Below are 144,179 nucleotides of genomic sequence, written 5' to 3'. Positions count from 1 at the left end.
CTCTGTCTCTCTATGTCTCTGTCTCTGTCTGTCTGTCTGTCTGTCTGTCTGTCTCTCTCTCTCTCTCTCTCTCTCTCTCTCTCTCTCTCTCTCTCTCTCTCACACACACACACACACACACACACAGCTATAACCTATTGATTAAAATGGAAGGAGTGCTCTTCACCACTTTCTCTCTTATCAGCTATTAATTAATGTTTTGTGATAGATTCTAAGAATCTCTTCCTTTCTTCCATTTAAACTATATGAGTCATTTTGATATACAGGGGTCAGATAAATGATAAAGGGAGCATAAAAGGGGAGGAGGAAAGTCAAAATTAGGAGTCCTAATTTATGGAGGTCAGAGGTCCCATAGCTGTGCCTATATTACTGTGACCCAGAGGGCTTGTTATAGCATAGTTTGATGGTATTACTTGGAGTTGCTGCCACTTCAGTGGGTCTGTGAGGGGACACAGAACTTGCCTTGCCTCCGTAACAAGTACACAGGTGATGCTGATATTGTTGGTCAAGGCCACTGCTCTGAGAAACACTGGCTCAAGAAGTTGACTGTCACTTTCAAACCTATTGAAAGAATGCTCTGGACATGTGGCTGGAGAGAGCCGCCTTGCAGCCACTGCTTTTCTTCCTGCCACTGAAGCTCTGTGCTTGACGAGGGTTTTTCTGCTTATTATTAATTAATAAGTGAGAGGTTTCTGAGAAAGAAGAGTCTGTTGGGGGTTCTGAAACGTGTCCAGGACCACTTCAACAGTCTGTTCTGAACCATGTCTCTTTTGTATTTGATGTTCCTCAGGAGGACACGCCGAGTCTGACTGCTCTTTACAAGAGCTCTGCACTTTCTTTCTTTCCCTTTTCTCCAGTTTCAAATTCCTCCTCGGTAAATGGTGAACTGAGCCTTGGACCTACTTGCATAGTTCCCAGCTGTTGCAAATGAGTCTTGCAACTTAGTTCCTCATCTCATTAATCTTGGTGTTAAGTGGGAATTATCCTTCCAAGAAAAAAAAATAAAACAAGAAAATCTTCTTAGCTTTATGTCTTTTCCATAGCCTCCATCTAAAGCATCACGGAAGGAAGAATTAGATGAGAAAGCTACTCAACACGTGGTTTAAAGATTTAATCCCCATCATGACTGGTCTCTGAAAAGGACCCTTTCTAGTCAGTCAGACTTGGGGCTATTAGCCAGTTAGTTTCTTATTTAAATTGCAATGAATTCTATTCATTGAACTGTACATGGAAGTGTTCCTTCTGAAAAGGTCTCACTGCTGTTTAACTGAACCAGTGTTTCTATGTGATGGTAACCCTGTCCTGCCTGTGGCTTACATGTGGAAACCTCTTGCAAAGAAAAATTGAGAATAAATTGCCCCTTAGGATGATGTTGATGATGAAGAATGGAAGACAAAAATGAACACACCTCTTCTTGCAGCAGGTAAAAGTTAACACAGAGGCTTACAACTGGACGAGAGAGAGAGAGAGAGAGAGAGAGAGAGAGAGAGAGAGAGAGAGAGAGAGAGAGAGAGAGACAGACAGACAGAGACAGAGACAGAGAGAGAGAGAGAGAGAGAGAGAGAGAGAGAGAGATAGACAGAGACACAGAGACACAGAAACAGGGAGACAGAGACACAGACAGAGAGAGACACAGAGAGACAGAGTGACAGAGACAGAGAGAGACACAGAGAGACAGAGTGACAGAGACAGAGAGAGACACAGAGAGACAGAGTGACAGAGAGACAGAGAGACGTTGGGACACTCAGTCCTAAATGGAGTATTTTCATCAAATGCCTTCCCTCAAGGCTAAGAGATCTATGCGAAAGAGGAAGCAGAAAAACTGTAAGAGCCAGAGGTGATGATGATGTGTCTTCAAGGCACAACAGGACTGATACACATATTAACCTACAGAGACTGTGGCACATGAGACCTACACAGATTCAAGACAAATGGGGTTCCAATTCCCAGAGTGGGAAGTTGATGTGGGGTACTATCTCTAAACAAGGACCTATCTGTAATTGATACCCACTGCCAAAAGGAAAAAACAGTTTTCTTCAGTGGGGTGTCACTGGGTGTATCAACCACAATCTGGGGCAAGCCCAATGACCTGGAGTAGTTCGCTAACAGCAACAACAACAAAAACTAAATGAACTTCATGGCTTCTTTGTAGACATGTTTGTCCTGTTTGGCCATTTCTCTTGTCGTACTGGTTTTTTCCTTGTTTATTTCTATTTTTATTTTTGTGTTTTTGTGGGTTCCTTTTGAGAGAGAATGAAGAAACATAAAGATGGGTGGGTAGAGAAGTTGGCAGGACGTGGGAGGGGCTGGTGGAGGGGAGAACATGATCAAAATATATTGTCTGAAATTTTTAAAAATAAAAATCTTGTAATTTAAAAAAATGTAACATAATTAAATGCAATAGCACAAGAATAGACATCAGGGCTAGAATAGTTCCCAAGCTACAACAGAAAAGACTGAAGGGGAGAGGTTTTATTTCAATTTCTATGTTGGCTTAGTTTCTGTTTTGGCAGGAAGAAGGGAAATAGAATTGAAACTGGAAAAAAATATATGCACGTTAGTCAAAATGTGCATGGCTTGTGTTGTGACAAGAGTCCCTAGCCTGGCACCGCCAAAACGTATTGGAGATGAATGAAGAAGAAAGCCAAGTAGATAAGATGGTGTTAATTAATGGGGCCTGAATAATTGAGGCTGAATACCAGACTCAGCATTTGAATTTCTACAGGCAAAAAGAGCTACTGTAGAATTCTCAGCCAGGAGATGACAAGATGAAAACTGCTTTAGGAAATAAACTAAGGGATGGTATTTGTTATGGGGTAGAGATTGAGAGGACAGTCATAGGGGAGTCAGAGTTGTGCTGGCCCCTGTTACGGAGAGCTTGGCTGCAGGAAGGGCTCTGGAGAGGCAGAGACTACTCCTCCTCTGCGTTTCATAATGGGGGGCCCTTTGTTATCCAGGGTTTCTATGGCTATAATAAGCACCATGACCAGAAGCAACTTGGAAAAGAAAGGGTCTATCTTATTCGCAATTCCATATCATAGTCAATCATACTTGGAAATTAGGGCAGGAACTCATTCAGGGCTGGAAGTTGGAGGCAGGAGCTGATGCAGAGGCCATGTTGCTTACTGGTTTGTTTTCCATGACTTGCTCATCCTGCTTTCTCATACAGCCAGGGCCATCAGCCGAGGATGGCACTGTGTACAGTGAGGTGCGCCCTCCCACAGCAATCATTAATCAAGAAGATGCACCACAGGCTTCTCCATAAGCCAACCAGGGACATTCTATCCAGTGAGGATCCTTCTTCCCAAATGACCATAGCTTGATTCAAGTAGACATAAAACTAGCATGCCCAGACCCTCTCCTCCTCCAGTTTTCCAGGTGGCTGACATTTTAGTCTCTGTGTGCTCCTTCCCTAGCTTCCACTCATGACTTCCCATGCATGTAGGTGTCTCAGTGAGTCTTTCCATTTCCTCTTCATTCTCCAGTCTCATGACCATAATCATAACAATTGTCAAATGTATCCTATGTTTCTTCTATATTCTTGATATCTGCTCAACTGCTCTTCCCTGCATTTAGAGTTGCTTCTTCATCATGCCTGCCTGAGACTTTCATGTGCTTTAAAATTAGTGTCTAAGTCAATGGTGGCAGTCCAAGCCAGCTTCTGCCTTTGGTATCCTTCTTTCTGCTGAAAGCAGGAAGATCTACTCAGTGTTAGATGCTCAAAAACCAAGGTAAATTTCCCCTTTCTCAGTTCCAGAATTGTAAATTTAAATGTAAATAACTTTCCATATTTTCATGCTCAAGCATTGTCAAGAGCTGTGGATCCCAGCTCTCCTGCCCAAATGTGATGTCTATACATTTGATTCCAATGTTCAGTCTTTCTCACGTGACTGCCTGACATGACTACCAAAGCACCCCTCTGGACACTTCACTACTTGGCTTCAAAACACTTCTCTCAGGAAATGACTTCAGGGCAAGCATCTTGACAGTTTTAGGTGATAGTCCCAAAACCTTAGTATTATATAGCCCCTATGCATGACTTTAGTTATGAACCAAAATCTCTATGCAATTACCTATTCCTTTGCTTGGTTTCTTAAGCATAAATCTCACATTTCTCTTTCATAATAGTTGTTTATACAGCTTATTTCAAGATTTTCCAGAAGCTTCCAGTAGGAAACCATTGTCTTTTAGGAACACTGGGACAGGCACGCGTGCGCACACACACACACACACACACACACACACACACACACACACACACCAATGCGTGTATGTGTGTATGTGGTGTGTGTAATTCATTTGTGTAAGATTCATTTGATCACTTGATAAGCTTCTCGTAGGCAGGAAGGTATCTTGGTTGTGCTGCTCTTTGGACTTTGTACACCACTGACAGTATCATGGCAGAAAAGAGAAGAATGCAAAGATAAGTTCAAAGGTCATCTGATGGAATGTCTTACTTGGGAATTCACAGAATCAAAGGAAATGCAGGCTGAAAATGGAGAAATTGGTGCGACTGAGTCAGCATGGCCATTGTTCTGAGGAAACCTGAAGAGAGTATAAAACCTTTAACTCTTATTTGGTGCATAGGTAATTTGTGAGGCTCTAATATGACTGCTGTTAGGTAAGAGAATATCTTTACTTAAAACCTCCACAACAGTCAGTGTTACTATTTCAGTGACAGTATTTATCCCTTTGCCATTTGTGGCTTAGCCAAACTCAGTTTTCTGAAGTAAACAAAACAGAAAAGACTCTGCTTCATTCTCTTCTCAAGAACTTTTGTTTTATTTTGTGTAGGAGGAAATAATGTTAGCCCTAAGTGGCTTATTTCAAAACATATGCTTGCAACTGATTTGCTCTACTCTTTCTCACTGCTCTGGCTTACTGGAACTGAGGAGACCTCAGCATGACACAGCCTAAGGTCTGGCTTGTGTGATAATAATGCTCTCTGACTGTACAAGGCAAATGCAGGAAGCACTCTTGCTCCCTGGTTGTCCAGAAGCCCATGTAATTTTCAAATCTTTTGTGTTACTGGTAATGATTCGGCAATCCAAACAACTTGGTTTAAAAACTATCCCAGGTCATCTTATCCTTGTTTACCTTATACACTGAATACCAAAAACCAAACAAACAACAATCCCAAGACAAACTACCACCACCACCACCACCACCACCACCAACAACAACAACAACAGCAACAACCAAAACCAAACTAAACCAAGCAACAACCAGATAGGACACTACATGAGGAATGGCTTGCAGGCCATTTAGATATGAATGCAAACAGAAGATGTGTGTTTCATAGAAGGAGGACTTCATGAGTTTACAATTATAACTTTCTGTGTTCTGGACCAAGTTGTTACCTCCCACATTCTCAATATTGCTTCTTTAAACAAGGAGTAAGACAGCATCCCCACAGTGACAAAAATTAGCTAAAAAATCAAAATGCTTTACAAAGATAAAATGAATATGTATCTTTAAATTGGTCTGGTACCTCTCTTAGCATTATCTGCATCTTAAGAGCACTAGGGTATGGAAATAGAATATTCTGATGACTCAGCTTCAGAGGATAAACACATGGTTTGCTATTAAAAATTGTGGAATTTTAAGTACCACTGCTAGCTCCTGAGAAAACAATGCAGAGTGACAACACATTTTAGAGACTTTGTCACTTAAGAATGAAATAATAATTAGAAATAGTCAAAATGGGACAACCAGAAATAAACGAGATAGTTTTCATTGAATAAGAATCAGCTGAAACTCAGGCTTAAGTGCTTCAGAGCCCCACGGTTTAATTAAAGCTGCTGTCCTGTGTTCTACTGTGAGCAAAGGCTAACCATCTCTGCTCATGTTCTGCTGTGAGCGAAGGCTAGCCATTTCTGTTCATGTTTTAGCTGTAAGCGAAGGCTAGCCATCTCTGCTCATGTTTTAGCTGTGAGCGAAGGCTAACCATCTCTGCTCATGTTTTAGCTGTGAGCGAAGGCTAACCATCTCTGCTAATGTTCTCTGAAATGGCATAAGCTGTAAACTACCAAAGGAGGTTTCACCAACAAATGGCCATAGAAGTGATCCTGAAAAGGGCTTGAGGAGAGGAAGTACAACAGGTGTAGCCAAACAAAACAGCTATGAGAAGACGCACATGACACAGAAGCTATTTCACAAGCACATTCCTGAAGAAAAAAAATATTCAAAGTGACGTTCACCCTAACATTGTTTGGAAATTATGATAAAAATAGTTCCTCTAGCTTCCTGTGTCAAATCTCATATTTAAGGTAAAAATAAACCTTTTCTAAGCAAGGGAAGCAACTGGATGGAGCTTGATTAGAAAGGAAGGGTTGAGTGTACCTCAGAGTGTAAACATGAGAGGTATGTCGCATGCAGAATTATATTGCTTTATGGGCTTAGAAAAATCCTCAAAATTTAAAAACAAACAAACAAACAAGAAACAAAATTCTACACAAACCCACAAAAGATGGTACATAAGAGAATGAGAAGGTTATGACAGCTACAAGAACACAGAAAGAGTTCCAGAGAGTTCGACCACATTCCAATGTTGGGCTGTTTGGGAGTTAATGAGGTCATTTATTCCTTATGAAGTAAGAAAGACCCATCTTGTCTTTAGACGAAGTAGAGCATAGCAATCTTTTAAATTTCCTATGGCAGATGGCAGCATTTTCAACCTTTATTCAAGTTGGAAACTTTGTTATCATTCTTGGTTTCTCCTTTCACTAGACCTCAACATTCAAAGAATAACACTCAATCTGCTAATTCCGTTTTGCCGTGGCTTGAGTGGGAAGGGTCCACTGTAGGCTCACGTTTTTGATCACTGGGTTCCCAGCTGGTGGCACCATTAGGGAAGGCTGTAGAGGCCTTCCTTAGAAGGTGGAGGCTTGCTGGAGGAAGTGGGTCACTGTGGGCAGGTCTTGGGGCTGTATCACAGCACAGCTCTGCTTCCTAGACACTGTGCATCCTGAGTACAGCTACAATGTGACCTGTGACCACCATCCGCACCTACTTCCATATCTTCCCTGCCATGATAGACCATAATACTCCATGGAAAAATACACAGACATAGCATAGACTTTCACAGGTTATCAAAGCTAGAAAGCTTGATAGATCACGAAGGCTATCTGACGATACGCTGACTCTGAGTGGACACTGTGGATGGGACTCAGGGTATTCTCCCAATTTCATCCCAAGCCATATAGCTTTTAACTATTTTCTGTCACTAGATTTTCAAAAAATTTCAAGAAAAGGGTTCAATTCCTAAGAACAGGATGAGACACACCGACGCATACTGAGAAAAAATCACATGTCCAATCTATAATGTTAAAGATGCTACATGGTTTTTTTGTTTTGTTTTGTTTTTAAGCAGGGGCATGATAAGGATACAGCCCCTGACTCCCTGTCTTTTTTCCTTCTTGTGCCTTCAGGAAATGGGTACTCACACTCGCAGAGGGAGGTCTTAAACAATGATGCTGTAGTTCATCTCCCCCAAACCAAGCAAAGAGGGAGAACAAGCCGTGCTGAGGAAGGGCATCAGAGATGCTGCTACAGTCAGAAGGCTCCGTGTCAGGGTGGAGTTACACCTTCCCAAGAACACAGTGAATTCCATGAGGCAGACCCTCCACACCTCTTCTTCATGGCTTCCAGCCAAGCAGGTTCACATGCAGGGGTAGACTGCTTTGTTGATAAAGCAGACTTCCAAAAAGAGTACTCAGGATGTCACGTAACTCACCCTCGATAACAGCTAGTTTCTCCAACACAGCATCAGAATGCAAATCAGAGCCTTCTCCAAGCTCACGTGCCCCATAGCACGGTTTGCAGCTCCCTTCATAGTTACATGTTGCGATGATTCATAGAGGCCAGCAATGGCCTGTGGCAGCTGAACGAAACCAGGGCTTCTCTTCCACAGGGGAAGGGACTAGTTCAGGAAGGCCACATGAAAGGTGTTCACATAGCATTTTCCAGAGATGCCCTATTATCTCTGAGAAACCATAGGCCTTGAACATGATCACCAGGTGCTCCTTTGGATGGTTTTTGAAAGGCCAGCAGGGGACTCTTTGGTCAGAAGCCTCAGGTCTAGAGTGGTACAGAAACGATGTGGACTCTGGTAGCGGAGGATTCCATTTAGAGCACCAAAACATTAAGCCACTTACAACACAAAAGCTGGTTCGAGTTTCAAGAGCATTCTGCAGTATTTCTGTTAATGAAAGTTGAAACACCCTGGCCTTAAACACAGTTTAAAAACAAAACAAAAAAAAACCAAAACAACAGCAACAACAACAACAACAACAACAACAACCCACTGTTTTTTCCAATGAAGAGTTAGGATAGGGCAAATGCAGACTTTACAGCAGACCTTTTTGGAAACAAGACACTTTCTGATGTTGTGACTGCTTCCTATTAAATCTCTTGTTCATTAGCCTATTTTATATCAGACTAGATTTTTCACTGTTTTATTGAACTCCTTGCATCTTTACATCTCCCTCTGGTAACAGCCACCTCAGGAAGTAATTCATTGCTGGGATTCAGGAATGACTACACTGAATCACTAATTAGACACCCTGGGAAACAAATGAGGAACAGACTGTGAAAGCCTGCCCTGGCAGGCAGGCAGGCGCGGTGGAAGGTTTCCGCCTCCATTCTCCGGCTTTCCATGCAGCATTCTTTCCCTGTCGCTGCTTCAGGAAGGACTTAAACAAGATCTAACGTTTACTTGAAACCAATAGTTTACAGTAAAGGGTTCCTAGGATAAATGCAGGCTTACTGGTAAATATTGGTTTAATCTTTAGGGAAAATTAAAAGCTTGTGGTTTTGGACTGACGGCAGAGAAGCGAGTGCGAAAGGACTGTGCCGAGGTTGCTAAAAATCCCTGCTCTCTTCCAGCTCCGGGCAAGGGAACCAGAACTCACTCACTCATTTTCTCCCAAGGACAGAATTATCCCAAACCTAGGAGGCCCAAGCAAAGCTGCAGCAGCCGGCCTCAGTGCTTTCCTTAGAGTTGCTACATACGAAGCTTTGCTCATAACGTACCCACCCAAGGGCCTATTAGAATAGAAATCATGGTAATTCGCGTTACTGTGTGTGGAGGCTGTGTCTTATAAACAGAGCATAATAGTATGCTGTGTGGCTCAGGTTATTGCTGAATTATAGGTCACACAGGCACGTTTAGCCCAGGAGTGTTAAGTTGCCTTCTTTCACATATACTTTTGCTAGAACTTTTACAAACATTTTTTACTGATCACGACTTGCTAATTGTGCTTGTCACGTTCAGTTCTTCCATCAGAAGTAAGAGCCATGTTTCCCAGCGGCATCTTACTTCGTCTGCCGTTGCTCTTTCCCACTGTCTTTTTTTTGGAGTCCATTCATTTCTTTAGAACAAGTGACAACTAGAACATCGGTTCTGGTAAAGGCCCATGTTTTAAGTGGGATGCTTCTCTGAGGACCCAGAAGCCAGTGACATCCGCCCTAAGGCTCATTCTTTGCCCCTTGCGTTCTCCGACCTCAGGCAAGTGTGGCTGAAGAACAGCCCTCAGCGATGGGCACAGAGACAGACCGTGGCAAGGTTCGGAGTCTGCGCTTAGATCTTTATTCTCTGGAGCTGTGGTTTTACCCCGTGAGAAGGGTTGAAAAACCAGTATGGTGCAGCACTGCATTATAGGTCATGGTTTTGTTTTCTGAATGTTCTATCCAGATTGGAGCCTGGCGTGTGAGGGGTCAAGCTAAGCACTCTGCCTGGCTTTGCACTGCTTCTGCGGGGGCGAGATGGGAAGATGACAGGATCTAAGGAGATATCCAAGCCTGGGCTAAAGGACAGTGTCAGAAACCATGAAAAAGTGAGATGTAGTAGAAAACAAACTTAGAAAAATCTTTTTTCTGCCACTGAAAAGTAGGAGGAGTGTTGTCTGGTGGAACAAGAATAATATTTGTGTCATGTTTCCTGTATACAAATTGTTCTGAATTTGTAAAGTGTCCTGGTTCTTCTGTACATCCCTTTGTTCTCTCAACTTTGTTATTTCTGTATGTAAAAAACATACACAACATAAATAGCATGTATTTGTGAATGCAAATAAAGTCATGTTTACATTACTGTCTCATAGGCCTAAGAGTAGGAATATAAATGATTTTCTTAAATTATTCCTCCTTTAAAAAAAATAGGGAGAGAGAGAGAAAACATCATTGTGAAAACTTTACAACAGAGAAAACAGGGTGGCCCACTTCTTCCTGTTGTTTTGACAATGACTAAAACAAAGCCATGAAAGGTACTGCTCAAACTATGGCACCAGCCAAAGACAATACATGCAGTAAACTTCGAACCCCTACCCTGACCTACCCAATGGACAAGACATTCTCCATAGTTGAGTGGAGAATGGGGTCTGACTTTCACACAAACTCTGGTGCCCCATATTTGACCATGTCCCCTGGAAGGGGAGGCCTGGTGGCACTCAGAGGAAGGATAGCAGGCTACCAAGAAGAGACTTGATATTCTATGAGCATATACAGGGGGAGGAAGTCCCCCTCAGTCACAGTCATAGGGGAGGGGAGTAAGGGGGAAAATGGGAGGGAGAAATGGGAGGATACAAGGGATGGGATAACAACTGAGATGTAATATGAAGAAATCAAAATATATATTTTTTTTTAAAAAAGAAAGAAGATCTATTTCCCCAAAACTCTTCATAGCAAACAGCTTGGATTTGTTAACGAGGACACCTTTGTGGCCAGGAGACACACATGGACAGGAAGGCAGATAATCAGGAGTTGTATTTCTGGGATGTAAGCCATGGTGTAGGATAGTGGAGTTATGTTAAGATTTCATTTTCAGGGCATGAACTGTTCAAACCAAGCTTGAGAACACTGTTGAGACATTTTCAGGGACTCAACAGTTAATATGAAGAGCGCTCTGAAAGACACTGCAACGTCATCCCTGCTGTAGAGAGGCAAGGAGAATTATGAAGAGTAGCATCCAGTTGAGCGATGACATCCAGACATGGGGGTGGGGGTGGGGGTGGGAAGGTCACTGGTGGGTCTGTGACTAAGAGGGCAGGTGACAACTAGCAGAATGCCCATGTATCTGCCTTCATGCAGTGCTTAAGGTCAGCCCTAAGAGACACTGCCACTAGCATACCTGTGCAATCATTTAAGTAAAGATGGGGTTGATTGGGAGACAGTCCCACAGACAGTGAACTCACTGCATGGCAAAGGTGAAAAGCAGACTGAATATTTACCACAAGCCTGCTGCTGCCCTGTAGAGGAGGCATTTAGTCACAAGGAGGGTGGGCAGCATGCCCTCAAAAGGGCATCATACCTACTTACTGATTGTGACTAATATTAGCCTAGATAATTCCACGACTGCTCCCACCTGCTGACATGTTCTAGCTACTTTGATTTTGTGCCTTTGCCCCACCCCCCCACTAGCACTTGAGAGGATGGAATATTTATAAAGAAGCCAGTTAAGGCATTAAGAGAGTACAAACATGCTAAAGAAAGACATCAGAGGAGGGTGATGGTTGTACTAAAACCATCATTTTCTGTGAAGGAAAACTTAATAAGAGTTACAGGTCTTCTTGGGGGAAAGAATCTGGTTTTAAACTTGCTGAGTTCAGGTTGCTTGAAAGAAACCTTTCTTTCTAATACCAAGCTGTAACTAAAACCCTGGGGCGGTTTTTGAGTAACTTTCATTTGAAACAAACTCAGGCCCTGGGGAGAATTTTGTCTTTATGGGGATTTTGAGGGAATTTACTATAGAATTTAGTACATTTTGTTGCTACTCTTGCTTTATTGCGCTGGAAGTCCTTCTTGAAATGATTCACTTTTTAGAAAGGACACCACTCCTTCGTCCTCCCCCCTCTCCTTGCCTTTCCAAATGCCTTCCCTCCGTCCCTCCCTCCCTCCCTCCCTCCCTCCCTCCCAGCCTGCTTTCTTCTGCCCTTCTGGCTCTCCTCCTTTTCTCTTTTGAATTCTTCTTCTCTTCTCTTTCCTCTTCCCCTTTAGCCCCTTGCTCCTTCCCCTTCCTTGCCTAGACTCTTGCCTTCAGTCCTCAGTCTCCTGCAGGTCACTAAGCAGGCACAGTGGCCCTGTCCTCCACAGTGCTTATGGCCTGGAGGTCTTTGAAGACCTCGGGAGTGTGGCCCAGCTGAGACTTTTCATTCGCTGGACTGCTTCTTTATGAAGTTAGGGGTCCTCTTTGGGAAGAGCTCTAGAAGGGAGTATGCTTCAGATATCTGACAACATTTTACTGTTAAGCTTGGAAGGAACACGCACCACTCTCTGTAACTCTCAAGGGAAGGCTGGAAGGCTTTTAAAGCCAGCTATTTAAGAGATTGTAAAGAGGTTACTGGGAGAAGGCTCCAGACCTCTGTTACAAAAATTACCAACGTTCAACACTCACATTTGTCAGAAAGTGAAGTCAGCCCAGTGCTGCCATGGAGTACAGAAACTCCTCTAGGTTTGAGGTATTGTAACATCTATCAAACTATCCTCTCCTCAGAGACTCTCAGAAGATAACATCAGATAATCAGGCCTTTAAAAAAGAATAATAACATTAGGCAAAACTATTTGTTAGGTACCTATACAGCCACTTAATAAGCCAAATAACCTGTTTTTGTTTTAATTTACCCAAACTCAGCTCCAAAAGATTCATATGTGGATTTCCTCACGTTCTGTATATCAGAAGAAGTTTCTGGCACAAAGGACGAAAGATTTGCTCAGGATAGCACAATGGGAAGGGATGGGGGCTGAGATTTGAACATGTGTTTTCTCTGCTCTGTCTCTTATTGTCTGAGGCAGAAAGAGCAAAGATCTGTCACCTCGAAGCCACGGCTTTACAAAATTGTGTGTTTGCCTGGTCTAATTCACTTCTATTTAGGAAGGCTGCTCCCTACTTGAAAGAGGTGTGGGATGAAGATGTTTAAAATAAAGAGTAGGATTTTGTGGGTTTTTAAAAATATATTTTATTAATTTATTCATATTACATCTCAATTGTTATCCCATCCCATGTATCCTCCCATTCCTCCCTCCCTCCCATTTTCCCCTTACTCCTCTCCCCTATGACTGTGACTGAGGGGGACCTCCTCCCCCGTATATGTTCATAGCATATCAAGTCTCTTCTTGGTAGCCTGCTATCCTTCCTCTGAGTGCCACCAGGTCTCCCCATCCAGGGGACCCAGAGTTCGTGGAAAAGGCAGTCCCCACTTTCCACTAAACTGTGGAGAATGTCCTATCCATTGTTGTGTTTTTTTAACCTCTTCCTTTCCATGTGTAACCTCTCTAGTAACCCTCTGCTCCTTCCTGGCCTGTGTGTGCGCACGTACCTGCAATCACACAGCAAACTCTGCACAAGGCTTTCCCACTTCCTCTGCAAAGCCCACTGTCACTGGCTACAGATTAGCTAGCCCCAGACAATGGGGCTGATTCTTTTGTAGGGACTGCTCAGCCTTCAGGGAGCCACATGTTTCAAGTCAGCTCTGGTTTTGAAGCTCTGACATACCCCGTGCAGAATTTGACAATTGATAAGGAGTCCCTCAACAACCCTGTCATCTAACTAGATCATTGTTTTTTTTCCTGACAGCACCAAGAGTGACAAAGTCAGCCAAATAGAGTTCAGACCTCCGGAGCCTGTGACACAGGGACTATGCTATGAGCAGGGGCTTAAGCAGTCTGCAGGGGATGGAAACCAGATCCTGATGGCATGTCATATGCAGCGTCTTTAAAGGTGAAAGGTTTTCATAGGGTGACTAGCAGGCATGGAAGGGTACTCATGAGCTTGAGAGTGTCCTTACAGGCTGAGAGGCTGACCCTCCACTGCCACTGTGTCCTTGCTTCTGCTTCTGGTACTACTGTTATATGTTTCTAATGCTACAAAACATAAAGCCAAAGTTGAATAATAGAAAACTATGAACCTCACATTTACGTGATGCCTTAGTTAGGAGTTTGTAAAGTTAACTTTTATTTACCTGATATATTGTAGTCTCCCAGGCTTACAGGCCCCTTATGCTAACCAAGGCCTAGTCCTGGAAGTTTCTATGCTCCATACAATATTATCTAGGCCTAGGATGTTTTTAACATCTGAAACTTACTGCTGAACAAGCTCACCTTTTCTAGTTCTTTCTGAACTCTGGATGGCTGGTTCAACTCAGCTGTTCTGGCTTGAACTCCTCTCTAAGCTGACTGAGTCAAACCGGCTTCTCTCAGCTTCTGACTGACTTGTTCTGATTGGCCTTATACTAACTTTGGCAATGTGTTATAAGCTCCTAGCTTCTCTTCTCTTCACCTGTATCTAGCCCGTTCTCTCTGCCATCTGTCTGTAGAAACTAGCCTGGTTAAAACCACCTCTTCTCCATGAACTGAACTGCCACAAACTCAACTCCTCTGCACTGCCTCTCAACTGACTGACTCAACAAACTCAGAGACCTGCATGCCTCTGCCTCCTGAGTGCTGGGATTAGAGGCATATACCATCATTCCTGGACCTAAGGTTTTCTTTACCTGAAACTTGATCTATACCAGCTTGGCCTTGAACTCACAGATTTACTTACCTTTGTCTCCTGGTCTTTGCATGTGATCCCATGCCAGAGCAGCCATGTTGCTGGAATAAAATTCCTTTATAGGGTTTATATTGCTGTGATTAAAAAAAAAAAAAAAGACCATGACCAAAGGCAACCTAGGAAGAAACAGTTTGTTTCATTTTATACTTCCAGGTTACAGTTAAGCATTCAAGGAAAGAATTTGGAGAGAGGAACTGAAGCTGAGATCATGTAGAAAGACTGCTTACTAGATTGTTCCTCATGGCTTGGTCAGCCTGCCTTCTTATATAACTCTGGCCCATCTACCCGGAGTGCCACCACCAGTGAGCTGGGCCTTCCCATATCAGTGATTAATCAAGAGCATAACTAACGGGCTTACCTACATGTCAACTCATGGAGTCATTTTCTTAATTGATAATCATTCTTCCCAAATGACTGTAGCTTATGTCAAGTCAACAAAACACTAGCCAGGACATATGATAAATAACTTAGAAATGCCTTGGGATTGGGATTATTCACCAAATTCACCAGCTTGCACAATTCCTCAGTAGCTTTGAATATCCAAATACCAATCTTTCAAAAGCAGAAAAAAAGCACATAGTTTTAAATATACAAAAAAGTAAAATATCAGTATGTTCACCTGAATTACAGTAAAACATTTTCATTAAGTTATCTGTAAATATAAGTAAAAATTAATTATAAACTGAGAAAAATATTGACAGAAAATATGATAAAATATGATTTTAATACCTGAAAACTCATTATGAGTTAGTGGTTATTTCTGTATATTCTGTTAAAACTCTATTGAGTACTTGAAAAAAAGAATCCTAAACAAAAGTTTTACAAATGGGTGCTAACTCATTAGCAACCATAAAAATAAGATAAAAATTCAATAAGATTGTTTCATGTAGCTATTTAACATGTTATTTGTTTGTTAATTGATTCATTCACCATTCATTCATTCCTTCCTTCCTTCATTCATTCATGCTACCAGCTAGACAAGCATTCTACCATTGAGAAACATTCACATCCCCGTGTCGAACTGTCAAAACGACACTGCTCAGTGTTAGGAAGAAAACTTTACAACATCCACTCCTGGTTGGTGGGAATTTAGATTCATGCAAGTTTTAGAGAAAATATTTGTGCAATATAGAGAATAAGCATTAAAAATATTGTTCTTAGACCCAGTAATTCCCTGTATAGAGATGCCTTCTAAGAAATAATATAGTCAAGATCTATGTGCAATTATAGTCCAGTATATGGTAAGAGAAAGAACACAGTGTCCCTGAGATGATGGAGAGAGATCACATTAGAGAGGGGATTATCAGGGGACATTGATTAGTATAGATAAGAAGCTCATACCGTGTTAATAGGAAACACAACAGGTAATGTAACATTAGATTACATGTGTTTAGTTTTCACTTAAAACTCTATAGTCCTAATGGTATTTGAAGAAACTCTTGTGTCATAAGACTTGGCTGAAATTAAAAAACGTATTAGCTCTGTTAATTTTGATTCAGCAATCCAGGCAGAATGCCAATCATAAACTAAGAGATCGCAATGATACTAAATAATGCTGCAATGGACTTTGGTCTCCCAAAGTTTTATGGGGGTGAAATCTGGTATCACTTGGACTCCTGGTAAAGCACAATATTTTCTCTAGCATTCCTGGTGATTCTGTCAAGTGTTCCAGTGAACTGAGGTGCTGAGGCACAGGGAGCCACGGTTGGTGTTTAGACAAGAGCAATGAAACAAAGGAATATCTTCCCTTTGGGTTTTCCTTACCATGTTTCTTGAAGGAACAAACAGTTGTTCCACAATGGAGAGACATCATTTCACGAAGACACCAACACAGCTGAAGACATGCCTCTGGGTTAAGAACACCAGCCTACAATGCTTCCAGAAGACATGAGTTCAATCCCCAGCATCCACAGGGCAGCTAATCTCTCACATTCTTCTGGCCTCCTCCAGCAATCATCTGTTCTCCCTGGGTACCAGTATGGTCTACAGAGACACATGCAGACAAAATATTCATGCATAGAATTTGTTTTCAATTTTATTTATTGTTGAAAATATTTTTTCATATAACATATTATATTTGGACCTCCCCAACCCTGCCCCAACTCTCCACCCACTCAAATCACATCCCTCTTGCTCTCACTCATTAGAAAACAAACAGGCATCTAAAAAAATAATAAATTAAAGTCAAACAAACAAAACACTTAACTAGGACAAAACAAACAAATAAACAAGCAGACAAAGAGAAGAAAAGCACAAAAAATGTAGATAGACTCAGAGATACATGCACGGACACTCACAGAAATCCCCTAAACACAAAATTGGAAAACGTAATGTATAAGCAATAGTCTTGTAGAGTTAGATAAAAAAGAAACAAATGGCCAGAAAAAAAGCATTATGGGATAAAAACAACAAACAAACAACCTCCAAAAATACCATTAAATTTGTTTTGTGTTGGCCATCTACTACTATAATGGGCCCTGGCCTTAGTGGTTTACATTCCCAGTGATATTCCTTTGGAGAACTTTAAGTGAGTATCCATTGGAGATAGTGTTAGGGGTAGGGGCTTGTGTCTGCTTCTGGGACCCCATTTGGCACAGACCTGTGCAGGCCAATTCATGCTGCCATGGTCTCTGTGAGTTCATATGTGACCTGTCCTGCTGGTTTCCTTGTTGTTGATGTAACATTTCATAGTGGGACTGGTATAGAACAGTGTGTGTGTGTGTGTGTGTGTGTGTGTGTGTGTGTGTGTGTGTGTATGTGTGTATGTTATTGTTGTTGTTGCTATTGTCATTGCTGGTGGTGGTGGTTCTCTGGTTCTCTGGCGAGTGTGGTACAGCAGGTTTCAAAAGAGAGACTTCTGAGGGCATTAGAAAGTGAGACAAAGGGATGAGGTATAAATTATCTTTAAAAAGTTAGGACCCAATAAATAAATACATGCACTTCACACACACACACACACACCCACAAACACACATTTGCCTAGTCAAAGCTGGTGCAAGGTGCGAACATCACTGGGGGGTGTTCTAATCAGAACACATGAATACAGCCCTTGAGATAATGAGGTTATTGAAAACAGAAGTCTGTCTACAAATCCATCTTGCTTTGTGATTGTCTGATCGCTCTACCTGTCTCCTCTCCTCATGAGATCCTCGCTAGAGAACAAACCCATGGAGGCACCTGAGACTGAATATGTGGCCTCCAAATGAAAACAACAGCTGCTGCTGCTATTACTACTACTACTACTTTCTCCTTTTATAAAAGGCACCAGGCTTGTGACAAGCCATAGTGCCTCATAACTATGCTTTTTCTTGAGCAATCAGCCTGCTAACTACATATAGCATTGTTTTTTCTTCATTCAAAAATATTTAACTGCAAAATATGTGTAACACACAATTTTAATATCAGCTGTCATATTGGTATCTTTTATGCCCAGAATGTAGATGGTATGTAGGTTAAAATACGTAACCTGAAAGTATATAATATCAAGAAAAGTAAACATGTGGTCTTAATTGATTTTTGAGGTAGAAAAGACTTTATAAGATCATGAGCATTGACGTTTGAGTCTCAGCCTCACTGCTTATTGACCTTGAGAAAGTTGCTGATTTTCTTAAAGTCTCAAATTCCTTGTAACTGAAGATGGTAATCTATTCATCAGGTTGTGGGAAGGCTTTAGTGAGATGATGTATGTGAGTTGTTTAGCACATGACGAATGCTCATTGAATACTTATTATTATTATTAGGAAGCTGTATGACTAGGTGGTATAAAATATGTATTTGGATACTTAATACTTTTTGGAAATTATTCCAGGTTCCAAAAGTACAAAAATATGCTCATTTATTTATGAGAGATGTTTATCGGGTACCACTTCTCTAATAGTAGTCTGGGCACCTGGGATGTATCAGAGAATAAAATAAACAGTCATCTGTTCTTTAGTTAAGGTACTAAACATGCAATATATGTAATATAATATATGTAAAATAATATAATTAATATGATATGTAATGATAAAAAACACAATATAATAAGAATACATAAGATACTAAAAGGTGCTAAATATTATGAAAGAAGGTAAAACATGGACCACAGGCTTTAAGCTGCAGTGTTAAATAGGGTGGCCAGGTGCCAGGTTCTAAAACACAACCTTTGCTTTTGAGATTTTCTTGTATAGAAATATACATATGATTGAATAGGGGAAGACTGGAATGGGAGAACTAAAAGTTGATGGTGGTGAGGAAGGGAATGCAGGGAGCGATAGCTAAAGTCAAGGGCCCTTGCAGAAATTGTATAGAAACCTAATGTAGTAGAGACTTCCTCATAGATACAGATGTATATGAAAGAAATCTAAATGAACTCACTGAATAACAGGGCATAAAAGCTCTAATTAGACATCTCCTGACACCAAATAAAACATCCAGTGATAGGAATGGGTTTCACCTCATTGACTGGTTGACCCAAAAGGGCTAATGGAAACTCCCAAACAACACAAGCTATTATTAACAAAGCTAATGGTTTCAGTCAAGAAACTAATATTAAAGTAATATTGCTGAAGACAACACCTATGTAACTTTCCCAATCACTATCTGATTTGATTTTAAGGCCTACTTCATGAGATGGAAGCCATGCTTGAAATTGCTCAGGTGGCCAAGAAGCTGAGACTAGGTAGGCCAGGGACCGAGGAGAAAACAAAATACTACTGTTGTAAAATGATTCATAGCAACATTCTGCTGTGCCTATAGACCAGTGCCTTGCTAGGCCACTATCAGAGAAACATCTTCCTGAAATAAATGGGAATAAATACAGAAACTACAACTGGGCAGTATGCAGATAGTTAAAGACCTTGGAATAATCACTTGTAATTGGGATGTCTCTGTCAAATACCTCCCCTCAAATTAAGGCACCAGCCAAGGAGAATATAGGCAGTAAACTTCGAACCCCTACCAAGACCTAGCCTCTTTGATTTTTAATGAGAAGGAGAAGGAAAGTGAATGGATTTGGGTGAGTGGAGGGGTAAAGGGGATCTGGGAACAGTTTTGGGGAGTAGAAATGATGATTTGAGTGTATTGCATGAAAAATACTTTTTCAATTAAAAAAAAGACTGAAATGAAGGAAGCAAGCATAGGCTAGATTTTTCTGGGAAGGGCAAAGGATAAACAAGACAACAGACAAGACAGGAGCAGAACTGCAGGTGGAAGAGGCAGCATGTAAGAGGCATGCTAATGAAATATAAGGCATAACTATAGCTTGGTGTACGGCCAGGCAGATGAAGAGCTGCAGGAGGGGTGAGATGAGAGAGGATTATGAGCTTAGACCATGAATTGGGCGTAATTCAATTAGATCAGAAAATAAGAGTAGAAAAATCTATGAACTTGGGAGCAAGACCTCTTGAGAAGAGATGTAGCAGAGAGGACCTGAAATCCTAGTTTGTAAATAGGCAAGGAGGTCAAGATAGAGTTTGGAAAGTAGCTTTGTTCATCAGTTGATTACAAAGATGAGCAAGACAGGGTGAATTATAAGTACTTACTGTTAGTGACCACATGTGCTGTCCAAAGCATCAACACTCTGAGAGTAGATAAGGAAGAAAACAGTGAGCCTTGAAAGTGTCAAGCTGTAGTCAAAGTCACTTCACACTGTTTAAAATATTTATGAATGATTTGTGAGTATAACATAAATGAGGGAGTGAAGTATGACATTAGACAAAATGCATTAAAAGAATTGCATTCATTAGTTCCAAATATGTGCCTTTTATGCTATGCTGGTCATTGCTGTGGGCCATAGGTCTCACAGCTGAGTAAGACCATTATGTGCTTCTCCCCCTTAGTGGCTTGCACACTGCCTCAAATACTGTGACATCTAGTCCTCAGGGAGTAGGCTTTCTGTCACCCTCCTCTTTACCAGGTGATTGTACCTGTGCGGAACCTGTTCAGTTGTGTGAGAAATTATCAGTTGTTGGCCTTACTTCTTTGGTGAATGAAATCTTGCTTAGAAAATGGGGAAGGACTTCAGCTTTCAAGTTTCACATTGAGTTCTTTGATCTATTTGGAGTTAAAGTTTGTGAAGCACAAGAGGTAGGAATCTAGTTTCAACAGCTGTCCAATTGAATGTGAGGGCTGGTCAGCAGGAGGGAAATCCTGCCTGGTCCTGTAAACCTAGACAGTAACTACCCAGGTCTAATGAAGTGATGGATCTCAGAGGAGAACCTATCTCTGACACATCCCTAAATGACTGTAATTCTAAATTGTGTTCTAAATACTTATCCTTTAACTTTTTTTAAAAATTTATTTTAATTTATTCAGATTACATCTAGTTGTTATCCCCTCACTTGTATCTTCCCATTCCCACCCTCCTTCCCTCTTCTGCTCTATTCCCTCCTCTAGATCTTTGACATAAGGAGACATCCTCCTCCACCATATGACCACAGCCTATTAGGTCACATCTGGACAACCTGCTTCTCCTTCCTCTCTGTGCCTGGCCTTCCCACCAAGGAGAAGTGATCGAATTGGGGTAGCAGAGTTCATATCAGAGGCAGTCCCCACAACTGTGGAGAATGAGCTGTCCATTGGCTGTATCTGAACAGGGCATCTAGGTTTACTGCATTCATTGTCCTTGGTTAGTGCAACAGTTTGTGCAGGGCACCCTTGGTCCAGGTCTGTCAGCCTTGATGGCCTCCTTCTGGGGCTCCTGAGTACTTTGGGTCCTTCCATTCCCATATTCTCACCCAGAGTACAACAGCGAGTTCCAGCATCTGTCCTCATCCCCAGTCCTCTGGGTAGAGTCTCTCAGAGGACATCCATGTTGGGCTAATATCCATTTATGAGTAATTATATACCATATGTGTCTTTCTGGGTCTGGGTTACCTCACTCAGATTGATCATTTCTAGTTCGATCTATTTGCCTGCAAAGTTCAAGATTTTCTTTTTGTTTAATAGCTGAGTAGTATTCCCTTGTTTAAGTGTACCACAGTTTCTTTATCTATTCTTTGGTTGAAGGACATCTAGGTTGTTTCCAGATTCTGGCTATTACGAATAAGGCTTCTATGAACATAGTTGAGCAAATATCCTTCACTTGTATTAACAGATAAGTGACAAACTACATCAAAGAAGCTTCGTGTAGCAAATAGAGTCCATCACAGAAATATTCAACTGGTCAAAATGCAGAGAACAACTGACTGTGGGATATCTGACACCAGCTGACCCATCTATAACACAACCCCTAAACATAAGGCTCAGAGAACATTGTATAAGATAGGGTGGGAAGATTGTAAGAGCAGATGACCAGGAAGGCGTACAGTATGCACATCTGATAGATCGGCTGCACCCATGCAATCACAGTAATATAGCTGTGTAAACAAGATCTGAAAAACGATACCACAAATTAACATCCCTACACGGGTAGAAGGGGGGGGGGTGGATGAATGGGCCTCCATATTAACTGCTACGGGCAGTTCATGACTGTTGAGAGGATGAGAACTACTCTTGCCCTGAGATGAAATTCCTAAGTGGCTGTTCAATACCAAGCAGTCATTCTTTAAAACACACACATGTGCGAAACATTAAATGGATGCAGTAGATTATGTGAATGGGGATGGATGTATATAGCAATAACAATTAAAGAATAAAAGACTATAATTTTGGAGGCAGCAGGGAAGACATGGGAGGGGTTGAAGGGAAGAGAGAGAGAAAAATTTATGTCATCATATTTTAATTAAGCACAAAATTTTTAAAAAGCATTATACTGAAAAGTCTCTACCTCAAAAAACCAAAAAGGACTATAGGCCACCAGCATTTAATTCAGTACTCCCGATAGCAAGACATATTTAGATCCAGTTTGTGGGGCCAGTTCTTTCCAACTACCTCTGTTTCTGAGGATCAGATTCAATTTGCTGAATTAGTATAACAAGCACCTTTACCCATTGAGGTGCCTGCAGGCACAAATATTTTATTGTGAAGAAATACTGGACTTGGCGAAATGCCTTTTCATATTGTTATAATTATGTGATTTCTGTACTCAAGTCTAGTTATTTTTAAGTTTTAAGTATTGATTTGTATTTGTTGAACTGTACCTGCTTCTGTGAGACAAACCCAATATAATCATACTGAATGATATTTTAATGTGTTTTTAAAAAACTGGTTTGTTGAAAAAATTTCATCCATGTTCATCAAGGAGATTGACCAATCTATAGTTTTCTTACTTGTTTTATATCTTTATCTGTGAGAGGAATACTGACTTCAAAAAAGCAAGGCTGATAGTATTTATTTTCTTTTCATTTTAAGGAATATTTTGACAATCATTGATGTTAACACTTATTTAAAGACTTGGTAGAATTGAACTGTGGATGAAGAAAGCTTTGTCAGCTATTTATAACTTAGTAAGATCCTCTCTTTCTGGAAATTTTGTTAGGTGACAAGCTGGTGTCCATACTCATTCTGAAAACCCATCCTTTTTGTGATGTCACTAGATATAGTGAGCTGTGGCTAATAGAATCCATTCCCAAAACTGGCTAGCTCTAAATTTCCATTTTAGCCATCTTCTCCATACTACTATCAGGAGTTTCCTATTGTCTTATAACTTCTTTCTTTGTCCCTAATTCCACCAATTGGACCAGCATGGAGAATGTCAAAGGTCTCTTCCTATATAAGATTTAACGTCATTTTTGGCAGAAAATTATACTGGACTGTTTTCTCATCTCCTCCCTTAAATAATCCTTTCTTTTGCGTCACCGAAGGGTTTAAAGTCTCTACCATGCTTCTTCCTTTACCTTCTATATTGCGACTATGTCTTGATTTTATGGATTAGAATTACAAATTAAAAATACAAATGGATGCTGAGTCCAGTGGAATTCTGGCTTTTTCTTATGACTCAGATATTTCAGCCAGTGAAATAGAAAGTCATAATTTTCTCTCTCAGTAACACTCAAGTAATTCTAACAATATCTTTGACACTATCCTCACATCTAAAATAGCTATCATCAAGTAATTCAATTTGCCTATCTGTGTCTATAAAACTAGACCTAGACATCACTCTAAAATTATGAATACACATATATGTATATAGGTATGTGTACATAACAATGATTACAGAAAAAGTAGCTACAAGCATGAGAGAGACCAAGATGGTAAAGAGAGGGTTTGAAGCAAGAAAAAAAATGAGGAAATAATGTAATTATGTAATTTCTAAGAAATGTTAAAAAGTTATTTAAAAAACCCAATACTAACAGAAAATAAAAGTATAGGCTTAGATTTAATATTCAAAGTCATATTAAAATAACAGTAGATTCAAATATATAAAATGTGATTTTGACATTTGACATGATGTAGTAATTCTCTGAAGAAACATGGAAATTCAGTTTGATAAAGAAAGGGTGCCTCATAAATGCCAGTGATTGGATACTCATTTTACTGTTTGCTGTTGTCACACCTGCTCTATACTCTTTCAGAAGAGGAGATGATTGCAGTTCACAACATTTTGGTCTGTGGCTTCCAGATTCCTAGAAGTCAGAAACCGGCAGACTAACAATGACCAGGCAAATCATCTCATTTCTACGAGATACAGAAACCGCAACCAAGGAGAGATGTGCATTCTCCCCACCTCCCCCAAAGGCAGTTATCTTCCAAGAGAAAAGGACCAAATTGAATGTGACACAAGCAGTATGAAATCTGGCTGGCTGAACCGAGTCCATATTTGTTGACAGGTCTACTTTAGAGAAAGAGCCAGAGGAGTTACGAAGCACAGCCTCCAAATAACATTCCAGAACAGATATTCAGAATGCTAGGGGCATCTGGATACTTCAAACATTCTGTGATGTGACCAGCAGGAGTGAGTTCATGACTAAAGACATTTGAGTAGCTGCCAAGTTGATAGAATTGTCGGACAGGCAGGAATCTCCTCTGCACTGTTGAGGTTGCTAAAGTCAGAGACACTTCCCTTTTCTGGTCTGCAGAGGTGAATACAAGAGAAAAGAACATGTAAAAAAGATAATGGCTGATCCTACAGACACACCAAGGTCACCAAAAAGGTGAGTTAACATGAAATTCTAGCGCTAAGACTCCCATGAAGAAAAAAAATTGGTTCCACAGAGAACTGACAACCAATCAAGGAGCCAGTCAATCAAGATGTATTGGTTATCTGTAACATTTCCTGTCAGTACTAAATCGGGCATCTGAAAAAATTTCCAAATGCAAGATACACTTTTTAATTTTTGAGCATAAACTATAGCCAAGGAGCCAAATGCATATGAGCCAGATATATAAAATAGGAACATATTTTATTTAAGTGTTAAATTGCATGGTGTAAATTGTCAGTGACACACACACACACATCCAAAGAAGCAGGTTGCATCAGTGAGCAGCTGACACAAGGTTTGGAGAGAAGGGTGTCTTTCCAAGTACCCGGAGAAGGGAAGCTGTTCCACGTAAAGTGTAGCCAGCCTCTGTGAGGAGCAGTGTTTCGTAGCTAAATGGTCCTTCTTCAAATACTTTCAGTTCAAAAGGGAAATTGATAGGAGCAGCATAGTGAGGTCAGTGGGAGTGCACAGAGACTTACAGACTGGAGGAGCTCTGTTGTCTCACAGCTAAGAAGCTCTCCCAGAATCTCCACAAGTTAGACATGCTCTGAAACATGGCAAAGAAATCTAGTCTAGACTAAGCAGGCCACGGCAAGCCAGTAGGTTTCCCTGAACAGAAGACCAAGCTTCTTCAATGAATACTTAGAAAAAAAACTTGACTTGGAAATGATATGCAGTGTGTACCAGAGACTGGATTTTGATGTATGAACTGATCCAAGTTCAGCAAGAGCAGCCTCGTACATATCAGGAAAGTTCCTCAGAGAAGATATGAAGAAGAAAGGAAAGACATAGTACATGACAAAGAAAGTAAAATGACAGCATATGATCCATGGAGAACAAGGGCTTGAATAAGGTTAACAGAGATTCATGAGTTTGCACAGTAGCAAAAAACTTGAAGGTAAAAATAAGGAAGATTATTTAGAATAAGAGTTAATCCAAACTAAAAATACAGCTCTAGAGCGGACACCTCTTCTCATGCTGTTGACCCCGAGCCTCCCTCTTGAGTCCAGGAAGCTAACCTGCTCATCTGAGCTCAGTATTCCAATAGCCACGTACAGCTTTCTTCCTATTTACACAAACACTTAATTTCCATTTTACATCATAAAGCTTAATAATAAGCAAGAATAAACCTAACCTATCACATACTCCACCAAAAGGTATGCATAAAATATTTCTTAATTTCTTAATTTTTACCTGCCCAGTTCTCTTTCTCCCCCCCCCTCTCTCTCTTTCTTTCCCTCTCATTTTTGTTTGTTTTTTGTTTTTTCAAGACACTGGATGTCCTAGACTCACTTAGTAGACCAGGCTGGCCTCGAACTCACATTTATCCACCTGCCTCTGCCTCCTGAGTGTTGGGATTAAAGGCGTGCAACCCCATACCCAGTGGCAGAGTTGCAGTTCTCTTATGTTTATGATATGAAGAGACATTTGAAAATATAAGTAGGAAGTGACTCTAGCTTTTTGTTGAAGACATCAACATACAGAGGCAAGACTGGATGAATAGTGGCATTTGTCATCATGTTGACTTCCCAAGTCCTTTGAGAGAGCCCTGGTTTCATGAAGCAGGCTCTCTCTTACTTTAGAAGGCATGAAGGCAGCGTTTCCCTCTCTCACTCTAGATAACTCTCATGGTATCGTGGTCCTAAAACTCTGGCACAATAAGGAAGGAAAAAATGCATAAATTGTGGTGTTGTCATGAGTCATATGCAATTTCTAGAGTTGGTGATCTGGAACAGAGACGGTGTGGGCTGCATCTTTCCGTGGTTACAGGAAACAACACCAGACTTTGCTCTGCTGGAGTGACCCGACTCTGCCTCTAGTTACTGTGTCCAGCTTCCTTAGTGTTTAGTTTTTATATCAATTCTCCTGCCTTTTCAGCATTACTGGATGGTTTATAATATTCTTTCACTAAAACTATCTCTTAAAATTCCCAGTGCTATTTTCTGTATGAAGTCCTGAGTTGTAGTGTTTAAAAACGCAAGATATGTTCTTGTTCTTTATTTGGACTTTATGGGGTACAATTCTCTCCAACAGGAGGAACACAGTTGAATTTGTGACTTTGGGATATGTCTACATAGCCTGTAAGAGCACAAACCTCCACTCTATCTAGCTTTTGTCTTTTGAAAAGGAGTAAGCTGCCACTTCTTTATGTGCAGACAGCAGTCCTGTCACCAGTGTGGTTGTGACAGCCCAGATTCACTTAGGAATGAGCCACAGTGGAGCACAGCACACCACAGATACAGGAGGAGACTGTGTATAAAAAAGGAGGATGATTCCCCTCTGCCCTCAAAGACCATCTGTTTATTCACTTGTTTGTTCATTCTTGCAATAAATATTTATTGGAAAGTTGCCTACTAGGTAAAGAGACACATTCCTTCACTTAATGAGTGTGTGGTTTGGCCAGAAAGATTGCAAGGAAGTCAAATACATCCTGTACAGTATGGCCGCTGATGTAATGTGGCTATGAATGGGGTGAAGTACAAAGAGAAAGAAAACGAGAATCCAAGAACCAGTTGTCATTTCAAAATAAAGTGCTCCCACTTCGTCTTCTAGAGTGAATAAGAACTGGCAGAATATTCCGGTTTGAAGGAGAGGGATGCACAGAGCCTAAGCTATGTGAAGAGGACGCATGTGGCACTTGGAATAGGGTAGTTGGTCATGAGACTTTAGCTTTTACATTACAGATGAGGCTGAAGTTGAGGGATTTTAGAAGTCTCCAGCTTCCTATAAACTCAGGTACCACATTTTTAGCAGCACAGAAGTTTAGCTATTCTGACATTGTTTCTAAGGGACTGTGGGTTACAAAGATGGCTTGGACTTTCTCGTTTTTAAGTGGCCAAAGCTTTCTTAGTCTTCTGATGTCTTGTTTGAACCTGTCCATTCTTGATCCTGCAGACTGTTCCTCAGGCTTGCTGTCAGGGAGAATTGAAATGGACTAACAGCCTCCCATGTTGCTGTTAGCATATTCGCCAAAGCCCTGAATGCAAGGAAGACATGAGAGCCTGACAAGAAACTGAGCCTTTCACCCAGGGCTTTGAAACTTTCACAAGTTGGTTGAATAAGTATGATAGAATCAGATGAGAGGATAAAAGCACATGGCAAATTCCAGAGGCACGGGAGGCACTTAGGAATTTGTTAATAATGGAGATATTGTGCAAATGAACAACGTTTATTTTTTTGAAGGTCAAATATTTGATCAGCAACAAGACTTATAAACTTTAGTTGGAAAATAAGACTTATAAACTTATAAAGCTAGTGCATCTTACAATACAGTCATAGAAGGAAGTTTGGAGAGGGAGAAAAAAGGAAAGTAGAAGATGGAAACCAAAGCACACATTCTAAAGGGAAAATTCAAGTTTCTTTATTATCAGTGTTCTTTAAAATAAATGCATGACTCACTGTAACTCATCTTCAGGGCTACGCCTTACAAGTTTTTTAGTGAACCTCCTTCTTTGACACCATCAGCTAACTATGAGCTTAAAGATACTTCAGAAGGTCCAGATTCATATCTTTTTTTTTTAAATGGTCACAGAAAAGTCTTTAATGGAAAAAGAGAGGAACAAACGCATATTTTCATGCATACGTGTACATTTGTTCAGTCTCTCTAAAAATTAGAGGATATTATTGGCTTTAAAATATTACAATCCAGTCCAGTAAAGGAAAGATATTGAACCATTGAGTGTACGCCATTATGCTGGATTGCGGTAGCCTTACCTAAAGTATAGACCTCCAAGGAAGATCCTGGGGAGACGGAACATCATGAGGGGGTTCAAACAGCAAAGTCTCATGGGCATATTTCTAGTCCAGGTCAATCCTTTCATCAAACAAACTGAAGGAAATTAGATGAAATTGTCCATAGAAGGTGTTTTGAAGAAAGAGAAGCATATAACTCAACCACAACAGAGATAGTTGCAGAGGGACAAATTTGAGTTCATTGGTCATGTGGAAGTTAGATGAGAAAATAAGAATGGCGGTAAGTCAGTGGCTGGGAGGGTACTTGTCATCCTGGATGCTCCTGGAATGACTATCACCATACAATCAATCACATGCAGAGAACTAAATTAGATGGGGGAAGATGAATTTCTTAATAGACTGGATCTTTTTAATTATTATACATTTCAAATATCACACATTTAGAAAGCAAACATAGGGGAGACTTGAAATCTTGTAATTGAATTAAGATTTAAGTTCTAAGACACAAATATATGTGGTGCTCTACGTTAAGAATATTAAGGAAATGAAACCCTATACAGAACCCTAAAAGGCGATGAAGAGTGCAGATGGGAAAGCTTGAGAGAGGGAAAGATGTTCTAGGTACAAACTAGGTAACCACCTTGTGGATGAAAAGACCAAAAGAGACAGTATCCATGGGAGGCTGAGTATGAGAAAAGGCCCCCTCAGATATGCATGAGTTCTTAGGAAACACCAGCTCTGCCAGAGATAGAAATAAAGTAGAGGCGTTCTAATAAGGAGAAGAAGTGGAGAAACAGAGAAATTTGTTCTTTGGGGGAAAGGAAATAATATGCTTGCACGCTTTGCCCTTATGAGAGACCAGCCCATATTTTTCAGATGATGGGGAAGGGCTGATGGAAAACATAGTTCTTAACATAATGTCATAACATAATGAGTAAGTTGTACCTGTGGAAGGGATAGGAAGCATTGACAATAGAGATAGGGAAGAGATTTGACCATAGAGACAGGGAAGAGAGCCCTTCCTTATTTGAGGCAGCGAGAAACATATTATATAAATAATGCATAATACATTTTAATAAAATAAAGACAAACAGAATGAATATCTCATGGTGTTGGAGTTGTGGGTCTGACAGCAGCCTGGATTCTAAGAACAATGCGGGACCTTTGGAAAGAGCAATGGATGTTGGGAATAAATGGAAGAGTACTGCTGAGGATTGCACATCCAGCTGAGGCTGGGGCTATGGACCTGGAGTAGCACCAGTCTGCATGGAAGTTTGAATTTCCAGGACAACACTTAGCTAATTCTTATGAGAACAGGGAAGGGAGGAATTTGGATTCTTTGGTCCATCTGGAGAGAGAATATCTCTTTCCACCTGGGACAGGCATTAAAACATGCATTATGAACATTGACGTAGACCAGCAGTTTGTATGGCACATATATTTAGGTAAACAGAGACCACACTGCGTAAAATGCATGCACCAGAAGCAGGCATTCTAGCACGAGATCCATGTCTATGTCTAGAGCAGTCCTCCTGGTCAAGTCACTGCCACCTCCTCCTCCTTCTCTTTTTCATAAAAGGGAAATGACAGTTCTGCAAATAACTTTAGCAGACAAGACTTACTTTTCAATTTCATTGCACTTGTTAAGTAAACAGATCACTTTAAGGGTGGCTTAGACAGATGATTAAGGAAGTGGCCAAGTGGTGTCTTAATTATCCTGAAGGACAGGGGTCTGGAAAACTGATGACTCACACTTGGTTTGGTAAGTTGGCAAATTCTGTAGTCTGGTCATGCTGTGAGTTCTTGGGGCAGCATTGTTTCTCTCTGTGTGTGCGTGCACATGCATGTAAGGCAGCCAACAAGTAAGTCTCTCAGAGACATAGCCCTTTCATCAGCTGAAGAAATTCTGCAGGAATCAATTAAGCCCTGCATGTTTTTCACCAGAGATGAAAATCTGGCAAGTATTACCTCCTAAGTGTCTTTAAGGAAAAAAGAATGCCTAGAGCTCGGATTTAATTTGCTTGTTTTTACTCACATCAGACTTCTCTTTTGAGGTAAACACCCTTTATCCTGGGCATTGGCTGTTGATCCCAAAAGAACGTCACTGGTGACCAATTGTGGATTTAGCAAGACAGAAGATGATGCTGGGATAAAGAGGTTCGTCATTGTAAGTGTCCCTCAAGAATGTGGCTGTGGTAGCCTTCTTTTCCTCTTGAGGGTAACTCTTTCACAAGTCTGAGAAGAAGGCAAATAACTGGATTCTTACAAGTTCCACTAAGAGTTTTAAAGGTACATTTCTCCGTATTTTCAGATTATGTGTCTTCTTGTTTGACCCTGCTGTTACCTACTTTACAATACGGTAGTACATATCACATGAAAGGATTCCTTTGTGAAGAACAGGACATTTGTTGTGTTTTATAATTACATTCATACAATAGAGAATCTTGAGATATTCTGTTTAGTGAGACTACAACTTAGTGACATGATTCAATTGAAAAAGCTAGCCATGATCCATGAGAGAAACTACAAACACAGTTTTATATATAAATCAATACTTAAGTGATGCCAAAGAAATATTAAGCAAAATTCAAATATGAACTATGGATTCAGAAACAAATAGCCTCTATGCTATCTGTGTGAGCAAGGCCAGACCAGATACTTAGGCCCTTGAGATAGTTTCTCTCTAGAACTCATCTTCTTGGAAAAAATGGCAGGTGCCCTGCAGGGACCCCTCCCCTTTATAAAGGGTTTGTTTCTATAGAGAGAAGTCATAGAAATAGTTCAAAGGTGGGCAAAAACTCTGATTCAGTTCTCTACAAACAGCAAACCCAAAAGCCATTAACCAGGAAAAGATGACAAATTTGCCACCAAGCCTGGCAACCTGAGTTTATCCTGGGAGTACACATGGTTGAACAAGACATCCAACCCATTCCAAGTTGTGAAAGGGTTGTGTTATGATGTATGAAAGGATGGCCATTGAATTCTGGCAGTTGGTGAGATTTTGGGTGATTTTTACCTTCTTTATATTTTTTCATGTTACCCACATTTTATTTCATTTTTTCAACTATTATTACAAAATGTATACTTTGGGGTTCAAGATGAGCTCTGAAAAGCAAATACTTGAAAATGAGGACAGTTTATGCTTCTTGAAGTATTTTGGTTGCCAATTATTTGATGTGCTGAGATCCCCAGGAGGACCACAAGAGATGGATTTTTCTGTGAATGATTTCAGGGATAAGATAGATATTCATTACATACTAGGATGCCTGTTTCCCTTTAGGCTGCTTTATTTGTATTAAGTTTTATTTCTGTTGACGAACTGAAATCTCTCTTTTACAGCCTCTCCAACAAAACAGTGTCAGGTATCCTGGGACAGTTACGACTCTTGACCCATGATGTCTTCTTCTGTGAGACCCCTGACAGAATAGGGTGACTTCCATATCTTAGAGAATGTCAGATGAAAAAATCACTAGTGAAGACTAGCACATTATTTTTCTGCCTTAATTGTAGTATATCTCAAAATGAAAGGGGCTCTAGCTTGACAGAGCTATGGGTGACTATGTAAACTGAGGTACTTGATCAAAGTATTCATGTGTTCTTAAGCTCATTGGCTTAGAATAGTCTCTGATCAGCTGGCTGCACATGTTTATGTATGACAACATCGTCAACAACACCATCTTCATATGACAATCAGTGAATAAATAAATCAGGTCTTAGCTGTCTTTGAACATTGAGTAGTTCAATTGCATGGCCTTGGCCTTCTTGTGGCTCTTAATATGGTCATTAGTTTCTAGGACACAAATAAAGAATATTTCCGTCATCACCATCTTTTTGTGTTTGTATGTTTAACTTTCTGTTTAAAGGTCAGGGAATATTTTTTCCATTTCCTTTTTAATGACACATGAGTGTTGGTGCAACCTTAGGCTTCTATAACACAGGCTCCCATTGTCATTGATAATAAGTACAGGGCACAGAAATCTAGCAAGGAAGCCACATGTTTATGGCCTTTAAGCTTCATGAGTATATTGGCAGCTCTGGAGAACCTTTGGGAGGCCATGGGACACGAAGTCAGAATTATTTCTAAAAAGTCTCCACCTAAACGAGGGCCTCCTCAGCACTGTAGAGTTGAGACACACATCCACCCCAAATATTTTCCCCATTCTTTGTTAATTAACTGTTCAAATAGTTTTAAAATCTGTCTCAGTAGTTTTCTCAAGAATACAGCAATACTCCATCCTATAGATGGATGAGCAGAAATTAGGTCAGTGAAGATGTCCATTCCCCACAGGGACAGTGACTTCACTGCCTGATTGTTTCCATTCTGAAACTTGGTCTAACAAACAGCCAGTCACCAGCAACAGCTAAGGTTGCTGTTTACACTTGCGAGGAGCCTCTGAGCAGAACAGTGCCACTTCTTGCGTTCTTTGGCCCTCTGTTTTATGGTATGAATTAATGGCCTTCTTGCTTTGGCTGAAAATGTTGGATTCCTCTTCTCAGAGTCACTTTTCCATAGCAACATAGTCATCTTCAACACATCTTCACTCCTACGCTGGCAAGAAATAGACCAAAACCCATCAACGTTCCAAAGCCCTGGAGAAGATCTGTGTTGGAAGCCTCAGTGTTAGCACTCCTGGGGAGGGCAGACATGTGGCCAGGGGAAACTGTGTTGTTTCTGTAGGCATGCTTCTCTGAGAATAACTTCGGCCAGAGTACTGATGTGACAATGTTGGTTTCAGGCTTCTCAGTTCTTTCCTTCCTTTTCATGTCTCAGTGTCACTTTAGTTTGGTTTGATTGTGGCACCCTTCTTGTGTCCCGTGGAGTCATCCTTAAAGTCAGTAATTAGGCAACCATGTTCCCACAGGCTGGTCCATCCTTTTCAGCTTTGCCCGCTTGAATTATCTATCCCCAACACTAGGCGTGCTCTGATGCCAGCCATTGGCATCAGAACTTCAGCCCTCCCACTCTGTCAGTACATTCTCATGGAGACATTAGGAGCAACAAGTAGCCTCAGACATTACAGTCACTCCGGTACCCTCACTCATGCAATGAGCCTTGGTGGACTACATCTCTGCTCTCATTTTTCACTTGTTTTCTGAGGTCCTCACCAGGCATCTTCTATGTTAAAACTTGGAATAGATATGAGCATTTTCTTTTCTGCCTACCAGTCCTCCACATTTCAGTTTCTTAACTTTAGTCATTTCTTTGTAGGACCAAGGAACTGGAACTCTGACATATTTCAACTCAGATGTTTGACGTGGTTTGTCATAGAAAGTTGGATTGTGAGAGAAAACCTGAACTGACCCTTCAGAACTGTTGGAATGGTGAGCTTGTAAGCCTTCGAAATATGTTCTAAGAGGTGTCTCTACTTCAGTGTGGCTTCTTCTTGACACCACTAGATGTTCAGAGGATGAATAAATACAGACTATTTTTAGTATGGAAGCAAATAAACAGAACAAACACTAATGGGTTCTACACAGGAGTGATCTTTAAAAAAACAAGTTTTCAATTTAAATATTTGTATCACTTATCTTTTCTGTTACTGAAAGGAAACCAAGTTGAGGTTGCTTGCTAAATCATTAGTCATCGGAATAAATATTGTCCCCCTGTTTAACTGGAAACCAAATGGAGTGGGCTAAACAGAAGCAGTCATGTCTTCAAGACATTGAGCTTCATGGGCAATGGGTCTGATAGGACAGCAAACAAAGGCGCTCACTTTGTAGTCTACATGGTGAAATGTCTGTTTTCAGTTCTTACAGGTATTTCTTTCTTCCTCTCAATATGATGGCTCAATAACCAGACATATCTTCTCTCTCAAAAGAAAGAAAAAAAAACCAGACTTTATTAACTCTGCCACCAATCTTTGGAATTCAGCTTGAGTTTATAGAGTAGCAACAAATTTTAAGAATATGAGTTGCTCAAGACATAGAAACACAAGCTATGGCTATGGTTTACAAAATATCAGTGACAGAGAAAAACATCTTTAAGGCAATGGGCTAAGTTCAAGAGCAAAGAAAATCTACTGGGTGACACACATGTGCCCTCCAAATCCAAACAACGCTCAGTGCTTCCCTGAAAGAGCAAAAGACACCACTTCCCTAAAGGGCATTTCAAAATGTTTACACTCAAGCTGTCCCAGGTACTCTCATCTCCAATTATTGTTTCTGTGTTGGGTGGGAATATGCCTTGTCTAAATGGAGTCATTTACTCTCCACAGTCACCATCAATAGCCTCTGCTCCATCTATGCCCCCAGCTGGTCTTTTGAAAGGAATTATTTTATAGTGACTATACTCAGAATTCTCCCATCCTAATTGCTCCATTAATTTGTCCTCCTTTACCTATAATTGTGGACTGTATGTTGCCACCTCCCACTTGCTCCTAAGTTTATTCTAATATGACATTAACTGCAATGTTAGTGATACACCTCTTGCTAAGGACATCTGTGGAATCCATGTTTTTAATTCCAACAAATTTCAGCATAATTCTTCAGCATAATACAATATAAATGTTTCAAGTTATTCATTTTAAATCATATCTTCTAACATGGAAGTTCATTTAAAATGTCAAGTGACAACGCACATGGCAGCTATTCCTTTAGCACCCCTGTGGTATGGATTCCGAGCATCTCTGCTCTGCAATTGCTAACAAGTCAGGTTTTATTTTATTATGTACCCTTTTTGTGGGACTGGATGTTACACTTCTTCCTTTCTTGTCATCCTTCCTCTTCCCTGTATTTACCAGTGTTCACATACTTGCTAAATTTCTTGTGTTTTTAATTTTTCCAGGTTTTTAATATGACCTATTTTTCTTCATTTTGTTGACTTTTTTTTTTCCTGATTCTTTAAAATCAGAAAAGCATGTTTAGGTTCTAGCATTTCTTTTCACAGTATTTCTTTGACGGCTTCTCATTTTTCTGCATTGTCTCTGTTTTGAAAATCCAATAATGTAGCTAAAATTCCAGTAATATAGCTAAAGCGTTTGTTTTGTTTTCATTCAATTTCTGTATTTTTGTTCAAGTCTGTCAATGATTTTTCAATTAATTTAGACTCATGCTGAAGGAAGTATCCCAGAGAAATAATATGTTCCCTCTTTTTAAAATTAATTAAAGTATTTGGCTTTTCTTCTGGAGAGTGTATTTCCTTAAAGCGAATGAAATAGACTTCTTAGTTGTCTACTCATTAAATACGATTGCTTTAGGTAAAGCAATCTTTGGGCAGGCAATGTGCCCAGATAGAACATGAGTTCTCAGAGGCCATTGTGGTTAGAAATCACACATAATACACTTTTGGCTTATGTGACATATGACAATAGGGACCTAAGAACTTTACTGCTTTCATGTTAAGGTCGCCTATTCCTGCTGTGTTACCTTTTCTTTACTCTATCTGATGTGCAGATTTGAGTACCAAGCTGAGTACCAAGCAATTATCATACAAAGTGAGGGAGAGGCATTAGAATAAAAATGCACAGTAAGCAGCTTTATTCCTAATAGCCAGAATCTAGAATGGATAAAGAAGTTGTGGTACATTTACACAATGGAATACTACTCAGCTATTAAGGACAGGGAAATCTTGAAATTCGCAGGCAAATGGATGGAACTAGAAATGATCATTCTGAGTGAGGTAACCCAGACCCAGAAAGACACACATGCTATATCTCACTTATAAGTGGATATTAGCCCAACATAAATGTGCTCTGAAAGACTGTACTCAGCAGAGGATCAGGACAGATACTGTGTCTTGCTGCTGAATTCTTGGACTAGCGCTGAGAGTGGTATGGAAGAATTGGGGGGATAGAAGGACACAGAGGGTTCAAGAGCACCACAAGGAGACCATCAAGGCTGGTAGATCTGGACCAAGGGGGCCCTGCAGAAACTGTTGCACCAACCAAGGACAATGCATACAGTAAACCTAGATCCCCCTGTTCAGATCTAGCCAATGGGCAGCTCATTCTCCACAGTTGTGGGCAGAACAGGGACTTCCTCTGGCATGAACTCTGGTGCCCCCAATTTGATCACTTCCCCTTACTAACATGGAAGAGAGAGCTCTTGCTCTTATTTTCTCATCCCATCATTTGTCATTCCATCTTCAAGGAACAGTGTGTGGAAAAGCAGGAAACTGTGTAAGGACTCTGAAGGAGCTGCAAGAGAGCACAGACAGGAGCCTGCTTCATTTGGTTCTCTACAACTTTGTGGGTAAAAATCATTGCTGGTAATGTCTATTGAGAGCAGGTCCTTTTTGCTCCTAGGCCCAAGCTCAAAGGTCTGAGTCTGTCTGTGGAAGAATGAAACTGGTTTTTACCAGATTCAGTGTGATAGGACATGTCTTACACAGAATAGTCTCCATTTTACTGATCCTGGGCCCAGAGCAAAAGGGTGAATAATAATGGGGTGTCTTATGTAGATTCAATAGTAACCCCCACTAGAACACCTATGTCTAGCTAATTCTTTCATTCATTTCTGGGCCCTGAAATAATGGTTAATAAAGCTTCCAAAAGTGCCTTGCTTCTAACTAGAGAGACAGCTGTCATTTCTAAAACCTCTGATTCCAGGATGAGTTCATGAAACAAGTTGATTTTCATACACTCTAAATGGAATCAGCTGCTGGTTGGTTATAGGCAACTTTCTCCATTACATGGAATACCGTGATTATTACACTTGGCCAATGTTTGCATATATTTACACATAACCATGTTAATATTGAAGTAAACCCCTGAATCATGCTGGGAATAAGTCAGTGCTCAATAGACTCAAGATTGGAAAGGAGGAAATGTTTGGCTTTTCTCCAGAGCCTGGCATTGCCTTTGGGCAGGTATCTAGGATTCTCATTCTCTACCCACAGACTTTCTTTTACGCACCCAACACTGAGGCTACAGAATTCATTCTGTGCTATTAAACCACCACTGTAAATTTCCAAGACTCACCATTCTGCATTTTCAAGGAACTCTATAAAGATGCCTCACACACGAGTGAGTAGAAGATGGGAATATGTACATGTACCTTGTGGAGCTGCTTCTCTGAGGTCTTATATCTACCACCTTTCCAACCCTTATTCCATCCTAAGCCCTTCCAATCTCCTCAGTACTAGGTAGGAAAGAAAGGAGGTTATAGAGAAATGGGGTGCAGACCTCTTTAGATTACTTCCTTCTCATTAGGGGCATCAAGTTCCTAGGGGGCAAGTCCAATCTTCATTATAAGAATATCCAGCAATCTAGCAATAGCAAACAGAGCAGCAGGAACCAACGGCAGCAGTGGGAGCAGCAGCCACCACAGGCCCTCTTAGGGCTCACCCATTTATACCCTCTCTAGAATCCCCAGAATTAAACTATTTCAGCTGGCAGAAATCACACCCCTCCCTGAGCAGGAGATAGTCATAGTTAATAGCTGTGGACAAACTGAAACAGCCCGCTACACACACCTTGGATTAAAACAAAAACATTCACATAACGTAACTGGGGTTTTAAAGAAACCAAAATTCTCACCACAGGAATATTTACAGTAGCTCATCCTTTGTCTTATGAATTGAGAAGTGGGATATATTTCTTATCCTATGATGTCTTGCACTCATATCTGTAAAAATTAACATTAAATATATTTGAAGGTGACTTGAATACAGGATTTAGGTTACCATGCTGTAGTGACTAGAGTCCAACCTTGGTGGTACCACTGGGTTCATGACCTTGACCCCACTTCTTAATACAAAGCCTCTCCCTTAAAGCATCTTTACCAGCGTAATTATCTTTAAAAGATACACACACACACACACACACACACACACACACACATATATATATCAAGGATGCATTGTGATGATTCTTCTAGACTGAATACTTGACACACTAGCCTATGCATGGTAATCATTATTAGCAGAGGCTGCACCCTTCCCATCACCTTTCCCTTTCCATCACTTTGATCTCCTTCCCCCACAAAGCTACAGCACAGAGAGACCTTTCAGCCCAACCATCTCTTTCTTCCTGTCCACAAGTCCCTGACCCACTAGGATTTGGGTGTAGTGGGCCCTTAATAAAATCTTGCTAAAGAGTGAATGGATAAATATATAAAGTGCTTGTCACTTAGGAGATACGCAGTAACATAAGTGCTTTTTCCTTTCTGACATCAGCTTCCCTTTCGCTGATTTGAATGGCAGAAAATACCCTCTCAACTTGTCATACTGTGTATTTTTGGAGGAAGGAAAAATGAACCAATTCCATGAGCAGTGAAAGAGTTTAGTGAAAGAGAATTTAAAGCCAGCAATCTGGTTGATTCTGAGGGTATAAATTAAACTAGTTAAGCAGCCTTGATCCAGGGCATCGACAAAACAACCCCCAGAACCTGGCACTTAACAGTTCTTCAGCCTTAAGATTAGGATGTAAAATTCTAACCCAAAGCATCAAAGGTTACAAAATGAAACTGGGTAACAACAAAATAATCCTAAATAGTTCAGTGTGGATTGGAACCAAAGGCTTAGGGCTATGACTGTCAGGCACAGCTAGGTCCTATATTGCTAACAGATGGTGAGCATTTTCGTGGGCTTGAGACTAGTTTAGATCAGAGTGAGAATCCTTTGCTCCCCCCACCACAAGAGGCTCTAATTAGTACGTAGGACATTAGATCAAGTTAACAAGCTGGGCTGACATCCTATTTGTTAGTTTTAGATTGAACTCATACCTTAGAGTGGCTGAATGGGCTTATTAAAACACACACACATACACATTCTCACACACTAAAAGAATAGGTTTCTTTTCTACAGGGATCAAAATAAAGAATTCCAAAGTCTTCTAGAAAAGGGCTCCAAAGATTTGTTGGATATCAAATAACTCCTTCAAGACAACATTTTGATGAGTTAAGTGTAAATGAATCAGAAACATATGGATTAAGTTTCCCTTGAAATATACAGGGGCTTACAAATCAAAGACGAAACAGTGCCTGGCCCAGAGTCTTACAGGTTGTGCCAAACCCAACCCATTTCAGCAGCAGTTCAAGATATTTGAGGGATCCAAAGACGAGGCTTGCCTGACCATGCCTTGTTCCTACCGTATTAAAATAGAGAACATAAGTAATAATTATAATGCATTATTACTAAAAATTCCTCATTCTTTCTTTGTGGTTTGAAAATTAGCTAGCCCAAGACTTACACAAGAAAACTCTACAAGCGGAACACACAAAGCCCCTCAAAAGCTAAACAGCCAAGTTCAAGAGGTTTATAGACAGTCTTGCTGTCTGGGAATGCTCTACAATGGGACATTAGCATACTATCAGGGACTGAGACAGTGGTGAATCTAAGACTTGTACCTCTGATGTTCCCCAGGATACTTCCAGCAAGGGTATATTGGAATAAAGTATAGCTATTCATGAAGTTGTCACACATCCATCAGCATTTTCAATAATCCTCCTATTTGCTATTAGATAGTAGATTTTACAACTTCTAATTGGTTAATAAGTAAATTTGCAACTTAGGAAACTTACCTTTGGATCTTATCACAGAAGACACAAGCTTGAAATAGATCCTATCAGTTAAACATATAAATGCTGAGTTTAACCTTACTCATATAGCTTTTCAATTAGACCACTTTTATCATTTGAGATAAATAATGAAATCCTAGCACAAACTATTTACAGATTTAATCTGTTTCATGTTGACTAGTCACATCACTAAATCCAGGACTAAGCGAAAGGAGGTGAATATCTGTCTACTTGGAAAATAGACACATAATTATTTACTTTCTGATATATATGATCAGTCTATTTTAAAATTTAGAAAAGACAGAAATTAAAGACAGAAAAAAGCAAATATTAAATAAAAAGTCATCAGTAAATATAGTGCTCTAAAGAAATGAGAACTTTTTACGTGAATAGTGCACTTGTCAATAGATGAAATAGAAATGCTTATCTGCCATATTTTGAACTCATTACAATCCAATATACTTAGAATGGTACTGATACAGTGTATCCTAATGTTAAGGAAGGATGGTTAAATGTAACTGCCGGGGTCTAACCTTCTTCTTGCTGATACCCGGGATCAAGACTGCTTAGCTAGCTTAATTTATCCCCTCAGAGTCAACTAGATTGTTGGCTTGAAATGATCAGCATTTACACTGTATTAGGTCTTACAAGTGCTCAGATACAACAACATTTCACAACCAAGTCTTGAGTGTATCTGGATTTTGGTAATCGCAGGGTTCTGAGAACCATTCCTCATGGGTGCTGAGGGAAGACTGGACTATTCTGTAGTCTGATGGTGTTTTTTAGTTATTATATTGGGGCCATATTTAGAAATCATCAAACACACTGCTGCCCTATCACTAATGAATTAAAGTTCCATAAATCTATTAAAGTTTATTTAACCAGGTATTCATACCTCTGACATGGACTCTGGTGCCCACTTTTTCACCTTCACCTGGCGGGGCATCCTTACCAGGGCACAGAGGAAGAGGATTCAGCAGTCCAGACGAGACTTAGTAGGTTGGGGTCAGATGATAAGTGAGGAGGGCCCCCCCTTTCTGAGGATTAGGGAAGTGGGGAGGGGGTATGAGGGAGGGAGTGTGGGGGCAGGAGATAGGGAGGGGGCTCCAATCAGGATGTAACGTGAATAACTTAAAAACAAAAATAAAAAAGAGGATCCTTATACATGGAAATAAATCCAAACTAATGTTTTTAGGGTTCAGAAATAGCCCGATACTGACCATTGGAACATCAGCCTTAGACTGATGGAAGTTTATTTGAGTGCTGAGCAATGAAACTCTGGTTAGGGCCACAAACTGTGACATTGTGACCAGTCAGGACCACAGTCTGAATTTGGAATCAGACTGTGACATTGGTTTGCTTCTAGGACAGGTTTTTTTTTTATAAGAAAAACATAACCAGGCAACCAGGTAGGAAGCAAGGGTAGGACAGCATTACATCATTTCGATTAGCTAAACACAAGAAGAATCAGTTTTGTTCTGAGCACAATACAACCAGGTGGCTAGACAAAGTATTTTATGCGGATTGTCTAGGATTTAGGGTAGGGGAGCTCTTGGGGCCTTTCCAGCTCTCTGGGAGTAAGGAACATAGCAGGATGTTGCTGCCTTAACTCTAACAGAACATCATTTATCTTTAACCCAAACAGAACATACATTTATCATCTGTTGTTTTATTCTAAGCAGCAAGCATTGAACCTTCCTCGTTTCAGTCACATAGGTCCTGAGAACTTGATCAAAATTGAGACTGATATGCTAAGAGCTGGTGTCAACGAAGCTCCAGTCATGTTAGGAACTAAAGTAGGTCTCAACAGAAGGGCTGCAGAGTTTCAGCAAGTTAAACAGGTTACAACAATACGACATCTTTTATGAAGAATCTGTTGTGTGTTTTTTTTTTACCGTGAATGTTTCAGACTGAAATATTTAGATAAAAATATTAGCATGACATTGTTGACATTAAGTGCCCTATGAACCAGTTTGGCATGAAGTAATCACTGTAGCGATGGGATTACCCAGGAAAGCAGCAACAGTGAACACTCTCACTCTACAGATGTTACAGAGAGGGTCTCCATCTCCTGGTTTTAGTTAAAAGCAAGTGCCAATTTTCTTCACATGATAATGGTGGAGAACAACATACTCCTAGTGTGACCAGGACATTGCCACTAATGAGTAATACCAGAACACTAGATCATTTTGTGCTCATCTACCTACTTCCCATGACTGGTTTGTACAGGAGAAATGTTCATGTTTTCTTATGCTTATTTCTCATTAATTAGTGAATTTCACTCATATTTTATGGCAATGGTACTTAGGCAGATAGATTGCAATGCTGTGATGAAATGTTTACTGTTTTTGTTTTAATCCTTTTATCAGTCTCCTCCTTATATATCCTAAGTTTGGTGTTCATTGTCAATGGCCCTCTAAAGCCCAAGATTTCATAAATATTTGTTATGTGCCTATCAGTGCTTTAATGTGATTTAATATTTAACTTGTTTTGTCTTGTTTTGTTTGGACAGGGTCTTGAGATGTAGCCTCATCTGGCCTTAAACTCAAGATTTTTTTTGGCTGTAGTATCCTGAACACTGGGGTTATTTTAGCAATACGCCACTCTATAATGTTATTGGTTTTGTTCGCTTGCTTTGGTGAATTATACTTTAAAGACATATTTTAAATAATTAATCATAAAGTGCTTGGTAACATTTTAGTATGTCACTTTTCTATGATATAATTGCTGAATTCAGAAGGAATGTGGACAGATTCTCACATGTCCCCCTGAGTCTCCCTCCTTTCTATGTTTGTCCTGGTGCCTCTTATCTGTGTTTGACTCAAGGAGTAAAGAAAGTGAAGGGCAACCAAGGTGTCAATTTAGGTGTTGTACAAGAGAACACGCTATGAGACTCTTGCCGATGCCATGATTCTGTACTTTGAAGGTACATTATGTGTCAAGGACTTGCATGTGAGTTCTGTGTGCTGTGCTGAACACAGGCCCTAGTGAATACCCATGAGAAAATGGGCCAATGGTTCTACAACTAAGAGGAAATGGATTTTGCTACTAGAGATCATGGAACAGTATTCTTCAGTTGAACATTCAAATGAACATAAAGTCCAGTGAAGCTCATTGTTGCTTCATGAGACAGAGCACGTTGTTCATTGTGTTCACACATACAAGCCATGATGTCTGTAAGATAGAAATGTGTGTGCTTGGAAGCTGCCACGTCTGTGGTGATTAGCTAATCTCTGATAAAAAATGAACAAGCCATGCATTATTTGTTGTATAAGATTTATGTAGCTATGAGCTTTCAACTTGTTTGAGAAAATACTAAGAATCACAACTGGTGGGTTGTGTGGAGAAAGGGGATGTCCAGTTCCATAAGATACTACCACTGTTCTTATTAAAAGGCTGCACAATTTTGTATTCCAGTAAAGAGAAACAGAGGAAGAGAGAGACAAAGAATGAAAGAGAAAAGAGAGGAATGGAGGTAGGGAAAGTAGGGTGTGGCCTTTGGTTTCTGAGTTGTCAGTTGTATCTCATTCCTGGCTTTAGAACTGATGCTGCAGACATTACAGTAACGCAGCATGCAACATTACACGTACTCCATTTTGTTTCTCAGTGAGGTTAGAATTCTATTAATACTCAATTCTGCTTCTTTTAGAGTGTGTGTGTGTGTGTGTGTGTGTGTGTGTGTGTGTGTGTGTGTGTACATGAGTGCTTTTGTGTGTGTACTTCGTGAGTGCTCAGTGCTGTGGAAGTCAGAAGAGGTCATCTGGGTCCCTGGAACTAAAGTTATGGATGGTCCTGAGCTACCATGTGGGTCTGGGATCAGAACCCATGTCCTCTGCTAAAGCAATAAGTACTCTCAACCATTAAGCAAACTTCTCAGCCCCAATTCTGTATCTTTTAAGGCTTCTTGGCTACTTTGGCATATGTATTTTTCCCAATTCAATGTTATATTATTTTTTTTTCTTTCATCAAGAACCATCCGTTGTCCAAGCATCTCTTCGGGATTTTCAGTTCAAATTCATTAACTATATGAAGAACATAGGAAAATTTTATATCCATAAAATACCAAGATTTCCCTTAAAGCAATTGTCTCTAGACCTTCAAATACATCATTATTTTCCTTGTTAAATATTTGTAAATGTACTAAAGGCCTAGAAAAATTTGGACAAACCTATAGATATGCTATATTTTTAAAAAATAATTGAATATTTTAAATGACCTCATCCTGTAACTGGGTAAAAAAAAATACCACTGCTAAACACATAGACTGGCAAATATAAAACCCAGGGCCAGTCAGGAAGGGGTTACTTCTTTTGGAGTTCTTGGCCAATAATGCCCAGTAGACCTCAAGTATTGCTCTTAATTACCCTTTAGAACTTTATTGTGACACCCTAAGGTTGAAGACAGCCCATACTGGAGTAAGAACATTGAGAAACCAAGCTGGTACTCACCTGGAAGTTTTGTCACTATTAGCTAACTATTGAAATGCTGGAAGGTGCTGAGTCATTCCTTTGAGCATGTAAATGTTACCAGGCAAGAAAAGGAAATCATCCATCTTACCCAGCTGTGAACCCTGAAAGGTAGAATAAGCACTGGTGAGGGAAGGTAAGCCCAAGGATTCAATAGTGCCATTCATAAATGTATTATTTTACTGATTTGTAAGAAAGTTATTAATTTTCACATATTTATTTGTAATTTGAAAATGTCATACATCTTTTTTTTTATTTTCATAAGGTTTTAGAGTAGTATATGTATATATAATTAGGAAAATAATCACAGGCCAATATTTTATGTATATTTACTGCATTCTCTTAATTCTTTTTCTAATTTCATTAAATTCTTCAGAGACATTGAAAGTTATAAAGCAGCATGCATACCCTCTATATTATTGTTTTCTCTTCTTTCTTATTTAAATATATTCTTGTATAATGTATATTGGTCATATTCATTTTCCTCCCCCAACTCCTCCCAGCTACTCCCCTCTCTATGCACCCAACCTCATGTTTTCTCTCTCTCAGAAAACAAAACAAAACAAACCCCACAAAAACCCAAATCAAAACAAAAAAATTAACAAGACAAACAAAGAAACCAATAAAAACTCAAAACACATAAAAGACGGGGAGTCCATTTTGTGTTGGCCAACTATTACTGTGCATGGGGTCTCCTGATATTTATATTCTTAATTTTAGGGAAGTGGTTTTTACCCCTTTATTTCTTTTTTTTTTCTTCATGTGATTCTTCATGCGAATCACAAAGCCTTTTATTGTTGTTTAAGCTTGGTTACCCCTTTATTTCATTAGGTGTCTTTCCTAGTGTAGGTTTGTGACACACATTATATGTCCGGGTTGGGAAATGTTCTCTTCATTAGGTGTTTGCTTGGCTTTCGCCCCACTTTTTAATCAGAAACAGCCACTGAATTCCATCAAAGATATTTTAAAGCATTTTAATTCTCTCTCTCTCTCTCTCTCTCTCTCTCTCTCTCTCTCTCTCTCTCTCCCTCCCTCCCTCCCTCTCCCTCTCCCCTGCCTCCCTCCTTCCTTCCCTCCCTCCTTCCTTCCCTCTCTCTGTCTCTCTTTTTCTCTCTCTCTCTCCCTCCCTCTCCCTCTCCCCTGCCTCCCTCCCTCTGTCTCTGTCTCTGTCTCTGTCTCTGTCTCTGTCTCTGTCTCTGTCTCTCTCTCTCTCTCTCTCTCTCTCTCTCTCTCTCTCTCTCTCTCATGCTTCCCCAAATTCTCTTGGCCCCAAACCATGTGCATATGGACACTGCACAGTCACAGGCCGTGTAAGCGAATGTAGTCTTTCTCATTCCTTCTTAGTTTATTTTGTAACACTACAAGGAAACTGCTTCTTACTTGGTGTTTCCCAGAACATAGGGAACAAGAGCTGATGTTGGGGGTGCAAGCAGTCAGAGACCACACAGCATAACCTCTGAAGTTTGGTCCCTCTGGGTATATACAAAGACCAGAATTAGGAACACCAAACCAGGAGTCACCTAAAGGGGGAGGGGGCATTTTTCACATCTCTATTGCCTTTCGTGCCTCAGTGAGTTCATCTTTGTCTCATCTGTCCTTTGTGTCTCAGGTTGTTATTCTATTGGGACAGAGATTTACATTAGGAAGGCAACATAAGTCCTGCCTTTTAGCTTCTGATGGGTTAGTGGTTGATATTGGGAGATTATCTTTGTGTTTCTGTCTCTATCAATCTCTGTGTGTGTCTTTTTTCTTAGCTTGTGAAAAGAGGCCAGTTTTGAAACGTGAGAAAGTTAGTGCAGAGTCCCCAGTTTCACAAGCATCAGTGCAGTCTGAACACAAGACACAGTGGTAGCATTTCACCTCTTCCCTGAGACTCCCTAGGTGAAGCACTGTGAACTGAATGTTCATGTATACAACGGGATGTGGGAAATGAGGCCTCTAACACCTTTGTCTTCAATTTCCTTGTGAGTTTTCACTAGTTAAAATTTATTCTAAGTAATGACACTGTTTGGAAACTGGTTCCTGCTTTCTCTGTTTTCATTAACCAGGTTGTTGTATCAGACTTTATAAGTTCTTTCTTTCTTCCTTCCTTTCTTCCTTCCTTTCTTCCTTCCTTCCTTCCTTTCTTTCTTTCTTTCTTTCTTTTCTCTTCCTTCCCCCCTTTCTTTCTTTCTTTTTTTGTTGTAGGTTTATTTATCATGTTTTTTCCTTTGTTTGTAGAAAGAAATGCTTATTTTGGTTTATAATTTCAGAGCATAGTTCCCTGGGCTTGTTGTTCTGGGCCCATTCACAGCAATGTAGACCATCATGAGGAGAGTGCATGTGGGGCACAAGCACTCACTGCTTCGCAGGCAGGAGGCAGGATGGGTGGTGGGAGGCTGCAATACACAGCCCTGAGGGTGTGACCTACAGAACCTATTCTTATCAATTGGGTTTTACCCTCTAAATTTCCATTACCTTTTAGTCACTCATCAACCCAGGCCTTCAACACACAAGCTTTAGGAAACATTCCTTAACATAGCATAAACTCAATCTCCTCCCTCCCTCCCTCCGTCCCTCTTTCCCTCCTGTTCTCCCACCCTCCCTCCTCATCTCTCTCTCTCCCCCCTTTTTCTTGACTATATACATTTTAATAAAAATATCAACCTACTTACATTTAATTCCATGACTGAGAATATACATTATATATTCAATTTGTTTCTTACTGTTTTCCATAAAGTCTCTAGTTTCCTAAATGCATTAGCTTCAAGACCATACTAACTCATTGTCTCCTATAGGTGATCCTCAGTTTTGATTCCTCTCACTACTGGTTATTTTTGTTTTGTTTATTTGATAGAAATGGTGTCTTGCTGCCTTCTTTGCTACAGAGCCACTCTACTTTCATTTCTATTTGAGAGATATTCATTAGTTTTTTCATTTACCATTTTTGGTAGTTCTGTGGAGTCAAAATGCCTTGCTGTCTTCATTGTTTGGTAACCTATTAGAATTATCTTTTAACTTAACCATACTTTTGGCAACATAGATGGTCTTTGTACATTCCAGGTTTCAGTCCCAAGTCAGCCATTGCTTTAAGGAGCTTTTTTAGTGGAGAATGATATCTTACAAGCCAAGTTCTGAGTAGGACATATGTGCAGATCAAATAGATGCTCCCTGAAAGAATTCTCACCAAAGATGGAAAACATACAGATAACACAATTCATCTTATCAGCAGCATTTAGTGACAATGCCATGACTAAGGTACCATCTACTGTGTAGAAAGAAAAGTTTTTGCAAAGACTAATTTGGGAGTGGTTAAAGGAAGCCAGGACTTTCCTTAGCAAAGTGAGGGATGTTTCTTGGAGCAGATCCAGGTTGGTCTTAGAAGCAATTCCTCCATGAGCCTTGAGGCCTCAGAGCTGAATGTGGAATCTGCTTGGAAAGTTCATAAAATTGGAAAATTACAAGTCATTACTTTTATGGGATAGAGGTCCAGTTTGAGAAATAGAATGCCAAAGAAACAAGCAATATTCAGAGAAAATAAATAAGCTACATAATGGGATAAGCAATAGACATTCCACAGGGAAAAGAACATAATGAAATGACAGAAACTGAAGGAGGGAAACAGGAAGGAAGTGGGGGAGGGAGAGAGAGAGAGAGACAAAGAGACAGAGACAGAGACAGAGAGACCAAGAGTATAGAGGATACTTTCCTATCCTAAAATAGCTCTGAGCCTGGGCACTTAGAGAATCTTCTGAGTGAAGGTTCCATTGTAACCAAACCTCGGAATCAAGAAAACATTTTCAGCTACTATGATCACTCTGACCACGTGTACTGTGTGTGTCTTTCTGCTCACTGTTGGCACGTTATCTCTTCTGCTGTTCCTCAGGAAACCTCATTCTTGCAGTCCTGGATTCCTGAGATTCAGGTCTTTACATCTGTCTCCTGCTTGAGGCCATCTGTAACACAGCTGTTTGAAAGCCTTAGAATTTCCCATCATTTGTAAGGCGACTTTCCTAACTGATGACACTAATCCTAGTTTGCTGGTAATCAATGGTAGTGATGATTTTATTTTTTCCCCATTAGAAAAGTAATTAATTGTTTTAGGAATGGGAAAGAAATGGTCAGTTATCTCCTTTTAAGGCATCAAAAACTGTAGATGTCAATTTGCTCTTTGTACAGTATTTGCTTTACGTTTCCCTGATATGGAAAAGAAAAGGTCATAGGCAACACATCTGCAGTTTGCTCTAATATCCCCATATAGAGACGATAATTCTTTCTGTGCCTTTATGTGCCCCTTTCAACAGCTCTCAAGTTCATCTTCATAGTTTTACTGGCACTGCTGTGGTTAAAGGGATATTGTCAGAAATGAAATACCAGAAAAACAGAACTCTCAGAAATAAGATGTATTCTTTTACAAAAATATGAAAATGTACATTCTATTTAGATTTGACATCCAAAGAAAGAATTTTCCCTGAAGATAAAATTTTCTAAGCAAGAGTTAAATCCCAGTCTCTATGTATGAACAAAATTGTGCTTTCAAATGCTACTGCAGCGTTGATCACCTAAGGTTACAGGGTTGACATCTGTGCATTGTCCCATCTCACACCCAGAATCCCAAACCCTTGCTTTGAGGTCTTCCCGCTTCTGTTAAATTTATGAGCTATGTTTTCTACATCTCAGTTCACTTTCTTGAGACAACTTTATCTCCTTCTTCTTCTTCTTCTTCTTCTTCTTCTTCTTCTTCTTCTTCTTCTTCTTCTTCTTCTTCTCCAAGTTCATTTTTTCTAGAATCAGAAATAATTGAAATTATGATTTTACATAACTTTTAAAAAAGTACAAACAGTAGTCCATTCTGTTTTTGTCATCACCCTAGCATGTTCCTAAGATTTGTGTTGTGATCTACAGTAAATTTTAGATCGGGAGCTTAGAATTTAATTTCGGCAATTCCCTGAATGTTAGTTTAGCTTAAAGAGTTTGTTTTAATCTCACATAAATAAAAAGTCAAAGTAAAAATAAATTTGTAAGTAAATTTAGGAAATGATATCAGAATAAGTCATAATATACAAAATAATAGGAAACGTAATTACTGAACTCCAATTTTGGAAGTTGCATAGATCAGTGATTTAAATGTTGTTTGTTTGTTTTGCTATATAATAATCTGTATAATAAAATTGATCTAGAAGCCTCCTGTTGAGAAAGAGCATTTTTTCATTTTTAAAAATTTTATTAATTTATTCAGATTACAACTCAATTGTTATCCCATCACTTGTATCCTCCCATTCCTCCCTCTCTCCTGCTTTCCCCCTATTCCCCTCCCCTAGGTCTAAGACCGAGGAGGACCTCCTCCCCCACTCTTCGGTCATAGGCTATCGAGTTTCATCTTGGTAGCCTGCTTATGAGAAAGAACATTTTGGAAACCACCATTCTTTAGGATCTCTAGGTTATTTAGATGAGAGATTCTTGGTCAAGTCCTGTCTTATGAAGAAGCAAAATGTAATATACTAAGGCATCCTATTGTGTGGATGCTCTGGGGTTCTCAAGCCTTGCCATTCAGTGTTTGATGATTCTAAAGGGAAAGTCTCCTTAAGGCACTTTGGAACCTTTAGCTTGATCCCAATAATTACATTAAAAGGGGATACTTCTGCCATCTTTTGTTTTATTCTGTCTCATTCTTCTAAGAGGCAGAGTAAATGGCAGCACTTGGATGGCTGAGACATAATCTTGAGTACAGGCCACAGGAGAAGAGACGTGCTCAGTCCTGACGTGAATTGATGAGTTAGGGTGGGTAGATGGGGCTAGGGGCTCTCAGCATATTTTAGAATTTTAAAACTAAGCATTTCTTCATTTTATGATTTAATCATTTAGTACCCTGTAGTATCTCCAGTGTGGACAGGATTTAAACTAATTGGACCCCTAGAATTACATGAAACAGTTTAGCAGAGACTGTGCATACAGTAGCAGGAGAGAGGATCTTCTTGGTTTTTTCTATTTATTCCAAAGTCTCAGTTGTGTAAAATTATTTATGCACTTCAAGTATTCTGTCCTGCGTATCTATGGAATTTGTGAGTTTTGACATGCAAAGAAAGGGAAAGAAAAGTAAACAATTTTCACAGGCAGTCTAAGGCTAGAAATTCCAGAGCCATCTTTTGTGTGGGGTGATGATTGAGGTCATTTGCTAAGAAACTGTGGTGGGTAAAATGACAGTTAAGCCATGTAACTTTTTATAACTGCCACTTATTCCTGGATTACACCACGTGACAAGGCTAAAACCTCAGAGGGGAGATTTCTGCCATTCTTCATGACGGTTTCTAATGCTCTAAATAATCTGTGGTGTCTTTTTAGCTCCCATTTTGCCTTGGTAACTTGCATTTAACAGTGCCCCCAATATCGTAGGCAAATGATGAGGTGCCCCAAGCAAAGGAGGCCAAGGAGGGACTCCCGGACTCTGTGTGGCTCTGCTGGTCCTGGAATCTTCCCCGTTGATGCAGGCACCCAGCTTGCATCCTTCTGCCTGTGCACGAGGCACCCCAGTGGAAGCAGAAGGTGATTCATGACACCATCTATAACAAGCAACATAATGTGAACATTTAGAATGCACATCTAGTTTTCAGTGTGTCAAATCTAGAACTTCTCACCATAACACGCCAATAAATCAGAAGGAATAAAATCAGTGGAAACCAAATGTTGGGGTAAAAATATTGAAAAAGTTTCTGAAGATATGGTGAAACATTTTTTTTTTTTGCTTGGTCGGTTATCAACACTGCTGTGCATCTTGAAAGTCACTCTTCTTTACTGTCTCTGTCTAATGTAGGGGACTCTGTATTTTGCTTTCTAGTGTAAATTGGCATAAAGTAGATTCTTTCATCTCTATTTTATCTTCCTTCTCTCAGAGCCAATATAGGGTGTACTCCTGTTATGGATTGAGGTCACAAAAGGGACATGCTCTTGTGGAAAATATTCTCAGAGATACTTCCAAAGACAGAAACATGAACTGCTGCAGCAGAAAGGCTATATGTAGAAGACAGTGAAGCCTTGTCTCTACTCATGCCCTCGTTTTATTTGGCCTTGTCTTTTGGAACCATGTATAAGAGCAAGCCTTTAGCCAACTCTCAGAGATCCCTATGAACACCCCCAGGGCTATCAGGAATGGAGATTAAGTTTAGTATGACATGCTGGTAGAACACTGCTGTAAGTATATGCTCACCATGACTCTGGCAGAGGTTAATTATTGAGATGTGTGAGCTTGCCCAGTGCTGAGGACAGCACGATGTGGTGATTCCCAGTGTGGAGCAGAAAACTGTCCCTGTGTGGAGCTGCTGAGCATGAGTTCGAACTCCATGGGTTGCCTTTGGACTCCATAGCCTTTCAATGACCCAGACCCTTAAGCTATGAAATGACAGAAACATCACCAGCCTCCAGGCATCACAAACAGGGTTCAGACCTCACTCAGAGTGACACTATGAATATGTACTGAGACTTGAGCCTAGACAGCCATAGTCAGAGATCTTAACCTGCACCACTCAGCCTCTGGCAGATAATATACTACTTTCTCCTTTTACATTTTCTCCTCTGAAATAGTACCCAAGGCTATATTTATATTAGAATACCATGGAGTGATTTGAGTAGGAAGCAGAAGCTATCTACATAATTAAGTGACCCAGGCCCCTTTCCTAAAATGCATCCCCCCCATGACATAGAAAGTTTTCCTGCTTGGATCTGAGGTGCAGTCCTCATGAGCTAAACCTCCTCACTGTCGTAGTGACCTGAATCAATCATAAGCTTTCAATACTCGCAGATTAGCCGGGACCTGGGATCAGTTGTCCATAGGCTTTGGTGAGACCTGGGATTAGTTGTCCACAGGCTTATCTAGGACCTGGGATCAGTTGTCCATAGGCTTAGGTGGGAACTGGGATCAGTCCTCCATAGGCTTATCTAGGAATCTAGGACCTGGGATCAGTCATCCATAGGCTTAGCTGGGACCTGGGATCACTTGTCCATAGGCTTAGGTGGGACCTGGGATTAGTTGTCCATAGGCTTAGGTGGGAACTGGGGTCAGTCTTCCACAGGCTTAGCTGGGACCTGGGATCAGTTATGCATAGGCTTTGGTAGGACCTGGGATTAGTTGTTCATAGGCTTAGCTGGGACCTGGGATTAGTTGTCCATAGGCTTAGGTGGGACCTGGGATCAGTTGTCCATAGGCTTAGGTGGGACCTGGGATCAGTTGTCCATAGGCTTACCTGGGACCTGGGATCAGTTGTCCATAGGCTTAGGTGGGACCTGGGATTAGTTGTCCACAGGCTACACTTAGCATATCAGCCAAAGTCACGGTTAACTATAGGCCTGCCCGGGATCTGAGGACACACATGGTAAGGTGACCTGCCCACGTGCAAGGAAGCTCAGCCCCTTGGCATGTGACCTGTCTAGATCACTGCATGAGGATTTCCAAAAGCTAACAACTGGCCTCTTCCAAAGCAAGCGGTCTGAGAGAGAGCTGGCCAGAGTGTTTCCACTGCTTTGTTCTGACAGTCACACTATCATGTCCAGGGAGGGGCAGGAAACTGTACCAGGAAGAATGCAGGCGCTGAGAACTAGCATCTCTCAGAAGCTGGCTGCCATTGCTACTGTCTTGTACCTTTCCTCTGTTAGGACAGGAAGTTAGCCCATATAGTTACATATTTTTTTCTTTAGAAACTGCTAGGATATCTTAGGACACATACTATTTCTGAGTCAACTTTGTCCCCATATAGGGGGTGATATAATTAACACAGTTGGTTACTTCTTACCTGTTACCACCAATCTTCTTGCGAGGCTAGGCGGCATCAGGAAGGAGGGGACCAGCGCTGCATCTTCAGAGTGCTTCAGAGTAGGGAAGGTAAAGTGATGAGGAAGTGTATCTGAGTGGGGAGCTATGCATTCAGTATCAGGAGAAAAGGAATGATACGTTGTGACTGCCCCTTAATACAGGAGGCTAGCTTCAGGCTAGAGAGTGAGAAGACAGGGTGGCATGGGGGCCAAGCAGAGCCCAGTCAGGAAGGATGTTACATGCCACTTTACAGGGTGGTTATGTTTGATGCAACAGTAGCCACAAGATCCTAAGTACATTGGTAATTGTTACAATTATGTCCCTGAAATGTCCCTGTGGCTGTGTGGGGAGAAGGTTTAAGGAGAAAGCAAGAAGCCTAGTTAGTTAGCAAGCCCTGTCCTTGTTTACAAGGCTATGGTGCTTCCAACAGGAGCACAGTAGCCATCACAGAATGAAGGGGAGGAAACAGCTAAGTTACCAGGAGAAGGACTAGAAGGATTCGGTGACTGGGTGAGTCAGCACGGAGAAGGAAGACTCACCGGCTGAGTGAAGAGGTGAAGGTCCCAAATTTTGGTTTGCTCAACTATAGATGACACATCAGTGTTCTTAGAAAACTAAGGTCCATCTGTATAAAGCTCCTAGCATATTTTTCAGTTCGGGAAGGCGTGTACAGCAGTTGAAGTCCCAGCACCCACATTAGTGGACGTTTGTAGATCTGAGGGGCAAAGACAGACAGATCAGGGCAATGACCACAGACAACGGAGATGGAATTGTGAATCCAAAGTCACAGAAAGGCCGCTCCGCACATGCCATGCACATATCAGGAAAATCTGGAACAAGTAAGGATTTAGCATTAAAAGTATAGTTTATTTTTAAAATATTGGTGGAGGTCCTTAGCTATCCAGAAGGGATTTCCTTTCAGACAAATACCACTATTCCTCACTGAGCCACACATTGAAAGATTTGAGTCTAATAAATACATACAGAAAATTAGAATGGAATATTAAAAATGATATTGGTTCTACAGAGTATCCAAAGAGTCTAGAAACACAATGGATATGCCTAATACTCTCAAGAGTGCATTCATTCTATGAAAAAAATCTGTTTCTAAATTTTATAGAAACACATAAATAGACCAGGATATCTATTTATATAATAAACATGCATATCTTAAAAACATAACATAAAAGAGTAATGAATACAAAAATAAATAAGATATTCCTATGTCCCATGTTGCTCTGGGAAGGAGACATCCCTTCTCCAAAATCAGCCACTCCTGTGTTCATATATATGCATAGCCATTTGCAAATGCACTTGCATGTGTGTCTGTCAATGTGAGGATCAGGGGTCAACAGCATGTGTCTGTCCTTAGCCACTCTCCATCTTATTTTTTGAGGCAGGGTCTCTTGCTAAGCCGGGGCTTATCAGCTGACTAGACTTCTTGGCCAGTGATGCCCCAGGTCCCCCTGTCCCTGTCTTCATAGCTCTGAGACTACAAGCACTTGCTGCCATACTTAGTTCTTTATGTGGGTGCTGGGTACTGAGGCATTTTCTCAGCACCTTAGCTCTTCATTTTTACAAATCCTTAGTATGCTGGCAGTGATGTTGACTGAGGAAGTGGCTTCTTTATTACTTGTAATTGTTCAGACTATGCGTAGTGTTGTTGTTGTTAAAACTGTAACTGTTTGAATTTTAGAGCTTTGTGCATTCTATACACCTCTACTGAACTATGCACGGAATCTATGTGATGTATTTTAAAATTGCATTCTCCTTTATTGGCTCTGTTTCTCTTTGCTAATTGTTGGCACATATAGAATGGAATATGTCCTTGTGGCTGTTTCACAGCTTACCTCCACGTGTCGGGAGTCACATTGCTGAGTGTTCTCCCTTCGGCATCTCCCTTAGCCTGCTGTCTACCCTCTTCTCCGACTCCCACACCTGACCACAAGCTTTCTGCAAGGAGCAGTGTATTCACAACTCTTTTTAGTGAAGGATGCTGGCTTGCAGCATTTGCAGAGTGCAGAAAGGTGAAAGCGCTAGAGAAGAGAATACCTAGGAAGCAACACCTCTGCTGGTGACTCATTGCTGTACTTCCTGTTCAGGAGATATGTCCTAGGCTATCACTGTGCTGGGCCCTCCAGCTGTGAGACTCTGTGGTGTGAAGTCCTGGAGCACTTGTGGAGGCCCCACCAGCTTTAACTGAGTGAGTAGGATGACTAGAACTCGCTGTCCTGAGTAGATAATCTTGTTTTCTCAATATCTTTCTCCTCCAACCCCATGTGTCGTAGGAGTCACTGAGAGGGTAAGTGTAACCAGACGTGAGCGTGCAAGAACATGAGTTATTATATTGTAAGGAACTCTGAAACACAGAAGAGGCCTGCTCTGAACTCTCCCAGTTCGCTGCCACCGCTCAGCTCTTAAGGAAGCCAGTCGGCTTGTTTCCTCTCTGGTCTTCATTTCCAATGCCAGTTATCTCTAGGGAGCTTTGAAGAATTTTTGGATGTGAGGCCCCATGGTCTTTCTGAAGCGTTTTCCATAAGTCTGGTAACAGTGATGTACTTCCTTGGGACTGTCCCTGATGATGTGGTGTCCTGCTGTGATGACTAATACTGGCCCATATGGATCTCAATGGAAGTTTTAGTTTGTGCTATGATGTTTTGTTTTGTATGGACACTTTATTTATAAGGCACCCATCTTCTCTGATATCAAATAAGGGGGTAGGGGAAAGGAGGAGATGCCTGCAGCATTTTCTGTCCAGGCAGAAGAGACAGTAGCCCAACCCTTATATTCCTTCTAGTCAGTGCTGAAGGATGGAGACTGTTCTTGCTTGCTAACTTCATGTTTTCTTCTAAAATTGAGTTACATAAAGTTCATGAGCAATTGTCTTGTTGTACAGTTAAATCTCACAGATACAATAGAAATTCTTACTGTCCTAAGTATTAATTCCTCCTTATATCAGAGAAATAAACATAGTCCTTAAATTCTTATTTGTGTAAATCATGTCCAGAGAGGATGGACTCATAGGAGTGATTTTATACTTCTATAATTAAATTAAGGTATATGCACACAACAGTCTCTCTCTCTCTCTCTCTCTCTCTCTCTCTCTCTCTCTCTCTCTCTCTCTCTCTCTCTCTCACACACACACACACACACACACACGTACACACCACTCTACACACACACACTTACAACTCTGTCACTCATACAGCCACATATTCATGTCCTTTTAAGTGTCTCCTGCCCAGCCCCTGCTTTGCACTGTGAGGATCTGGAGAAGCAGAAACCTGGATGAGCCTCAAGGCAAATACCAAATACCCAAATGTCAAGTGCAGTGGTGCTTCTCCACCCCGCTGAGGCCTGTGGCTGCCCACTGCTGGCACCACCTCCTGTTCCCCAGAGTAGAAATTTTCTCCAGATTCCCCAGAATCTCATTACAATTAAGCTACTGCTACCCTCTTTAAGATGTTCGTTGGATGTGCTCAAGACAGACTGCTCGAGCTCTAGCCTCACCATTTGTATTTGAACACCTTTGTCTACTTGCCTCAGTTTCTTTTCCTACCCTAGTTGTGGATAAGGAGAGCACGCTTCTCACGGTGGTAGGGTCATACCTGGCGTGCATCTTTAAAGCAGTAGAAGTGGGCCTCACATAAGTCAGGGATCTGAGTGGTGAGTAGCATTGGTTAAAGTTGTTTTTCTGGGAGCGTCTGATCCCTGCACATAAAGGAAGATGTATTAGAAGCGTTACTGGCCCAGCCCAGGCCTGGGGGTGCTTTCTGCTTCCTGCCATATAAGAACCCCTTGCTTTGGGTCATTGTGTTTCATTTTGTACACAGAAGATATAGGCAGGGCACAGAGGAAGTGGGTGCTAGAGAGCTGCTGGGAGCCGCTGTAGCACACAGAATATAGGAAGAGAAAACCAGGATGTGGGTGTGTGGCATGAGGACATACAAGGGGTAGAGGAAGAGGAACTGCTGTAAGAAACAACAGCTAACGACATTCTTTCCGTCAAATTCAGGGATTGGCATTAAGTAGGAGGAGGGGAGCAAACATTTTCTAACTGCTTGCTGAGCGCCAGGCTTGCGCTAGACAAGGCAAGCTATCATACACAGTGTTTCACGCTCTGCAAACATCTGAGGTCGTTGTTGCCAGGCTCCTTGTTTTTGTTGTTGTTGCTGTTGCTGTTGCTGTTGTTGTTGGTATTTGGTTGTTTCTTTTTCTTTTTTTTTCATTTCTCCTGTTTTAATAAAAAAAATGAGCTTATTTCTGGCTGATCTTAAAATTCTTTTGCACTTCTTTTTCTGAATCTCCTGTCCCTAGCTCTGCCTTGAAATCCTTTGCTGAAAAATGGAAGAGGATGTGGAGTGCACAGGACACAGGGAGATGCGATTTGCTGTCAGCAGCAGCAAGGACACACTCTGTGTCGCAGGGGCTAGTGAATGTTGTTTTGAGTCACTGGGAGGGCAGAAATGTGTGCAGTTGCTGGTGAAAGAACCAAGCACACAAAGAATTAAATGACAAGTGAGGACTGCTGGGCATGGGAAGAGTAATCCCGACTTCACGAGAAGCCATAAGAGAACAAGAAGACATATAATACGCTCAGAAGCCAACAGCATTTCGGAGTGGATAAAGCTTCACATCCCCTCTCCAAAGCATGTGCTAGAAGGAAAAGGGGTCAAGCCTGGAAGATGAAAATGAGAAGAGGCAGCCATGGCTTTTCCATGGGACATCTCTGGCTAGTCACCTGATGACTTTTCTCTTCTGAAGAGCAGATCTAACTTTGCACTTGTGTGGTCAGAGCAGTGTGTCTGGATGAGGCCATTGACATAGCTGTGTGGACAGAAGTAAAAAACTCAGCCCATCTGTAATAACCTCTTCCCAAATGGGTGACACCCTTCACTCTTCTGTGAAGGGGTTTTCCAGAAGACGCTTTTCTTCTGCAGGATAGTGTTCCCTTGCAATGGAATAAGAGGCTATTTTCCTGGGCCACCAGGACGGGTGAATATATATGAGCTTCAGGTAAAGAATGTTGGCAAAGGTAGCAGTTACTGAGTTTCCTCACATGTGCACTTACAGCTTTTCTCCATTTGATGTTACAAAGAGGAAATCTTTACCAATCTCTGACATTGGGAACATTTCTTAACTTCTGCACTGGCTTTCTTTGTTCTTTCTCTTAAAATTCCACACAGGCAGTCAGCACTCAGTGTTCACATTGCTGGGAATTATTAGGAGAACAAAAGTTCCCAGGACAAAGTTCCATGCTCTGTGTAAACAAAACTTTGTTTCTATTGTTATCCTTTTAACCACGAGCAATTAAACTGGAAACACAATTGTGAATTTTCTTTGTGATGGCTTTGTATGTCCTGTGACATGGACCTCATTTTCTCTGGGATCAGCAGAACCCTTACTGGCATGTACACATATCTTTGTTGCCTCAACTGTTCTGTTGTGATTAATTCATTTAGTAACTCAATAAAGTGCAAAGTTTCATTGCACAAGGCATGAACGGATCTCAGCCCTGATGAGCATGCTCATTTCAAATGAAACTTGCAACGACTTTTGCTGGTTGAGTGGCCCTTATCAGATTCTTTTCTTGTGAGATGTTACTGAGAACTATTGCTGCTATGTGGGTGAGAGGAGGCTTAAGAAAAAGGATAAGTCAGTCACCCAAAGATGGCTTGCAGAAAATTGGAGCCCATTGCCATAAGATATTTAGTGGGAAGAAAATGCAAGGAGAATGTAAAACAGGCATTAAAAATAGAATGAAGAAGAAACTATAGCAAAGACTCTAGGTACCTTTTTATTTTCAGTGCTTGAAGATGCCCATGTCTATAGATGTTCTTTCAACAATCCAGAACTAGTTAGAAAAAGGCTGCTAACTAAAAAAGAAACTTTGAATGGCTTAGAAATTATGTATCAGAGAATAATGTTACCTCATCTTCATGAGCTCTTTTACAATACTGATGAAAACCAACATCACTAGGGTCATTTACAGGTGGACGCTCAAAATGGTCAAAGTCATCTTAAACTGTAGAAGGGCAGTTACTAGAACTGAGGATGGGAATGGGAGATGTTGATCAAGCCATTCCCAACATAACATCATGCTAGAGATAGAGGAAGCACAGGAAGAAAACTGTAACAATTGTCAAGCAACAGGAGGTCTTAAATATTTTTCCTATACAACTTCAGATAAAGGTGAAATCATAAGTATTGCTTAGTTAGGTTCATTTCAGTCAGTATATGGGCACCCTGAATATAAGCAATTTTGTGCCAATTATACTGCTGTACAGAAGAGGGGGGCAGATAAGTTAATAGAGCACTGTGAGAAAGACCAATCAACATAGAAAACAAGATGATTCATTGAGGATCCTAGTTAGTGCTCTCTAGAGAAATGAATACAGGGTAAATGGTGATCAAAGGTCACTGAATGAATGGTCCCAGTGGTAAGACTACCTGGACTCTCTAATTTTCCATAAACCTGACACACCAGAGTCAGCAGGGAGGAAGGGGTCCCAGCTGGGAAAATGTCTCAATAAGATTAGGCTGTAGACTGGCCTGTGGGCATTTTCTTAATTAGTGATTAATGTGGGGAGGCCCAGCCCACTGAGGGTGGGGCCACCTTTGGGCTGCTAGTCCGGGTTCTATAAGAAAGCAGACTGAACAAGTCATGGGTGGCCATCCAGTAAGCAGCTCTCTTCCATGGCCTTTGCATCAACTCCTGCCTCCAGGTCCCTGCCTTGTTTGAGTTCTTGACCTCACTGCTTTTGATGATAAACTGTTATATGGAAATGAGCAAAATAAACTATTTCCTTGCTAGGTTGCTTTGGTCATGTTGTTTCATCATGGTAGTATAAACCATAACGTACCCTCACAAAAGTAGGTGAGGAGTTTTGCAGGCATTGGAGAAATGCTGTGTTTTTTGGCAAGTCCAAACCTGTGATGATAAAGATAGCTCAATGCTTCTAAATATCCTATTCAATTTAGTTTTCTTTGTATCTCTTTTTGATACTTTCTATCCTCCCTGGGGAATTCAAGACTATGATCAGGGTATATACTTACCTTAGGACTTTGACTTTGGAAGCACTTGTTGGGATATTTCCATTGTAAATCAGTATGTTGACACTTCATATATTGTCATTAGAGAGAGTTACATAAAATATATATGGAGTGCAGCAGATCCCAAGCATAGCTATTTATAAGAAAATCACCTTGTTATTGCTTCATTGCACAGAGGAATTGAGAACCTAGACAAATAAAGAAGTGTTTTTAAGTCACATGGTAATGAGGCTACCAAGAGTTGAATATTTGCTACCATTTCTGTAATCTTGTAGGTACTCTCTTGACACGTTCTCTTCCTTCTTCTCCTCCTGTATCTCCTTCCTTTCAAAATATCTTTGAGAACAGAATAGTATTATTGAAGTAAGCTTGGGGTCAAGCAAATTGTCTATACCTGGCCATATAGGCAGAGTGGTTTACAGCCTGTTAATTTAGTGTATGTACACTCTCCAAATCAACTGAGGCTCCCTTGAACTTCAAATATTTATCTTCGTTGACTATTTTCCAAGCCTCATTGTCCTTACAGACACATTCTATTCTCATCTTCCCAAGCCTCAGAATTCTCCTACAATATTAAATGTATTCATGCTTATACTGTAGTCTTCACAAGTGCCATGGTTTGCTCTTTTGGATTGCTGTGATAAACACCATGATCAAAAACAACTTGGGTTTTCAGGTTACAGTGTATCACTGAGGGAAGCCAGAGCATGTGATAGAGGCACACAGTTTGGGAGCAGGAACTGAAGAAGATTGCATGTATTGACACATATTACTGGCTTACTTCTTCTGGCTTGCACAGATGCCTTTCTTATATAGGCTGGGCCCAACTGTCAGGGAGGGCCATTTCCCACAATGGCCTCTGTTCTTCTGTTTCAATTAAAAATCAAGAAAATTCTTCAGTCTGTCCCACAGGTCAGTTTGATAAAGAAACTCCTCACTTGAGCTTCCCTCTTCCCAAGTGTGTCAAGCTCATTTTCTGTCACAAAACGCAAAGTATATGGTGCATTTGATGGTGTCTATACTAGTGAACAAGAAACTGCTTTCAATTTTTATTGGTGGGACAATGCCCGAACAAATAGATCTTGGGTACAGATGACCAAAGCAGATGTCAGCTTTCTCCCTGACAAAAATATGATAGCTGGAAGAAACTACAAAGGGGAATTCATCTGATAAATTAAAAAAATAGACCTGTAAAAATGATTTGATTGGGATCTTTATTATCTAACTAGTGGCCGTGCACACAGAAAGTGCCCAGTACATAATTAGGGAACAAATAAATGACAATGCATTTGATGGATCATGAGTTCATAAATGATTGCTGCCACTATATGTTATATTAAAGACACAATAAATAGCATCTTGTCCTGATCCCATCCTCATCAGAATCTCATTTTTCTCTTGGTACAGAATTGTGATAGTTTATCATGACAGCTTTAAGCCTGGCTGTTCCCTCAGCCCTGTGGTACTCTGCCTTTCTCATTCATTTCTGCAGACTTCTCATTAAGACTTCACACATGTCCCCAGTGCATCTCCATGACAGATTGATTTGTCATGGGCATTTGTCCTTTTAAGTGGAGTGAGGTTCCCTCAGTGCATTGGTAGCCTCACTAGTTACCTCAGTAGATCTCTGCTCATGTTGTCTTTCAGAATCCCAGTTCTGCTGGTCTTATAGAGTGTAGAGAGCATACTGCTGCTTGATAAGCACTTGTTGAATAAGTTAATGAATTCATTACATTGTCTTCAGAGTCAAGAATGAACTGATGAAGTAGCCATCACATCCTTGGAGTCCTAATGGTCTTATTACCATGGGCATGGTGTGAAACAGCAGCTCCTAGGCTCTACTCATCTTCTGAAACTGAAACTTTATACTTTGAACAGCAACTCTCCACATTCCCCTCTTTCAAGTCTGCAGCAACCAGTGTTCTGTCTACTTCTGTCAATTTGCCTGTTTTAGATTCTTCCTGTGAGTACAGTTGTCTTAGTTGGGGATTCAGTTGCTGTGAGGAGACACCATGACCATGGAAGCACCTATAAAGAAAAACATTTCATTGGAGGTTTAGTCCATTATCTTCATGACAGGACGTATGGTGGCACGCATGCAGAGTTGGTGCTGGAGAAGGAGCTGAGAAAGATCTTCATCTGGATTGTAGAGCAGGAAGAGAGACTGACCCTGGGCCTGGCTTGATCATTTGAAACCTCAAAGCCTGCCACAAGTGACTCACTTCTTCCAAAATGGCCACACCTCCTAACAGTGCCACTCCCTATGAACCTACGGAGGCCATTTTCATTTGTACCACCTCAACAGTCATATAGCTTTGCTATTCTGTCTCTGGCTTTTTTCATTTAGGGTAATGTCTTTCAGATTTATCCATGTCACATGTGATCGAATTTCCTTTTGTAAGGATGAATACGCTCCACTGTACACCCCATTTTCCTTCATCCATTGCTCCATCAACAGATATTGACATTGTTGGTGCATCTTGGCATGTCTCTGAAATCCAAGGCTCAGCACATGGTAAACATCTAACAGTAGGATTGCAGAGCATATGGTGCCTCTACCCTCCATACTGTTTTCCACACTGGATGCCTCAGTTTTCTTCACTTTCAATGGGGTATAATGGTCTGCTTCCTCCTCATTTTTTACCAACACTTGTCATCTTTTTTTTCTATTTTTAATGATGGTTATCATCATGCCTATGAAGTTAGAAGGCAGTGTGAATTTGATTTGCATTTCCCTGATGATTACTGATACTTGTTGGCTATAGTGGTACCTTATGCTACTTCTCCTGAGGACATGTGAACAACAATCTATTCATCCCAGATGGAGCACACAGTTAAAAAAAATCTTACCATAGTCTAGCTTAGTGAACTAAAGAGTGCTGCAGCAAGCTGTTTAGGAGAAATAAGTCATACAAATTAAATGTTAGTGGATTAAATCATGGTCATGTCAATTGCTAGTCTACTTTTTATTACAAGAATATACATCTTAGGTGCATCAGATAGATATGACTCTATAAAAAGATAAGGTCTTCAAAAATCCCGAGACATGCAGAGTATGGCATTTAAAATGTTTTTATTACTTTATAGATTCACTGACAATGAGTCAGATTAACTTCTGGCAACACCCAGCCTACTTCAAAGAAGATGATGAGCATCAAAGAACCTCCTTATGGAGATGGCTTCAAATGTGTCAAACAAGCCACTGAGGAAAAAGTCCTCATTTCTACCATAGACAGAATTTTACCTAAAAAAAGGGCAAGCTTGGATGCAGACAGAGTCGACAGCCAAACTCTGCCAAAACAAGGTAAGCAAGTCCTCAATAGCTCCTCCCTCACAAATATGTCTGTCAGATATATTGAGCCAGAAGGCTGAAGAAGATGCTCCAATGTTACAGAGAGTTTTGTGTAACTATTCAGGTAGAAAACTGTCTCTGTCATCTTTTCATTTGGAAAACTACTAACCTGCACTCCTGGCATACTCAGGTAATCAAGTTTATTCCTTTTCAAGTCTCTGATGGATTTGAAGACCAGGTAGCTCAGTTTTACAATGAAGCTTAATTGTTTAGGGGTTAAGATGTTTTTAGGTCTAGATAGGTGTTCTAAGTTGATAATGACAAGATGTGATGGAGATTGATTTACATTCAGAAATTTTGATGCACCAAGATAGGAAAGATGTCTTCTTCAAGGCTGTCAAATACAAATAGCCAAAACACTAAGAATGTAACATTTATATAATTCCTGCTTGTGTCATGGTTCTTCTTGCTATAGGTAATATATTGTATATATGTGTAATAATATAAATGTATATATAAAATTTTTTAATTAAAAAAAAGAAAATAAAAAGTAATGTGCTGTTAAAAAAGAGGTTATCAGGAACTGTTTGTAGGAGCATGGTGAGGAGGCACATCACACACACACACACACACACACACACACACACACACACACACACACAGAGAGAGGGGGGGGAAGGGTGAGAGAGAGAGACCAAAAACCAAAACCCAAAACCCAGCCAGATACAGGGTAATAGTCATGTGAGCTATAAGCCTGGAGTCCTCATCTCTCTGCACAGTCTGTGAACGTGAACATATCCACTGAAGACGCTCTGCCCTCTCAGCCGTCATTCATTGCTTTTGTAATTGCAGAAAGGGGCTCATGCGTCTGGCAAGATTCATGTGAACTTCCTAAGCCTTGAGAATCTCCCTCTGCCCAATAGGGAGAAGTAATTTAATCAGAGCAAGGAATTATCTATCATTTTTGGTCCTTCTGCCCCTATGAAGCCCTACTTTCTATTGGTAATAAAAGAATACAAGTCTAGATTTTAAATATGTTTTATTAATTTATTCATATTACATCTCAATTGTTATCTCATCCCTTGTTTCCTCCCATTCCTCCCTGCCTCCCATTTTCCCCTTACTCCCCTCCCCTATGACTGTGACTGAGGGGGACCTCCTCCCCCTGTATATGCTCATAGGGTATCAAGTCTCTTCTTGGTAGCCTGCTATCCTTCCTCTGAGTGCCACCAGGCCTCCACATCCAGGGATGTGGTCAAATATGGGGCACCAGAGTTCATGTGAAAGTCAGTCCCCACTTTCAATGACATATTGTATCTGTCCTCAGATAGAGTTGAGGGTTACTTCAATTCTGTCCGTGTAAAAACATCTACACTTAGATTGAACCCAATTGACGTTGATTTGTCCCAAGCCCTGCTTCCTTACATGCTGAATGAATCATTATACTAGGATAAGAGGGCAGGATACAACATTTCAGGAGGGTGCAGTAAGTAACCTGCAGCAATAACGTGGTTCGAAAGAAGAAGCGCAGAAGCATCATAGCCACAGCAAGTGAAGCTTTGTGTTGCTGTCTCAAGCCACATGTCCTGTGCTGATACCCCAGAATCTAACAGGTTCTTACAGGACATCCCTGTCCTGAAGAAGAACCAGGGTACACACAGTGATAACATCCTCATGAGGACACATCATTTTGTCCTGCATTCCTTCCGAAAACCGCTCGTCTTGCCACCCATCTGTGGCAGCCAGGCAGGGCACTTTGCAGCTAGGAAACTGCTCAGTGCTAAGTAGGCCTCTGGCCTGGCTGGGCGGGAGCCCTCTTACCCCACTATGCAGCTGTGGGATATGAACATCTGCAGCCCTGCCCTCTCCCTAGGGCTCTGGCAGCTGCTGCTGGTTACTTCTTGGCTTGGAGCGTGGACCAGGCCTGGGCATGGCCATACCTTCCTGCAGCCCTAGAGACTGCCTGGCTCTACAGAGGAAGGAGCAGGGGAGGCCAGACTGAGATGCCCTGATTCAGGCTTATTTTGGTATTCCTTGTGGTTTTTCAGAGAAGAGTAACCTAACTTTGCCCAAATCCCCTGGATCAGGAACAGGAAAAACAAAGGAAATAAAACAAAACTAAACGCAACTGTCACCCCTTGTTCCCTTGGTTACAAAGTCTCAAGAGAAAGTGGACAAAGGGAGCGCTCAGGAGGAAGAAAACATAGGGCTGTCTCTCAAATGCTTCCCAGCACTACCTCAGATGTGTGGGATGCAGAACATGAGCTTTTGATGTGGACAAGGGGATGGCTCCTACTGTGACTGGTACAGAGCTAAGAACTGATGTTTGGATCAGGCACAGCTGCTGTGCTAGCTAGCTTTCTATTGCTATAACAAATTACCTGATATAATCAACTTGTGAAGGAAAAGGGATGTTTTGGTCCATTTTTATGGTCCATGATTAATTGGGTCCATTGCTTTGGGCCCGTGCCAAGAAAACACATGGTAGTATAGGCATCCGAACAAAACAGCCCTTACAATCAGTAATTAAGAGAGAAAAAAGAGGGGATAGAGTCCTACAATCTCCTTCAAGAGAATGTCTCCTATTATCTAAGGACTTTTCTATAGGTTCCACCTTTTAAAGGTTCCTCTCAACTGTACCATCCTGAGCACCAAGACTTTAACAACGCCTTTGAATTACATTCAAAACACAGCCATAGCATCTGAGTTCTTTCTCTGCGTCTAACTATTAACTTATATTCTGTGATCATCGTCATCTTTAGGGATTCCAGAAAAAAACTATCAGAGAGTCAGTAGTTCAAAGCAGAATCTTCTATACTCATCATTTTCCTTGCACAAAGAATCCATTAAGGAGTTTCCATTCCTTAAAATATAATGTGGAAAATGATGTCAGATTTTGGTCCAAGATGTGTGCGTGTCTTGTTGCTGTTGTTCAGATTCTACTCTTTCATAAATAACCCACCTTACTTTACTCTAGAGTGCAATGATCAATAGGAAGATAAGAAAAAAAATGAATATTTGGATTCTAGCATGGCTTACAATGGGAAATTTAATTTGTTCTTTGAAATTTTAACAATCTTTTAACCATAGAGCAGGAAGGGACAAGGAAAGAAGGTAGGAAGGGAGCGAGGGGGAGAGGGAGGGAGGAAAGGAGGAAGGAAAAGAAAGAATGGGTAGGAGAACAGAAATGTTGGGTAGGCTGTGTTGCAGTAATCAGTATTTAGCTCAACTGAAACGCAAGGTCTCACTCATATCTCTAATAAATATTTTAGAATAGGAAATATGAAGAGGACAAAATAACATGTACTAATATCAACACACCCAACATAAAAACTGCCCATGTTTTGTCTCTTTCTAATGGCACAATCTAGTACTGTAAGGCCAGTTCACTTAGCCCTTCCTATGATCCCACCCCCTTGATCCATAGCCGTAGCTGGCATCCTGTCTGGCGGGGAAGTGCGACCATGACTTCTAGACCTGGATCTTCAGTCTCTGTAATATTTACACAGGTGTGCACATGTATTCATTTATAAACATATATCTTTCTAATTGTGGTTTAGTAATAACCACATAATATATAGTATTTTATAATATTTTAAAACCCCATTAATATCCCGCCAGTGATATGTGCATCATTTGGCTGCTGCTTCTCTTCACAGCACATCATGGGCTTATCTGGCTATCTTTTGTCTGCAGTTCTATTATTCTGCATCGAAACATCCTGCTTTGTCTTCCCGTTCCTACACAGGCTTTATGTTAAGGCCTGTTTCTCTAACATTGTTGTCATATGTACTTGTGTTAATATTTGAGAATTTCTTTATGTCTTTCTTTCTTTCTTTCTTTTTCTTTTTCTTTTTTTTTTCTTAGAAGATGGAATGCTATAGAAACCTTTGATTTTGTTAGGTGACCACAGAATTTTCTCAAAGACTTATAGAGGAGTTTATTTAGGTTTGTGGTTCCAGAGGCTTTGGGTGACAGGGGAAGCAGGCAGTCATGGAAGCCAAAGCAGGATGCTGAGAAGTAACATCTTGAACCACAAGCACAATGAAGAGAGAAAAGAAGGAGGGAGAAAGGGGGACGGGGAGAACCAGGCATAACATGACACGAAAGGCTTTGAAACCTTAAAGCCTGTCCCCAATAACATACAGGACCACACCTACTAGATCTCCCTAAACAGCGCAACCAAAGGGGGACCAAGTGGCACTGAGAGTGGTGTGGAAGAATGGGGGGGGGATGGAAAAACCCAAGGGTTCCGGAGCCCCACAAAGAGACCATCAAGGCTAGTGGATCTGTACCCAGAGAGACCTGCACAAACTGATGCACCAACCGAGGGCAATGCGTACTGTAAACCTAGATGCTCTGTTCAGATGTAGACAGTGGACAGCGCATTCTCCAGGGTTGTGTGGAGAGCAGGGACTGCCTCTGACAGGAACTCTGGTGCCCCCAATTTGAACACTTCCCCTTGGTGGGGACACACAAAGGAAGGGGAAGCAGGTTATCTGGATGAGACCTGATAGGCTGTGGTCATATGGTGGGGGAGCAGGTCCGCTTCTGTGAGAGGTCTAGGAGAGGGGAATAGGGCAGAAAAGGGAGGAGGGAGGGGAAGAACAAGAAGATACAAGCAAGGGATAACATTTGGGATGTAACCTGAACAAATTATAGTAAATTAAAAGTTAAAAACAAACACATGTGCCTATGGGACATTCTCATATGGAGACCACCACAGCACTTCCACCACCTTAGAGAGACTGCCAGCTGACATCAATGAGAACTGCAGCAGATAGCACAGCTAAGGAGAACAACTGCTTTTGGAAGACGGTTGTCAACACAGGATTAGAAATACATATCATGGATATCACTGACTCCCATTTTGAGAATCTGCCCCACGTGGTAGAACCAGTGGCATCGTGCACTTTTGGTGACATCACAAGACTAATTCTGTGCATTAACGTAGGACAGGCAAAACACATAATGGCAGGAAATGAAGTGATAAAATAGGGGTTAGGGTTCTTGCTCATATTTTGTATTGTTTTTCTTTTAAAACCACATTAAAGCAGTACTCATAAGGGCAAACAACACTGTATAAGCGTATTTTCTGCACTGCCCTTAAACACATAATACATTGATATCAAACTCATACAAGCATTAAGCTCACATTATAGAGATATTAAGTGGAACATACTTTATATTGATCTGTATCAATTATCCTTAAGAAAAAAAACCCAATGGTTATTAGCATGAATATTATGTCTATAGTGATAACAGTAAGAGTTTCCAAACAAACAGGGATCTTAGGGGACAACTGCTCCTAGTCTTAAATTGAACATCTGGTCTAAGATCTCAATGACACGCAGACTGTCTGCCACATATCATTGTATGTTAAGGCCCTGTCCTATGCAGCTATAAAGAGACAATTATGTGGGCAGAGATCACATATTACATGGTAATTTTATATTAATAGGATTCGGTTTTATGTTTCCCGAACCACACAGCAATAGCCCTTTACCTACCCTCCTCTTTGTCAACTTAATCACTGCTCCACTCCTGAGACATCTTGAGAGGTTCTGAGTTCCGATGGACATGTCGGGACTAAGGATGGTCCTCGAATTCAGCCTGACTTCTTGTTCCTTGAACAATACCCCCGTTTCCACCCTCGCCTCAATACCTCCTATAATACTGATTTTATTAACTTCTTTCACAACCTTTGAATTCTGGGTGTGCCTGCCTCATGCTTTCCTCCCAGGCACTGGAAACTCCTTGTAACAATGGTAACAGCAACAACAAACCATGTGGTGCAAAGCTCCATCTGACCTGCAGAAGAAAAGAAGTGCAGAGAGCTTTGGTGCTTGTCTGGTGCCCATGGCCCGGCACTGAAGTTAGGACTTGAATTGAGAGGGCTGCAACAATCCTCAGATTCTCTCAGCTATCAATGGATGACTTCCTCAGAGCTCTAAGGAAGGACTTTCAGGTTCTTGGGTTTGACAACAGATGGACAGCTGGTGACTAGTGGAACTGAGACTTAGAGCCAGCCTTTTCTGACTCTCAGGCCATGTACGCTCTTTTCCTTTGCCTGTCTCTGGAGGCTTGCTCATTTGTAAGAATCTACCTACATAGGAAGTACACTTTCCTTTTCTGAAATGTTAATAGTATTTTGTTTATACATTTTGGTAATTGAACATAACCTGTTCATCAGCTGGGGGCAGTTTTCCAACACTTAGAACAACAAGAAAAATACAACAAATAAATAAAGGAATAAATAGAAAGGATTTTGCTTGAAATTTTCTTAAATGTTTCCTGTCCCGTCATTTTCCATGATGCATGTGTGGTGGGGCTGTGTGTTTATCCTCACTGAGAGTGGGAACACCTTGTGACCCATGCTTAGTTTGTGTTCCTTTTGTACTGTCCTGAGGCCAGTCTGAACACACAACTAGGCAGTGTGTCTTCAGCTCAAGTTTTTATGTATCGATTCATTGATTCATCATTACCCAATTTCTAAGTTCCAGCAAGTTCTCCGATGTCATCATGCCAAGAATGTTCTGCTGAAAGCAGGTGTATTTCCTGTTTCTTGAATGTTGAATATAGTGAGTATGTATCTTCCCCAATCCAAAGAGACGATACAGCTTTAGTGTCGAATCAGCCAAAAACTGGCTTCTTTTCTGGCAGGGCATGGGCCTGCGAGGTGCCAGCCAACATCTTCCGTTAGGTTGTGTTCCCTGCTGTTGGCACACATACCTTGGGACAAGCACCTTGTCACTCAGCCAGGCACTATGTTGAGGCTTCACTAACCACCAACATCTCTATCCCGATATGAAAGTGTCCTATGCAGTGCAAATGAGGCTTTCAAAGGTAAGATCATGAAGATCCTGCCCATGACTCCATACACTCAGGGACCGTGCAATCAAGTGGCTCTTAGCTGTTTTACTTGACTGCTATGCTATTGGGAGATATAGATGCAGAGGAGGCGTGTGTTGGGGAGGGTAGAAACTTCAATTTCAGGTTCATCTCCAGACCTATTGGCCTCTACATCCTAGCTACCCCAGAGTGAAAGAATTTGTACCTGCTGTTGTTTGCCTATAACCTTTACCATAAATTAGTGGGTATACACAACCCCCTTAGCACTTCCTTCTTTCTTTCTTTCTTTCTTTCTTTCTTTCTTTCTTTCTTTCTTTCTTTTTTGTAGTGCAAAGTCCCAACTATAGGGCAGGCTACCCAGATGACTGTTCAGTTATCTCTTGCCCAATTCAGTCTGGGGCATGCTGTCTCTTGCTGCCTGCTGTTCTGGGAATGTGACTCCTCCTTCAGAGAACCATCTCTCTGTGTCACTGAGTGGCTGTTAGTGTAGATATTGGATTCCCTTTTCCCTCTGCTTACTGGAGAACACTTAAAAATAACATGTTAACATACTTCCTCTTTATCCTATATCTCCAACAGGCTATGAACAATTGTAAAATTTTCAGTAACTTCTTGTTTTATGAATGATTCAATAAAATTTTAAAATCCAAAATAATCCATCTGTAATGTCTAAATATAATTATAATTCAGAAAATTGTGGTGAAAATAAAAGTAAGTAACCTGAGCCTTCAGGAAAAATATTGCTGCTGAGTAAATGGATTCCTTTTCCTTTCAGCACAAATCACCAGAGAAATAAAGTTGTATCCAATTACCTGGGTCCTTTTTCCTGTGTCACATGTGGTGATGGCTCATACACCTGGCTGAAGTTTGTCTTGAAGTTGTATATTGATGAGTTCATTGAATCGTTATTACAAAATTGCTAAATTCCAGCAAGCCCTCTGACCCCTTATCCCAGGAAGGCTCCTGAGTTAAGAGGTATAGTTTTGGCTTCATGCATTTGAGAGGTTATAAGTTTCAGCTTGCAAGTGCACATGGACCTAAGCACATGGTATCTGAGCCTCTTAACAGTTGAGTTGGCAATAGGTGACACTCTTGGGCATACCTAACTAATATGTCCCATGAGACTGTTGTCATTGTTCTGTTCCCTTCTTAGGACGACCTCGAGAACAGGAGTCACACACTTGGAGTGATCTACACCACTGTTTCTATGTTCCACCACTGTTTGTCTTTCCTATCCTGGGACAACAGTGATCTTTCCCCCATTTTCACCAATGTGGCAATGAGCTGACAGGCCCAGGTACGGTGAAACTTCCCTGGGATCACAAGATGAGGGTAATTCTGAGCTTTGGAATTTGCTGCCTCTAACTTTATAAGTGGGTGTCATCATCAAAGCTAGTACCTGTTCCTGTCCCATACCTCAGAGCCCTTGGTGGGTTATTTGGGGGCTGCTTCTCTGTTTAAGGCAGGAGGGAAAGTTGTAGAAGAGCATCACGTCCACCAGCTTCTGAATTTGTGGAAGAATTTGTATTCACCCAAGGTCATAACTAGGCTGTGAGGAAGCCACATTGTAAGACCTAGTCCCTTGTGATCCTCTCTATTCCTGTCCTAACACCTTTACTCCTTCACCTCCCCTCTGCCATAATGACCATTATTCAATTGTCCTCTGCCCTTTTTTCTAATGTGGATGGTCAAGAAGTGTCCTTATTAGCTTTTAAATCTGCCTCTCATAGTGTTGCCTCAATGCAAAACCCTCCTAGGTAAGATAACCCAAAAAGGTTGGTGTGTAATAGGAGTTAGTGCGGGGGTGTTATGAGTTTAGTACTCTAGACAAATATTGATTTAACCTGGTATATTTAAACAGGTAAGTTTAAAGTAGGGAAATAGAAGAAAAACAGAACTTTTAAAATATATTATCCCATCTGCAACTATTGACTTGCTCTGTGCTACCCTTTCCAGCCTTACTCTTAAAGAGGATCCATGATGTTTGGGTCTAGAATAAGAATAAAATAGCCTTAGTGACGCTTGACTCTCACACTCAAGGGGGGCATGCTACTAAAGTAACAGTCCCTACCATGTAAATTCTGCTTGCCTCCCCATTCCTACATGGGATTTCCAAGGCAGGGTGGAGGGGAGGGAAAACAGTGAAGGTTTTGCCAGCTCGACTTTCCATTATCGTGCTGTGTTTGATAATCCTCAGGACTGATATTGCTCTACTGACTGCACATTTCTGAAATAGTACCACTATCAGGTAGATCAGATAGCTGGCCAAAGCTTTGGCCCCAAAGAGACTCAACAAATACATTTCACCACACTGGCCCTGTGCTAACAGCAGCTCTATGTGGATAACCGCATGGGAATGGAAGTTGAGAAAGAGCTATTTCAAGGCTGCCAGTGCCTTAATCTCTGCTCTGTTCAAAATGCAAACGTGCTGCTTTTTATGCTCACAGTAGTAAAACAAATCTGTGGGATTTTCAACCCTCAGCATGGGAAGGTCAAGGGAAAAGTGAACAAGGAGAATTTCGTGTGAAGTGTCTACAGTCACAATAGAGGGAAGAAAATGGGGGAGTCAGACACCTTCAAAAAAAGAAAGGGAGCAAGAAATCAAAGAGGTAGAAGTATAGGAAATTATCTGACTAAAGGAGGGTGAAGAGGAAAACAGCTTATATTATTTGCAATCCCAACACTCAGTTCTTTGTTAAGGAAAACTAGAGAAGTGCCCTGCAGACTCAAAGGCTCCTGAGTTATCAGGGAGCTGTTTCCTGGGAATGTGTTCATCCACTCAATACAGCTGCCTGAATAAAGGCAGAAAGAATAGTGGGGGGGGAAAAAGGTCTGTAAAAACAGACTAGTGCTCCAGGCTTGGTCACAACCCAAATAACATTGATGTAATGGAAGCCTCAAGAGGTGGCAGGTAGGCTCCGCCTAGCAATGGAGGGCTTCCAGGAGGCACCCTAACTCTTCTGCAGGCAAGGGATTTTTCTGATGCCCACAGGCTCTGTGTACAGCCTAGCCTGCTATGCTCCGGCAGTAACAAGGGTGGCAGAGGCCTCACGGGAGACTCTCTCCCCCATTCAGATTGTGGAGGCCAGGCCTCATGGTCAGATATGGGCTGGACCACAGCCACAAGGCCTCTAGCACTGAGACTTTCTTATCTTTTCCCTTGTCTCCAGAGTACCAATGGGAAGGGCTCCTTAGCCCTGGGCTCCCGGTGTCTGCTGGGCGTCTGTCTGAAACCCTGAGACCCTCCTGTCCCTTCTGCCCCAACCTTCTAACTAGTGGATGAATCTGGGGAGAATAAAACTCATAAAGTGGTTTTCAGAACATCGGGAAAGAGGCCCCTAGACCCTGTCCTCTGTTAGTCATTACAAAACGATGGTTCTCCACAGACGATTTGAACAGTGTGGTAGCTTTGCTATGACTATATAGAGTGATTCCAAACCTATTGAACTATTTTTTTTAATTGTGATTTATTTGTGTTCCTTAATTGAAACAAAATGGTACAGCATTCTACAATAATGGTACCAAGTCCTTCAGTCCATAATTATGTGCAATGCTACTTTTTTTTTCTTTGTCTTTTATGGGGTCTGGCTATTTAAGTCCCTCCTAACTACTTGTATGTCTGGGTGTGACATTCCAGATTGGATACAACAGAGAAAGCCCTGCAATGCTCATTTCTAAATCCAATCCTCGCAGCCTTGTTATCTTTGTCAGAACAACCTAGTAACTGCTTCCTCAATGTTTTAATTTAGATTTCTGAGATACAAGAGGAATTTAGATGTTATCCCCCACCCCCACCCCACCTTAAATGTGTGGCAGCCTTGCTGTTTCTAGGACAGGGCTAAAAAGAAACAGATCAAGCCTCAGTGATGCCCTGAAATGTTATTCTAAGGCGCCTTCAGATTTCTGTCCTTCTGTACAGTATTGAGCCTCGTTTGGGGCTGTAGTATACAAGCAGACAGTTGTGGCATCGCCAGAAGACTGAAGACGCCTAGGCAGCGGGGTGACAATGAATATGGGGCAGCTAATTGTTTCAGTTCTGCAGTTTTGGAAAGTTGTAAGGTTGAAAGTGAAAATAGAAAACATGAGAGCTCCTGTTTCTTTCACTGCAAGTCTTGAACACAAGGATTTTAAAGCCCCTTGATCAATACAATGTATTTTTTCATACAGATTTGGGGGAGGTCATTGATGCATGTTAAGGAATCATTTGGGTACAATTAAAGCCAAGGTCACTTGATAGCCAGACACTTTTCACATGAGACGTTAGGTAGTTCATACTAGCCCAGAATTCTTCTGCAAAAACACATATATATGACATATATATTATGTATATATAAGCAATTTTTCCAGACTGAACATATTTGGAGTCTAAAACTCCTTAGTATACCCCATTGTGTCTGTGAGACTGTCAGATGCCCATGGTTGTTGGGCAATATACCACAAATCTAATCCAGATTCTGAAAGACAAAGAGCTACAATGATAGCGTAAGTGTCTCCTTCTCTGTCCCTTTACCAGCTCACTCTGTTGCTCAGGTCACTGCTTTGGTGAGGTCCGTAGCAGTTTACAAACAAAGCCTGAAATTTAGTGCAGTTTTGGAAGGTCAAATCCCCCTTCCTTCTACTTTTAGTGAAAGGGCTCTGCAGCTTGCCTTGAGAAAGCACCAAAACAAAAGAGAGGCATAAGCATTTATCTGAGGAATTCCTCTGCTCCTCAGCAGCATTCTTGCACTGGTACGACATGCTCACTAGAATCTTCCTCAGAGTTTTGGGACTGAAGCATCAGAATATGATAAAGCAATGTGTTTGAAATGAAGAAGAAGAAGAAGAAGAAGAAGAAGAAGAAGAAGAAGAAGAAGAAGAAGAAGAAGAAGAAGAAGAAGAAAAACAAACAGAAAGAAACAGAAAGCAGGTATCCAAACAAAGGCAGTGGTAAAACGAGTTGTGATAACAGAAGAAAATCATGGTACTAGCTCACTAAGCCAGCTTCTAAGTGTGGAGTGTTCTGAATTAATTTTAAAAGTTAATTGCAAGGCTAACTATTGTGATCTTTGTAGGACAATCCAATAAAGCTGTCAAAGGAATTCTGCACAAAGTGCCTTATGGTTGGGGAGCTATCAATTTGTTTGTTTTGGGGTTAGTTTATATATCCTTAGTCATTTAGGTGCCTTTTGGTGGCAGGTTTTAACTCTTTCTGCATAAATTATAGCCATCTTCCCATTATTTAAAGAAAGGAACAGTTACAGTTTTGTGCAAATTTCAGCAGATGAAGAGCATAGGGAAGCAAATGCCCACTGCCCCTCAGAAGTAGCCCTTGAATCTGAAACTGGACTCTCTCAGTGCCCCAAGTGTTCAGTCTGGGACAGAGCATCCAGCTTGCTTCTATGGAGAGCACTGGCTGATTCTGGCAATAAGTTTTCCCCTAATGATATTCTCTCCAATAGATAGCCTATGTTTGTCTGCTAATCGCACCTGGTAGGCCAAGGGGGAGGCTACTTCATTAGCATGGTGGAGGTGATGGTACCTGAGAAAGCCAAGAAGAGATCTCAAAATAAAATAGTTGTGGCTTTTATGCTTCAAATGTCTCTCTCTCTCTCTCTCTCTCTCTCTCTCTCTCTCTCTCTCTCTCTCTCTCTCTTTGTGTATGTGGTTATGGGGTTTAAATGCAGGGTCACACTATTGCTGTAAATTGTTTGACACTGTTCTAAGTTCCTAGTTCCAAATGAAATCTTTTTTGGGGGAGCAAAGCATAGGCTTATAGAGAAAAGATAAAGTTATTTTGGGAAAGAATATTTATTATTCTTTTATTTTTTGCTTATAAAGAAAGAAGTTCTCCATAACATTTCATCTTAGAAATGTGGCTGCACATTCTTATTCAAGACTGGTATTATACAGATGTGTCTCAAGGGTTTTCAAAACTAGTGTACTTGAGTATTTCTGAACTATTTATGTCAGTTTCTATATGGATAATGCTTTTAAGTCTTTAATTTTGTCCTTGGGCCATGGATACCTCTTTGAAACTGTTGCAGAAATTTATTTTAAAAGAAAACTAACATTCTATACAGAGTGTGGTTTTCATATGCTATGTAATCTTTGTATGGTTCTATGTTGAATAAAAAATAAATTCTTCAGCATGATGTATGAATTCAACCAATACTCAGATACTTAAAATTTGCCCTAGATTCTACAAGGAGGAAACCACAGCCACTGGTACTGTAGTTTCTAGCTCAATGTCCTAAGACTCTGGTCATATTGTTGGTGCCCACTGTGTGTAAAATAAATTTGAATTAAACTTAAAGTCTTAGAAACAAAATGACAGTACTTGCAGAAATAGTGATCCTCAAATACATTTTCAAAAGAAACTCTTCTGCTACTTAATCATTTTATGGTTCCCGACTTTTCTACACTAGTGAAACTTGCTAATCCAGTTGTTCAACATCAAGTATCTATTCCCTGTCTCCTGGTGACACTTGAAGTTTTTGGAAGGCTACCCACTCTCACAACCCTTCCATTGCTGTCTCTCTAGCTCCTTCCAGGCACACCCAGTGTATGGTAAAAGTGAAACTGTTGCTATCCTGCTACCCCTGCCTGAAAAGTTGGGTTGAAATCTAAAACTGAACAAAAAGGATATTTTTCCCACAGACACAGCGAATACTTACAGGTAAGCTAAATCATCCCAGGAACGGGCTTTAGTGAGAAAGATTAAGAAACATTGAAAGAGCTAACAATGTGAGCTTTGAGCAAACAGGAAGCTGTTTGGACCTCAAAAAGAAAGTAATGGACAAAAATGAGCTGAAATATTTCAGTTGAGACCTTATGATGGCTTAAATGTAGTGATGAAAAATAGCCAAAAGAGATATACTGACTATTGGCTGAAAACTTAACATGTAGCCTTGTCATTTACCAATGTGAGGAAAACATCAAATAGACACAGGATTGGAAGAGAATAAAATCAAACAGAGATTCATCTGTAGAGTGGCGAAGAAGCCAGTGTAGATACATGGACATTTGAGTCATCAGTGCTTGGTTGGCAACTGAAGCCATTGTGTTGCCAGAGACAGCGTGGCTGAGCCCTTGAACATGCTGACATGCGTAGCCCATGTCAACTAACACAAGTGGCTTAATGGCTTCTGCTACTACTAGGGTAAAATCCAAGCTTTTCTACATGCCAAACAGTTCATGTTATGGCCCCTCCTCTTTCTCTCTCCTGTCTTGTTTCTTGTAGCTTACATTCCAGTAAACGTAACTTGTTTATTTTCTCTCAGGTCTCAGCTACTAAGAAGCCTGGAAGTGAGAAGCTAAATGGATTTCTTAAAATTGGAGAACAAGGCAATGTAGGCAGAAAGGACAGCCCACTCTTCCTGTCTCCCAAGTTAGTGATCTTTTAACGCTCCCCCTCCCCCCACCCCAGCGACACCCCCAAGTTGGGTGGATTTGAGGCTTCTCACATTGTCACCAGGATAAAACCTTCTGGTGCTGATTCTAGGGGTATAGGACTTGCTCTGGGCAACAGGGAAACATGCCTTAGATCTAAAAAATGTTGATTTAGTGCGTTTTAAGTAAGTTAGCATATTGCCCAGATTGCCAGAGTAGCAGCAGCAGCAGCAGCAGCAGCAGCAGCAGCAGCAGCAGCAGCAACAACAACAACAAACAACAACACTCAGAAGATGATATCTAAAGGATTAGGCTGAGTGCGTCTCTGTCTTAAGATATCTATTTGCACAGACGGAAGGTAGTTTGGCTGCCTATAATTACTTTCCAGAGCAAGGGCAGCCATGAGCCAACTCTGCCACTATTGTCTTTTCTAATTGGCTTCATTTCCGTGGCAGCCAGCACTCCCACACACAGGACACGTCCTGCTCGCACTGGAGGGCACACAGAAGACAGGCTCCCACATGGGGTGGCCAGATGTCCTAGATTAAACAGAATGACACAGGAGCTGGAGCTACTGTCTGTCCAGTGTGTGCAGACATTCTGGATGGAATGTCCTTCCAGAGCTAAGCTCTTGGAACAGTTTGAAGGGAAGACACTCATGTCTTTCACCATTTGGGTCTCAGGAGGCCAAGGAATGAATTGTGTTGGCCCAGCCCTGGGGAGTACTTCATTGCCTTTGTTTGAAAGGAAATGTTTCCAGTTCTATAAAGAGCTTTCCTTTATTCCTAAGAAGAAAGGAATGATACAAGCTTACAGATTTTGTGAGACTTCTAAAGGAGGCATTCCTGAAAGTTTGCCACTTGGGGTAGATTACTAAGAGATCCCAGAGAGAGAAGAGGAGAGGGGGGCACTGCACAATGGGCACTGCCCCAGAGGAGACACAGTCTTCTGCACATGAACGCCAGGAAAGAGCTCTCAGAAAGCAAGATGGGAGTTGAAGACTGTGGCAGAAATTCCAGGGTATGGCCAGAGTGCCATCTATTTACCGAGCTCCAGAGCACCCAGAGGCCCCTGAAGCCCTCATTAATCACTGCTTTGCCTTCCAGAGAAGAAATGTGTTTTTTATAAGCTGGTTCTTATGAATAGGGCTGATTACAAAGCTGTAAAAGTCAGACATGAATTAGTGTGCAGAGTCCCTAAAGTCCCCAAATGCCACACCAAGGCAGGACTTTTAAGTGCAATTATAACTTCTGGAACCAGCATAACATGATGTTCTGCATTTGAAAATCTGGGAAAGCATCTGCATGAATTTCTTATTCCATTTGCTATTTGCATACTTGCAAAATGTAAAAACCTGCTTTGGCATATGTCAGGAAAAAAAAAACTATAAAATCTTTTTTTTCCAGAATAATGGAAGTAAAAAAATGCAGTGTAAATATTTGTGTCAAAATCTTGATAAGGAGAGTGCATGCTCCCACCCTTGCTGATAGTTTCTGCCTTTCATAGCACGGTAGTTTCAGTGGACAAGCAGCTACAAGAGAAAGTGCAAAATGACCCAAACTTATTAGAAAAATGTGCCCATTACTAATTGAGTGGCAAAGCTGAAACTTGGCCTTCACCATCACTCTTCATTGCCAGATAAATGCCCAGTGGGTTCTGAGTGGACCCTGGCATTTTCCCAAGCTGTAGCTTTATGTCAGTGTCTTTGCCACTGTGCTCCCTCCGCATGGAATTCTTCTCTAGAATCCTTGAAACTGTGCCCAGTGATTTGTACTGTTTTAACTATGACAAGCAAAGAGACTTGTTTTTGCTGTTTTTACTTTAAGGTCTTAGCTCTAGAGATGCACCATCCATTTAAGCTCTTGGCATTGTTGGGTAAAAAAGGTAGAGGAAGTTAGTTGGGTTTGTATCTTCCTGTCAACTTTGACCTTCATTTTCAAGTATATAGACAATATGCTTTTTATAAGCCAAGTCCAAGACATTTTTGCACACCTGGAGATGGGCATAAAGCGGGACCATTTGAATGACCAGCAGTATACAGACAAGGGAATCAGAGTTTTCAAGCAACCACACTGAGACACACCTGCTTGGACTTTCCTACATGTGCATGGACTAAGCACGCTGCTGTCATGTGCCTGCCTTAAGATCAGTGCTGGGATACAAAAATAAATTAAATATGGAATCCATGTTTACAAAAAATAACCAACCAACCAACCAACCAACCAACCAACCAGAAAACCAACCTACCTTTCTTTTTTCACTTGTCATAGACATAAAGACATGTGCCAAATGTGGGGTGTTATCATGGAGAGGTGAGTGAAAGTCACACAGCCACCAGCAGGCAGAGTGTGCTCCTGGCCTAAAGCCCAGCTACCAGCAACTGTCCTCAATCAATGCTCTCTCCATTTTTTACAAGGACACTGGACTTACCCAGGGACAGAGGACATGACCCTGTTGGGGTTGCTGGCCCAACAGTCAGAGCCATAGTCTATTCGCATTATTTATAAGTACTTTTCCCCTTAGTTACAGTTGGGGAATACAGGTTCACCCAGGAAGTACCTCAAAGCCGCTCACTCAGGAAGTGTCACCTGACCTGCTATTCTTGGTGTCACGACACAAGTTTTAGCAATTCTTATTAAAGGTATTGATGGGACAAAGAATGTGCCCCATCTCTGGGCTGTATACCGTTGCACCAGGAAGTTCTCTGATGCCAAAGCTCTGCTGGGAAAAGAAGGTAATGATTAACTAAGTAGGAATTTCATCTGTAGAGAGTTAACAATTGATAGCTAAGACACTCAGGAAGAAGAAAGGCATGGCCATCAGCTGGCCCAACGCACAGAGAATTTATGAGAGGAGCCAGTGGCAAGTGCAGCCGGATCTAGTGTGCGCCACATGCTGGCATCATTTATCTAATCACTCTTTCTCACAACTGAGCTTTTCTGTCCTCATGGTGGAGGAAATGAAAGAAGGATTGGTTAAGTTTCCTGAGGTAACACTGATGAGAAGGGGCATAGATGAGTTATAAACCCAGTCACCTGGCTCTGGAAACCAAGCTCTTATTACTGTGGCCTCACTGTCCTGAAATGGCGTGCATACTACATACACCTGAATGTCTGTATCTATGTGAAAGTGTCTATGTATGTGCAGCTAATGGTACTGGCACATTAGCCATTGAAATTGTCCGGGGAGAGGTGATAGACAATCTCAGTCACTCACCTAGGAATCTCTTCAGTTCCTAGTCATGTCACATAGTCTAGGTGGCATCTGTGACTCTGTGTTCTTGCCTGAGTCCTGGTGGGTGACAAACATTGCTATTTTGAGAAGACTTCTAAATTATGTGGGTAATAAAAGTTGGAGATCCAAGTCAATTTGACCAGTCCCAGAGAATTAAGGGAAGAGACTCTGTTTGTTTTTTTGTTTTTTGTTTTTTTTGTTTTTTTTTGTTTTGTTTTGTTTTTGGTTTTGGTTTTTCTAGACAAGGTCTCTCTGTGTAGCCTTGACTGTCCTGTACTCACTTTGTAGACCAGGCTGGCCTTGAACTCACAGCGATCCGCCTGCCTCTGCCTCCCGAGTGCTGGGATTAAAGGCGTGCGCCACCACGTCCGGCTCTGACTCTGAACTAAACAGCAGCAGCAGACTTGTTCTGGAGGAGACAAGATATGAGCAAGTGATCAATTTCCAAGTATGACACATTTTTACATGGAAGAGTTAAGAAAGCATTTTAAATGGAAATATAAAAGGGTCTATTACATGTACGATTTACACGCTTATGCTTCAAAATTATGGGAACTTTGAGCAAAGTTGCTTTTAGAGAAAATAAGACTATCCACACTTTATTTAGAATATTTAAAATTTCATTTATAAATTGATATTTCCTTATGTCACCAAAACTCATGAACATTTAAATTCAGCACAGCAATCCACTGAGCAATCACACCTTGCCTCTCTGTTCTGTCCTTTGCATTTGACTTATGACCACTGTTGGCCTAAAGACACCGATAAAAACACATATTCAGGGGGAGGAAGTGCCCCTCAGGAACAGTCATAGGGGAGGGGAATAAGGGGAAAATGGGAGGGAGGGAAGAATGGGAGGATACAAGGGATGGGATAACCATTGAGATGTAAGAAGAATAAATTAATAAAAAATTAAACACACACACACACACACACACACACACACACACACACACACACACACTGATCTCTGCTGTTTGTGAACACCTTCCTTGGTCTGTAGTCTAAGGATTTAGAATTATTTGGTCAGTTAATACAAATATTTTCTTTAGAGTAACTTAAAACTACAATAACCCTTTTCAGAGACTTTGTAAAATTGAGCAGCTCTGCAGTATTACATGTAAGAGCTCTTTTTCACACAATCATGTACAAACTCTTATCTTTACCATACATAGCATCTAGCTAATTTCATAGTTGTGTCTATTTTACATTTTTAATTTATTAGTAATTGATGATATTTATAAACCCACAAAATGTGATGAGGAACTTTTATGAAAAAAATTAAGTAAAATCCTAAAAGAACAATAACATTAGGTACAATTGTTACATTTTTAAGAACAATCTCTCTTTGTTTTGTTAAATCTAACTCTTAGTCTGTTGTAAACAGAGCCACAGGCAAGTTCCTTTAACTAATGGGTAATTTTATAATGGTTTATTGATTTGGTATGAGCAAAATAATCTGAGAAGAAGGTCCCAATTCATTGTCCTATAGCAAAAAAGAAAAATAATACAATAAAATTTTTTAAAAAGTTTCATAATTACACATAAAAGAAGAGAAACTGTAGGTAATTTCATTTTATGGATGTAGGTTCTTAGTTTGTTTTAAATCCTCAATCCAAAAAGTGATTAGAATAATTGCTTAAAAATCAGATGAATATCATACAATGAGTGAGTTTAATATTAATAACTTTAATTATATTATTGAATATTATTGTTAGTGAAAGAATATTAATTTAACATCAATTATTTAAACTGTGAAATATAGGTACAAAAATGTACCTACTATGATAAAGGTTAAATATGAGACACTTACATCCAATGTAATGTAGGATACTTAGGCTTGAAGTATCCTAAATACTACTGTCACAGTTGTAAAAGAGACACACTCATTTCATTTGATACAACAAACCTAAATAGAATGGTAAACACTAGAATTACAGAAACAAATGCATGATTACTCAGAGAAGGTGTGGTTGTGTACCTGGAACACCCAATAGGATAATGCAGGAAGCCAAGAAACCAAATAATATGAAAATGAACATGGTACATTCAAAATTATTGTTTTTCTACATTTGGGAAAAGGAGAAATGACTTCATGTGTCCCAAGTTCCACAAATATGCGTTGAAAATGTCTCACTATGGTGGTCACTATGCTCAGTGCCTATGGCGATAGAGTGCCACCATGTTCAAATGCCTGGTGCCTGTTTACAGGCTGCTGGTAATTCTCTAGATTTCTCTCCAACTTCCACAGCACTGAAACACAGTTCATGAAGAGCAGGCATATCTGATAAAGCAGTAAAACATACAGGACATCACTGCCTAAACTTGAACTACAGAGAAGAGTCATGGATTTGAAACTTCAGGGGAGAAAAGAACCTTTTTACAAAAGTAAAGAACTCTCTTAAGAAAACAAATAGCAAGGAAACAGAAAAATGACTGAGTATAACAATATAAAGTGTTGAGTTCTCCTTCAGTGTTGGCATTATCATCTTTAGTATGAGGTCTTGGTGACAAAGCACACAGAGGAATGTCTAGTTCTGAAAATGGCATTGAACTTAAGCATTGCATAAACTATAAATGGCTACACTAAATTCCTATGTAGAAGGTAAGGAGAGGGCCAGATAAGCTCCAGTTTAGGCAAGTGGAAAGAAATGAATTTAGAGAAAAAAAGATCTAACCTGAACTCAGAAAAAGGTGTATGAAAACCATATCAACTATAAACTGAAGAAATACCATAGCTATCTAGCTAAATAAATAATAAATAAATAAATAAAATATAACTTTTGCTACATTAAGTGGTTTTTATATTAAAGACACAGAGCAAGTTCATTATAGTTGTGGGACTCATGCAGAGGGCATGAAATAGAAGGAAATGAAAGGAGCATGGTCCTGGCCAGCTTTTCAGAAGTGTACAGTGAAGCTCTACAGCATACAGGAATGCCATTACAGAGGCAAGGCAAGTGCTGTGATGAAGAGAGCAAATGGTCTAGAGCAATGCTGCCACAGTTAAGGGCGCACAGTACTCTTCAGAGGACCTGGGCTTAGTTCCCACAGTCCACATGGGTGCCTCAAAAGTGCCTGTAAAAGGATATTAATACGCCTGGTTTACCTAAGCACTTGCACATGCGTGCACACATACACACACACACACACACACACACACACACACACACACACACACACGAGAGAGAGAGAGAGAGAGAGAGAGAGAGAGAGGGAGAGAGAGAGAATGACAGACAGATATGCTTAAAAATAAAATAAAGGTTTTTTAAAAGTGGAAAAAAAAGGACACAAAAAACACCCTGTTATTTGCAGATAGCAAAACAAATTAAGATTAATAAATAAAGTAGTTAAATATGCTGTATAAGAAGGCAATTAATACACAATAGAGAAATCAAGCAAGAGAAGGAAAGAGTCGTGCCAGTAAAGGCAAGCTACAAAAACAATAGTTTGCAAGGTTTCCCCCTCCCTCCCTCTATCCCTCCCTCCCTCCTTTCTTTCTTTCTTTTTTCTTTCTTTCTTTCTTTCTTGCTTCTTTATTTTTTTGGGCCATGAGAGAGGCATAGCAGTGCTGTCCAGTTAGGGAGCTGAGAAGGAGGAGTTGTGGGTGACTAAGCCGCTGAACAAATGACTTGCCTGTTACTGAGATAACTACGTAGGATGAAAGATAGGTCTTAGAGGAGAATCTAAAGTTCATTTACGGCCATGAGTTTGAAATCTGCTGAAGTAACCGAAGTGGTCAAGGACGGTTGGATATATAAATTGGGTAGTCAGGAGCAATGTCTGGGTTGAACACATAAATTTTGGAATATTTGACTCATAGGCTAGATTGCCAAATGTGTGCTTGCACACCAAAAGGAGACTCCCTAGCACTGCCTGAGCCCTGCAGTATGAACACAGGCACATAGGAGGGATCTGTAAAGAATGACAAAGAGGCCAAAGAGGGTTGCAAGCCAGGAGAATGCTTCATTCCAAAATCCAAGCAAAGACAGGAATGTATAAAGGGAATCAACTGTTGAGTGCTGCTCATCAGTCACTTAGGATGAGGATGACAGAGGGCATGGGCTATACGGAGAAAAGGTGGAAGTCATTATGACTAGCACAAGATGCTCTTCAGAGTGGTTTCTGGCAGGCCAAACTGATTGGAGCAGATTTGAAAGAGAAATGGACTTAGAGATAGTAAAAGAAAGCCATCTTGATGAGTTTCCATTTAAAAGAACAAGACATTCGCTGGCAATTTGAATTAGAAGTAAGTCCAAGATAATATTCTCTTTAAATGGAAAACAACAGAGCCTTTCTATACTCTGAAGAAGTATACAGGGAATGGCGGAAGGGCAGGAGGATCTAACACCTCTGGTTTCCCTGGGTACCCACACTTTCCAGAGCACACATAGAGGGAGAAGCTCATCCAGTGTAGTGGTCTACAGAAGAGGGAAATGGAGGAAACGGTATGAAAGTGCAAGAGCACAGCTCTGGGGGAGCAGTTACACACATTCACCTCTCAGGGCTTTGCAGGCCAAGGAAACATTAGGTGATCAGAGGAGAAAAAAGATGCAAGAGGGATTCGAAGTTTGTGAAGGAGGAGATAAATCTGATAGTACTCAAATGCATGGGAAAGTGGGTGCTGGAGCACTGTGTGGTAGAGAGAGCTAATGTTCTTTCATGTCAGTTCATGTCCATTAATAACAAGTGACAGGAGTGAGCAGACTGGTGAGGAATCCTTTTGCTCATAGTACAAGTATGCCAATATTTCCCAAACATGTGATAAAATATGCATACTTGTCAAGGGTCTAGGAGTTATGCCGGGGACAACCGTCTCCAGTACATTACAATCCAATGCTCACCAACGTAACACTTTGTTCTCCGGGTCTTTCCCCAGCTGCTGCTCCAACTTCACATGTATCCTGTAACAACTCCAAGAGCTAGGAATCGGCATCACCATTCTTCTTTGGTACATGAAAGGAGAGAGATGGAGTGTTCTGCTGCGGTAAAGGTCAAGGCTGAGAACTGAGTGGATACAGGAGGTAGAGTTTCTGCTCTTAACATGGCACATTCTTAGGTTTAGTTCAATAAAGATCAACCATATCTTAAGGGAGATAGAGCCTGCTGACCCACAGCTAAATAAGATTATCCATAATATAAATTGAGAATTATATTGTATAATAAGGATAAATACAAGGGCAGTATATTTGGGATTGTTAGGAGTGTTACAATGCCTGGAAATTAAACCAATGGGATTTAATATGTTTGGACATAATTCTACTTAAGATAAAGGATTTTGCTGTTATGTTTGATGAATACATAGGTCTTCTTCAAAGTTGGATTCTGGGTAATTTCTCCTTGAAAATTCTTGGGGACACATGTTCAAAATGCTAGAAGCATTTGCTTTATTTTCTAAGTTTAAAACATTTTTAAGAGCAGACGATACTCTGTCATAGTCAGTTAAAATGAAACGTTTCTATAGAAAAGATGGCATAACTTATAGTTGTACCTATGAAGATTACTTTTTGGAAAATGATAAACTTTTCTTAAGTTCGTCTCATGGAATACTGGATAATAGTGAGACAAAAAAAAATGCTATGGCTTCCTTCAGCAACTTCCAACACATTCCCTAATGGTATTGACTCTGTCTGCCTCTTTTCTATGTGCCCACCATAAGAACAGCACTATGAAAGTTATTTATATCTATACCTATGTCTACTCTGTTCACCTGTAGAAACGGCCCATCATCTACAAGCATGTCTGATTCTAAAATCACAAAGCCAGAATGAAAAATCAAAGGGATCACAGTGATGACTTTCAATTCGTGCTCCATAAAGAAAAGGTTTCTGGGAGACCTCTGAGTCCATCAGGTCTGGCAGAATTTGTGAATACCCAGGTATTCACATCTGGATTTATTTATTAGGAAACAGCCATTCTAGCTGTATGTCCAAAGCCTTAAGGAGAACCAAAGTTAGTCCTTGAGTGGAAGCTACAGTTGCTTGAATTTGAGGCTATAGTTGACTCTGCTTTTTTTTTTTTAAAGTGTGATTTATACAATGTAAAGACTGAGCTGCACAACATGCTGGGTCTAGTGTGAGATGTGAGCACTACTAGTCAGATGTGAATTGCACATCTTTCTGATACTAGTTTTATTCCACATTTCAGAAATTCTACACTGACTATGTGAATTAGACATCTTTCTGATACTAGTTTTATTCCACATTTCAGAAATTCTACAACACGTTGGAAAAAGTGAACCAAGCTCTGTTCATTTCTGTTGCTGTTACAAAACCCCATGATCAAGGCAAATGATAAAAGAAGCATTTATTCAGAGTAATCAAAGTCTGTCATGATGAGGAGACATAGCAGAAGCAACAGGCACAGCCTTACTGATGAGGCTTTTTAAGAAATACAATTGGAAATGATGGCTACAGTTGACCAGGAGAAATAAGGGGGATAAGTTGTTCTTAGTTCCCAGGGTAAGCAGGTCCGGTGTGAGTATGGGTAGGAAAATAATAAAGCACAAAGCTGAAATTTTGAGTTGCGCTCATGAAAGCCAGACCAATGGATTGTAGTCTCAATATGTTCAGCTGCTCCTCTGGGGATGAGCTACTGAACTGTGTGGGAAAAATGACAAATATGATTCGTGCATCCCTAGGGAACCGAAAGAAAAAAAATTGATCAGAAAAGAAATGGAGATGGATGCTCCAGTTGGAAGGTTATTCGTTGTTTGGTGGGAAGACTGAGGTTCTGAGTTTCACTGACAATAAGAATAGGAAGAAGAAAATATAAGCAGGACAGAGGTTTTGAATTTACCTGTATATGAGGGAAAAATCCAAAGTTTTAGAGTTAATGGACATTTTTAAGTTGAATTTCTTTCTACTGCCCAGATCGTGCATAAAATATCACATGAGCCCTGATGATAGCCTTAGCCGGACACTATAGTAAAACATATGCTTAAAAGATTCAGCAGTTGCTCGTCTGTACAGAAACATGGTAATGAAGTTGTGAGCAGGTATTTATGTGTTCAAATGTTGTTAGGAAACTTCATTGGATTTTTTTTTAAATGCAGATGAGGATAATGAATGGTTAAAAAAGGAAAACCTGAGTAACTTATACAAGCAGAATTCATTTAGCTCATGGTTTTTCAGACTCAGAAGGACAGGACTATGGCACCAGCCTACAGTGGTGGCCTTCTTGCTGCCTCATGTCACAGTGGAAGTGAAAGTGAGCCCAGGACAGCAATGAGATAAGCCAACGATATACTCATAATCAATCTGCTCCCCCCGACAACAGCGCGAGTCCTTCAGTAAATCCCCTATGCGTGCACACCACCTATCAGCCTCATCTCTTCACATCATTTCATCAGAGAAGAAATGTTGAACATGTGACCATCGGAAGTGAGATCTTAACCATAGCACCTCATCGGAGCCATGCAACTTGCAAATACTCAAAAACAAAACTCAACAATTCTAATTAGATAGGTGTCAGGAATCAGTAATATTATGGCCTGTACCAGATCATTGTGAGTTAAGTGATCAGAAAAAGACAACTTGGGGATATTTTGGGTTGTATAGGCAAAACAAGTACCAAGTACATGCGTGCACGTGTACACACACACACACACACACACACACACACACACCTTCACATAATTATAGTACATATCGTGCATTTTGATAGAGTCATCCATCTCAAAATTCTCCTCTGATTATAGTTAATAACTTTGGGTCTTGTATTTCCTTGAACATTCTCTTTATAACAATGATGGCAGTAAGAGCTACTAAACTCTATCCTTTTACATTAATCTGTGTGACTTACTCTTCCTGCTAGTGATAATAATAGGCCCTTAGACCCAAGCAGTGTTCATTTCAGCGTAAGCAGGATAGGCTGCTTATGACCTTTTCTCTGAATCTGCAGTGTATTGAGTAATATTCTGTATGTGGGTTTAAGTGTTAAAGGTTTAAGTGAAATCTTGCGAGGATGCTCTTCCAAAGCTTGACTCTGTCCTACCCTTACTGCTCACTTTTAGTGAAGGATTCATAATCTCCTGAGCATCTCGTTACTAGTGAGATGCAATGGCTAATATTGACTGCCAGTGTGATTAGATTAAAAAGGACCTTCTTAGTGGGATAGAAAAACACATTTCTGGGAGTGTCTGTGATGCTCATCTTTGGAAAAGTCAGATCCCGAGGACTATGATGTAATCAACACATCAATCCCTGGTGGATTCATAAACTGTTGATTGTAATATGGACATGAAGTCTAGTTGAGTAATTGGGTCAGGGGGTGGGTGTGCCCTTAGGAGCTGTCTTGTTCTGGATCCTTCCTATAACCCATTTCCTCTATTTTACTTTGTGCCTGCTGTGATAGTGGGTGTTCAACTCTGCCCTACCCTCCTGCTATGATGGGTGGATTCCTCTGAAATCAGGAGCCCAAACAAATTGGTCCTTTTATTTAAGTTGTTCTCACATAGTTGGTCATAGTGACGAGAACCAGTAACTGAAAGAAGCGGGGATGGCAACAGCCTCTGAGGCAGAAGTCACTTATGGGACTCCAGAATGTACTTAGGTTTTTACAACTAGGCAACATTAGCTCAATCTAGATGGTTAAAAAGAAGAAAATAAAACATTTCAATTCCTCAAACTAAGAATTACTTGATTGTTCATTCTTCTAGTCATCTCTGTACTTCCATCTCTGTCTAATTCTGCCCCTTTACTTTGTCTATGCTTGTATGAACCTGGAGTGAGTGGGTGCTAGCATGTGTTTTTTTCTTAGCTGCCCAATTATATAGGTGTTATCTCAAAATTTTTCCTCATATCCTGTTTTAAAAATAATTTTATAGTTATTATTATCTGATGAGATTACAATAACATCTCATTCTCTTTTTCTTATTTTGTTTGAGTTAATTTTAAGTTATAAGTACCATATAATGAGTAACATTGGATATCAATTTCAACCTGCTGATTAAAACCAACAGCAAAGGTTCTGAGTACTTCAAATAGCTGTCAGTCCTTCTCAGCTCAGTCTATTCGATTCATCAGGTTTTTCTGTCTTATCACAGGTGGATATTATGAGTTCATAGGCTTCATGTCAGATGCCAGATTTTACACACCTTTCCCCCAGGGAAATAAACCATGGTCATAGAGCAGAGATTAGCAACAAAAGCTACAGCTTTATCCAAAGTGCCGCTGCTGGAATAATAACGGCCTTTCTGACATGTTTTCTTCCTAGAACATGTTGGATTATAGCACTTTTGTGGGCTTTTAATGATAAAGTTTCTGTTCAAATCAAAGAGCTTAAGTTAAATCCTGCCCCTTTGGTTTTAGGAGTCTTACTAAAAACTGCAAGAAGAGACTGCTACATTAATAGTTTGAGTGGAATCAGGGGAAGGTGACTATGTTTCCTTTATTTCCCAAGTGCATTTGTCCAACAGTGCCAGAGACTATAGATCCTTGCTACTTCATGTGCTGTTAGCCCCTCAAGACCAGTGCATGCTCCAGACCTCACAGACTCCTTTTACATTTGATCTTTCTAAGAGCAAGCTTATAAACCTGTCTATTATGTCCAGACCATCCTAGCTGATGTCTCCCTGTAGAGCATGGACCTGGCTGAAAACTACTTACAAGGCCTTTTAGCTGAATTGCAATATTACATACCTTGGCTAGCTCTGAGAAACACACCACACAGAAAGAGACTAAGAGTGAGCGCAAGCATCATGAGCCAAGGCTAGATGAAACACAGAAAACTTGTATGTTTGGTTCATTATTCCTCAAACCATCAGGTCTATAACTTCTCCCTTCAAAGCATCTTAAAGTCATTTTGCTCTTTGTCTCCATGGTAACAACCCTAGTCTAAATTTTCTCCTATCTTAGTCACTTCTAGATACTATACCCAAACATTATATGTTACAGACACAGCGCTCACCCCACCTCCCAACAATTCTAGAAGCAGTTATCCCAACGCATAGATTGTATGGTTAAATTCTGGTGGGACCCTCTTGGCCAAAAGCCATTGCGAAAGGGCTCTGCTTTCATAGTTAAATCACCCACAGTATGACTACCTAACAGCACAATCATATGGGGATTCAGAAATTTGACATACTCATTTATGAGGAAGATGTATGCAAAGATCCAGTCCAGTTTACTAGCATCCTGTCTCTGGTATTTTCTTCATTCTGATAGTCAACCTGTCTTGTTTTAATTTTCCCTATGTATTCCCTCCACCTCAGCTAGTACAGCAGTTTCAGAACGTATTTCTGATTATGTCTTTCTCTGTAAAATTACAAATGCTGAGCATGACCCAATAGACATTCACTGTTGTGGACTCTGCCCAAAATATAGATGCTTTTTCTGCTACCATCTCAGATACAATCCGGTTCCTTCATCTCAATGTTTAGGAATGTATTTATGTGGTACCTACCCAGGCAAGCTCCAGACTTAAGTCTCAGCTCCCGCCCTCCCTCACATACTCTCACACCCAGTCTTATTTTGTTCTTATTTTTATTTTTTTCACTTCTTAGCATACATTACATGTCATTGTTTTATCTTGGTCATATTCTGTTTCTGTAATACATATGCCACTAAAATTTCCTCTCTCCCTTCATCCTTCCTTCCCCCCTTTCTTTTCTTCCTATTCCTCTTCTTTATTCTTTTACCCACTCCTTCATTGCTTGCTTCATTGGTAGCACCTAGAATAATTCCCAACATATACGAATTATTTTATAAAGCTATCTGTTGAACTGATGACCTTTTTGCTAAACAAATTTGTGTGTGGCCTAGATGCCAATAGCTACAGATAGTAGGGAGTATCTATACCACGTATATATGAGAGGACACTTGAATAGCTTTTTTGTTGGTGTTGGTTTTATAATAAAAAAAAAGTCATGTCTGTAGCAGTATAAGAGGAGGCAAGAGTGAACATTTTCTTCATGATCCATCTTTGCCATATCAACTAAAATTTATTTATTCGCTTTACATCCTGATCTCAGCCCTCTCTTTCCTCTCCTCCTGGCCCCATCCTCCTACCCTCTTTTCCCTTCCCTCCTTCCATCTCCTCAGAAAAGAGGAGCCCCCCCCCAACTGACCCCAGCACATCAAGAGGCATGAGGACTTAGTGTATCCTCCTCTACTGGAGCCAGGCAAGGCAACCCAGCCAGGGGAAGAGTGACCCACAAGCCGGCAACAGAGTCCATGTCATATACAGATCCCATTGTACTTGTCAGGGACCCACGTGAAGACCAAGCTGCCCATCAGCTACATATATGTAGGGGGCCTAGGCCTAATTTATGCCTGCTCTTTGGTTGGTGTTTCAGTCCCTGTAAGCCCCGACAGTCCTAGGTTAGTTGACTCCATTGGTCTTCTTAAGGAGCTCTTGTCCCCTCCAGGTCCTTCAATCTTTCCTCCCTGCCTTCCACAAGACTCCTGAGCTCCTCCTAGTGTTTGGCTGTGGGTCTCAACATCTGTTTCAATCCACTGCTAGATGGAGTCTCTCAGAGGACAGTTATGCTAGGCTCCTGTCTGCAAGCACAGCAGAGTATTATCAATAGTGTCAGGACTTGACGCTCTCTTATGGGGTGTGTCTCAAGTTGGGCCAGTCTTTAGTTGGACATTGCCTTGATCCATATTCCATCTTTACCCCTGTTCACCTTGTAGAGTTAAAAGTGTGATTTACACTATAGTAATGTTTCTTTTACTATTGTGGGTGCCTTTGCATTTGGGGGCATAAACGTCCTGAGTTGAAATATCCTCTTGGTGGACTTTACCTTTGATGAGTATGAAGTGTCCTTCCCCATCTCTTTCTAATGATTTTGGTTGAAAATGTATTTTATTAGATATTAGAATGTTTCAGCTTGGTTCTTAGGCCCATTGCTTGGAAAACCTTTTTCCATCCCTTTACTCTGAGATAATGTCTATCTTTGTTCCTGAGATGTGCATTTTATATGCAGCAGGATAATGGGTCCTGTTTACACATTAATTTTGATGGCTTGTCTTTTGTTACTGAGGAATTGAGTCCACTGATGTTGAGCGATATTCACAACCAATGATTGTTCCTAATATTTTGTACTGGTGGTGTACTATATGAGTATACTATGTGAGTGTACTTCTCTTATTTTGGTTTTGGTAGAATAGAGTTATTTATTTCCTGGTTGAGGTTAACCTCCTTGGGTTAGAATTTTCCCTCTAGTATTTTCTGTAAGGCTAGATTTGTACCTAGTTATTGTTTAAATAAAAAATAAGATGGAATGTCTTGTTTTTCCCATCTATGGTGATTACAAGTTTTGCTGGGTACTGACATCTGTGGTCTCTTAGGGTATATAAGATGTCTGCCTTCTATCTTTTAGAGTCTCTCATGAGAAGTCAAGTGTAATTCTGAGAGGCCTGCCTTTATATGTTACTTAGCCTTTTCCCAATGACTGTTGTAATCTTTGTTGTTGTTGTTCTATACATTTGGCATTTTGATTATAATAGGTGGGAGGGTTTTCTTTTCTGGTTTAATCTATTTGATGTTTTGTAAGTCTTTTGTAGGTTTAAAGGCATATCTTTCTTTATGTTGGAGAATTTTTCTTCTATGATTTTGTTGATAATATTTTCTGGTCCTTGGAGCTGGGAACAGAAGATCTTCTCTTTCTTCTATTCCTATTGTTCTTAGGTTTGTCTTTTCATAGTGTCTCTGATCGCTTAGATATTTTGTGTAATAAATTTTTAGATTTAACATTTAATTTTATAGATGTATTGATTTCTTCAGTTGTATCTTCTACGCCTGAGATTCTCTCCTCCATCTCTTGTATTCTGGTAATGATTGCTTACATCTGTAGTTCCTGTTCTCCTGTCTAAATTTTCTGTCTCTGGGATTCCCTCAGCCTGTGTTTTCTTTATTGTTTCTATTTCCATTTTCAGGTCTTTAGCTGTTTTATTTATTTCCTTCACCTATTTGATTGTATTTTTCTGTATTTCTTTAAGGGATTTCTTTATTTCCTCTTTAAAGGCTTCTATTATCTTCATAAGAGTAGATTTAAGGTAATTTCCTTATGTTTCAGTTGTGTTAGAATATGGAGGGCTTGTTGTGGTAATATAGCTGGGTTCTGGTGGTGCCATATTGCCCTGAAACTTCTTGATTGTGTTCTTATGCTGGCCTTTAGCCATCTGGCTGTCCATAATATTGTCTGCTTGTTCTTGGTGCCCAGTGGAACTTTCAGAAAGGCATGATGAACCCTGGGCCAGAGGCTGGGTGTTCCTGGATATCAGTGGCCCCCCTTGGGAGGGTAGGTAGAGTGTGGCCTAGAGGCTGAATCTCAGGTAATACCCTGCATCTCTCCTCTGCTGTCTGTGTCTCAGTTGGACCCACAGGTAGGGGATTGGGGGTCTAGCCTGGATAATCTTGGGTTCTGACTGATCTCCTTGGGAAGAAGGTAGCTAGGTCCCTGCGGAGGGTGAAACTGGGAACACAGAGCTGTGGACTGGAGGCTGGGATGGTGTGTCTCTTTGGTCCAGGATCCCACCTCCAGATAATAGGTAGAGATGTTGGTGGGGAGCACTTTTCAGCTGGATAGCCCTTGTGTTTGCAGGGGGAGCACAGATGCTGGCGTTTTGCAGTCAGCAGTGAGGCCTCATGTTTGCTTTGCAGTGACTGAGCTTAATCTTCTGCTACTCAGGCGCCATGAGGGCTGGTTGTTGTCATCTTAGAAGCTTGCTCCTTAAAATTCTTATATTACATGCTGCTTTTTTGAAGTTTTGATCACTATTACAATTAAATAATATTTTTGTGTGTTTCTTGACCACTTGTTTTCATAATTTCTAAAAAAGATATTAAAGACCATGTTTATTTACCCTTCTTCGAAATATCTGTAGATAAAGTGTGTATTTCACCCAGGGCAATAAAAGTATAAGTGGTTATGTTAGGAATCCCAGTTGATTCCTCTTCTAGCTTCAACCAGAAGAAAAAAATCAGTGGTTAAGAGAACTATTATCAAGGGAACACTACTCCCTAAGTGTTATATCCTTGCCTTTTAAGAGAACCCTTAGAATTTCCTGACTCATGTCTTTCCTTAAATTGTTATATTCCCACAGGAATAGGTCTCCTAGAAACTCAGATGACAGTAACCTTATATGACCCATCCCCAACCTTGGGTGGTTGTTTCTTAGGGACTCAGAAGAAACTGGATAACTGACAGAAGTTTCACACATTGTTACAAGCTCTTAAGGCAGTGCCATTCAGAATTTAAACATACAGTTTACATTTAGTGAAAACAAAGCTGTAGCAATGGCTCTGTACATGAAGTGGCTCACGACTCTTTACAGTTCTAGCTACCAGGGATCCAAGGCTTTCAAAGTCCTCTCCTGGCCTCTGTGGGCATCTACATGTATGGGTACCCATCACACACACACATAAATTAATAATAAAACAAATATCTATAAAAGCAGTATAAAAATGTAATTATGCATCTGTAAATCCTATGAACTACAATAATGACCAGCCAGATAAGACATGTCTAATCTTGCAGGTAACTAACAACTGTCTGTTCAGACATAAGGATTACTCAGTAGAAGTGAACTCATTCTTGGTCCCATGAAAGTATTTAAGGACTTGTTGCTGGAGAGGACATAGTCCCTAGAAGAGAGGCTGCTATTACCATTTTGCTAAGGTAATTTAGCATCTAACTGCCTTCTAAATGTTTATTCTTATACCCATAGATAGATGTAACTTTCACACCTCATCAAAGATGTTTTTTTTCTTCTTCTCCTTCTTTTTTTTCCGCACATGGAGAATAATAAAAAGAACCACAACTAGTCAAAGTGCAGAGGGTAAGTGACTGTGGAGTGCTCATGCCATAATGAGGCACCTATAAAATAACTTCTGCACATCCAAGGCTCAGGTTATATCTTGGAAGAGGGATTGGAAGTTTGTAAGAGACAGAGGAACATGAGGACTTCTTCTACATAGTGTGTTAGACTATGCACCGTGAGCTCTTAGCAATATGGTTGCTTTCACAAGACCTGGACAGACCACATCACTGGATGGGCAGGCTGACCTGCAGTGGGGAAAGATTCATCTGGTCCTACCTTAAAGGAAGAACTCAGTCAATGGCTGCCATGGAAGGGAAAGTCTGTGTACATCAGAGAGGAGACTCTGATGGGTCACCCAAGCCTAAGTGGTCATGTCTAACCCCATGTACATATGGATAACACTAACAGGACTCAGTAGGATATGTATACACACACACACATACATACATATATAATTAAGAATTGATACAATTAATGTACATATATAATTAAGAAGACATGCATGCATTTAAGAAGGAGACATTCCTAAGATGACAAAAGAATTGGGAGGAGAGGCAGGGGTGGAAATAATCTAACGTACTCACATATGAAATTTTTTTAAATGTTTAGGAATAAAACATTTTACAAACGCAGGAAAAAATCATCCTGAAACCCAGGCAGAGTGCAATGTGTCTTAAAATAAAGGTTTGGAGTGTGTCCTGTGATTCCTGAGGTAGAGGAGACATTTTTCCCCATTATTCAGTTTTTGGTCTAATATCACGGCGTTTTTCTGTTACTATGCTGAAGGCCAGATGGCAGAAGATTAGGAGTCAGAAAGCACTTGTGGTGAGCTCGCAGCAGCCTTTTGATTGCCAGCTTTCGTAGCTGCCGACTCAACTCCTTCCGTTTTCCATATCCTGCATCACGACTGCTCTGGTGAGTGGGAAGGGTGAGCTTTGGGGGACTCAGCTCTGCAGATCTCCTGAGTGGAAATTCCCCTAGTGCAGAACTGGCTCCAAACTCAGCTGCTGGCTATTCTTGACCACTTTAAAGTCTAAGAAAGAGGAACAGGGTGGCGGGGGCTGCAGTTTCCCAGGAGGCTCTGCGCACCCTCGCTGGGAATCTTTAGCTAAAGAACTTATGCTTTGCTTACCACTGTTTCCCTGAGTTTTAAACATTGAAACAGATTTTGCTTAGGATAATGGAAAGCAGACTTGGGAAACACAACTTGTTCTAAAATTCCAGATCTGATCTAGCCTTTGGTGTGGGACTGACAATAGGAATATAATGAAACAAGTAAGTGGGATTGTGCCAAATTAGATTGTGTCCCAAACACATTTCCCTTAACCCCATTTTCTTAGCTACACTGTTTGCCTTTTATGAGGCTGAGTCTGGCTGCTGCCAGAGGGTCCCCAAATGAAATGTTTGCCAACTATGGTTGTATTTCGACTTTATGGGAGTATAAAAAATACTCCATGGCCACCTATCATGTAGTCATCTTGCTATCTCAACCACATATTAGAAGAAAACGAACAAGAGTCACTGGCAGGAACCAAACTTCTGTGGGTAAAGTGTGCTTTGCTTATTCAAACAAGCATCCAGGTTCAGCAGTGATGACCATGGTGGACCACGATAAGGACAGCACTTTGTCTACATCTGATGTCACTGGAGGACAGCCCTATGACGTAAGGACTTTATTATCAGTCCTATTTTAGAGATGGGAACAGTGAGGCACAGTAAGTAACTATTCTGGAATTCTATGACCACCAAGAGTTAGAGAAAGATACAAAGCCTGGACACTTCTGTTACAGTTAACATCATTGCCACTGTCTCCTGCCATTGCAAACTAACCCAACAGAAGCAAACATAAAAGATGCTGTAATTTCCTTTCTCCCCTTCCCCCAGATGCTTTCAGTTTCTTACCTTGAACACACTAAAACAATAGTGCCCACTGGTTTAGTTGAGTGTTTTAAGTATAAGCAACCATTTTCTCACTCATGACATAAATGACGTTGTTGCAGGAGTAATGCCTGTGGCTGTGTTCAATCACCAAGCAAGCACCCCAATGTACATCACTGAGCAACCACCCTGATGTACATCACTCACTTGGAAAGCACCCTGATGTACATCACTCACTGAGCAGGTACCCTGATGTACATCACTCACTGAGCAGATACCCTGATGTACATCACTCACTGAGCAAGTACCCTGATGTACATCACTGAGCAAACACCTTGATATACATCACTGAGCAAGCACCTTGATGTGCAGTTGGAGTGTGGACTGCCATGAAGGACAATGTGAGACTAACAGGTAGCATGGATAACAAAGTTTTCAAATAAAGGGGAAAAGTTATTAATAACATCTTAAAGTGACCATCAATGCACATTTATGTCTCTTCCAAGCAGAGACATCTTCATAACACAGTCAGCATTACCAGTTCTGTTTCTGTGTTTACTGATGGGAATTACACATCACACTTCTCACCATTTTCAAGTGATTCAAATACATATATATATATATATATATATATATATATATATATATATATGCAGCTCATCAAACCTACACAGGAAGCAATTAGTTTCTTTTATTCATTAGGAAATATCATCAACTGATACTTAACAAGGATGATTAACAGAGGTAATTTGCATTCTATGGGGGAGGCTGTTATCTTAAAGATTGGAAATACTCATTATTTGGGAATATATAACTACTAATCCTACAACATTATTATTATTATTATTATTATTATTATTATTATTATTATTATTATTATTATTAATTTATTTTACTATATCATAGCTGAAAACCAGGTTCCCCTACATGCTACATGAGCATTCTATTACTGAAATTACACCCCTAACACCAGAAAGGATTTGTAAGAGTATTAACAACAAACAAAATGGTAAAAATGTATTTGTCATGATGCTAACAGACCCCAGCCCTATGGTCAGTCACATTTCACCTAAATCTATATAGCCATCACAACAGTGACAGGGTGATCACACTGTTGGCTGTAGTCAGGAAATAAGAGCAATGAGTAGTACTACCCTGGATAGGGTATAAACAGGACACTAATCACAGCCTCAGTAGCTTCAACTACACATCAAGCAACAGAAATTTCCTGGAGGATCACCTGATGAGGTTATGACTTAGGAAAGCCAATTGCTGCCTTGCATTCTTTTGAAATACTGAATGTAACTATTCGCTAGTACTCTTGACTTCTCTCTTACCTGTCTGGGTCTACTTCTGCCCTTAGGATGTCCGGACACCTTTGTACACTGGGGCTGGACTGGAAGAAATGGGGTTTAGGCAGGCAGATGGGTTAGAGGGATCTCAGTCTGGTGGTGAGCAGGATGGGGGTCAGGGAGAAAAGCCTTCTCTGAGATGGTTTTCAGTGGGACAGCTCTTATTTATTGGGGGCCTTAAGGGCTATATAAACCTTGGAGAAGTGGGTAGGGGTTTTCAGGGTGAGTGTACATCATTGGCTGGGGTTGAGCTCATGGGAGTGCTTCATTTGCATGGAGAGGAATTCCGGGTGCTGCTGGACATGTTCTTATCAGGAAATAGGAAATTTTAACCTGAAACCTAACCACCAGGCTAAGGGACCACTTCAAGGGTTGCAAGGCTAGGTGCACTGCGGCATACAGTCCAGAACAGGGAGGGGATAGTCCTTATTCCTGCCTGTCTCAAGATGAGATTTTTGTGGATTAGACACATCTCTACCTCACTCTTGCTCAGGGCCATTTCTCCAGTCACAGGGCCCTCCTGCCCCACACTCTCTTCCTTTTTATCATCATTGTTATCAGTTCCTAAGCCTTGGCTAGATTCTGGTACAGTGATCCAATTTTAGCATTTTAGTGTTTCCACTTACTGATAGCAGTAAATTGTTAGAAATGCAAGCTGTTGTCCCAATCTAGAAACACTGAATAGAAATCTGCATTTCCCGTGTGCTATATTTGATACCTGTAATGTCCATTGAAAGCGGACATTTATTCACACACTTGAACATTAGCCTTACTTTACAATCCAGCCAAACATGGATTCTGTGGCTTAGATGTTGTTTGGCCCCTGAGGACAGGGATGCTAGGATTTGGTAGTTCCTGTGGTGTGAGCTCTAAGAAGTGGGGCCTGATAGGAAGTAACTGCATCATGGGAATTGTGTACCGGATGGAATTACAGTTGCTCTACTATTCTATTGTTGTTACACTTTTAATGATAAGTTTTTTTTTTTATCTAAAACTTTCTCACATGGACTCATTGTTATGCCCAAGTATAGTCCTATTTCTTTATTGTTTCAATACAGCTAGTGAAATTTTCAGGACTTGTACATTTTGGACTTTTCAATCACCAGAATAATGAGGCAGACATACTTCATTTCCTTTTAAGGTATCCAGTTTCCAATATTTTGTTACAGTACCAGAAAACAGTCTAAGATGGTGATGTTTTCTGTCTTTGCTATCTCTGGACTTCAGCTTGTCCTTGCAGATGGGCAGACTTCTGTACATAACACTTGACTCACATACAGTTGTTTGTTTTTCTTGTTGATCGATGCAGCCTTATAGCTGCTATTCCTTTGACCACCTAATGAGGGTGGTCTGAGTTTTTCAAAAAATCCCAACATATTTCATCTAATATACATTGTCTAACTATGTGTATATTGGTCTATTTGTTTATTAATCTCTAGAGAGTATCCTGTGCAAACTTTGGATCACAAATACAATCTCTATATCAGTAAGAATAGACCAGGTAAGGATTAAAGTACAAATGCACACAAACTTTCAATGTTATGAGGTGAAATGGGTCACTGTGGGCTTTTCTGTTTCTTGCAGTCTAGTATTTTTCATTTAAAAACCAGTCACTCTATAACTGTCTTAATCAATATCATCTAAATCCTGGGACCATGGTGGTATTTAACAGATTAAAATAAATGCATACTAAGTTTTACATTTCTCAAATCCTTCCCAAGGTTTTATATGAATCCACCCCATCTGAGGGTCAGAAAGCAAGAAGACAGATCCTGGAAACAATCTCAGAGTCTAAAAACATGGTGGGAAGCAAGACAAAAGAGGCAAGAGAGATCGCATTAAGGCAACTCTGCTTGGTCGCTTCAAGCAACTTAATACACTTTGAACTGCTCGAATTATTCCACCAGTTGCTTGTTCATGAATTATAACAGCCATACTCAATGTCAGGGAACATCAGAGTTGAAACATCAAGAACTCTTGCACTTTTGATTGTGTTCATTTTACCATTTCACAATTTTCCTTTAAAAAAATTAAAGAACACTTGAGTACACACAATTTACCACTGTTTACTAAAGTCGTTTTAAGATCTTAATACGATTTCATAGTCTGTTACCTATAGAAGGTGAAAACTCTAGCTTTACGGTGCATTGTAGAATACAGTTCAAGTGCATACCTCAGATTTCTATACCAATTGAGGAATCCTGTGATCTGAAATCAAATTTTAGATGTGTACTTAATTGCCTTGTATTTGGCAGTAACCGAACATTTATTTAATTGTGGCATGAACAGCATATAATTTATTCCACATGGCAAAATGTCTACAGACAATTAATTGTTTTTCAGAGACATTAAAATAAATCAGAAGTTCAAAATTCCGGAGAGGTGGCTCAGCATTTAAGAGCACTGGCTGCTCTTCAGAGGGCCAGGGTTCAATTTCCAGCAACCACATGAAGGGTCACAGCCATGTACGACTTTGTTGCCAGGATATCACATGCCCTCTTTTGTCTTCTTCTGGAGCCACATTATACACAGACATATATCTTCAGGCAAAATACCCATATACAAAAGATTAAGTAGAATTTTTTAAAATCTGAAATTCAAGATTTTAACTGGGCTCTCTAGGTGGCAGAGGCTTGCAATCTCAGTTATTAGGGATGCTGAAACAGGAGAATCAAAATTGCAAGGCTAGCCTGAGGTATAGAGTGAATTCAAAGCCAGCCTGGGAACCCTGGTGAGAGAACCATTTTAAAATAATAAGTGGGAAAAAAAGAGAGTAGAGATATAGCTCAGTGGGCGAGCATTTGTATAGCGCACAAAGGTCTTCATATTTTCCCAATACTGGAAAATATAGCCTCCAAGGGAATGATTCATTTTCACAGTTCATGGTGATTCAGCAGGTTCAAGGCCTCTGTTCCCCTAGGTAAAAAGCAATGACACCTGTTCTATAGTGCAGAGAATGTTGTAAGGAATCCTGACCACTAGAACACTGGCCAGCAGGAGACCCTGTGCCTGTGCTGACATTAATCACTAGCAAGAAGAGAAGTGTCTTAGCTGCTTTTCAATTGCCATGACAAAACACTATGACCAAGGCAACACACAGAAGAGGAGTGGTTACAGTTTCATAGTGTGAGTCTATGATCACTATGAAAACTATCCTGTAAAAATATAGGATAGTTTTTTTTTCTATCACTCATTCTAGCTCTCAAATAACAGCACTGAGACCTATTACATTTACTAGTAAGTGTCAAAGCACTCAGACGGGCAGATGCTCATTTATTCTAACCCATCTCCACTGGTCTGGACGGTTTCACAGGCCTGCTCTACCTTTGTCTCCATGATAACCTCCTCATGGCAAGTCCTCATAGCCTCCTTCTCCTCAACCTTCTCCTTCCCTTCTCCTCATATCTGGGACCCCCTAACTGGGATCAGAAGTCCAGATCTCCTGCCCAGCTATTGGCTGTTCAGCTCTTCATTAACCAATCAGTGACGAAGGGGAACAATTTTTAAAAACACAGAGGCAAGAGATTCTTCATAGAAATGACAATGCCCATCTCCAGACTGCAACCTGATCTCTGGGCACACAAGTCAGCATCTGAATACCAGTGCACACGACCACCCCCAGCACATGGCAGCAGGCAGGCAGACATGGCACTGGAGTAGTAACTGAGAGCCTACATCTTGGTCCTGGGAGCTAACTGGGAAAGGCAGCCATGAGACCTCAAAGCTCTCCCAGGCACACATCTTTAGCAAGACTACCCCTCCTAATCTTTTTTCAAACAGTTCTGCTAACTGAGGACTAAATATACAAACAAGTGACCCTAAGGGGTCAATTATTATTGAAACAACCACAGAAGGGCCACACATCACAGCATAGGCTGGTGAACCTCAATTCCTCACTTGGGAAGCACATGGAATGCAGGGCTTCCTAATATCAGGACAAAGCATGCGTGTCCTGGACACCAATGCCAAAGTGAGAGTTGATATTTAAATGAAAAAAAAAACTATAAAAATACTTACATAAAATAGTCCCTGCTAAAAAGAAATATATTTGAATGAACTGAAGGGCACATGGATAAAATTTCCACTAAAATATACATCATTTAGACTGTGGGGGGTGGTGTTCTTGGGAAAACATGTTCCACGTTTTACCAAACCTAAACTCTGGGGAAGAAAAAACAGCTTCAGTGTGTTGACAACCAATAAAACAGTGGAACTCAATGTCAGAACACAATTTGAGTGTGGTTTGCTGAAAGTTTGGAAAGCCTGTGGTACGGCTCCTGATGAGGCAGCAACTCTGACCACCTACAGCTTGAATGTGCTCTGACAACAGTTTAAGCCCAGCACCAGAAAGAGAAGAGATAGAAGAGGAGGGTGTGGGCTTAAGTCCTTCCTCTTCTTAGTCCTGATGACACAGTAAAACCACACATAGGCTTTTTTGCTGTTCTAACATGTCATAAGTGTTGCTGGAGCCCTAGAATGGGATGCAACGCTTATTACATCTTAGCATAACAAAAGTGCTCTGAGTCCTTGCCTCTGAGAACCCTGCAGCTCACAGAGGGAAGAAGGCTCGTGCAGGCGGTAGTTCACTGCTGTAATGAAGTATCACTCATGATAATGGGAGCAGAGAAGGGATGCTGTGTATACACGCCTGCCTGCACTTGAAGTACACTCCTTCCGTGCATTGTGCTCAAAGGTATGATGGAAACAGGTGAGCCAAAGTAAGCATGGCGGCTTCAGGGCACTCTCTTTAGGTTTCGAATCTACACACCTGGCACAGCACGTTTACTACACGGGTTTCTACGTCATTTATCCCAGAATATCCTAATTTGTTAAAGTCCCAGAAGACTCTCCCTCCCTTCTTCTCTCCTCTCCTTCTCCCCCTCCTCCTTCTCTTCTCTTCTTTCTTTTTTTCTAAATCTATCCCTCCTGAACTCTCTCTGGGTAAGTATCTCTCAATCTCTTTCCTTCTTTCTCTCTGTCAATAAGAAGCTTATTGGACCAAGCACAGGGATCTCTAAGAGCTAAGAAGTAAGCGAAGCCCAGTGCTGTGAATCCCTGAAACTCAGATGGCCTTTGAATTTGGCAACTCTACACTGAACTCGAACAGGACATGGCTGCTGCAATCACTTGCCTCTTATCTAGGTAATGGCCATTCACCAAACACTGTTGCCAGGAGGTTTTTGGATTATAGGTGTTCCAATTAAATCTTCTTTGAATGGTCATATAATGCAATGGTTCAAATGCTAGGGACCCAAAAATGCTAGTTCAATACTGAGCCATCAATCAGAACTGTTTAAAAATTGAAAAACTGGTCTTTCCCTGCTTGTAAATGCTGTCCCTAATGCCCCCAAACAACTGTTAAAAGTTTTCCTTGGGATTTAACTAAGATGCCTGGGGATTTAAGGTACTGGCTGCCAGACTGTTAAAATGCATTAATGTTTACAGTGATTATGATTATGGGATCTAATAATAAATACTTGCATAAGCTGGAACAGAGCCCAAATCCTACTGTTTCACAATAAAGTCTCAGTGTAAAGCCACAGTTCTTCAGAAAGCTGCATATAGGAAAATCCGAGACCATCTAGGCTCACAGAAAGGCTGCTATGTGCCAGCAAACTAATCAGATTCTCTCCAGAACTCCAGTGTTTTAGAAAATAGAAAAAAGAAAAACATCCATTTTAATTGTATCTTTTCATTACTATCAATTTGGATAGGCTGAGTGTATGAAAGTATTGTGTTTCAGACTGCAACAAACATCCTACAAAGTCAGGAATTATTGCAGTCAGAAGTGACTCATAAGCACTCCTGCCAAGGACAGGATCCACTCCAATGTACATTACGATCGTAAAGACTAAACTGTAGCCAGTCTCATCACGCTCTCATCTGCCTGAGCATGGCGAGCTCAAATGCTCAAAGGCTCTCTCTGGCTAATGAGGTCCAGGTCAAGGTCTGATTCACTGTGGGCCAGATGCCTCTCCTGAGCTGCCAGGTCACATCCTGGGATAGAGCCAGAGTCCAAAGGAGCTAAGTCCTTCCTACTACACAGAATGCAATTCTAGGAATATTTGCTCGACACTGCTGTTATGGGCAGCATGAGCAGCCTGCCAAGTCTAACTTCCTCTCTGGACCTTACAACCTAGTGGTCCTCTCCCTGTGCACACATAGAGTCTGTTGATTGCTCTATTTCTAACAGAAACACACATACACACCACACATACATGCACACACACATACCCACACATTCACACACATGCACACACGTACACACACATATACATACATACATACATACACACACCACACATACATAATACACATGCATGAACACAATACACACCACACATATATGCACACATATACATATATATACACCACATTTACATGCACATACATATATACACACCACACTTACATGCACACACACTCACACATACATACACACACACCACACATACATAAAAATATACCAAAACAAACTAACAAACAGAAAACAACTAAAAACAGATTTTCACACCTTTTGATGACATTCATAATACTCAGGCACTAGTCATTGCCCCATTTTCTCCTTCCCTGTACAGAGAAAGGCTTTTAATGTAAAAATATCTCTTAAAAGGGAAAATTAGTAGGAGACCGAAAATTATCTGATGGCAGGAAAACATAGTTCAGAGACAGCAAAGATACAAACCCAAATGTAAAAAAAACAAAACAAAACAAAACAAAACAACAAAATTAGTGAGCTAAAAAAAAAAAAATCCACCTGAGAAACTGATGAACTTTTAGAGCTCTCCAAATCTCAGGAGTATTGAGTGTCCCTTTTATAGGAGAAAGGTCCAATCTGCACCCCACGACTAATACTGCGGACTGCAGAAGGCAAATGTTTACAAACTGTGCTGGGTTGTTTAATCCAAAACCTTTCCCTCCTGCCTCAGGATTGTGTGTCTACATGAAGTTCAAAAGGCTTTTTAAGATAAGGTAGGCCAGCAAGCACCCAAGAGCCAATGAGAAAGCTGTTTGCTGCTCAACCTGATATGGGCTGATTTTAATGATAGCCAGTCCACAGTTTGAAAAGTGATGAAAGAAATTCTAGTAGGGGAAAGTGTCAGAGCAATCCCTGAAAAAGACCACTGGCAGAAGCCAGAGGGAGCAGCCAAAGAACAAACCCTGCACTGTGGCTCTCCACAGAGCAGTGAGCACCTTGCATGCTCTTTTCTGAGCTGGAGAATTCCGATAGGATAGTCTGAGCACAGGAGTGAGGTTGCCTGCCTTCCTGGTTTTCTCTTTCACTGTGATGAATGGTGTCATAAGTCCTCTCTGCTGTGCGTAGCTGTCACACGAGAAGTCTTCATACTTCCTTTTTTGCGATTTGTTTTCTAGGGACATAGCACACTTTTTATTACTCACATTTTTCACAGCTTTATTATGGTGTAACTAATCCATTGCCAATTGTTCAAAGTTTAAAAATGAACAAGTCTGGGATGAGGTAGCTGAGTGGTAGAGTGCTTGCCTAGCTCTTTCTTCAGCAACCACCGACAGCCAGTAGCTCCCTGGTGAAGATCACAGCTCCATGAAACCCTCCACCATCCATGACTGGCTAAGGACAGGCTGTCTTGAGTAGGCGGCCCTGTACAGACTAGTGAAGCTGATGTGAATTCATTATAGCAACCTTCACACCACAGCACTCTGTTACATTCCTCCTGTGTCCTTTTCCACAATGTTCCTGGAGCCTTAAGAGAAGTCTTGTTTAGAGCTGGTCACTTATAAGTCACTTATACTCAACCCCTGGAGCAGCCAGGAATCTCTGTGGACATTCCGTGCAAAAGAAACCTTGTCCAACCAAGGCTAAGAGAGAACCACTTGTCTGTGCACATGCTTGTAATAGCTCTCTGGGTCTCAAGGCATCTCTTATGTCATTACTGCCATTCAAAACTACTTAAGAAGTTGATAATATTACTATTGTGTCTCCAAGGAAGCCACAAAACTCCCAGCAACTAAACAACTCAGTCAAATTACTGGAGCTTAGGTACCCTAGTTTCCAAAGTACATGTCTTTCATATGTAAACACTGCCCTCTGCAAGCACAATAAAAGCCATGTCCTGTGGAACCCACACCATGGGGGACGTCAGAAATGACATTACACTTCAGAGTGACAGAAACAATTTTCTCTTAAAATTATTCAAACTACTTTCTGACAAAAGGAAAGAGATTACATGACAACTCCCTGTATTATTTCTTCTCATGAGGATTAAACAATTTTCATTAAAAATATAAAGCCCAAGAGAAAAGAATATTCAAGTGGGCTAAAACAAAATCCAGAAAGTAAATAAGTAAATAAAACCACACCGCAGCAAAGGAGCTTGATATCTGCACTTGAGAAATGTATCCACTGATTATGAGTTCAGATTTGGACATTAAGGTTTTTTTTCTTATTGCTTGGAATGAGGGTGTATGCCTGTAATTATAACACTCTGGAGTCTTAGACAGTAAGAGCATGCATTTAAACAAAGTCTGGCCTACACAATGAGACTTAGCCTCAAAGGAAAACAAAATGCATGCTTGCAGGTAATTGGAAATGAGATTTCAGGGGGTATGAACCAAGAGACTGGTTGCACTAATATTTCCCCAGTTCTGCACAATTCAATCTAGCACTCATCTTAGAATTCTATATTTTGCCTGGTAGCCAAGGATTGTTCTAGTTTTGGTATTCTACACTGGGAGACAGGGGACATCACATTCTCCACTCACTGTGGTTCCACACCTTTGCAAGAAATAGGTCAGATTTTGCGTGTGGTTCCTTAACTGTGTCATCTCTAGCCATTTGAATCCAATGTCAACACTCTGAAAATGGAACCAAGTTCTATATGAGGGCTCAGGCGTTAGTCCTCATCAACATGGGGCTAGTCTGAGCTCAAAGGTCCAGAATATGTGGCTTTGCCTGTTTGTAAAAACAGCTAGAGAAACGAAAACCCATCAGCTGATGCTGAAACACTTAGCTGAACCATGACCTGGAAACTGTGGAGGTGCTTTCGTCTTTCCTGGCATACCTCAAGTCAAGAAGAGGACAGCTCCTAGCAATTCTGTTTATTTCACAATGCTATATTCATTTGTTTGTGACAGTGACACTGTATTGAATGGGTTTAGTAGAATGTCCTTTGCTTCCATTTTCTCATATCAAGGAAGCAACTCTGAGCAGTCACGACTTGTGTAAGGAAACTGAGCACGGTCATCCAGACTCAATGCAAATACAATCTCTTCTGCTAGAGCCAGAGCTTTTAGTCTCTGTGCACACCTCTGTCTTCCAGTGCCACTTCATGTCTGCTTCCTTGAGAGCAAGATCTGCAAACTATATATGACTGCGCATGTCAAGCAGAGGAGTAGAGAGAATAAAGGTGCACTGGGAATTAGGCAACATGACATGTACATAACATCCGTTTATGACTTTGGGGGGTGGAAAACAATAGACAGAATTCTCAGCACAGGGCTGAGGTCTCCACTGCAGGATTCCCAGGGCCATTAATGAAAAGCGTGTGGCTGAATCTTGTCACATCTGCTGAGAACTCTGCCTCAAGTGTCCTCATTATGCAAACTTTGGGAGCTCACAAATCCTGGGTTGAATTAGCATGTTCTTTTTCTGGGTGCCAGTCCTTGTCTTGTTCTCTTTGGTCCATCTATTTGAGCATGTACCTTAGCTTTTATTTTGCTTTATTTCCCTCAGGTCATTTCTGAGTCATAAAAGGGAGGAAGAAGAAGAAGATGAAGAAGAATAAGAATAAGCAGAAGAAGAAGAAGAAGAAGAAGAAGAAGAAGAAGAAGAAGAAGAAGAAGAAGAAGAAGAAGAAGAAGAAGAAAAAGAAAAAGAAGAAGAAGATGAAGAAGAGGAAGAAGAAGAAGAGGAAGAAGAAGAAAAAGAAGAAGGAGGAGGAGGAGGAAGAGAAGGAGGAGGAGGAGGAGGAGGAGGAGGAAGTAATGATGGCCATCAAATTGATCAGATCCATTACTAGTGGTGCTGTGCGTTCCTTTGTAAGGAAACCATTAAAATTGGGGTTTGTGAGGCATGACAAAATTAGGTTGCCATCATTCCCACTGTCTGAACTTGACTGTTTATGAGAACATAACTGTTGGAGTCTATCATTAGGAGGACTCGAGGACTACTCAGGGTGTGACGCTTCTGCAGCATTAACACCATCTCCACAGGCTGGGGACAGAGCTCTGAGCTGCCCTAGAAGGCGTAGGACTGTGCTTATAAAAGAACCTATCTTGGTACCGCGTACTTTGAAAACAAAGAGTGCTATTTAGCTCTCTCTCCTTCCCTTGAAGTCTGTATCTCTCATCACTGCGATGCCTCAAGTTGCACTTCTCACGTGGGCACACCCAGGCAAACAACAAAGGGGAAGGCTCCAGAGAATTTAATCCTATCACTGATGCTGGGACCTGGCTCAAACACAAGGAGAAAATTCCCTCTCCGGATCTGAAATGCTTCTCTCTTTCCTGGTAAGCTCACCTCAGCATCAGAAGTTATAGCCAAGGTTTTTCTTTGCTTCCTTTGGTTTCTCAGCCTATGTGAAGGCACCAGGCAGACAACTGATTGTTCTGATGCTGGACTGAGAGACGGACGGAGTTTCTCTTTTCCTTAAAACCTATTATTCTAGATACTTTCTCATGAAATTTGATTAAGAAATAAAAACATCCACTTGTCCCCTTTTCTCTTTACCAATTTCACAAACTTGTGATCTACCTCACAAAGCCAAAAGGGACAACACACATGAAAGAGGCAAGATTCTGAAAAGAAATAAACAATAGGCTAAAAGAAAAAGAAAGAAAACCTTTTAGCATGCCCAAGGGATTAAATAACACTTATGATTTGTCTGGTGAATTGAGTCCCCAGAGAAAAGTGTCAGGTTCTGGAGACTTTCCTCCAGTTTTCCAGGGAGAACTTTTCTGAATCCCCAAGTTCTGGCTTACAGTAATAAAAAGAATAAATAGAGTTCATCCATCCTGCCCTGCAGATCATTTCTCTTGCATGTTCAAGACCCTGAGCTCTACTCCCCAAACTGAAAAACAAATGAATAAAATTCAGGGCCCACTAGATGGCTTATCTAGTGCTTACTTGTCAAACAAGCACAGTGATCTGAACTTGATTCCTGGAACCCATCACAGAGGAGAAAACCACTTTCAACAAGCCGTCCTCTGCCCTCCTGCCCCATCTGTGCTGTATTATGTACGTGGCTGCATACAGGCACAAGCGTGCGTGCGCGCGCGCATACACACACACACACACACACACACACACACACACACACATCGAGAGAGAGACAGAGAGACAGAGAGACAGAGAGGCAGAGAATAAATTTTAAAAATTAAGTCTTTAAAAAATACAATGAAACCCAGCATTTCTGAAACGTGCTACTACTGAGCATTTAGTAGAAATGGCCTTTATTTTTTTTAAACATAGAGGAATATTTTCTTTTAATTTTTAAAACATTTTTATTTAAGTAATTTATTCAGATTACACCTCATTTGTTATACCCTCACATGTATCTTCCCATTCCCCGTCCCCTCCTCCTCCATCCTGTTCCCTAGGTCTGTGGCAGAAGGGGACCTCATATTCCACTATAAGATCACTGCCTATCAGGTCTCTTCCTGGTAGCCTGCTTACTCTTCCTCTGAGTGTCACCAGGTCTCCCCACCAAGGGGAAATGGTCTAATAGGGGGCACCAGAGTTCATATTCAAGTCAGTCCCTGCTCTCCACACAATTGTGGAGAATGTAGTGTCTATTGGCTAGATCTGTATAGGGGTTCTAGATTTACTGCCTGCACTGTCCTTGGTTGGAACAGTAGTTTGATCTGACATGCCTGGGTCCAGATATGCCAGCCTTCATGGTCTTCTTGTACTTTTCTAGGACACTCTGGATCCTTCTATTTCCCCATTCTTCCTTACCTCACTCACCTAGAGTCCCAATAGGGAGTCCCATTATATATCCCAATCTCTGGCTAAGTGAAGACTTTCTGGGGACATCCCTGTGGGCTAATGTCCAGTTATAAGTGAGTATATACCATGTGAGACTTTCTGAGTCTGGGTTAACTCACTCGGGATGATGATTTCTACTTCCATCCATTTGCCTACAAATTTCAGGATTTCCTTATTTTTAATAGCTGAGTAGTATTCCATAGTGTAAATGTACAGCAGCTTCTTTATCCATTCTTCAACTAAGGTACGTCTAGGTTGTTTCCAGATTCTGGCTATTATGAAGAAGGCTGCTATGAACATGTTTGAGCATATGTCCTTGTTGTGTGGTGAATCATCTCTTGGATATATTCCAAGGAATAGAACACCTGGGTCTTGAGGTAGCCCTATTCCCAGTTTTCTGAGAAAGTGCCAGATTGATTTCCAAAGTTGTTATACAAATTTGCACTCCCACGAGCAGTGAAGGAGTGTTCCTTTCTCCACATCCTCACCAGCATGTGCTCTCACTTGAGTGTTTGAACTTAGCAATTCTTATGGGTGTAAGATGAAATCACAGAGTCATTTTCATTTGCATTTCTCTAATGACTAAGGACATTTGAGCATTTCTTTAAGTGTTTCTCAGCCATTTGATATTCCTCTGTTGAGAATTCTCTTTTTAGTTCTGATCCTCATTTCTAACTGGGTTCTTTGGTTTAGCGGTGTTTTATTTCTTGAATTCTTTATATATTTGGATATTAGTCCTTTGTTAGATGTAGGGTTGGTGAAGATCTTTTCTCAGTCTGTAGGCTGTTGCTTTGTTATGTTGACAGCGTCTTCTACCTTACAAAAGTTTCTCAGACTCATGAGGTACCATTTATTAATTGTTGACCTTAGAGCCTGGGCTGTTGGAGTTCTGTCCAGGAAGTTGTCTCCTATGCCAATGTGTTCCAGGCTCTTCTCCAGTTTTTCTTCTAATAGACTTAGTGTCTCTAGTTTTATGCTGAGGTCTTTAATCCACTTGGACTTGAGTTTTGTGCATGGTGATAAATATGGGTCTACATGCGTCTTTCTACATGAAGACATCTAGTTTGACCAGCATGATTTTTTGAAGATACTATCCTTTTTCCATTGAATATATTTGACTTCTTTGTCAAAAATCAAGTACTCAAACGCGTGTGGATTTATTTCTGGGTCTTCAATTAGATTCCATTGGTCAATCAACCTATTTCTATGCCAGTACCATGCTGTTTTAATTACTGTTGCTCTATAGTACAGCTTGAGATCCTGTATGGAGACTCCTCCAGAGGATCTTTTATTGTGCAGGAATTTTTTAAAGCAATTCTGGGTTTTTGTTTTTCCATATGAAATTGAGAGTTGATCTTTCAATGTCTTTTTAAAAATGTGCAGATATTTTGATAGGGATTGCACTGAATCTGTAAATTGCTTTTGGTAAGATGACCATTTTTACTATGTTAATTCTCCCGATCCATGAACAAGGCAGATCTTTCCATCTTCTGATGTCATCTTCAATATCCTTCTTCAGAGATTTGAAGTTTTTTTTTCAAGAACTTGAAGAAAGTAAGCAATGCAGAGGTAAGGTTCTCTGGAGGAATATTTTCAAAATCCCCACTCTCATTTTTTTTCAGAGACAAGTTTTCTCTGTATAGCCTTGACTATCTATCCTGGACTCATTTTGTAGACCAAAAACATAGCCTATCTTAATTCATATTGTAACTCAGGAGAGAAAATCAAATGAAGAAAAATGGTCCTTTCGTGTAATTGAGCAATATTTGGCCATTTCTCTTTTCAACTTCATTTTAACAAGAATTTCGATCTCTTGCCAGTGGCAGACAGGTGCTCCAATGGAGATGATAGGACTAATAAGGGGAACGCTATTGCTGGGGATGGGAAGGAAATGTAATAGAGGATGAGAGGAAAGAAGTCCGAGATAGCAATAATGGTGTTTGAAGAATCCATACAGAAAGATATTATTTTATAAGCTTACCTAAAATATACCCTATATGTACATGTACATGTATGTGCATGTGTTAATGGGGTAACAACACATGGGTGATTGTGCTTTTCTTCAAAATTAGACTATAGAAGAAAAGTATCTCAGTACCAGACATGGGAGACCTCCTGTTAATTGCTGGTCAGAGGAATAGAAGACTCTCCCCCAAAAGTTTGGCATCTTGCCTTTTGATACCTTCTAGAACTTGAAGGTAAGGCCTCGTTGTTGAGGCTACCACAGACCTTGGACACAACACTTAGATTAATCAAGCTGGAGCTGACCTGGGGGCCTCATTCCTCCTTAAAACTGGCCCTGAGAAAGCACTGTGCAAGATGCCAAAGAACAGGAACAATTGGCAGTCTTACCTTGCTATAGACCTCACAGACCACAGCAATGACTAGGCCAACAAGCTATTCATAATGGATCAATGGTGGCACGTTCCTCTTGGGGGTAACTAACAACTGAGTATGTGGACTGAGGGCCTGCCCAACAAGAGGGAATTCGTGCTTGATACTCCCAACTTAGCTAAGGACTTGTGGCAGAAGAGGTCATAAACCTGGGAGAAGCAACTACTATCAGTTTCTTAGACCAATATAATTTCTAACTACATTCTAAACACATGTTCTTACACCCAAAGATGACTAACTCCCATGCCAAGTCAAATAAGTATTTTTTTTACAATTAATGTAGACTATTACAAACATCAAAATGATTACAAAGGCAGAGAGTGAGGGTCTATTGGGTATTGAGTCCTAGTTGATATGTCTGCAATGCAACCTGTAAAGCTGAGGCTCAGGGAAATTTTCAGAAAAAGGGTCAGAAAGATTATTAAGAGGTAAAGAATCTAGCTTCGTTGGGTCTGTAGATTGCAGTATAATTACTAGGTACTATATGGCTAATTACCACTTATAAGTGAGTACACTATGTGTGTGTCTTTCTGGGTCTGGGTTACCTCACTCAGAATGATTTTTTTTTAGTTCCATACATTATGATTTTTTTCTGAAATTTTCATAGTATGCTTGTTTTTAATGGTTGAGTAGTATTCCACTGTGTAAATGTACCACATTTTCTTTATCCATTCTTCTGTTGAGGGACATCTGAGTTGTTTCCAGTTTCTGGCTACTAGAAGTGAACCCCAAAAAAATCTAACTAACAAGGAGAGCCCAATGGAGGATGCTTGAATCCCCCCAGATGGGGAAGTAGAATAGACATTGGAAATGGATGAAGTGTGGAAGCTGAGTGGGAAAAGGTGTGGGGAGAGGAACAAGGGTGGGGAGTCAGATGTGAGGAGATCAGAGGGGGAAGGTACGAGAGCTAGGAAAGAGGAAAGAAATGGGGAGCATCTCTGGAACAAGCTTAAGACCTGCAACAGGGTGGACTCCTGGGAAAATATGGGGGTGAACCTGGCTAAAACTCCTAGCCGGGGACACATGGCTACTAAAGTAGCCACCTCTTAGCCTTCCAGTGGAGGGAGGGTGACACCTATCCAGCCACAAAACCTTAAACCCCAAATTTATCCTGCCTATGAGATGTGCAGGGATAAAGATGGAGCAGAAACTGAGGGAATGTCTAACCGATGACTGGCCCAAACTGAGAAGCACTCCATAGGAGAGTGCTAAGACCTAACATTATTATGATATTTTGCTTGTTTGCAGACAGGAGCCTGTTATTATAACTGTCCTCTGAGAGACTCTACCCAGCAGTGGATTGGAACAGATGCTGAGATCCATAGAGAAACTTTAGGTGGACCTGAGGGAATCTGGTGGAAGAGTGGGGTGAAGGATAGAAGGACCCAGAAGAAACAAGGACTTCACAAGAAGACCAACAAAGTCAACTAACCTAGGCTTACAGAGACTGAAACACCAGCAGAAGAGCATGCATGGACTAGGCCCAGGTCCTCTATATGTAGCTGATGAGTAGCTTGGTCTTCACATAGATCCTCTAGCAAATGATGTGGAAGCTGTCTTTGACATAGATTCTGTTACCTCCTTTTAGATCACTTTCCCTTAGTTGGGCTTCCTTGTCTGGCTTCAGTAGAAGAGGATGTGTTTAGTCCTGATGTGTCTTGATGTGCTGTGGTGGCTTGATAGAGGAGGGCTTCCCTTTTCTGAGGAGAAAGGGAGGGTGGGAGCAGGAGGAGAGGAGGGAGAGGGTGTATTTAGGATATAAAGTGAATGAATAAATAAATTTATTTAATAAAAAAAGGAGCTAGGAAACCAGGACATCTGCTACCGAGTAGTGTCTTCTAGACAGGTCAGGAAAGCTGCATAATGCAATCTTAGCAATATGGCTGAGTAAGAGATATATAGGGACATCAAATGACAAACTGGCATGGAAAAGGGAAATTCTATATGGTTCCACCCATAGATAAAGAGCTGAAGGTAGCCATTTCCTGATGAAAGAGGGATAATCAATTTTCTCTAGGGACGGACTCCTGAATAAGATGTCCAGATCTGTTGGTCAGCCTGGACACAGGCACATGCCAGCAATGCTAAATGTACTTGTGTATACACACACACACACACACACACACACACACACACACACACACACACAAAGAGAGAGAGAGAGAGAGAGAGAGAGAGAGAGAGAGAGAGGGAGAGAGAGACATGCTCACATGACAGTAATACTTAAAGAAGCTGGAAAGGAGACAAGGAAAATGTTAGAACGGGAGAGGAAGAGGCAGAAGTTATGTAGACATTTTTTAAAAAATCACAGGGCAAGAATTTGCTGTACAATGAGAGGTTCTGTTTTGATAAACCACGGCCTCTCAGCCAGTCACCAGTGTCCTATTTATCATATCTCACCCTTCATATTAATTCTATAAGTCACTTTTCTACATTGAAGTCTTATATGTTCATCTTCTGGGTTATTTTTAATGGCCTCCTCTTTAATAATGAGGTGTTAATAACAGATACCAGTGCCCACGGCTGTGCTGTCCCTCCCTAAGGCTCTGCCTGGAATGCCTCCTTCGGGGCCATAGCCCTCTTCTCTTTGGAGACGATGTCCCACCTGATTTTGCTGGTGCTCTTTGCTCTAACATCTTCATGCTACATCTGGAAGATGCAGACTTGCCTTTGACTCAGCCCAGACCTAATCCTCTCATGATATTCATTTGAGTCTGTAGGCCGAATGAGTCTTTCTCTCCACTATATTTTAGAAAAGCTCCAGTTTTTGGTAAGAACTGTCACAATTTTCTTTTGTTTCCTATTTTTTTCATGTGACATATAATTTATTCAATACTAGGGATTTTGGCTTCATCTGGTGTCTCTGGTTTGTCACACCCTTGATGCTTAGCCAATCTGTTGAAATGGTAAATGAACGAATGAATATACAATAGTTTGTGATTCTGCGCACCAAAGTTATAAAACCAGGCCGTTACTGGGCCTTTAATTCTGCAGTTTGCTTCAAAATACTCTTCCAAGTCAGAGTTTTTAATGACTTTTAATACACGTGTGAGGACCCGTTTTTACCTTTGTTTGGAGGAGAAAGCAGCCTGCTGACTGGAAGGGGGACATCTTTTATTCACCTGAGGTTCTCATTGATTCTGGAACCCAGAAACTGTTGTACGCTTGTTGCAGAATGGCAAGTACAGGTGAGTGGAGGTGCTTTCCTCTACAGCTCGGATGCGGAGCACCCTGACGCGTCCTGCATAGAGGAGCTCACTTTTCCACTGACTGGTGAACTGTTTATCGTGCACCTGTAGTGATGATTTTCAAGGGTCTTTAAAATTAAATTTTTACTAAGGCGGTTTTTAATAGTAAACCTGCTTAGTAGGCCTTCACTTGAAACCAGATTTGTAAGAGGCCGATGTGGTTGGTGTTGAGCTGACCAGAGGCCACGATGAGGTGCAAGCTTGGTGAAGCTCAGCGGCTCCTAAAGCCACAGTGTAGCCATGATGCTCTTTTGTTTTCCCTTCAGAAAAAAAATGATGAGAAGAACTTGAAACTTGAAGCATGTGGAAACATTTCTACCCTGTGAGTTCCTGGGGCTGAGGAAAGAGGATACGTGATTTTCAAATTCTGTTGAACGAAGCAGGCATTTAAAATGCTACTACGAAGTGTCCTGCAGATGTTAAAGAAACAAAACAAAACATCTTTCGTGGCTGCAAATAGAAGGCTGGGAAAAGCAAGCAGCTTGTCCTGCAGCCATTGTTCTAGATAGAAAGAGAGGCTTTCCAACACTGGAGCTTGGGGCTTCTGTGCTGTCAGCTGCGTTGCAAAGGCTTGCTCAATTGTCCTCAGACGCTACATGTTGCAAGCAGCTGTCAGACAGAAAAAAAAAAAAGACCACAATAGGCACATTTGTAGACAAGATGACACCTGAAGAAGACTACAGAACACAAACAACTTCACGCAAAGCCACCGTTCTCTTGGACTTGTCTTTGTCAAGCTGGCAAGGAGTCTTGCAACACGGAGCCGGGGGAGCAGCAGCCCCTTAGAGAGTTCGGAGTGGGTCTCTGAGCATTAGACCATGAACGGGTGGTGATGTGGTAAAGAAGACAACGCCACTGTAAATGCCAGATTTATGGTTCAGCAGACAATACCAGAGAGGAACAGAATTACACAATTTTGTAAGAATGGATCTTTAACTAATTTTGTAATAGAAGAGCACAATAGGACAAAAAGAATCCATTACAGAGTATATCAGTCCACCAAAAGATGGAGAGTTGAAAAAAATATGTGTTCACTGATGATCAAACAGAATTAAAGTCACATGTCACACTGCAGTGGACAGGACACGCATTGTGGGGCAGCAATAGAGTCTTCTCCAGTGTATTAAAGAGAGTTGTTTCACAAAACATCTATAGAAGAGAGAAAAAACATTAAGTAGAACCTACTCATTTCTGAATAGCTGTCTTCTTGCAGGGAAAAAACATAATTCAAGGTAAAAACTAATAAAGCTGTGTGTATCTTCTGAACACCACAGAAGTCTCTGTAGGAGATGTTTTTATCAATTGTCTCAATAAATGAACTGATCATTTCATTTGAGTCTGGTTGTTGTAGGCACAAAGGGTATTTTATGTTATGAGTGGAAAAAAAACTAAAACAAAAGAGTCAACTAATTTAGAAGAGACTTCCGTGAGCTTTCATATGGTGACAAACAGCAGCATTGTGAATGATGACTTTCTGTCTTCTCTTATCTATCTATCTATCTATCTATCTATCTATCTATCTATCTATTTATCTATCCATCCATCCATCTTTCTACCTATATCATAGCAGAATAAGAATTTACACAGGGGCTACGTAGAAAAGCATACTTTACCCTTACAAAGTTGAGAATGTCTGCAGGACTGAGTTGCAACACAGTCTTGGTTTCTAAGCACATAACTGTGGTTAACAATGTAGCAGGGTGGTTCTAGGGATTTCATGAATTGTCTCAATTAGTTCGTAAGGTGTGTGTGTGTGTGTGTGTGTGTGTGTGTGTGTGTGTGTGTGTTAGAGTGTTAGTAGTGTACTACTATTTTAAGTAGTAGCTTAGGGAATATCTTAGGTAGGGTTTCTATTGCTATGATAAAGCACAATAACCAAAAACAGCTTGGGGAGGAAAGGGTTTATTTCAGCTTATAATCCTCAGGTAACACTCCATTACAGAGGGTAAGTCATGGCAGGAACTCAAGGTAGGAACCAGAGACAGGAAGAGCTGCAGAGGCCAAGAAGGAGCTCTCCTTACTGCCGTGTTCCCCATGACTTGCTGAGCCTATTTTCTTATACCATCAGCCCAGGGTGATAGGTCACACACAATGGATGGGCCTTCTCCCTTTACACACACACACACACACACACACACACACACACACACACACACACATACACAAACAAACACACACACAATTGCTATTGAAAAAATAGCTTAGATGATAAAGGGTTCTTATCCTCACATTCTTAGGTTACAGTCCATCTCTGTAGGGAACTCAAGGCAAGGACTTGAGGCAGCTAATTATGTCCACATTCAAAGGCAGAGATAATGAGTGCATGAATGCTTGCAACTATTCTGCTTGCTTTCTCTTCTCTTAGCTGTCAGGGCCCCACCCATGAGCTTGTGTAACCCACACTCAGGGTGAGTCTTCTCCCCTCAATGTACCCAAGAAAGTCCCTCACAGGCACACTCATGGATGAACCCAATCCAGAAAATTCCTTACTGAGAGTCTCTTCCCAGATGATTCCAAATTGACAATTACTGGTTGTAAAGTGGACAATGAAAAATGACCATCACAGACTCCATACTGGAAGTTCAGCCACTGGAGACAAGATAGGCAGAAAATAGCTCAACAGCCTGTGTGCTGCATGCACTGTCACACACTGCTTTCAGAACCACACTTCCGGGAGCCTGTTAGCAACCTATAACTCCCCACCAGCATCAAGCTACAGGCACACTCCAAGCAATGGCATAAGTTTTTCTTATTCTTAATCACCACATCAAACATAGACAGATTCTATTCAAATGTATTTCCAATAAATCCAGATATGAGGACAACAAGGCAAATCCAGCCTAAACTAATTTTGGGCACATGCATAATAAGGCAAATTGTGTCTTATATGTGAGCTTTTAGGCGAATGCTCTGTTTATGTTTCTGTGTCTATGAATAATTAGGCATTGCATAGATTTAAAATCAAGTATATTGTGCAAAGGGGCATGTGTAACAGAAAATTAACTTCATATAACTTAATCTGACAATTATAGTATTACCCTTGATATGCCTCATGGCTTTCAAAGTTCTCCAATCATGAACCCCATAATATGAAGTCCCAAGCAATAACCAAGATGTTGGGTACTTTTCTACTCACTGTCACTCTTTAAAGTATACCTGACACGTCTCAAATTTTGTGATGAATAAAGTTTCCTTGTTAACTTCATAAATCTATGTAACTTTCTATTTAAATCTCTTGAATAAGAGGCCAAGAACCTGGAAATTGAGGGCCCAGATCCCGACCATCAGGAACACAGAACATGTATAGAAAGACCACATGCAGATGAAGAGACCCTGGAAATCATCCGAAGGGAAACTGAGGTCCGGATTTCCCCAAGTGAACCCAGTTCAAGCCGCCCAATGAAGGGCAGCAAGGAGCCAATCAGATCCGCAAGTTTATTTTAGATTCTTCATCCTGTCCTTTAGCTGTTGCAACTATGTGAGAGATCTCAGGCGAACTCTGACCTACCACACTCAACCCCACAAAACCCTGGGAATCAATCAAATGCATAGTTTATTTAAACAAACAAACAAACAAAAGCTTTTAAGCCCAGGGGACATCTGATACAGGGGAGATCCTGAGAGTTACGATTGGAGAGTGAACAAGGTGGGGGCCGGTGGAAACCAGCTGAGGTGAGTGGCAGGGTAGGGATCTAGAGCCGTAGAGGAAACAGTGGCCTCACTGAGGGAGCTGCAGGACCAGATGCTACATATTTTGTTATTTTGTCTTTTTTTTTCCAGAGCTGAGGACCGAACCCAGGGCCTTGCGCTTGCTAGGCAAGCGCTCTACCACTGAGCTAAATCCTACATATTTTGAAGACAGAGGATTTTGCACAGGACGTATGTGAGCTATCCAAGAGGGAAGATGATAGGATGAGTGGAGTGCACTTTTCATGATGGCCTGAGTTCAGACCACTACATCGGAACTTCTCCAACTTCAGGGTATACCCATCCGATAGGGTTGAGCAGGAAAGTAGAGCCTCTTATGCTATGATGAGGGTAACAAAAGGATGAAACAGCAGCACAGAAAGAGGTGGCCACAGGAATCCTGAGTGGAGGGTCCTGTTCCAAGCTTCGGAAAGGTTTCAGTGGCTTCTCACCCAGGTCTGAAGAGCTCCAGGCTGGTGACCCCATCTGAACCCTGCTCACATCTCCACATCTTCGATGTCCCATCTCTGTAGTCAAGCACGAAGCCACTGTTTTGCTTTCCCAGAAGACTAATCCTGCTAAGCTGGGTGGGTAGCCTCTCTCCCTCAAATCCCAACACTTACAAAAGCCTTTACGCATAGCAGAGGTTAAGTCAGCTTTCTCTGATGGAAATGATAACTTCCTGCCACGAAAGCCTCTCTGAGCCAGAATGAAGCTTCACTTGACAAATCCAGGGGTGGTTCAGGGATAAAAGACAGCATTCCTCTGTGTGAAAAGCTGCCTTGCTAACTGTCCCATTTCCACAGGAAGCAAAGCATTATTTCTCCATCTGGCATACGTTAAATAGTTGTGAAAATACAGGAAATTACTGTGAATTTTAAAAAAAATCTTGACAGTCTTTGCACTATTTTGGACTATTCTGATTTGTATTGTGACATTTAAATTGTGATTAAACAAAAATCACATAATATAAAATAATTTTTAAAAGTAAAATTCGGCCAGCCAGTGCGAAGCTTTCCTCACCCCTGTGCAAAACTAAGGACATGTTTGTAAACAAGAAATGTGAAAAAACAAAACTGAAGTGTTTGTTTTTTTGAAATCCAAGGAGAGGAAGCCGGATCCGTCATTTTCAGTTGTTTTTTAAAATGTTTTCTAAACATTTGAGAAAGCGGTTGATTTTTTTATATCATAGAATCACAGAGTGCCTGACGCCATGAAACTTACCATTACTCTATGCCAACCTCATTGTTATATAGGTGAGGAGCCACACTTCTATATACAGAGCTTGTGATTTATTTTCCAGAGATCATGCAGCAAACTAGACGCAGAGTGCAGGCTACAGTCAGAACCTCACATCTTAGCTCAGTGTTCTTCTAATACAAACGCCTGGACTTTGAGACCCAATGGCTGCAAGTCCCCCACCAAGAAATTGAGATTATCTAGTGTGGCGAGGTGTTAGGAAGTTGGGAAAAGAAAAGGAGAAGAAAACAGCAGCCTCTTATTGTTTTCCTTGCAATGGTGAGGCCAGAAATGGTGGTGCATAGAAAGGAGATGCCATGGCTCAGCCTGAAAGTGATCCACTGAGTGTAACTTCTGTTTCTAGGGAGATGCCATGGTGACTCAGTGAAGCCTAAACCTAACCCAGACCCTGATTCCTTTCCTCCAATGAGAGCTGCTCTCCAGTCTCTCACCTGTTAACTGGAAATCATCGACAACCCCTGTAAGTCACTGGGCTGCTAGACCAATGAAGATTAGCATCCCCACAGCTAAGGGCACACTTGGCTCATTGTAAATCACCACATACAGATCCAATCAATAAACTGTCACATAAGTTGAGATTCATAGCACAGTGTCCATTTTCTTGAAATGCCCCTGTTGTTTTAGGACTATTAAAAAGGCATGTCCTGCCATGTTAGCACTGTCTATAGTTAGCCCCACACCACTAAATCTAATATTGCTAAATTTGTGGTTCAGAGTCTGCAGCTAAGACCCAGAATGCCTTGGACTCAATGTAGACATTTTTATTATACATATACACATCACCTTATGATATGAACTAGTATTTGAGTTAATGAAACTCATTCATGAATTCAGTCAATCAATCAATCAATGCAGACTGAATACTTTCTAATGGCAAATACTGTGCTTTTTTTTTTTCTGGTATGGAAATGAGTGAGTTCTCTAAATGGAAGTCTGAACCAAAGTCAGAAATACTTCAAGATTAAGATTTTCAAATCTGGTTAAGAATGAGGGATGCCAAGTTAAGGAAGAGTAAAAACAAACAACCAGTTAAACAGCAACAACAAACAGAAAACAGAACTGGTGGCTAGTTAAGGCATTTCCCAGCTAGTTTAAAAGTTGAAAGAAATGCAAAATACTTAAAAATATGATACTATAATCAATGTGTTGATTGCTGTCATGAAAATAGAGATCTAGTTAAAGTTTTTGAAGTATTGAGATCTTTTTAAGTTTAATGTAGTTAATCCTAGAAGACTGGATTAAGCCTGAAGCCAGCCTGCAGTCCTGACCTACAAGCTGCCTTCATGGCAGAATCTCATGTGTTCTTTCCTAAAACAGCCATATCTTGATTTCCCTGAATGGAAAGCCAACCTGGCAGGAGTGTTGCAGATACAAAAACCATTAATTTCCCCAGCCTTCCCAAAGCAAGAAATGGAAACTGGGTGATGGGAGATGACACCTTTATGTGTGAATATTCGAATACATGCTAACAGGGAAGGGTGGTCCATAGGTCACAGCTGTGATGTTTATAGTAAAACAAAATGGTATTGTGCAGACACCAGAGAAGAAATTTTTGTAGCCCATCACCAGAGGTCTCAGAGAAACAGCAGTGCATCCCACTAAAAAGGCCCTCACCCAAGAGGCTCACAAAGCCATCAGAACACCAGTGGGTAGAAGAAGATGACTAGAAGAGTCTACACATCATTGAGGTAAATGGAGAATCTCATATAACTGTTGTGTATATATGTATATATTCACAAATATATATAAATACAACATGCTGAGTCCTTTTCTTGTTGTTTTTGTGTAATATGGTTTCAAAGCTGACCAGTCTATGTTGAGGTGGGGCATGTGGGGGGTTCAGGAGAGAACACTGACTGGTATAAGATGGAATCTCACAGCCATTTTGATTTGCATTTCCCTGATGACTAAGGGCATTGAGCATTCATTTAAGTGCTTCTGGGCCATTAGAGATTCTTCTGTTGAGAATTCTCAACTTAGTTCTGTACCCTATTTTTCAATTGGGTTATTTTGATTTAGTGGTGTTTAATTTATTGAGTTCTTTATTTATTTTGGATATTAGTCCTTTGTCTGATGTAGTGCTGAAGATCTGTAGGCTGCCATTTTGTCCCATTGATGGTGTTCTTTCTTTACAGAAGCTTTTTAGTTTCATAAGGCCACCATTTATTAATTGTTGATGTTAGAGCCTGAGCTGTTGGTGTTCTGTTCATGAAGTTGTCTCCTGTGCTAATGAGATCAAGGGTATTTCCCACTTTCTTTTCCATTAGATTTAGTTGAGGTCTTTGATCCACTTGTACTTATGTTTTGTGCAGGGTAAGAAATATGGCCTATTTGCCTTCTTCTATATTCAGACATCCAGCTAGACCAGAACCATTTGTTGAAGATGCTTTCTTTTTCCTGTTGTTTGGTTCCTGCTTCTTTGTAAAAAATCAAGTGTCTATGGGTTTATTTCTGGATATTTGATTAGATTCCATTGGTCAACCTGTCTGTTTTTATGCCAATACCATACTTTAAAAAATTATTACTCTTGATCTATAGTACAAATTACAATCAGGTACGGTGATATGTCCAGAAGTTCTTTTATTGTACAGAATTGTATTCACTATTGTAGGTCTTTTGTTTTTCCATACAAAGTTGAGAATTGTTCTTCCAAGGTCTATAATGATTGTACTGGAATTTTGATAGAAATTTCATTGAATCTGTAGATTGCTTTGGTAAGATATCCATTTTTACTATATTAATTCTACTGATCCATGAGCACAGGTGATCTATCTTCTGATAACATTTTCAATTTATTTCTCCAGAGACTTGAAGTTCTTGTCATACAGATCTTTCATTTGCTTGGTTAGAGTTACAATGAGATATTTTATATTCTTCATGGCTATTGTGAAGGGTGTAGTTTCCCTAATTTCTTTCTCAGACCATTTATTACTTGTATAAGGGAGGGCTACTATTTTGGTTTTGTTTTTTGAGTGAATTTTGTATCCAGCTACTTTGCTGAAATTGTTTATCAACTGTAGGAGTTCTCTGGTAAATAGAATTTTGGTGTCACTTATGTATACTATTATATCATCTGCAAATAGAGATACTTTGATTCTTACTTTCCAGTGAAGAGATATGGAGAGAGTGGACAGCCTTGTCTTCTCCCTGATTTTAGTGGAATTGCTTTGAGTTTCTCTCTTCAGCACATGTGGAACAAATGGATCACTCTTCCATTGCTTGTGAGAGTGCAAACTTGTACAATGACTTTGGTAATCAATGTGGTAGCTTCTCAGAAAAATTAGGAATAGTTCTACTTCAGGACCCAGCTAAACAATTCCTGGGCATATACCCAAAATATGCTTCATCAGACCACAAGGACATTTATTCAACTATGTTCATAGGAACTTTATTTATAATAGCCAGAAACTGGATACAACCCAGATGTCCTTCAACCAAAGAATGGGTAAAGAAACTGTGCTACATTTACACAGTGGAATACTACTTAGATATTAAAAATAAAGAAATAATCATATTTACAGGCAAATGGATGGAAATAGAAGAGATCATGCTGAGTGAAGTTACCCAGACTCAGGACACACTCAGTTATAAATGGATTTTAGCCATATAGTACAGAATAACCATACTAAAACCTACAGGCCCAATGAAACTAAGTAATAGGGAAGATTCAAAAGAGGATGCTTGAATCCCACTAGGCAGGGCATACAAAATAGGCATCATAGTCATCAGAAGGAGAGAGAGAGAGAGAGAGAGAGAGAGAGAGAGAGAGAGAGAGAGAGAGAGAACTAGGTGTGGGAGGAGGAGGAGAGAGTGGAAGGGGGGATCAGCTATGGGGAAAGCAGGCATGGTGGTGAGAGTATTGGGAGAGAGAAAGGAAATTGGTGTTAGGGAATCTCCAGGACAAGCTGGAGACATTCGATAGGAGAAACTCCTGGGAAGATATGGAGGTGACCCTAGCTAGGACTCGTAGCAGTAGGGAATGATGAGACTGAAGTGACCACAATCTGTAGACAGGCAAGTCTTTCAGTGGAGAGAGGGAAACACCAACCCACCCACAAAACCCTAGACCCAAAGTTTTCCCTGCCTACAAGATGTGCATGGATAAAAGACAAAACAGAGATTGAGGGAATGGCAAAACCAATGACTGGCCCAACTTGAGAGCCACCCCAAAGGAGACTCAACCCCTGACATTATTGATACTCCGATGTGCTTGCAGACAGGAACCTAGCACAACTGTCATCTGAGAGGTTTCGTGCAGCAAATAATGGAAACAGATGCACAGACTCACAGTCAAACATTAGGTGGAACTCAGAGAGTCTCGTGGAAAAGTTAGGGGAAGGATTGAGGGAGCTGGAGGGGTCAAGGTCACCACAAGAAGACCTACATAGCCAGCTAACCTTGGGCCCATGGGGGCTCATAGCAACTGAACCACGAACCAATGAGCATGCATGAACTCATCCCAGGTCCCCTAAGCATATGAAGCTGATGGGCTGCTTGGTCCTCAAGTGGATCCCCTAATAATTGGAGCAGTGGCTGTCTCTGATTTGGACTCTGTTGCCTCCCTCTGGATCCTGTTTCCCTGCCAAGGCTGCTTTGTCTTGCCTCAGTCAAAGATGAGTCACTTAGTTCTGATGAGATTGGTATGGAGATGGGGGTGGGCATATGGGGGAATTGGATGAAAGGCAGCACTGGAAGGGAGGAAATGGGGTTCTGATTCGAATACAAAATGAATAAATAAATAAATATATAAATGGAGAAAAAAAAAGAGCGTCACCTTTGCACCCAGAAAGAACCTAGAAAAGATAAAGCTGCAGTATGTTTCTGGTCCACCTGTGCCTGTCAGTGTCACACAGTGAGAAGTACTGGGTTAACATGAAAGTAGATAGACCTTGGAAATACATTTGAAAACCACTATACAAGTTTTAGACAAGAGTTTCCCATGGCTGTGGGTCAAGCAGTGTGAAAAAAAATCACATGGACACAAAGTGTGCAAAGGATAGCTCCAAGGGACCTTTTGTGGACATGAACCTTCCAAAGAGTAGCTGTGAGGAAGCCTCCTGATGCCCTGACTATAGCATGTAGTCTGCAGCCTCAACAAGACATGTGGATAAATGTAAGCAGGCATGAAATCAGACTCTTAAACCATGAAATTTGTTGACTGATGGTTTTCATAGGGTCTCCCACCAGCAGGAACATCAGGCCTTCGCCTCAAGGTTCTGGTTCTTTCTCTTTGAAAGAACCAGATAATTGGATGTATTTTGTTCAGGAAGGAACAACTGGTTCCGATTTAACTGAGGATTTGAAATGAGTTCTACCAGTTGACTAGAAATTGGCTCCTCTTTGGCCCTTCTTCCTCCATGGGTGATGCTAGTTTCTTTTGGTTCCCATGCATCCTGCAAGTCTTGAGGAAGAACTTTTCTAAGGTTGTACAGGGCATGGTCAGTGTCACATGCTTGCAAAAAGACTCCCTAATCACAGTTGTTGCCACAGTCTGACAGACCCTCAGAAACGATGTTTTTTTGGACAATTCACCATAATTAGTTTAAGGAAAAATGGTATTGATCCACCGGAAACAGTCCCCAGAGAGTCAGTCCTTCCACTCTGTCCTTCCACATGCTAAAAGGGAAAGAGGGAGGGCAAAACCCCAGCCAACCAACCAAACAAAACAAACCAAAAAGACATGTTTCAGTGTAAACATTTTCTTTACATCTGGATCTAGATGCAGTAACAGTCAAGCTCACAATTTCCTGTTGTCTATTTCAAACATGCTTAGTGTCAGCTATTCCTCCCTGAGCTTCCCCTCTGCCCTACCTTCGAACCCCTCTGCCCACTCAAACCTTCTTCATGATTATTTCCCCTTTCCCTTATTAGCACTCTGTTCTGCAATCCATGTGTGTGTGTGGGAGGTGTGTGTGCACACATGCGTGTGTGTGTGTGTGTGTGTGTGTGTGTGTGTGTGTGTGTTTATAATCATTCTTACGCATTCACATGAACATATACTTGTAAATAAAAGTTTAATTGGTTTTACTCTAACACAAGAAACAAGACTCTTCTCTGAAACTATAGGCTGTCAAATATAAAGCTAAAGGTCAGTTTGCCATACCTCAGCCCCTTGAGTTGTTGGTCAGGCGTGTCCTCCAAGACCTCTCAGCTATTGCTGTTGCTCAGGTTGTTTACCAAAACGTCATGTTATAGTCATGTTGCAGAAGATATTATAGACTTTGGTCACAGGGCATGAAGCAGTCAAGGTTTTCTGACCAGGAGACTTTTTCCCTGACAGCTAGTTTTCCTAGTATTATAGAGGATGTTATACAGGCCACCTTGGGGTGGAGGAAATGTATTTACAGTCATGCTTAGCTGTGAACCCTGAAGCTACAATAGTGCCTGAGGTGGCAGGATACACCCATGGGTGTGACAGCGTCATGAATATTATGGGAATAACCAAGTTTTGGTTGTATGCAAGGTTCACTCCATAAGAGGAAATTCATGCCTAGCACTAAATCTGGCCAAGAATCTATAGCTGGGGAGCTCACAAAGCCCAGCAGTAAATTTACTATTATTAAAAGGAAAGAGTATCAAATTACCCTCTAAATTCATATCAGCACACTTAGAGATTGATGAGCCGCTCAGACCTCATCAAAGAACTTTCCTTGTTCTATGGACAGTAGTTAATGTAGAAAGTCACAGCTGGTCACAGTGGCAGTAACAAGTATCTGTGCCATGGTCAGCCTTAAATGACTTCCTCTTAACGTTCAGGAGAGTTCCAGAAAAGAGAGCAGAAAGATTGTAAGATATTGGGGAGGAATGGAGTGAAACAGTGTCCTGTGGACACGATAAAGGCTCTGTACCGAGGAACTCACGCCAGCTGTGTTTGCCTACATAAGACCCACACAAGATTAGGCCAATCAACATTTTTAGTAGGGAACTGGGAGATATTCATGGTCCCATCCCTACCTGAGAATCCACTTGGGACAGTTGGTCTCTACAATGTCTTTAAGAGTAGACTGATCTTCTCCCATGAATATATGGGCAGTATAAAATAGATTAGGTAATTTATAAAGCAACGAAGTTGAGATGCAGTGAGGATGGGAAATAGATCTGGAGGGACTTGAGGGAGGAAGACAGTGACTATGATAAAAAAAAAATTGTACACACATATGAAATTCTAAAAGAATTAGTAAAATATGTTTTTAAAAATTCATGTTGATGTACAAGATCCAAATAAAGACAAGTATGTATTATTCTGCATATTGTATAGAAGACGAATCTATAGAAAGCAGTGACTGGACATGTATTCTTGGATATAAATCTGGTTGAGTGGAGAAACAGAGCATCTCCTTTGGGACAGTTGGAAACATCAGTTTTGCACAAGCATGGCCTTCCCAGCTCTTGACTATTATCTCTTTACCTGCTGCGGAGGAGCTTCTCACAGCACCCCAGGAGGCAATGCCACACAGGGATCAGAAGTGTGGCGAACCTAGATACACAGTCTTGAAGATAATAATGAACTACCCTGTAACATACTGCAGAAAACTGCCCGAGCTGACAGTTATGTAAATCTTAGTTATGCTAAACATGTCGCCACATATGACAAGGATGTACTCAGTTCACGACCACACGGTGATATAGCCTTCTCTTATGGCTTCACACTTATGTGGACATATAGATCAAACTACTTTCACAAGGCCGGCTAGGTGGTGAGTAGCAGGCAAGGCTCCTGCATTTATCAGTTCTTTATGGTAACGTTTTCAATAAAATTTCTTGTAATTAATTAAATGTATGATCTATTATTCTTGTTTCTAATCACTCTACAGCACACACCGGAACTTCTAACCAGCCATTCCCGTTCTTCCATCACCTCTCCTCTGGCCAGAGCCAACAGCCATTGAGTTCCAGGGAATCAACTCTTTAAGATTCCAAACCTGAATAAAATCAAGCTACATTTATATTACTTTCCTGCACTATTTCATTTAACATAGAAATCTTCTGACTATACCTTCTATTGCAAATAAGAGCATTTCACATTTATGGATGAGTAATATTTCACTGTGTGCATTGTCTTTGTCCATTCATCAGTTAATAGACCTAAGAGTGTTTTTTATTTCTTAGCAATTGAAAATACTGCTGAATAAACATGGAGTACAGATGTCTCTTTGATGTACTAATTTCATTTCCTTTGTGTACAACTTAAGAGTAAGATTGCTGGATCGTATGGCAACTCTATTTTTAATTAGTGAGCAACATCCAGGCTGTTTTTCCATAGTAGCTAAATTAATTTACACCACTTTACAAGGAACCTCTTTTTTCTTTGCCAACATTTTGATAATAACTACATCACTAGCATAAAGCAATTTCTCATCATAGATCTGACTTGCATTTCTCTATTCATTAATAATAGTATTTTAAAAATATATATTCAGTTTCAGGATACAAAACCAATGAAAATTTTATAAATGTAAATGGTATGTGACAATAAAAATTGCATAAGTTAGAAATCAAGACAGCAATTGATCTATAGCTGTTACCAAATAACAATATCTAAAAAGAAAAAAAAGGAGAAAGATCTCCACACAAAAACTTTAAATGTCCATTAAAGAAATAAAGCATACAAACAAGGAAAGACATCCCATGTCCGTGGGTAAGAAAAATCAGTATCACTTGTCTATCCTCCACAAAGAGACCCACAGATTCAATGTGATCCCTATCAAAGTACATATGTGTGATGGTAAATATATTTGATACACTAACCTGAAGTAAACATTCTACAGTTTCACGTAACTGCTTTCTTAAACAGGTGATGGACAATTTAATATAAAACCAATAACACAGTTCTCTAGACTGTTTCAGTATTAGCCCAGGAAATCAATTGTATTCATTGTAAATTAAGGGTCCTGAATTAAAGTATTAGGAAGTTTTGTTCTGAAACTGAGATAGGAAAGAATTAAGAATTTTTTTCTAAACATTAAATTAATCAACCCTGAGTGTAAAATAAGTTTATAGCTAAAAAATTTACTGAAAATAGCATAGATTTTTTAAAAAGATGAAATAGACTGAAATCCATCTGAATGGCATGAGGACGTATAGTTAGACGAAAAAACCTTGCAGAATAAAAGGTTGGCTTACTCTAGATACGTTTTAAAGGACCATGGTAATGGAGAAAGTATGGGAAGCCTGGACATAACACACATACAGAGTTTGAGAAACAATGTAGAAAATGGGTGCTGACTTTGTCAGGTGGGCATGGTTCTCAGGGCCAGTGAAGGGCCAATGCAGCCCTGCTCATAGATCCACTTAAGGCAATGTTCACAGGTCCCCAGTTTCTGTTATCCACCTGCATTATATAATAAATAATACTGTATTGATAGAAATGGTATCGGTTTCTTGATTGTGTATAAATATTTGTTTTAAAAAGGGTAGGGAGAGATTGTGAATTACTTTGTTAAGGAATAGTATTATAAGGCAACAAAAGAAATTAAATGCAGAGATTCAGAAAACAAAAACTTATATTTAAAAAAACTTGAAAAATTATAGGAAGCTACAAATTAATATGAAAGTTACACTGTGATATAATGTCTTCTTAGATTAAAAAATGGAATAGCTCTAGGTGTATTGGATTTCTGTTAGTGTGACAATTATCTGAAAAAAAAAATCAATTTGTAAGTGGAGACGGTCTCTTTTGGCTCACAATCTTCAAGATTCTAGTCCAACATTGGTTGCATTGATTTGGGCCTTGTTTGGGTACATTTGACAGCAAGAATATATGGTAGAGAAAAAAACAAAACAAAGCATTCACTTGATAGCCAGAAAGCAAAAGGGAAGAAACAGTGACAAGGAACTCACAAGTTCCTTTTCAAAGACCTTACTCTAGTTTTCTTTTAATTTTCACTACTGCTTCATATAGAGCCGACCAAACCTTTAATACAGATTGTGAGCCAAAAGAGACCGTTTCCACCTTTCATGTTTAAATACTTCCAATTATAATAAGCTTGTATATTTCATAGAATAGTCATTGTTATGATTTCATAACTGCCAAAAAGATTTTATCCTTTCTAAAGCTGCCTTCAGTTAACAAACAGATATTAACCATAATATTTTTGACTGTCCAAGCCAGCTTGTGATCTTCTTAGTTTTCATGACTTTCCTTTGCAACCTGTAACATATGAACAGAATGCTAGATGCCTGAGCATCTTCATCTTTTGTTTGATCCATAGAACCTAGGATTTAAACACAATTCCTTGCCATGTTCTGCATTTGGATTGCCTAGAACATAAACTTTTTTTAAATTAATAACACATTTTTATTGAAAATTAAAATAATTCATATTACATCTCATTTTCTATCCCATCCCATGCATCCTCCCATTCCTCCCTCCCTCCCACTTTCACCCCAATCCCCCTTCCCTATGACTATGGCTGTGGGGGACCTCCTTCCCCTGAATATGGTGCTAGGGTGTCAAGTCTCTTCTTGGCAGTCCGCTATCCTTCCTCCGAGTGCCATTGGGCCTCCCCAACAAAGGGACATGGCCAAATATGGGGCACCAGAGATCCTGTGAAAGTCAGTCCCCAGTCTCCACTTAGCTGTGGAGAATGTTCTGTTCCTTGGCTAGATCTGGGTAGGGGTTTGATGATGACTGCACGTTTTGTCCTTGGTTGATGCCTGAGATCAAGCAGATCCCCTGGGCTCAGATCTACCCATCATAATGTTCTTCTTGTAGGTTTCTAGGACCCTCTGGGTCCCCCTACTTGCCTATCCTCTATATTTTCCTCATCTAGAGTCTCAATAGGATGTCCTCACCTCTATCCCTGTTTCCTGGTAGGTGCAGACTTTCATGGGCCCTGTTCCTTGGGCGAGTGTCCAGTTATAAGTGAGTATATACCATTTGAGTCTTTCTGCTTCTGGGTTAGCTCACTCATTATGATCATTTCTAGTTCAATCCACTTGTCCACAAATTTTGGGATATCCTTGTTTTTATAGCTGAGTAGTATTCCATAGTGTATATGTACCACAGTTTCTTTATCCATTCTTCTACTGAGGGGCACTTAGGCTGTTTCCATGTTCTGGCGATTATGAATAAGGCTGCTATGAACATGGTTGAGCAAATTTTCTTGTTGTGTGCTGGAGCATCTTCTGGGTATACTCCTAGGAGTGGAATAGCTGGGTCTTGAGGAAGCCCTATTCCCAGTTTTCTGAGATAGCACCAGATAGATTTCCAAAGTGGCTGTACTAGTTTGCATTCCCACCAGCAATGAAGGAGTGTTCCTCTCTCTCCACATCCTCGCCAACATGTGTTGTCACTTGAATGTTTGATTTTAGCCATTCTGATGGGTGTAAGATGGAATCTCAGAGTTTTTTTGATTTGCATTTCTCTGATGACTAGAGATGTTGAACATTTCTTTAAGTGTGTCTCAGCCATTTGATATTCCTCTGTTGAGAATTCTCTGTTTAATTCTGAACCCCATTTCTCAATTGAGTTATTTGGTTTGGTGGCATTTAATTTCTTGAGTTCTTTATAAAGTTTGGATATTAGACCTTTATCAGATGCAGGGTTGGTGAAGATTATTTCCCAGTTTGTAGGCTGTCACTTTGTTCTTTTGACAGTGTCTCCTGCCTTACAGAAGCTTCTCAGCCTCATGAGGTCCCATTTATTAATTGTTGACCTTAAGGCCTGGGCTGTTGGTGTTCTGTAGAACATAAACTTTTAGAACTTTTCTTTACCCATTAAGCAATGACTCACAAACCTATTATACTAAAGCGAATGAATTACAGAACTGGATCAACTCTTAAAGAGGCATTTGCATTCTACCCTACTTTTCATGTAATAATAGAATGTCCAGGCTCCTCTTGCCCTTAAATTATACCTGATGCCTACTCTAAACAAGAGCAGCATTAGGTTATCAGCTCCACTTCAAACTCAACAATGCAGTTGACCCCATTCTGGTCCATTCCGCGTTCCTTTCAGTCAGTGTGACCTCCGTTAACCAGGGCTACCCGACCTTCTCAGAGTAGCGCCCCTGCCTCCTGCCTCCTGCCTCCTGCCTCCAGTGAGAGCTGGCCTTTCCATGTATATTCTGTAAGAACTTATTTTCATTTTCACTAGACAATGATCAGAATGGCTTTCATTGGTTATCTAATCTGAGAATGATTCCCTTTCAATACACAACTTCCAAGTAGATGAGCAAACCCAAGACAGCAGTGGAGCTGTGAAGCCGGTGGATAAAGCACAATCTACAAGAAGAGTTAGGGGACACTGCACTGAGCACATGGATATGCTGGGGGCTCTTGTTGACAGGACAGACTATTTCAAACCCATCTACCAGACCAAGGAGCTGTCCTTGCTTGTTTGCGGGTTATGGTGGCAAGGCATCCTCTGATTGGACAAAATCCTTCATTTGCTCACTGGACTTCAGAAAGAAAAGTGATTAGTCTCCCTGATTCTTCAATGGATGGTATAGAAGTCAATTTTAAAACTTATTTCTGTTCTAACACAAATGTAGTTTTCTGGCATCCAGAGATTAAGAATGCTTTTTTCAAACCTCAGTACTGTTCCTCTGACTTGGACCTGGACCACACAGAAAAGTGAAGGCACTTGGTTTAATTGTCATCATTTCCTACTCTTAGATAGCATTTAATAGCCAGTTCTGTTGAAGCATTACTCTTATGACTCTTTCATCTTTCCTATTGACTCATTCCAAGTCAAAAGCTCTTTCTAAGAAAAGGCCTGAAAGCCATTTACCAAGCCAGTGTCAAAGGATTATATTGCAACTAGGCCAGGGCGTAGGTAGGTAATCACTTCCTATGGGGTGGAATGGATGTGGTACAACTGGATCTAGCATCAGATCACAGAAGTCTAACTGCCGTGGGTGTTGTTTCCTTAGTGGATGAAACAGATCCAGATTTGGATATTGAAGCACTGAGTTTCAAAAATGATACCAGGCATCATAATTATCAGCCGCAGAAGTTAACTTATGCAAACATTTTATATGTTATAAAACAAGAAAGAGTGTGTTGATAAAATTAAAGTGTGCTGATCTTTGTTCTGAACTCAGCCCAACGGAGGCATCCTGCAGTAGGATTTGAACTAGTTAATCTATTGATGATTATGTCAGTTTCTAGTACCAGGATGGTGTCTTTGCTATTGTAGGGACTTTGCTGTCAAATGATAAAGAGAGAGCAAGGGTAGAAGTAAATATGATTAAGGTTATATATATATATATATATATATATATATATATATATATATATATATATCGCAATGAAACTCATGATTTTGCACAATTAATATATGGTATTAGAAAAGGAAACAGTAAGCACACATTCAGCATGCTATATAGATGGTTCCACAGCAACTTCTATCTCTACTACCTTGATGACACAGTAGAGTCTGACATGGGGCTTTTACAGTATGCCAATAAGGATCATCCTAGACAAACAATAAATATACATATTCTTGAGCTCCAAGAGATGCAGCCTACCAAGGACCCCAGTGTAGGACCTGAGAACATGAGACTTAACACCTAGGTACATCTCACAGAATACAATTCACTTCACAGTTAACACAATCATAATTGACAGCTTACTGATTAACTAGTGGAAGCATCTCCTTATTCTGTAAAGTGCACTGTGATTTATTTAGTATATATATTGAGGTCCTATGTGCACTGATGCCTAGATAATCAGTAACAAATGAGGGAAGGCTACATCTGCCTTTGGAAGCTTGTAGTTTGGTGAGACTGGTACAGGAAATGAGAAAGTGTGTGGTATGTTTCAGTGAGGGGGAAGGCCACCCATGATGAGGTTGCAGAGAAGGCGGGAAGCTATCTCTGCCTAGGTAACCAAGGAACGCCTCAGTGAGGAGGAAGGAAAATTAGAGTTGTTTCAAAAGAGATGTTGCTAGGTGGGTAGGAGATGTGAAAGGAAAATTATTCCTGAAGAGGCCTGGCCTGGCAACCCTGAGCAGTGACGCCATCCTAACACCACACTTCATGGAAGAAACAGTCAGGGGACAGACAACAGGTGAATGGCCTATTGACCAGGAACTGTGGATTTTACTTTAGAGGCGATAGGGTAGATTGCATTTTCTCTGACTGGCAACCAGACCAATGGCTTGGTCAATTTGTTTTGTGAGAAGATAACATTAGTGACAGGGGAAGAACGCACAAAAGAACAGTGTGGCAAGCAGACTGACGGGGAAAGCATGACGGAAGGGCAGCTGAAGGGGAGCCCTGTTGGCTTGGACCCTCTGTCATCATCACCCAACTTTGGAATGATCACTCCTTCTACCTGAGATGTTGGAATGAATTCCAGTGACACAAAGCTCTCCTCAGCAGTGAGTTGTTAAACATCCCTACTTACATTCTCAGTAAAGTAAGTAGGTCTTCATAAACAAAATGCATTCTGCTATGCCACTGGAGCAGGTAAAAAATAAAAAAACACATTAAACAAATGAGGCATGTTCAATTTGAGACCCTAGGCAAGATTTCTAAGGCCTTATTTTAGGGCTGTATCAATTCTAGTTTTTCTTTTTATTATTTCTAGCTTCTACTTCATCTTACTGGAAAAAAAAGAAGTTTCACAATTTAGGTTCAACCTAGACATACTGAGCATATGTGTGTGCTTGAGAGAACTTACTACGGACTTTGAGTGATCTCCTGTCTATGCACAGCAGTCATGCAAGTGGTGTTGATGACAAGGGAGTAAAAAATGGGAAACCTGCACTGGCTCAATTTTTCTGTAAACATGAAACCCCTCTGAAAAATGAAATATGTGAAAGTGGAAAGAGAAAGTTGAAGTGTGGTCCTGAGGCAGCAAGTGCAGGAGACTCCGTCTGGCCACTGTGTACCCCTCCCCTGCAGCCAATGCATCTAGCAAGCTCAGTCGCCCCAACTCCCTATGTGCACCCAGCTGAAGGTATGTTTATCTCTGCAATAGTGTGCATTCTCCCATCCCGTGTAACACATGTACATAATGTCTATGGAAATATATCCCCCAGTGTACCCTAGTAAAAGAATATAGAGGGGCTGCTCTGGTCTAAACTAGAATTAGGTGCGTGCTCAGTAACATAAACTGTCCCTCAAGTGAATTTTTAGAGAGATTCTCCTTTTTAGAATCTTATCACTCTGCCTAACTGTGCATGGCTATGATTACAGCTAGATGCGTTATGGCATGTAAAATAAAAAAGTAGGTACATTAACCTAGCAATCAAAATAGGAAACCACAGAAACTATGCCTTTAAGCAAGCAAATTCCTTAGTCTCCAGAACCCCATACAAGGAAACTCAAATGACAACTGAAGCCTTTGGGAATCCTCACTCACGTGAACTTCTGTGGCTATTGTGATTGTGTCCATCTATAATATGCACTCCCATTTTTCTCATAATAAAGTCAGCTTCCTACATTTGTACATTTGTGAGCCCTAATTCTTTTATTCTTTGGATAAAAAGCTAAGGGCTTAGAATTATCGAACCCCAGACACATACACACACACACACACACACACACACACACACACACACACACACAAGAATTTAAGATTTGTCTTTTAAAATAATTATTTTACGTCATTACTTCTTTTCTTCTCCCCATGAAATACCTCTGTATAACTCGACTTTCTCCTTTTCAAATTCATGATATTTTCCCACTAATTGTTGTTATATATACATATGTATATATTACATATACACATATATATTCTTAAATACATAAATATATCATGATCACTCTGCATAATGTTATTTGTATGTGTGTTGTATATTTTTTAGCACACTTGACATTGGAAAACTAATTGGTGTGCCCTTAATAGTTAACTACATTCTAAATATTTGTCCTTATAGCCACAGGTAGGTAAAGCCCTCATCCCTCATCAAGGAAAGTTCTCTTAGAAACAGGTAGAGATGATGACAGAAAACCACAGCCAATCAAAACGTAAGGGTCTCAGTGGACATCTCTACTGTCTCTAACTTCTGCATCTAAGGCTCAAAACAATATCATGGAAGGAGAGCAAAAAGAATGAAGAGCTAGCGGATTGTGGTGTTTGCTGAGATCATGTCTCCTAGTGATGTCTGAAGCATTACCCATAAAAGTCTTACCAACAAGACCTCCTAAACATGATCAGAACAACAGAAGCAACAATACAAGTGCTAAAGTGGGCAGCGGGAAGTGTCTGAGGCCTGAATCCTACACGAGGAAAGCTGGCAACTGAGCAATGCTGAAAGCAGAAGGCCTGTGCTGGTGAGTGCACATAAATGATATCTCAACAAAGGAAAAAGCAATATAAAAGTATGAATGAGGTATTTCCCAATTTCTATTGTTTCAATAATGTGACCATGCCTGCCCCCATTTCAGTAACATGTGCTGTTGAGGGGTTCCTTGGACACCATTCTGAGACTCAAACTACTTTCATAAAAAGTGGTCACCAACAGTTTAAACAAGTGTAGATATGATGGGTAGGATGTTCTGATGTTCTTTCTTAAAGATCGTGTGCCTTTGTTGGTCAAGAGCAGAGCCTATGCCTTAATGAATACGTACATTTTTTAATCAGGAAAAATGACGCTAAGCCTATAAATCATCTGGGAGGAATGCTTCATAATCACATTGCTTTGCATGTACATCCCACGCACTGTTCTTAGAAAGAGGTAAAAATTTGGAGCTGGAGAGATAGCTCTATCAGGCAAAGCTTCATATACACACATAAAAATTAAATTAAGAGGTAAAAAAGTAAGGCAAATACCTAAAATTTTCTTTTTTTTTAATCTCACAAAGAAAAGCATCTTTTAAAAATGCTAATTTTTTTTTAAAAAGGAGACTTGAAACTACCATCATAAATGAAATAGCTTATTGTGTTGTTCTTTGACACCAAAACGCCATTGTTTAAGGACTCCTTGGGTGTTGCTTATCAGAGCATGAAGGGCTGGCTGCATGGCTGTGGTGCCCATGTGGATTCCATATCATGCTTACTTCCAACGTGAGCATCTGTGTATACCAAGAGTGTACTCACCATCAACTCAGATCAGCAGATTCTATAGAATGAGTATCTTTGTACATGGGTGTACAACCATAGATCTCCATGACTAAGGGCCCTCAGCGCCCCTGAGATGGCAACAGCAGAGAGTTCCCACAGTTGACACTTGACCTTCATGCACTGTGTGGATGGCGACACCTAATGCGCCACCTGGCCCTCTGACAGCCTTGCCTTCTACACTTAATCAGTTCTGGTCCTGATAAGTGAGTTTGCCTGGGGAAATGGAAGGACCACTGTGTGTTCAGACCACAGCCTCTAGACTAAATATGCCCGAAGATAGGAAAGACAGCAACCCTGTAGGCCTGCTGTGACCTGCACAGAGCCCCTGCTTTCCTAATGACCTCAAATGATAGTGATTCTCAGTAGCCTCCAGATCTCAGGGCCTTCTGCTTTTTGTGAAGGATGATTTACAGGCATGGTCATTGTGATACAGAGTCTCAGACTCAACACCGATAACCTTGGCCAGCCTGGCTCTATCTAGAGTTGAAAGACCACTAAAAGGCAAAACGGAAACAACTGACTATATTTGCCCAGAAATTATAGACCAATGAGTCTGCAAATGCATGCTCACACCTAACACTCTGAAGTACTTACTTTTAAGTTGAGACACACAGCAGCTGGGCTACCTAAAACTCATTCTCCTGCTGAAAATGCCAGTAGTGCCTATTGATTGTAGTACTTTGGGAAGAATGCCATTTTCTTGTGCTTTGATGGTGGGAACACAATTTGGGGGTACCCTGTTTAGGTAGCAGTGTGACAGTATATCACCAAGTCTCATACGTGCCAAGATTTTGATTGAAAAATTACATCATCAGAACTCTTCCCTGTTGGATTCTTAAACATGTACTACCAAGCTTGAGTCTGTCTTTTGCTGCTTTGTATGGAGAGCCCAAATATTAGCTAGCTTTTCATTCTGAAATAAAGTATGACACGTTATTTAACACTTTGCACTAGCTACTGACAAAAAGTTGCCAAGGTATTCTAACAAGTTAAAAAATAGCTCTCAAAATGCATTTATATAATAGGATTCTATTATATAACAGACAAACTTGATGTGTTTATGAAACATCTCCTCTTTCTGTCTCTCTGTCTCTGTCTGTCTCTCTGTCTCTTCTCTCTCTCTCTCTCTCTCTCTCTCTCTCTCTCTCTCTCTCTCTCTCTCTCTCTCTCTCTCTCACACACACACACACACACACACACACTAACAAGATATACTCAATTCTGAGACATTACCTATTGTTGGTGGAATAGAATTAAGAAAATCTTTTAAACTGTAGCATGGATGCAATATTGAATTGTATTATTTTGATTTTATCATGAATTCAAATTAATATTCATGAAGCAATATCACAGGAAAACTAGAGGCATTTTCCCCTAGTTCATGTAGTATGGCGGGATGGCAGCTGACCATGTTCCCACCGGATAGCAGGGGTTTGGATATGCTGTGTGAGTGCCACACACTATAAATGCATTTCCTTACATTGTTTATTTTCCTTCTTGTGCTTTTGGCATTTGTAAATACACTGCAAATGTTTTGAGAATGGGAAATGTTCTCTTTGATCCTCAAAGTACTGAAAACCAGGGACGATTTCCAAGTAAAGTCCACATTAGAGATGGATCTTGAAAAACGAGAGTTTGTTAGCTGAAAAGAGATGTTCATGCCAGGCCTAAGGGCTGGAAAGTATAGTAATGAGCCATTTTAGGAAGCCACAGTGAGGCCAAGAGGGTAAGGATGGAAGGCAGTCACAGCACCGAGCCCAGAGCCAGAACAGACTCCTCCGCTGCCAAAGCCCGCATCCTTGGCTCCTATGACAAGCCCTGCTGGAAAGCCGCATCCTCGTGTACAATGAGGGTATGAAAGTGCGATAGTGGAAATTTAGTTAGGGAAAATGAGAGCTTTCCGGTGACTCCAACCTTGAAGATGCTTATCTGTCGTGGAGAGAGGGTCACCAGTCTGGTACAGCTCACAAGAGAAACGAGAGCCTCTGATCTTTGTGTCGGTCTCCCATCTGCTGCCTCACTCACTCATAAAGCATTCTATATCCTAGCCCTAGGCAGAGACCGCAGAAGTAAGCTGGTGATTAGAGTTCACGACGCCCGTGGCATTCCCCTTGTCCACTGAGATGTCAGTTTTAAGTCCTTTACCGACCGTAAGAGCCTTGCATAGTGTCTGGCGGCTCATAACTGATGGGCAATGGTTTTCTATGGATTGAAGCTATTGACCGACTCAAAATGATTTCAGCACAGTTTTCCGTAGAGCTCAACTGTCTGCTCGGCTTCCATTTTACCAAGCTTGCCTTTCGCCCTGTGTGCTCAGATACTCCCCCATTCCCTAGGTAAGCTGAATTGCTGATGTGGCAACAAGCCCATCCATTCCAGCACAGCTTGTCAGAACACCTGTAGCCTCACGCACCTGTGAGCTATCGTTCCTAGACAACTTTCTACAGGGCCAGACCAATAGTAAGTCTGCAAGTGTTCAGAAGCTCACTCCCAGGAAAAGAGGAGTCACAGGAGAAGGGAGGGGAGAAGGGAAGAGGAGGGGACAGGGAGGGAAGAGGAGAGGAAAAGGAGAAAAGAAAAGCCCCTTTGTTCAGCATTTCCCCATTTCTATGGCAAAAATCCAGGGCCAAATTCAAGTCAACCTGTGAGTGTAGCGGTGGAAAGGAAAGAAAGAAAGAGAGAAAGAAAGGAAGAAAGGAAGACAGACAGACAGACAGACAGAAAGAAAGAAAGAAAGAAAGAAAAAAAGAAAGAAAGAAAGAGCCACAAGCCAGGGGAGGGAGAGAGACAGTAAAAAAATTTAGACAAAGAAATAAATATTGTGTCTATTACGGTGATATATGGTAAGAAATAGAAAAGATACCAAGAAGGGCAGAGTGCAGTGTGGGAGGGGGAGGGCAAAGCTTCCTCTCTTCGCGGGGAGTGCGCTGAGGCCCACAGACTAACCTGAGAATAATTAAAAGGCAAGTAGAAATCCTGCTCAGGAACTTCTCAGGCCAAAGAGACAGTATGTGCAAAGGACCTGAGGCGAAAGTCCTGTGGACATGCTTGGAGGAGCAGGGTGGAGGCCAATTCACTGAAGCAAAGTGATTCCAAGCCTCCTTATTTGGAAGGGGCAGTCCATTTCCTCCACAAATTTGTTCTGTGTTTCCGTTTGCCTTTCCAACAACACCAAAAAAATGTTTCTACATGAAAGAGCAGTTAACGTTATTGCTTTTCATTTTCCTCAGAGAGGAAATGAAGTCTATAGAGATTAAATCAAAGGCTTAATTACAGATCCAGGATTATGATTGGTCTCAGTTTTATATACACTGTAACAAAACCCAGTGCCAGGCAAGTTCCTGCCTGGCCACGAACTGGGTCCGATAACCACATGTTGGCTGCTTCATGTTTTTGTTAAACATCTGCAGTTCTCCATAACAGAAAATGTCCCCCTGCATCCATCAATAGTCTACTTTCAGATTTTTGATGTGGTTTCTGTTAAACAACCATTTCTTCTGTAGTGAAATTATGATATCATTTGTTTATTTTTAATGCATCTAACAAATAAACCATAAATTATGCTCCAAAAATTGTTCGGGAAACTAGAATATAGCCATGGATGAAATGCATCTGTGTGCTACCCCGTGAGTGCTGAAGGTTAGTGGAAGTGGCAAACGTGAGATCAGTATTCAGACTACTGCTTGTCAGAGTAGAGTGCACAGTGCACGAGAAATTAACACCCACCAGAGGAGAGGTGGCTTTATTCGTTCTTTCACAATTTCAAAATTTATTAAAAGTGAAACAAAACAAATGACAGCAGTAAATGCTAACGGTATAGAAAAACAATACAACTCTTCAAGTGGTTTTAAACGTAAAACTTAATATGGAAAATCAAACGCAATGCACAAAGTTGGGGTACAGAGATGATGCCTGCTCTGACTGGATGCAGTTTGCTCATCGGCACTGAGAAGCGTTGCTGAGAAAGAAGATTGGGGTCAGCATTCACAAGGTGAGAGCCGTTGTCTCAGTCAGAGTTTGAATAAAATAAGATCAGTCTTCCTTTGGGGGGGGAGGGGGGAGCTACAGACTACTTCCCAGATCCTTTCCCCCAGAGGAGAAAGTGCCAGCTGAAGGTATCTAGAATTCCGGGGACTAGTTAGGAGTGGGCATCCTAGGCTGCCCCTCCTGTTTGTTGAAAAAAAAAAACCAGATGTAACTTTTTTTTAAGGGTGGGTGAATACTTTGAAGTCACTTCTCATGTTTCTCCTTCTAACCACAATTGCAGAGGGAACAACGGGCATCTTGGAGTGAAAGAGTACCCTCTCTCAGGAGGGGCATCTAGAACACCAGCCTACAAAGCGAGACCTTGGCCCGCCTCTGGCCCCTTCTGCCTGTTCCTAGGAAGTAATTGTGGCAGAGAAATTACAAGGTTTGTTGGGTTTGGGGATTCAGGCTGAGGAGAGCGTGGGAAACCAACGGTTTATCTGGTCACCAGGGTCTCATAGTCCTCTCCCAAAGAACTTCTGAGAAAGGCCTTGGCCTCCTCGTATGACGAGTTCTAAACCATAGGACACACCCTTCAGTGGCTACTCCCTCTACTTGTACCACTTGTCAGAGTCACGTTGCTTGGTTGTGCATTTCAGGACTACACCTCACCAGGACTGCTGTGCCACCATTTTGTTTAAGGAGCAAGACTTCGGTGCTAGAGGCCAGGATAGCAATAGAAGGGCAGGAAAGTGGACATTCCAGCAGGCACCACTAGCCAGGAGCCCTCTATGCAAACTCTGGGGTGACCAAGCTAGAGAGCTGAGGAAGAAGCAATAGCAGAGAGGTAGATAAGGAGTGAGTTGGATAAAAGTGGCATGGGTCCAATCACACATGAGAGTGGTGGCAAGGGATGGGTGGATAAGGCTGTCCTGGAAGGTATAGGTTGGTTTGAAGGGGGCACCACGGCAGGTTGCATGCCCATCGCATAGAGGGCATGGTGGCGGGACAGCAGGTGCTGAGATCTGATCGTGGAACATCCCGCCCAGGCTGTGGGAACTGTTTTTGGAAGGTTGCCAAACCTGTACGAGGAGGAGGTTTTTCTGGAGGAAATGAGTTGCTGGGGGTGTTTCCCGAGGTTTGGTAGCCCAGCTCCATTCCCTATCTGCCTCTTCTCTGCTTCTTGGCTGGGGATTCTGTGTGACCAGCAACTCCATGCTCCTGCTGCTGTGTCCTCCCCTCACGCCTGTCCCACTATTCCTTCCCAGCCGCCACAGCCTCTCAACCTTAGTGGGCTGTACCACTGCCTCCTTCCATTCTCTTCTTGCCTCATATTTAATCAGAACTACTAAAAAGAACAAAGCAGCAGTGGAGAATTGGGTTAGGAGGTATCAAAAACCACAACGTTTGCCTCTTAAACTTGCTATATCTAAAGAGCTTTTAGGGAAGCTAATATATTTGAAACTCATTAAGTCAAAACATTTTTTCATGAAAAGAAAAAGAAAATACCAAAACAAACATGGAAGAAAGGGTTGAGGAAAAGAAGAAGGAGCAGGGAAAGAGGAAAGTAGAAATGAGCAGAAAGAAAAGGAGGAGAGGAAGGAAAGAAGGAGAAACACACTGACAGACAGACAGACACCAACACTGAAAGTCAGAGAGACTCTAAGCATTCAGTGTGGACTCTCGTAATCAGAGGTGTAGGACGCGCAAAGCCTTCCTTGCCACGAAGCCAATGCTGCTGAAATGACAGAGTACATAAACCACATCCCAGTCAACAGCAGTGTGGGACACCATCCGGCCACACACACAGAAAGCAGGCTCTCTGGACAACGTCATACGAAATAG

The 144,179-nt window shown here is 40.8% G+C and overlaps 1 protein-coding gene and 1 long non-coding RNA gene across 4 annotated transcripts; both read left to right on the top strand.

Annotated features, from left to right (window-relative positions):
* The first annotated feature begins 55,124 nt into the window (after positions 1–55,124).
* LOC311605572 lies at positions 55,125–95,405 on the top strand. The gene is made up of 4 exons (XR_014782016.1): positions 55,125–55,204; positions 63,142–63,358; positions 85,680–85,824; positions 95,286–95,405. It is a non-coding gene; the product is annotated as an uncharacterized lncRNA (long non-coding RNA).
* A 1,013-nt stretch (positions 95,406–96,418) lies between these two features.
* LOC311604760 (uncharacterized protein) lies at positions 96,419–120,306 on the top strand. Of its 3 annotated transcripts, XM_084794815.1 has the most exons (4): positions 96,419–96,483; positions 108,511–109,286; positions 114,406–114,644; positions 116,672–117,631. In XM_084794815.1, the coding sequence occupies exon 2, from the start codon at positions 108,549–108,551 to the stop codon at positions 108,900–108,902; it is 354 nt and encodes a 117-aa protein (XP_084650941.1). In that variant the 5' UTR covers positions 96,419–96,483; positions 108,511–108,548; the 3' UTR covers positions 108,903–109,286; positions 114,406–114,644; positions 116,672–117,631. The 3 variants fall into 3 exon arrangements, with proteins under 3 accessions (XP_084650941.1, XP_084650943.1, XP_084650942.1); XM_084794817.1 differs by lacking the exons at positions 114,406–114,644; positions 116,672–117,631 and adding an exon at positions 120,186–120,306; XM_084794816.1 differs by lacking the exons at positions 114,406–114,644; positions 116,672–117,631 and adding an exon at positions 112,836–112,957.
* Positions 120,307–144,179: the final 23,873 nt, after the last annotated feature.

This window comes from Acomys minous (assembly GCF_964271855.1).
Source record: "Acomys minous genome assembly, chromosome: 9".
Classification (NCBI taxonomy): Eukaryota; Metazoa; Chordata; class Mammalia; order Rodentia; family Muridae; genus Acomys; species Acomys minous.
The sequence above is the reverse complement of the archived record's forward strand: the minus strand, read 5'-3'. Positions and strand labels throughout refer to the sequence as shown.

What these genes read in the sequence shown, in the direction of transcription:
- LOC311604760 (XM_084794817.1), top strand. Translation starts at nt 108,549, where the DNA reads ATGAAGAAGAATAAGAATAAGCAGAAGAAGAAGAAGAAGAAGAAGAAG.